The 105,495-nt window shown below is 38.0% G+C and overlaps 2 protein-coding genes and 1 long non-coding RNA gene across 7 annotated transcripts; all 3 read right to left on the reverse strand.

Annotated features, from left to right (window-relative positions):
* Positions 1–357: 357 nt before the first annotated feature.
* On the reverse strand, positions 358–5,338 carry LOC143273825 (uncharacterized). The gene is made up of 2 exons (XR_013052026.1): positions 4,956–5,338; positions 358–735 (listed from the first exon to the last, which is right to left on the reverse strand). It is a non-coding gene; the product is annotated as an uncharacterized LOC143273825 (long non-coding RNA).
* Positions 5,339–15,850: 10,512 nt separating this feature from the next.
* On the reverse strand, positions 15,851–34,645 carry LOC143273826 (uncharacterized). 3 transcript variants are annotated; one of them, XM_076574003.1, is made up of 9 exons: positions 34,220–34,645; positions 32,749–32,777; positions 32,599–32,659; positions 30,891–30,973; positions 27,881–28,598; positions 23,172–23,277; positions 22,560–22,639; positions 17,387–17,485; positions 15,851–16,354 (listed from the first exon to the last, which is right to left on the reverse strand). In XM_076574003.1, exons 5-8 carry the CDS (start codon positions 28,070–28,072, stop codon positions 17,411–17,413), a joined length of 453 nt encoding a protein of 150 aa, XP_076430118.1. In that variant the 5' UTR covers positions 28,073–28,598; positions 30,891–30,973; positions 32,599–32,659; positions 32,749–32,777; positions 34,220–34,645; the 3' UTR covers positions 15,851–16,354; positions 17,387–17,410. The 3 variants fall into 3 exon arrangements, with proteins under 3 accessions (XP_076430118.1, XP_076430119.1, XP_076430117.1); XM_076574004.1 differs by lacking the exons at positions 30,891–30,973; positions 32,599–32,659; positions 32,749–32,777; positions 34,220–34,645 and having other exon boundaries at positions 15,851–16,408; positions 27,881–29,234; XM_076574002.1 differs by lacking the exons at positions 30,891–30,973; positions 32,599–32,659; positions 32,749–32,777; positions 34,220–34,645 and having other exon boundaries at positions 27,881–28,899.
* A 5,489-nt stretch (positions 34,646–40,134) lies between these two features.
* LOC143273832 (uncharacterized) lies at positions 40,135–77,581 on the reverse strand. 3 transcript variants are annotated; one of them, XM_076574016.1, is made up of 13 exons: positions 77,183–77,581; positions 75,022–75,136; positions 74,690–74,863; positions 70,500–70,606; positions 69,346–69,483; positions 67,300–67,358; positions 56,077–56,107; positions 53,531–53,603; positions 46,990–47,077; positions 44,953–45,035; positions 42,977–43,034; positions 40,905–40,933; positions 40,135–40,821 (listed from the first exon to the last, which is right to left on the reverse strand). In XM_076574016.1, the coding sequence occupies exons 1-13, from the start codon at positions 77,431–77,433 to the stop codon at positions 40,747–40,749; spliced, it is 1,281 nt and encodes a 426-aa protein (XP_076430131.1). In that variant the 5' UTR covers positions 77,434–77,581; the 3' UTR covers positions 40,135–40,746. The 3 variants fall into 3 exon arrangements, with proteins under 3 accessions (XP_076430131.1, XP_076430132.1, XP_076430133.1); XM_076574017.1 differs by lacking the exons at positions 44,953–45,035; positions 46,990–47,077; XM_076574018.1 differs by lacking the exons at positions 40,135–40,821; positions 40,905–40,933; positions 42,977–43,034; positions 44,953–45,035; positions 46,990–47,077 and adding an exon at positions 47,648–49,175.
* Between the last annotated feature and the right edge of the window lie 27,914 nt (positions 77,582–105,495).

The following is a 105,495-nucleotide window of genomic DNA, read 5'->3' on the forward strand; positions in this document are numbered from 1 at the left end:
TCCCCTCCTGGCTTTACTCACCTTGAAGACTGCTGTCTGGCATGGCTTGAGCAGGTGTGGGATTGTAGATGGCAGAGGTGGAGAAATGGTTTGGACATTTGCTGGCTGAATCTCCTTTAGCACCATCACCATCTCTGGTGGTAGGGTGGGACTCCCAGGGTAGGACACAGAATCAACGGCACTGCCTGAGTCCTCCAGCCATTGGGGTCGCAGACTGTTGTGGTCATAGTCATAGAGCTGACTGCCTTCCAGGTGGGAAGGTGCCAGGCTGTATCCTTGCTTTGGCACCTCTAGTGGTGTGGCCTGGACAAGACTAGCAGACAGTGTTGGATAGGAAAGGACTAAGGAATTGGGATCTAAAATATTATCACCCTGGGCTGCATAGGCAGGCAGGGAGAGTGTTATTCTGGTCAGTGACAGTTACAGTGAAGTCCAGGGATACACCCCCTCTCCTGTCAGCGCTTCCTGTGAGATCCCACTGGAGAACAACTGGATAGGAGAGTGCTGAGGCAGAGATCAGGCTCTGGTCAGTCAGCAAAGTCAGCCTGGTCATGCCAACTCCTTGGTCCATGAGCTGCTGGCAACAAGTGCTGGAGTCCGATGCCAGGAGCCATGCTGAACTCACAGCTGGGTTCAAGACCCTGGAGAAGTTGCCCACACTTCCTGCTGAGGGTGTGGCCTTCCTCATCAGAGACACAGAGGGCGGCAGAGCACATTCTGTCCCAAAGAAATTTTCTGTAGGAAGCAAGAGGACAGTGGAAAAAATGGTGAGATGAAAGCTTTGTGGCTTCCTGTGACGGAGCTGTGTTATCTCCAGTTTTACAGTCTGGGAGAGTCTAAGACCTACGTTCCCTCACATACGCCAAAGAAAATGGTTCAGAATGATCCTTGGTACTGGATAGGATGATACTCATTTGATGAACTGCTCGTTCTTCCTGTGTGGGTATGGAATTCCTAGTTGATCCACTTGGACCCTTGCTCTGATCTGGACACTGCCCTTCCTTGCCCCACATTGCCTTGTTCTTATCCCTGCTGTGACACTGCTTCACAACTGTGTTCAGAGGCAGAAAACGGAAGTGTTTAGAGATAGGAGAACCTTAGACAGCTTCTCACACCTGTGCCTTCAGCCTGTTCGGAGCAGTTCCTGCTCTACAGAGAGAGACAGTGTCTCTCCAGCTAGACCAATCTTGCCTGGAAATCACACAGATCGCCCTGCCTCTGCCTCCCAAGTGCTGGTGAGGAAGGCACATGCCATGGCCAATTGGCTTGATGCTACTATGAAATGATAACTCAGGAATTTCATAGATAGGTACTGTATTTAGCTAATTACCCTTCCTCCTCTAACTCCTCCTGGTCCATTCCTTGTATACTTTATAACCTCTTATTTATATAACCATTAAACACATATGCATATATGACTTCATGAATGCAACCTGCTGATATTTTTCTTTCTTTTTTGCACCCGTTTACTATGACCTCTTGAGATTGCTAATGTATTTTGGGGTTCATCTCTGAATAAGATTGTTTCTCAGTTTAACTGTTGGTTAAAAATTGTTCTTAAAGAGTTCCTCAGTAACTGTTAATTTTTTAAACTCTTCTAGTGAGGCATCCTTGTGAGAACTGCCTCCATACCTATCAATTGTCCTTGTGCAGACAAGAGCTGTCTGCGGAGTGCCCAGTCACACTTGATGACATCCAACACCACCCATGCATGTAAGACGTGGGGAATGCTGCGGAAGATGGGCTTCGTGGAGTGTGAGAGCCAGGGACCAGAGCAGGATACTGCTTTCTATACATGACAGGGAACCTTTGCCCAGACTAATCCCAGCAGTGTGCTTGCCTAAACATGGCTCGGGAAATGGCAATGCCTTGTGCCTTGGATTTAAAATCTGTTGTTGTCTGAAGCATTCTGTTCCAAACTACCTTTGTGTACCTCCAGGGCACCTCTGCAGTGCCTTCTTGTACTTTTAGATTTTCTAACTCTGTGTACCAGGTTTTCTCCCTTCCCCCATTTACTGTGAGTCTGTCTTTCATGTAACTCCCTTGATATTTCTTCCACTACAGTAACTGCCCTTTTCAGAACCCACAGCCCTCTTAATCTCTCCCACTTTCCTTTTTTCATCCAGAGAAGTCCAAGTAACTCCAAAACATGGCAGTCATTCTCTCTGTCTATGTTTAACATTTATTTGGTGAGTGTGGAGACAGGCCAGTGTAGAACATCCTAGACTTGAAGGGACCTTCATCCCTTCGAGCTCTGCATGCTGTGATTACAGGTGTGTGCCACCATTCCTGGTGTGAACATTACTTTTAGAATATCCCTGAATTTGACATAATAAGTTAACAGTAGTGGAGGGAGTCTGTCCCATTCATGGTAACGAGTGCTAGATCTCTGCATACCTTCTTCATGTTCCCAGGGTCTCTTGAGTTTAGCACCATCAAGATGGGCCTGATTTTATTCCCTGTTTACTTGCCTCTTAAGACTTGACAATACAGAGCCCAGAGCATGGAGACACTCTTATCTCCCTGGGGTGAATGGAAAACACTTGAGAGTAAACTTTCTGTCCAAAATCACATACCTAGTAATAACCAAAGCTAAATCTGGCATTCGACTCGGGTTAGCTATATCAACATCAATAGTATCCCCATTAAACAAAGATTTAAAAGTGTAGTAAAAATAACTGGGAGAAGGGATCTACAACACTTTGTAAAGTTTCTTTCCTTACCAACATGGTCAGAGGGATAGTGTCAGCAATCCACAGTACAATGGCGCTAGATCATTGGTTCTCCTTGTCTCATGAGCTGACCTAGTGGCCAGTGTGTCCAATATCAGACAGCACTCACTGGTCAGTGGTCACAGCTTACCTGTGATGATCCAAACCTGTGCATCACTGTGGAAACAGAAAAATTTTAGCAGGTGCTGGTAGGGTTACAGGGAGATTGATGTCGTAAATCAGGCAGCAGCCAATGGCAAGGTCAGATTCCAAGCTAAAGGATGGGGTTGGTTGGAGAGGATGCCAGGAGACCAACAGTAGCCATGGAGGCTGAGGTGTGGGCTAGTGAAAGGAGGCAATCCTGGCATGGAAGTCTTGCTTCCCATGATGTCTAGCCTATGTATCATGGCAGTTCTTTTAAGGTTCACTGATGAAAATGTGTATAAAGTGCATATGATGTGTCACATTCCAACAGAAAGTGTCCCATCACCATATACTGTACATACAGTCAGTAGCCTTGGACAGGAAGGAGAGGAGCACCTAGATTGAGGGACTCAGATGAGAAACTCTTTCAGTTGATCTTATTTATGAGCTGTCAGCATCTTTGCATGACTCAAGGAAGAGAATTAAGGGCTCCTTTATGGCTGTGTTGAAGGGCAGGGCTGAGTGCATTGAGTGCACATTGGATGATGAGCTCCAAGACGCTACTCTTTGGCTTTCTTTCTGGAGTCCAGCCTGGGACAGCACACACTAAGGAAGGACTGTCTTCTCTGCTTTTCATCCCTTCTTTGTAAGATTTCATCCTTGGAGCCGCTTGACGCTGCATCTTTACATACTAATGGGTGATATTACTGTGAAGTTCCAGGAGCAGTGGTCTTCTGTTCCTCATGAAGATGCTTGTAATTGGAAGTTGCTGGGAGAAGCAAACAGCCGAGGGGCTGATGGCGAGTCTGGCTGTGCATGTTCCCTCTGTCAAGCCTCGGTTGCTGTTCTGCTGCCCAGACTCACCTACCTCTGGGTGTTTTTTCTTCTTCTCCTCTATTGTTTTCCTGAGATAGGCTTGTTTCTGTAGCACCTGTTGTTCTAGAACTGACTGTGCATCTCATTCTGGCTTCAGACACATGGACAGTCTTTTTTCTTGCCTCCCTTCTAATAGTGCCAAGGTTTTGAGCCAGTGAGTCTGGCTGCCTTCTCTCTTCATCCAAAAGTATGAGTGTGACAGCTACCGAAGCTTCTTCCAGATCACCACACTGTGGTTGATATATTGTTCACCCCAATAAACTTATCTGGGGGTCAGAGAACAGAACAGCCACAATATTAAACATAGAGGTTAGGCATTGGTAGCACACGCCTTTAATCCTAGCATTCCAGAGGCAGAGATCCATCTAGATCTCTGTGAGTTTAAAGCCCCACTGGAAACAGCCAGGCATGATGACTCACACCTTTAATCCCAGAAAGTGACGGCAGGAAGCAGAAAGGTATATAAGGAGTGAAGACCAGGAACTAGAAGCCTGGTTAAGCTTTTAGGCTTTTGAGCAGCAGTTCAGCTGAGATCCTTTCTGGATGAGGATTCAGAGGCTTCCAGTCTGAGGAAACAGGATCAGCTGAGGAATTGGCGAGGTGAGGTGGCTGTGGCTTGCTCTGCTTCTCTGATCTTCCAGCATTCACCCCAATACCTGGCTCTAGGTTTTTTTTTTTTTTTTTTTTTAATTAATAAGTACTTTTAAGATTCGTGTTACACCACACGCTCTGTAGAATCCTGGGCTTCTAGCATTCTCTGCCATGCTTGGGTCTGAGGCCAGGATAAATAGAGGATAGATAAAATATTGGAACACTTGGAGGAAGAAGGCATTTTTTTTGGTACCAGATGCTGGGTTACATGAAAAAAGCAAAGTAGGTATTTTTGCTTTATAAGTAAAAAGAATAACAATTCCTTTTCCATCTCAGTATATCTCCACAGACAGGAAGGTTTTGGATTTTTTTTTTTTTTGAAATATGGGGAAACCTTGTGTCTTTTCTCATTTTGGTTTGTATTGTATCATCCTTTCTGTCAGTCACTGGTAGTTTCACAGACTGTATTGTGGCATGGTACTAGTATGCATTTCAATATGTTTCTTATTCTAACTGTGTAGCATGAATCTTAAAAGTTCTTATTAATAAAAATAAAGCCAGAGCCAGGTATTGTGGTGAATGATGGAAGATCAGAGAAACAGAACAAGTCACAGCCACCTCACCTTACCTCACCTCATCAGTTCTTCAGCTGATCCTGTTTCCTCTGACTGGAAGCTTCTGACTCCTCATCCAAATGGATCTCAGCTGAACTGCTGCTCAAAAGCCTAAAGCTTAACCACCTTAGTTCCTGGTTTTCACGCCTTATATACCTTTCTGCTTTCTGCCATCCCTTCCTGGGATTAAAGGCTCACTTCCTGGGATTAAAGATGTGAGTCACTATGCCTGGGTGTTTCCAGTGTGGCCTTGAACTCACGGAGATCCAGATGGATCTTTGCCTCCAGAAGGCTAGGATTAAAGGTGTGAGTGCCACCATTTTCTGGCCTCTATGTCTGTCTAGTGGCTGTTCTGTTCTCTGACCCCAGATAAACTTATTAGGGTACACAATATACTGGGGAACACAATATCATCCACATAACTGCCTCAGAAAGCACTAACTAATATGACAATGTCTACCAGTCCTTACTGAAAATGACCCTGGACCCCTGTTTAGCTCTCCTCCTGCAGGCCCATGAGGTGTCAGAGCTTTCACTCAGGACCTCCTTTCCACTGAGCTAGTGCTGTAGAATGCAGCTACATGCCCAGCTCTGTAGAGCTGTTCCTCCATGCAGATGGTTTCGTGTTTTGCATGGCTGCAGGTGGAATGTCTCTTTTCGCAGGAAGGCAGAATGTCCCTTCCCGATTCCTTCATGACTCACCACTTGTCAGGTAATGTGACACATTCCCAGTAGCAATCACTGAAAGTTGGAAAGTTCATTCACACTCCCGTTGTAGACATTTCAGAAAAAAAAATATTTGTTTGTTATTTGTTTTTCATTTTTGGAGCTTAGTTTTTCCCCTTGAGTTTTGATGCTAATTTAATGAGAAGAAGAGACTTGGCAAGAATTTACATACAGCATTCAAATCTTAGTTTTGTTTTTTCTTTATGTGACTTCAGATACAGTCATTTATGGTCCAAAAACAATTGAAAAATTAAAAAAAAATTTCCTTCCTTCCTTCCTTCCTTCCTTCCTTCCTTCCTTCCTTCCTTCCTTCCTTCTTTTTCTTTCTTTCTTTCTTTCTTTCTTTCTTTCTTTCTTTCTTTCTTTCTTTCTTTCTTTCTTTCTTTCTTTCTTTCTTCTTCCTTCCTTCCTTCCTTCCTTCCTTCCTTCTTTCTTTCTTTCTTTCTTTCTTTCTTTCTTTCTTTCTTTCTTTCTTTCTTTCTTTTTTCTTTCTTCTTTCTCTCTTTACTAATGCAGGGAGCTAGATGAATGTACTACAGTGACCACTAGTATTTAATAAGTTGACCCACCAGGCACGTGATTCCCTGTTGGAGGGCCCCCATGTGGCAAAGCTGTGGGGTTATTGACTGAATGACTAGTTGTTTTCTGTCTGTAACTTTCTAGGGTGCAACTGCTATGCCTCCCTAATAAGAACAGCTGTGGGGTACTTTCCACTGCCCTTTGGTGGTGTATTTTATACTTGTTGGACACACATATAGCCGTGAATGGTCAGGAAGATGATTTCTGCCTGTATTTTACATTACTCAGACTGAAATAGGATTCTCAGCCACAAAGACAACCTTTTACATGGACAGATAATTTTAGACTTCAGAGCAGATTCAAAGCAGGCAGGTTGTCCCTGGAGACAAATATCTGGTTTCCCCTAGAGATAAATACATGAGGTCAATTTCCTAGGTGTTATTTGTTGCTGATTCCAGGTCTGGATTGAAGGAACTTTATTAGATGTAACGTTCTCAGTAATTGACTTTTTGCATGTAGCCCTAGTCTCAGGCTCAAGGTTCAGGCCACTGTTTACTATCTGGAATCCCTCACCAACTTAGAGCTATGGTGTCATGGGTCAATGTGACATTACTAGCCTAAGAGAAACTATGTGAGTTATCTTGTGCTAAGAGTTTGAGGGAGCTGGGTGGTGGTGGCACACGTCTTTAATCCCAGCACTCGGAGGCAGAGCCAGGTGGATCTCTGTGAGTTCAAGGCCAGTCTGGTCTACAGAGTGAGATCCAGGACAGGCACCAAAACAACATGGAGAAGCCCTGTCTCTGAAACAAAACAAAACAAAAAATAAAAGGAAGAAAAAAAAGAAAAGAAAAGAAAAGAAAGAAAAAAAAAGAGTTGGAGGGGCTCCTGGCAGTGTGATCAAGTCTATCTCGTGCCTGAACTGGCTTTCTGGATCCTAATTACCTCTGGTCTGACACTTAGCTCACCCTTGATGCAGCAGGGAGGGTCTTGGTCCTGCCTTAACTGAAGGTACCAGGCTTAGCTGTTCCCCCATGGGAGAACTTTTGAAGGAGGACATGAGGGGTGGATCGGGGAGGGAATATGGGGGGTTTGGAAGGAGGGATGAGAGGAGGATCTGCTGTTGCTATGTAAAATGAATAAAAAAATTAAAAAAGAAAAAAATAAAGATTGATATCCAGAAGGAGAGAGAGAGAGAGAGAGAGAGAGAGAGAGAGAGAGAGAGAATTGTGGAAAGAGCTGGGCACAGGTGACAGTGTTTGTGTGTTGAGTGAGAGATGGTGCTGCGTGGAGACAGAACCGGAACTGAAGAGAACTGGAACTAGAGAGAACTGGGACCAAAGATTTAGAATAGAAAAGACTGGGGCGGAGGCGGGGGGGGGGGGGGAGTGAATGAAGAGTGATTGAATGATGCAGTAGTGTGTGAAGAAATGTAACATATAGATGTGTGTGAAGAGATGCAGCTGTATAGGCAGAGAAAAAGGAGAAGTATGAGAAATAAAAGATTGTGGGAGTATGATGAGTGAATGAATGAGAGAATGAGTGAGTAAAGAGTGAATGAAAGATATGGTACTTAGTGAAGGAATGTGAGAGAGTAGAGAGAAGAAATGTGTAGATGTAACTGTGCAAAAGAGGTATGTGGGTGTGCGGAGAATTTATGGAGAATGTAACAATGTGGAATGTATCATGTGGAGACAGAGAGATTCTCAGAGAAAGAGATTTTCTAAGATGTAGTAAAAGAGAAACTTACCACCATCAGAAAGCATGTGCGTTTTCTTATTTTTCCCCTCAGACAGAAAAAGTCTAGCTCTCAGATGGATAAGAAGTTTTCCTTAGCCTTCACCACCTTCATAGATTTTTTTTTACATGCTCTAGTGGTCTCTGGGGGAGCTGAAGGGATAGCTAAGACGTTAAAGGCCAGACTCACAACCAAAAATATAAGAGATGAGTTCCCATCACTCATGGCTGTCCCCTCCAGCTTCCGATTCATTCATGCATTTATTTATTTAGTTAATTTATTTATGTCTCATAGACTCATATAATATGGGGACCAGAAGTAATTTCCCTTGTTTATGTAATTCAATAAATAATAATTTATTTACAATCACTCAAATAGTTACAGACAACACACTTAAATCTCCAGTTTAGAATAACCACTTGAAAACATCTCGGTTCTGTAAAGTTTATTACAAACTCCTAAGATACCATTGATGTTTTAACTAGTTGATAAAATAAAATTCCACTATATAACTCATAGCCTAGAATAATTTCGTGGGAAGTAACTCACAGTCTAATATAATTACATTACTAGAAAATAGCTATGGATATTCCCAAGACATTTACATACTGCCAAGATTATTATTTACAACTTTATGTATTAACTGGTTTATTAGAGCATTTTTATGTGTAATAGTGTATTTAATAAACATCAATTACAGGTATAATTTTTTAATTTTTTTTTATTGTACTCAGATACAATTCATCCAGATCAGAGCTTCCCCTCTGTCTACTCCTCCATGTTGTCCCTTACCTCCTGTTGGGCCCTGGCCCCCGTTTTTTTTGGGAGCTGTTGCCTTGCTTGCTGACCTTGATCAGATGTCCTCACTATGCTGATTCCCTGCCGGTTTCATTCTTCCTAAACAGCTTACCGAAGGTTCCTTGTTCATGTATCCTGCATATTGGTGTAATGCTAGAGTGTAAAACATCTGTAGCTTACCTTTGCCCTCTTTTGCTCTTCCACCGTACTGTAAGTCTGTATTTAAGGCCTCTTCCCTCCTTCAATAAATGGTATTCTACTGAGATGAATGACCCACTGCTGTCTTGTCTTTCTTTTTAATCCTCAGCCAATCACTAAGACATGGTGAACGGGTAGTAATGCGGGCATTGCTACAACCTCCTCCTTTCTGTCTGCTTCCCTCTTTCCGTCTCTCCCCAGGAAAGAGCAGGCCCCCATGGGACATCACCCAAATAGAACACAACACAACCAGCCACAAACCCTCACATCAAAGCTGGGTAAGGCATGCCAAAGGAGGAAAAGGGTCCCCAGAGCAGGCAGAAATGTCAGAGTCCCCCCAACTCCCATTCTCAGAAGTGCCCCCAAAAGGCCAAGGCAACAGCATATCAGCTATCCAGAGGACTTAGTGCAGACCTATACAGGCTCCCTGCTGCAGCTCCAGGCTCTGTGAGTCCCCATGGATTTCTCAACCATGCTATCCTGGTGTCCTCGACCCCTCTGCATCCCACAATTCTGACTCTTGCTCTTCCCTGGGATTCCCTGAGCTCCAAGGGCAGGGCCTGGATGGAAACCTCAAACCTGCACCCTCTCTTTGCTTTATGTTTGGCTGTGGATCTCTGCACCTGCTCCCATCTGCTTCCAGTGGCAGTCTGATTGACAGCCATTAAACTGGGTACTGTTCTTTCAACAAAGTAGAACATCATTAAAAGTCATTTCTTTCTCATATTTTTGGTTGTGAGCCTAGCCTTTAATGGCTGAGCCATTTCTCCAGTGCTAAAGAGGCCCACAGAAATCCACAAAGATACCCCCACAAAAGACTGCTGGCAATGGTCGAGAGACAGCTGGGACTGACCTACTCTGGTGATGGGATGGCCAAACACCCTAATAGTTGTGCCAGAAACCCCATCCAAGGACTGAGGAATCTGGATGCACACATCCATGGCTAGGCCCCTGGTGGAGCTCTGGGAGTCTAATTAGCGAGAAAGAGGAGGGTTTATATGACCGAGAATTGTTGCAACCAAGGCTGGATAAAGCACAGGGACAAATAGCCAAATGAATGGAAACACATGAACTATGAACCAAAGGCTGAGGGGCCCCCAACTGGATCAGGCCCTCTGAATAGGTGGGACAGTTGATTGGCTTGATCTGTTTGGGAGGCATCTAGGCAGTGGTACCAGGTCCTGGGCTCGTTGCATGAGTTAGCTGTTTGAAACCTGGGACTTATGCAGGGACGCTTGGCTCAATCTGGGAGGAGGGGACTGCACCTGCCTGGACTGAGTCTACCATGTCGATCTCAGTCCTCGGGGGAGGCTTTGCCCTGGAGGAGGTGGGAATTGGGGGTGGGCTGGGGGGCAGGGGAGGGGGGCAGGAAGGGGGAGAACAAGGGAATCTGTGGCTGTTATGTAGAACTGAATGGTATTGTAAAATAAAATTAAATTAAAAAAAAAAGTCATTTCACTGATTTTTTGTGAGTCTTCTTTGGTTAAGTGTCATTGTACCAGAACATCATATAGTTAGGACAGATTGTAGGTCGAGTGTTTAGTGGCTGGGTTGGTGTCTCATACCCAACTGACTGGAAGCCTTGTCTGGTTGCAGAAGATGGATAGTTCAGGCTCTGTGATCTCCATTACGCGGAGTACTTTCTAGGGTCACCCTCAGAATGAATAGAGTAACACCCATCTAAAAAGAGAAGCTGTTATCCTCATCCTTTAAGAATATTGCTTTCCATGAAGTTTTATAAATTTTTCTGTTATTAGAATTTTAATAGTCACATTTTACAGTCTCAGCTTTGTTGATTTTGAAGGGCATAGATATTTGTATTTTATCCTCAGACACTTCACAAACATTGATCCAAATAAGATTCAAATAATATAAGTATTACAAGGAATGGATTCTGCTTTAGTTGTGATATCTGGGTATTGTTTCTTTTTAGTGATGTTAATGAACACAGTACAATCTACTTTAAATGCACCATATGGTAGTCATGATCTTAATACTATAAAATCTTAATTTAGGTTATATAAAATAACATTTTGAACAGTGCAAGCTATTAGAGAAATTTAAGTTAAAAATAAAACCTTAGTTCAATAAAGCATTGTGTACATTCCTCTGTCAAGTATGTTATCTTATTTTATTTGAATGACTGTATAATTGAGTCACAAGAATGTGCTTCATTTTATAGAAAAGAAAATTATGGTTGAGACATGATATATTTCTGTGAACTATTTTAGAATAGGGAGAGTGTATAAGTCTTTTTCTGCGTTCTCTCCAACCCCAGCACTGAGACATCACTACAGTTGTCTAAATTCCAGCCACTGCTCAAGTGGGCAGCAGAGCTGGTCTTGCTGGCTGTAGTTTTCAAACATACAGAAAGCAAGTGGTCTAGCTCTATTCCATTGCTGTGGTAACACACTCTGACCCCTGAAGAGGGGAGTGTCTATTTGGCTTCCGTTTCCACTTCCATGTTATTAATCAAAATTGAGGACACATATGGCAAGAACTCAAGCTCAAACTAGAGAAGAACATGGCTTGCTGACTTTCACTCTGTCTTGATCACCTAGCTTTCTTACACAACCCAGGACTAATTCTCCAGGGATGATGCCACCCCACCCACAGTGTGCTACAACCTCCTCAATCAATGGTTCATCAACACAGTCCCTCACAGTCATAGCCGCAAACTAACTTGATCTTAATAATTAGGTAAGACTCACTCAGACTGTGTCAAGTTGACAGCTGAAGCTAACCAGGATAGCAAGAATTATGGAGACATGAAAACTTCTACTAAGATTTCGAGAAAAACCATGTTGTTCAGGGAATATGTAGTAGGTTTCATACTGGCAGCCCAGAGTAGGCTATTGTCATAGCTTGAATGTAATTTGGCCCCATAATCTCTTAGGGAATGGCACTATTAGGAGGTAAGGCTATTTTTGGAGTGCGGTAGGGCCTTGTTGGAGGAAGTGTGCCACTATGAAGGCAGGCTTTGAAGTTTCCGATGCTGAGTATAATGCCAAGTGTCTCAGTCAATGTCTAGTTGCCTGCATTATATAGGACTCTAAGCTGCTTCTCTAGAAGCATGTCTGCCTGCATGTGGCCTTTCTCCCACCATGATGATAATGGAATGAACCTTGAAACTGTGAGTTCCCTCATATAAATGTTTTCCCAATAAGAGTTGCTGTGATGACGGTGTCTTTTCACAGCAATAGTAACCCTAACTAAGAGAGAAGTTGGTACCAGGAGTGGGGCATTGCTGTGACGGATCTGACAATGTTTTTGTTTGAAGGAATATGGGCCTTGGGACTGTGAATTAAAAAAGCAATTGAAAGCTTTTAGTGCTGCTTAATGGGCCATACTAGAATGAGCATGGAAGTCCTTGGTGTCAAATGTGATTTGGTGAAATGGGGGGAGGGGGCGGCGCTTACTCAAGAGTTTTCAGAAGTGAGGAATTTTAGTATGTTGCCTAGAGATCATTCTTGTGATGTTTTGGTGAAGAAAGTGGCTGCTTTTTGCCCTAGTTTGAAAAGTTCGCCTGAAGTTAAAGTGAAGAGTTTTGAATTAATTCCGTTGGCAAAGGAAATCTCAAAACAGCCTGGTTTAGGCTTTGTCGTGTGGCTGTTAGTGGTACCTCTAATGAAGATTTATAATGGAAAGTAGCAAGATGAGCAGGGTAAATTACAAAATATACCATTTAAGGAGAAAAGGAGCACCAAGAGTGGAAGAGATCTAAGTCCTCTGGTCAAGGAGAAAAACAGATTAAGAAAAGGAATTAAGGGAGTGGTGACCTCAGGGCAAGATCCCACCCAGGGTAAGTTTCCAACTTGGGAACAGGAACTAAAGAAAAACTTAGAGCCAGAAGGTGTGGGGCACACCTTTATTCCCAGCACTGGAAACACAGAGGCTGGATGATTTCTGAGTTTTAGGCCAGTCTGGTCTAGAGAGCCAGTTTCAGGAGAGCCAAGTTTAGGCAGTGAAGGACAGAAAGCTGGGAAAGATTTCAACTGAATAAGTGTCTCATGTTCCAACTCCAGTAAGCAGCAGCTCTTGGCAGATTTGACCATGTGGTTTTGGCTTTAGAGTTAAGGATAGAAGAAATGGCGTGTGTCAGGATGTCCCTGAATGGGGGCCCAGTAGAGGCCATTGTGTGAAGCTGGGAAGTTGAAGCCTGGATTGCCTTGGAGACCCCAATGTTACAGATGCCAGTGTCATGGGATACCTGCAGAGGAGAGCTGCTGATGGGGGATGGAACCAGCTCAAGAGAGAGAGAAATGTGTTGCACTCAACAAAGCTGGACAGAGTTGGACATCTGAAGAGCTTTTTAACATCAGACATTGAAATGCAGCCTTTGGAGTTTGGCTGGCTGATTTTCAATCTTGCTTTGATTCAGTTTTCCTCACTATGTTCCCTTCAATACATTTGGGAATGTTGATGTATATCCTGTGCCATTATATGTTGGAAGTATGTGATCTCGTTTTATTTATATTTTATTTTATTTTATTTATTTATTTATTTATTTATTTATTTATTTATTTATTTATTTATTTATTTATTTATTTATTTATTTGAGACAGGGTTTCTCTGTGTAGCTTTGCGCCTTTCCTGGAACTCCCTTTGGAGACCAGGCTGGCCTCGAACTCACAGAGATCCGCCTGGCTCTGCCTCCCGGGTGCTGGGATTAAAGGCGTGCGCTGCTGCCGCCACCACCACCGCCGCCCGGCTTATTTTGATTTTATAAGGGATTACATTTAAGAGACTTATGAATTTCAGGAAAGTCCTTGAACTTTGTACTTTAAAACATTATTGAGACTGTGATAGACAATGGAGACTTTTGAAGTTGGACTATATTCATTTTGCATTATGATATTTTTACAAGTTTATGGGTGCAAGGGAGTGGAATGTGGTAGTTTGAATGTAACTGACCCCCATAGTTTCATAGGGAGTGACTATTAGGAGGTATGGTTTAGAGTGGACATGACCTTTGTTGAGCAAATGTGTCACTGAGAGTATAGGCTTTGATGTTTCCTATGCTCAGGATACTACTGAGTGTCTTAGTCAACTTCCCACTGCCTGCAAGATATAGGATTCTCAGCTACTGCTCCAGCACCATGTCTCCCTGCATGCTGCCATGCTCCCTGCCATGATGATAATGGAGTGAACTTCTGAAAGTGTAAGTGAGCTCCTTCAATTAAATGTTGTCCTTATAAGAGTTGCTATGGTCATGTTGTCTCTTTACAGCAATGGAAACCTTAACTAAGGCAGGTATGCATGAGGGTGAGGTCTAAAGCGCCATGGACATGCTAGGATGCTGGAGATGCCAGGAATGTGGGATGTATGTAAGAACTCTTGCATTTAAAAAATGGAATGAACCTGAGAGAGTCCAGATAGACTGAAGGAGTTAAGGCTGAAAAGGGTCTGCCTATGTCCTTTGGAGTTCATTTCTTGTAATCATATTCCCCACTTTCTTGTCCTGGAGCTGCAAGCTTTGGTATTTTTCTCACGTATTTGGTCTAGCTCTTTTTAAGATTTTTGTGTACCATTACCTACACTGTCCTTTTAGAATGCTGGCCTTTAAGGAATGCCCTGTACAGTAGATCGCTAGAGCCACCCCTTTGAGGGATTATCCTCAATTTTTAGTTTCAGAAGTGCTCAGCTTATAGGTCAACCAGAACCAGAACATCTGCCGCCTCATAGTCCAGCCACCTTCCACTGATTTCCTACACCATGCCTTCTTCATTCACATGGACTTAAACTCTCTAAAGTGATGTGCCAAAACCATGCTTTGTTTGTCAAATGGTGTTTGTCACACGACTTAAAGAACTAATACAGTATCATGGAACAGACAACATTTCATCATAAATTTCCTTTTCTACTCCTGTCTTTTTCACCAATGAAAGAATAAATTCTACTGAGCAAATGTTGTTCAAAATGAATTCCCATCAGGGCTTGGTTCTGAGCTTAAAGTATCTTAAAAACAAATATTGACATATCACATATATTTTTTTCACATATAAGGCTGTTTTTGAAACAGAAAATGCCTGCATTTATATTTATATCAGACTATATATAATGATGTAGAAAAGTGTTCCAAATGCAGCACTTTAACTAAAGCAGTGCTTCATTCTTGATGGACAGGGAAGGAGCTTGGCCCTGTCTCAACTTGGCATATCATGCTTTGTTGACTCCCATGGGAGGCCTTACCCTTTCTGAGGAGTGGGTTGGGGAATAGAAATGAGGTTGGGGAGGGAATAGGATGAGAGAGGAAGGGGTGTGTGGGAACTGTGATTGGTATGTAAAATAAACAAAAAATTTAATGAAAAAAAAAGGAAAAAACAAGGTAACAAGAGAGGGACCAATATTTGCTGATTGCCTTGCATGGGGCACTCATTCAGTCAACAGAAAAGGCTTCAGTAGGTTTTATTTTACCCTGAATCACTGGAATAGCAGTAAGAAAGATATTGCAAAAGCAGTCAGGATAGCTACTATACATAAGAGGAAGAAGTGCCAGAAAGGGTGTGAGAAATTGTAACCTTTGTGCATTGCTGATAGGGACAGAGAGTGATGCAGGCAGGAACTGGCGGGGCATACAGTATGGTGCCTCCTCACAAAGCTAAATGGGGAATTACCATATGATTTTTTCATACACATTTATATTTACTTCACATCTATATTTATTCCCCAAAGAATTTTATGTCAGGCCTCAGATACTCATGTACCTCTGAGAAAACACACCTCCTCATTACTCATTGTAATTGAAAGCCACCAAAAAGAAATCAATTCATGGGTAAATGAATAAACAATGGATAAACTAAGAAAACTAAAGCAGTGCTCATTTACATAAAGAAGGTATGGATGAACCATTAATGACCATCATCAAATACTGTATAGCTGCATTAGTAACTAGAAGAGCTAAAGGGAAATGTAGCAATCAAATGGACTCAAACAACTTTGAATGGATAATTAAATTATTTTTATTTAATTATTATTAATTATTCAATAACTTTGTACATTCAAAAATGATATCTTCTAAAAATATATTACAAAGCACATAAACATATATACATATAAATATATATACATATATACATATATACACATATACAAGAACTATTTACATCAAGGGAAGGAAGGTAAATATAAAATAAACACTGAAGATAGTATAATATATTAACATAATATAACATAATCTAATAAAACAAGATAAACATATGGAAATAAAAACTGAAGATAATATAATAGTGTAATATACTACAATATAATGAAACAAAATAAACAGGTGAAAATAACACTGAAGATTATGTAATATAATACTATAATATTCTAAAACATAAAATAAAAATGTGCTTTTTCTTGAAGCAATTATTGGAGAAGGGTCAGATTGTTTTCCTGAGTTGTTTTATTGTAGATGGTCAGAGAAGTTGTCAGCCAATTGTCGTAGACTTGTCCAAGTTCTAGGATGAGAATAATTCAATTTAAATGCACAGTGCTCTCTTCTGTTTTATAAACTGTATGGTGAAAAGAGCTAGTTAGAGCACTCATAAAATGCATTTCTAGAACATGTGTGCCAATGGAGACGTTTTTGTAAAATTTACCTTTCATCCATCATGAATATTCCCTTTAATACTTCACTTTCATGACAGACCTATATGCACCATGACATTTGTAAACCTTAATGCTAACACCTAACCTTAAATCTACTCTAACTATATAACAGGAAGCCTAATCATAAAATTCAACCTAGCCTTAAACTCTAAATTGGATCCTAACTCAGTATGTAATAACAGTGAGGAAAACATGGAAGATGGTTAGGAATACCTTTTCTTCTTATGAATGAAACCTTTGTGTTAGAAATTGATTTATGTTCCTATTACATATTCAACACTATGCTATTCCTTTTCTAAAGAATTTATTCTCTCTCCCACCACCAGACACACTGCTCCATTTTCCTCCTTTATGCCCAGTATTTGAAACTGTTCATATTCTTTAGCTCCCAGCTTTCTCTCTTCAGCTTTGTTTCCTAGTATTCTTGAACCTTTGAAATGTGACCAAAACATATATACACATACATTCTAGATATCTATCAATCGCTTATCTATCTATCTATCTATCTATCTATCTATCTATCTATCTATCTATCTATCTATCTATCTATCTATCATCTATCCATCCATATCTATCTATCTATCTATCTATCTATCTATCTATCTATCTATCTATCTATCTATCTATCTAATCTATCTAAATAACTATGTGTGTGTGTGTGTGTGTGTGTGTGTGTGTGTGTGTGTGTGTGTGTGACTGATGACAATCTTGATTTAGCCAGTTGTTGACTCATGAGACAATCATTCCATTGACAGTTAACTCTTTTTATCCCCTGTGCTGCACTGAAATACTTATATTCCTGAGCTGGAAAACTGAGTATGTATTTTAGATAAACATTCTTTCTAATACTAATACATTTTAAAACAAAATATAACTCTTACCATCACTTTTTTATGTTTTCTCTTCTATTTCTTGTGGTGGCGAGAAGAGCTTCGTTTTTTGGTGAAACATGCACAAAAACATGCTCTTATAGTATCAATCTGAAAGAGATTATGTAAAATAAGGAATTTTTAAACTGAAAATTAAAACAATGTCACGAAAGATTTGAACCATCCATTCAACTAAAAAAGGCAACTATGGCTGATTGCATATTTTACATATATTCACAATTTTAGAATAAGTTACAATAGTATGAGAATTAAGTACTAGGACTCCTTCAAAAAGGGAGGGACTCTGAGTTCTAGGCTTAGGCTACCTCTGATATTCCAGAAACTCCAGAACCAGATGAAAGATTCTGACTTCCCTTTAGGGCCACATATGATACCCATGAACTTTGTCTTGGGGCCTGACTTGCATGATATCCTACAACAACATAAAGCCCAGGGATTTTTCTCCAGGATCCCAGGCAGTATGACTTCCTACACAAGTGAGGAGCCCTGCCTTCTGGAGGTTAGGCCTACTGATGAACTAGGCAAACTCCATGACCAGTTGAGAGGCTCTCACTGCTTTGATTCAACCTATGTATTTTGCTTGGGACCATTCCCACAGGTGGCTAGGTTTCACCTGCCAGGCACCACGTGTACTGACACAGGAACCCCGCTCTAGGCTTAGACAGAGGCTGACTCACAGATGAAGGATAGGACTAAAGCTGTGGCCCTCAATATCAATGGCACAGAGGAAAAACTGCATATCAACCTTACCAAAATTTAGTCTCTCCTGGTGGTTTTAAAAGCCTCCATTGAAACATAAGGTGTCTTGAAAAAAGGAAAGGAATACGAAAAATCCAACTAACAAGCGAAAACATCTTCTGAAAAATTATTGATCACTTAATAGAGAGTTATAAAAGAGAACGATGTGGATGAAATTCAGGAGAAATAATTCAAGAGAATGATTTTAACAATGTCCAAGCAATTCTGAGATAATAAAAATCTGGGCTGAAACTAATAAAATAGAAATGACAATGTTTCCATAGAGCTCACTCTGGCAATATGAGTGAGGGTGAACTGGATCTGAGAACCTAAGAGAAGGAGAATTGGCCTTCTTTGCTCTGGTCTGTATTGGGTGAGCTAGCCTAGGCAGTGTTGGAGAACACATGTGGGTAGTGATAATAATGAAAAGCTAGCAAGCTGGCCAACCCAGCTAAAACCCAGGCCCAGAACCGGGGTTTTGAGTTGGTTCCCACCAAACCCACCAAATCTATGTACTGTTGGAGAATGTGAAGGGGACAAACCTACAGATTCAAAACAGCAGGACCTCCAAGACACAGGACAACAACAGGATATCCAAGAGGAGCACCAGGGAGAGACCATTATTGGTGGTGAAACAGAAACCAGAGGATTTGAAGCAGACCAATTACTCATGGTAATTAACACTTGCAAGTTAAGGTGAACAGATTAAGAGGTAAATTGTGTATCTTAGCAGGCCACACTACTGCTTCTATACAAGGTTCTTTTTGTTTTGTTTTGTTTTTCAACTTCCAATGAAATTCAGAAATCACAAACATATTTAAAAATCTCCAGTGCATGTAATTCTAAAATCTAAAAGAAATGGATGTATTTCTAGATTCATTGTATGTAATGAAATTAAGTCAAGAGGAAGGAGATGATTATATACATATATATATATATATAGAGAGAGAGAGAGAGAGAGAGAGAGAGATTGAAGAAGTAACAAAATATTTTTCAACTAAAAACAGACCAGGAAAAGATGGATTATTTGCAGAATTTTACAGAATACCAAAGAAAAATGAATATCATTGCTACTCAGAAGGATTTCTGCTAAATCCTTTTTATGATGCCAGTAATAACTTGATACCCAAACTAAAGAAAGACTCACATGAAGAGAATTAAAACCACAGACTGATTTTCATGATGAGAACAGATACAAAACTTCTAAATGTGAGATTGACAAGCTGGGGTTTGAGAGATGACCCAGCATTGACAAGCACTGCCTATTCTTCCAGAGGACCCGCTTTCAATTCCCAGCATCCATATCATATCTCACAGCTATCAGTAACTCCAGTTCCAGGGAATTGGATGTTCTTTTCTGGCCTATGAATATACCAAGCACATATGGCATGGAGAAGAATAATGTAGACAAATAACCATATATATAAAATTAAAAATGGCAATGGCAAAGAGAATTTAAGACCATAACAAAAAGATTATCCATGATGGCCCTTTTGGTTTCATCCAAGAATGCAGGGTAAGACAAATGTATGTAAATCAATAAATACAACATATCAAATAAATAGAATGAAGAAATTCACATGATTATGCCAATATATGCATAAACCACCACTAAAACAATTGAATATTTGGAACTTAATGATAAAAGTCAAGGAGAGGCTAGGTATGGGTAGAGAACATATCACAATTATACAAGTGAAAAACAACAAGCCTACAATCTACATCTTCTAAAATGGAGAGAAAATATTAATCTAACCATTATGATGGGGAAAAAGGCAATCATTGTTCACTGTCTCTATACTTTTTCAATAAAGAACTGAAGTTCTAGATAGACCCAATAAGGTAAGAAGGATATTAAAGCATTCAAAGTGTAAGAGAACTCAGAATGCCCCTACTTAAAGATGGTAGGATTTTATCAGCTGTAAAAGGGGTTGAGGCTCCACAAAAAGTCTTACAGCTGATAAACACTATAACAAATTAGCATTTCACAAATTTAACACCTAAATCAATGATGGCAAACTGAATAAAAAATCAACAAAAGAATCCCACTCATGTGCCCTAGGATATAGAATCAATCTTGATAGCCATCAGCAGATGAATGGATAAGGAAAATGTGGTATATACACACAATGGAATATTACTCAATAAAGAAAAAAATGAAATAGTAAAAATTGCAAGTAAATTAATAGAACTAGAAGAGTTTTACTCAATGAGGCCAGCTAGGATTAGAAAAGCAAATGTGATATGCTGTCCTCGTGTGTAGATATTAGACTTTCGTGTGTTCAAATAGGATTACATAAGGAAGCCTAGAAATTAGACATGGTCTATTGTAGATGGACCCATTGAAAGGGAGATAGTAAAATATATGTAAAATTAAATCAGAGGAGGAGAATATTGGATGTTGACAGTTTCAATCATGGAAGGACTGGAGGATAAAGGACAAAAGGATGAGTGCCGAACAAAAATGAAGGTCTATGAAAAAAGCCTTATAGGAACTATGATGTTGCAAATTAAGGAAAATACATTTTGAACGGAGGTAGAACACAGGTGACAAGAAATAACACTGGATCAATAAGTACTCTGGGCTAAGGTTTAAGTGGCAATGAAGGCGGAAGAATAAGTCAGAGCAGGGACTAAGGTGTAACTGAAGCTAAACTAAGGCCGTATGAAGGCTTGTAGAAGTGACTCGTTTGTAAAATAGTTTAAAAGACATACTAAAAAGAGTTTGTTCAGAGGTACCTGGAATGTGTTGACTTCCCTCATAAGACATGAGATTTATATTGAAACTCCAAAACAAAGGACAAGATACCTCCTTATGAGTTATTGGTCAATTAGGCCTCCATGTCACCCCAAATAACACAGTCTATTTCTACACATTCTGCTTGTTTGTCATAACTAAATGGTAAGACTCTCTTGTTGAAGATACCACACAGTCTGGTTATGTAGGGCATTTAGAATCCAATCTCTAGCAGACAAGGAATTTCTGCCTTTCATCACAATAAAAGTTGTAGTTCCAGCCACTGGTCATGAAATACATGAAGAGTCTATCCAGTCTTGGACCTTTCCTATGACAACAGTGACCAGCCAGGTAAGCTGTCCACAATGATTGTGTGGTAGTTATGTAAATAACCAACCTTGTTAGGAATGGATGGGAGAGCTGCTCCAAGCAATGGATTAAATGTCTGATGCTGTAAACCTTGTCAAAAGCTTATGTTTGGAATAGTCATAAGCTAGTGCAACTAGTGCTATTATTATTTGTGTTTATACCCATAGGTTTGTTCTGCCCTCATTGTTGGTCATATGATTTTTTTTTCAGGGAGTAATGGTTAATATAGAGACTCATAACTAGTTAACATGATAAGGATAAGCCAGGGTGAAGGTTCATCTGCAGATGGGTCATTTGTATTGACCTCCCACTACTGAAAGCTCAAGAAACAATGAGGAAGAATGGTCTGAAAACAATGTAGGAGTTTGAACCTGGAGAGAAGTACATTGAAATGTTCTTTTGGGGACAAGGAATAACGGGTACACAGATCAACTCAGAACAGCTGTGTCTTACACTAGACTTGCACAAGCTCAAGCAAATCAAGATGCCAGCATGAGTGAGGAAGCATCTCTCAAGGCCCCAGGACTAGATGAGGAGCAATTGGCCATGGCTGGTTGTGAAAGGAGGATCCTAATTTATCTGTGGGCTGTGGCTTAGGACAGATTGCCTCATGTCCCAGAAGGTGTCTTCACACACATTCACAGATGGTCAGCCGCACTTGGACTCACTGGGCTATTGATAATAGTTTAAGAGCCAGGTAGTGGTGGCATATACCTTTAATCCCAGCACTCGGGAGGCAGATGCAGGAGGATCTCTGTGAGTTCAAGGCAAGCCTGGTCTACAGCGTGAGTTCCAGGAAAGGCACAAAGATACACAGAGAAACACTGTCTCAGAAAACAAAACAAAAACAAAAAAATAATTTTAAGAGACATTAAGCAAAGAATAAATAGAAGAAGAAGAAGGAGGAGGAGGAGGAGGAGGAGGAGGAGGAGGAGGAGGAGGAGAAGGAGAAGGAGAAGGAGAAGAAGGAGAAGATGGAGAAGAAGCAGCAGAAGCAGCAGAAGCAGCAGAAGCAGAAGCAGAAGAAGAAGAAGAAGAAGAAGAAGAAGAAGAAGAAGAAGAAGAAGAAGAAGAAGAAGAAGAAGAAGAAGAAGAAGAAGAAGAAGGAAGAAGAAGAAGAAGGATGAGTTCCACCAGCACAAGGTGGAGGAAGTCAGTGGTGAATGCAGTTTTCAAAGAATAAATAATAAGAATATTTAAAAAACATTTACATTTTATGTATTAATTCTAGAAGACATACTAAATTTAACCTTATTTGGCCTATGAACATTACTGTGGAAATAGCATAAATGTGCAATGTAAACTGAAGTATTTACTTACAAATGACTGCTTAGTTTTTCTAGCACTGGGCTGCCTCTGCTCTTCTTCTGAGGCATGCGCTTGGTCTTCCATGACAGATGCTGTTAAGAAGTGCACACATCTCACTAAGCAAAGTACAATGAACATTGAGGGGAAAAGCTGTCCATTGCTATAATGAAGACACACTAGGGATGGGAAAATATTTATTTTCATTTTCCCAAGCTATAGTTTGACTTAAGTATAAACTGCAGTGGAAATATTTAACTTATCTTCTCTGCTTAATAAAGGATCTCTCTCAAAAACAGGTGTTTGGTGTGTCTTTTTTCTCTAAACAGAGGTTTGGGAAGCAGCCCCCACTGTATGGGAGTTCCCTTCACTTACATATTCAGATTGATCTCATATATTTCTGAAGATAAAGCAAAAGAAAATGGACACCTGAGAGGTGGGAGCAAGGACTCTGTCTTTGACAAACAAAATCTTATCTGTTGCTCAGATTTGATAATGTGTGTATTATTACCGTTCTACTAATCCTTTGGCTTCCTATATATGTAGTTGTCTGTCTATAACAGACAGTGTTCTGTTCTATACACAATCATTCTATAGAACAAGTATATTTTAAAATGTACTACTTACTTTTCTCCTGATGCATTATTACATTTTTTTCTGCAACATTGTCCATATTGGATGAGTCAGGAGCTTCTGTGGAAGACTCCTGTGGTCCATTAGGGTCAGACACACTCTATCAAAAGGAGTATTGGTAATATATTTTAGAAAGGTCTTATTTGATTTCTAAGAACATACTTGAATTCCTAATTTCATGACAAGTGTACTTGAAATTCTATGTAGTATATATTTAAGACAAAGTCATTTTAATAGCAAATCTATTATTCACAGTAAAGTTTAAATCTATCCTTCATTTTTCATGGCACTTCACTATGTAAGAGGTACAAAGGAAAAAGGAAACACATTCAGAGGATATGACCTGATGCACAAAATTAACAAAAATAAAAGCAACTACTTTTATATAAGAACTGTTAATACTATTTATATTCCCAAAATAATTTGGAGGATATTTATAAAATAAAGAAGTGCCTACCCTATTACCAGGAAAATTTCTTTAAACAGTGTGGTACTTTGAATGCAATTGGGCCCCATAAGCTTATAGGAAGTGTCACCATCAGAAGGTTTGGCCTTGTTGGCAGCGGTGTGACCTTGTTGGGGGAAGTTTGTCTGTCTGGGGGCCATTAGAGGTCTCCTGTGCTCAAGTTACACCCAGACTAAACACAGGTTCTTGTGGTGGTAATCTAATTATACTGAAATGTGATTTTGATTGTATGTTAATAAATAAAGTTGCCCGCGGGTCAGAGCTATTAGAGTCATAGCAAGAGTGTGGCGGTGGTGGCACACGCCTTTAATCCCAGAAAGCCAGCCTTTAATCCCAGGGAGTGGTGGTAGAAAGCAAAAAGATATATAAGGCGTGAGGACCAGAAACTAGAAGCATTTGGCTGGTTAAGCTTTCAGGCTTTGGAGCAACACAGTTCAGCTGAGAGCTATTGGGATGAGGACACAGAAGCTTCCAGTCTGAGGAAACAGGACCAGCTGAGGAACTGGTGAGGTGAGATAGCTGTGGCTTGTTCTGTCTCTTTAAATAGACTAACAGACAGGAAATAGAGCCCTGATTCGGGAAGCTGGGACACCGCAGGCGGAAGGGTGAGATTTCAGCTCTGAGCTCTGACCTCTCGGCTTTCTCTTTTGCATTGTTTCTGTGTTTCTTATTTAATAAGACGGTTGGTTACATCTATAGGTTCTTTTACTGCTTGCTGATCAAGATGTAGAGCTCTCAGCTCCTTATCCAGGACCATGTCTGCCTGCGTGCTGCCATGTCCTGCTATGATGATAGTGGACAAAGCCTGTGAAACAGGAATCCTTCCCAATGAAATGTTTCCCTAATAAAAGTAGCTATGGTCATGGATTCTCTTCCCAGCAATAGAAACCATAACTAATACAAACAGTATTGTTTTCTATTCTCCTATTTGTCTCCTTTAATTTTGTTCTCTTGCTTTATTGCTCCAGCTAATAGATTGAGCACAACATTGAAAAGGATTCAAGATGATAAGACAAATTTGTCTCTTATGACCTCATGGGACTCATGTTTTCATCCACTGGGGATGATGTTGGCTCTGAGTTTCTCATTACATAATTTTTATTGCATTGAGGTATGCTCCTTCTTGTCTTACACTCTCTGGATTGTTATCATGATGGTATATTGGATTTTGGCAAGTGCCTTATCTACATGTATTGAGAAGATTAGGTGACTTTTTGTCTAAGTCTGTTTCTGTGCTTTGTTAAATCTGTTGACTTGTGTATTTCAAACCATCTCTGCTTCTCTGAGATAAAAACAACTTGGTCATTGAACATTTGAACAATTGAACATTTAGAACTTAGTGATAAAATTCAAGGAGAGTCTAGGTATTTGTAGAGAATATGCCACAATTATACAAGTGATAAATAACAAGCCTACAATCTACATCTTCTAAAATGGAGAAAAAATATTAATCTAACCATTATGATGGGAAAAAAGGCAATCACTGTTCACTGTCTCTATACTTTTTCAATAAAGAACTGAAGTTCTAGATAGACCCAATAAGGTAAGAAGGATATTAAAGCATTCAAAGTGTAAGAGAACTCAGAATGCCCCTACTTAAAGATGGTAGGATTTTATCAGCTGTAAAAGGGGTTGAGGCTCCACAAAAAGTCTTACAGCTGATAAACACTATAACAAATTAGCATTTCACAAATTTGACACCTAAATCAATGATGGCAAACTGAATAAAAAATCAACAAAAGAATCCCACTCATGTGCCCTAGGATATAGAATCAATCTTGATAGCCATCAGCAGATGAATGGATAAGGAAAATGTGGTATATACACACAATGGAATATTACTCAATAAAGAAAAAAATGAAATAGTAAAAATTGCAAGTAAATTAATAGAACTAGAAGAGTTTTACTCAATGAGGCCAGCTAGGATTAGAAAAGCAAATATGATATGCTGTCCTCATGTGTAGATATTAGACTTTCGTGTGTTCAAATAGGATTACATAAGGAAGCCTAGAAATTAGACATGGTCTATTGTAGATGGACCCATTGAAAGGGAGATAGTAAAATATATGTAAAATTAAATCAGAGAAGGAGAATACTGGATGTTGACAGTTTCAATCATGGAAGGACTGGAGGATAAAGGACAAAAGGATGAGTGCCGAACAAAAATGAAGGTCTATGAAAAAAGCCTTATAGGAACTATGATGTTGCAAATTAAGGAAAATACATTTTGAACTCAGGTAGAACACAGGTGACAAGAAATAACACTGGATCAATAAGTACTCTGGGCTAAGGTTTAAGTGGCAATGAAGGCGGAAGAATAAGTCAGAGCAGGGACTAAGGTGTAACTGAACCGTATGAAGGCTTGTAGAAGTGACTCGTTTGTAAAAAAGTTTAAAAGACATACTAAAAAGAGTTTGTTCAGAGGTACCTGGAATGTGTTGACTTCCCTCATAAGACATGAGATTTATATTGAAACTCCAAAACAAAGGACAAGATACCTCCTTATGAGTTATTGGTCAATTAGGCCTCCATGTCACCCCAAATAACACAGTCTATTTCTACACATTCTGCTTGTTTGTCATAACTAAATGGTAAGACTCTCTTGTTGAAGATACCACACAGTCTGGTTATGTAGGGCATTTAGAATCCAATCTCTAGCAGACAAGGAATTTCTGCCTTTCATCACAATAAAAGTTGTAGTTCCAGCCACTGGTCATGAAATACATGAAGAGTCTATCCAGTCTTGGACCTTTCCTATGACAACAGTGACCAGCCAGGTAAGCTGTCCACAATGATTGTGTGGTAGTTATGTAAATAACCAACCTTGTTAGGAATGGATGGGAGAGCTGCTCCAAGCAATGGATTAAATGTCTGATGCTGTAAACCTTGTCAAAAGCTTATGTTTGGAATAGTCATAAGTTAGTGCAACTAGTGCTATTATTATTTGTGTTTATACCCATAGGTTTGTTCTGCCCTCATTGTTGGTCATATGATTTTTTTTTCAGGGAGTAATGGTTAATATAGAGACTCATAACTAGTTAACATGATAAGGATAAGCCAGGGTGAAGGTTCATCTGCAGATGGGTCATTTGTATTGACCTCCCACTACTGAAAGCTCAAGAAACAATGAGGAAGAATGGTCTGAAAACAATGTAGGAGTTTGAACCTGGAGAGAAGTACATTGAAATGTTCTTTTGGGGACAAGGAATAACGGGTACACAGATCAACTCAGAACAGCTGTGTCTTACACTAGACTTGCACAAGCTCAAGCAAATCAAGATGCCAGCATGAGTGAGGAAGCATCTCTCAAGGCCCCAGGACTAGATGAGGAGCAATTGGCCATGGCTGGTTGTGAAAGGAGGATCCTAATTTATCTGTGGGCTGTGGCTTAGGACAGATTGCCTCATGTCCCAGAAGGTGTCTTCACACACATTCACAGATGGTCAGCCGCACTTGGACTCACTGGGCTATTGATAATAGTTTAAGAGCCAGGTAGTGGTGGCATATACCTTTAATCCCAGCACTCGGGAGGCAGATGCAGGAGGATCTCTGTGAGTTCAAGGCAAGCCTGGTCTACAGCGTGAGTTCCAGGAAAGGCACAAAGATACACAGAGAAACACTGTCTCAGAAAACAAAACAAAAACAAAAAAAATAATTTTAAGAGACATTAAGCAAAGAATAAATAGAAGAAGAAGAAGGAGGAGGAGGAGGAGGAGGAGGAGGAGGAGGAGGAGGAGGAGGAGAAGGAGAAGGAGAAGGAGAAGAAGGAGAAGAAGGAGAAGAAGGAGAAGATGGAGAAGAAGGAGAAGAAGGAGAAGGAGAAGAAGAAGCAGAAGAAGAAGAAGCAGAAGAAGAAGAAGCAGAAGAAGAAGCAGAAGAAGAAGAAGCAGAAGAAGAAGCAGAAGAAGAAGAAGCAGAAGAAGCAGAAGCAGAAGAAGAAGCAGAAGAAGAAGAAGAAGAAGAAGAAGAAGAAGAAGAAGAAGAAGAAGAAGAAGAAGAAGAAGAAGAAGAAGAAGAAGAAGGAAGAAGAAGAAGAAGGATGAGTTCCACCAGCACAAGGTGGAGGAAGTCAGTGTTGAATGCAGTTTTCAAAGAATAAATAATAAGAATATTTAAAAAACATTTACATTTTATGTATTAATTCTAGAAGACATACTAAATTTAACCTTATTTGGCCTATGGAACATTACTGTGGAAATAGCATAAATGTGCAATGTAAACTGAAGTATTTACTTACAAATGACTGCTTAGTTTTTCTAGCACTGGGCTGCCTCTGCTCTTCTTCTGAGGCATGCGCTTGGTCTTCCATGACAGATGCTGTTAAGAAGTGCACACATCTCACTAAGCAAAGTACAATGAACATTGAGGGGAAAAGCTGTCCATTGCTATAATGAAGACACACTAGGGATGGGAAAATATTTATTTTCATTTTCCCAAGCAATAGTTTGACTTAAGTATAAACTGCAGTGGAAATATTTAACTTATCTTCTCTGCTTAATAAAGGATCTCTCTCAAAAACAGGTGTTTGGTGTGTCTTTTTTCTCTAAACAGAGGTTTGGGAAGCAGCCCCCACTGTATGGGAGTTCCCTTCACTTACATATTCAGATTGATCTCATATATTTCTGAAGATAAAGCAAAAGAAAATGGACACCTGAGAGGTGGGAGCAAGGACTCTGTCTTTGACAAACAAAATCTTATCTGTTGCTCAGATTTGATAATGTGTGTATTATTACCGTTCTACTAATCCTTTGGCTTCCTATATATGTAGTTGTCTGTCTATAACAGACAGTGTTCTGTTCTATACACAATCATTCTATAGAACAAGTATATTTTAAAATGTACTACTTACTTTTCTCCTGATGCATTATTACATTTTTTTCTGCAACATTGTCCATATTGGATGAGTCAGGAGCTTCTGTGGAAGACTCCTGTGGTCCATTAGGGTCAGACACACTCTATCAAAAGGAGTATTGGTAATATATTTTAGAAAGGTCTTATTTGATTTCTAAGAACATACTTGAATTCCTAATTTCATGACAAGTGTACTTGAAATTCTATGTAGTATATATTTAAGACAAAGTCATTTTAATAGCAAATCTATTATTCACAGTAAAGTTTAAATCTATCCTTCATTTTTCATGGCACTTCACTATGTAAGAGGTACAAAGGAAAAAGGAAACACATTCAGAGGATATGACCTGATGCACAAAATTAACAAAAATAAAAGCAACTACTTTTATATAAGAACTGTTAATACTATTTATATTCCCAAAATAATTTGGAGGATATTTATAAAATAAAGAAGTGCCTACCCTATTACCAGGAAAATTTCTTTAAACAGTGTGGTACTTTGAATGCAATTGGGCCCCATAAGCTTATAGGAAGTGTCACCATCAGAAGGTTTGGCCTTGTTGGCAGCGGTGTGACCTTGTTGGGGGAAGTTTGTCTGTCTGGGGGCCATTAGAGGTCTCCTGTGCTCAAGTTACACCCAGACTAAACACAGGTTCTTGTGGTGGTAATCTAATTATACTGAAATGTGATTTTGATTGTATGTTAATAAATAAAGTTGCCCGCGGGTCAGAGCTATTAGAGCCATAGCAAGAGTGTGGCGATGGTGGCACACGCCTTTAATCCCAGAAAGCCAGCCTTTAATCCCAGGGAGTGGTGGTAGAAAGCAAAAAGATACATAAGGCGTGAGGACCAGAAACTAGAAGCATTTGGCTGGTTAAGCTTTCAGGCTTTGGAGCAACACAGTTCAGCTGAGAGCTATTGGGATGAGGACACAGAAGCTTCCAGTCTGAGGAAACAGGACCAGCTGAGGAATTGGTGAGGTGAGATAGCTGTGGCTTGTTCTGTCTCTTTAAATAGACTAACAGACAGGAAATAGAGCCCTGATTCGGGAAGCTGGGACACCGCAGGCGGAAGGGTGAGATTTCAGCTCTGAGCTCTGACCTCTCGGCTTTCTCTTTTGCATTGTTTCTGTGTTTCTTATTTAATAAGACGGTTGGTTACATCTATAGGTTCTTTTACTGCTTGCTGATCAAGATGTAGAGCTCTCAGCTCCTTATCCAGGACCATGTCTGCCTGCATGCTGCCATGTCCTGCTATGATGATAGTGGACAAAGCCTGTGAAACAGGAATCCATCCCAATGAAATGTTTCCCTAATAAAAGTAGCTATGGTCATGGATTCTCTTCCCAGCAATAGAAACCATAACTAATACAAACAGTATTGTTTTCTATTCTCCTATTTGTCTCCTTTAATTTTGTTCTCTTGCTTTATTGCTCCAGCTAATAGATTGAGCACAACATTGAAAAGGATTCAAGATGATAGGACAAATTTGTCTCTTATGACCTCATGGGACTCATGTTTTCATCCACTGGGGATGATGTTGGCTCTGAGTTTCTCATTACATAATTTTTATTGCATTGAGGTATGCTCCTTCTTGTCTTACACTCTCTGGATTGTTATCATGATGGTATATTGGATTTTGGCAAGTGCCTTATCTACATGTATTGAGAAGATTAGGTGACTTTTTGTCTAAGTCTGTTTCTATGCTTTGTTAAATCTGTTGACTTGTGTATTTCAAACCATCTCTGCTTCTCTGAGATAAAAACAACTTGTTCATTGAACATTTGAACAATTGAATATTTAGAACTTAGTGATAAAATTCAAGGAGAGTCTAGGTATTTGTAGAGAATATGCCACAATTATACAAGTGATAAATAACAAGCCTACAATCTACATCTTCTAAAATGGAGAAAAAATATTAATCTAACCATTATGGTGGGAAAAAAGGCAATCATTGTTCACTGTCTCTATACTTTTTCAGTAAAGAACTGAAGTTCTAGATAGACCCAATAAGGTAAGAAGGATATTAAAGCATTCAAAGTGTAAGAGAACTCAGAATGCCCCTACTTAAAGATGGTAGGATTTTATCAGCTGTAAAAGGGTTGAGGATCCACAAAAACTGATCCATGATATTCACATTGAGTCTTATCTTTACCCAGGTGTGCAAATACATTAAAAATAGAGCAATTACAATTTTCAGAAATTTACTTACTATACATCAATGGAAATATTTAGCAATGTCATGGGATTCTAAGAATACTAAATGCTTTCAATTTATTATTCAATAATTAATTTTTTGATTGAATAATGTGGTTTAAAATATAGCATGTGAGCCTATGGCAAAGTCATTGAAGCAAACAATAGGAAATGAGAAATTTAAATTTAAATTTTACGTACAAATTCTTGATTTTCTGCACTCTTAACAAAACTTCTCTTATTTTCCACCTTAGATTCTGTTATTTCTTCTGAAGAAATTATATCTTTTACATAAAAAATATGAACAACAATTAGGCAAAATAATACTCTATAAAAATGGAAATAATGTAAAGTTAGGGTTTTACATTTTATATGTTATTTCAATTAACCACATGGTATAGGTATATATTTACATCCTCAAGAAAACTTGTAATTGTAGACAAATCAACACTTGGACATATACTACATATTGGCCAGTTTTGAGTCATACATGCTTTATATGATTTGTCAGGAAACTCATAAATATATGCTTACACCCACATCTGCAGAAACTGTGGGAAAAGAACACTTTCACCCTGTAAACTATCCTTGCCTTGCAAGAGTAACTTTAAATAACTCACTGTTAACTTCCCCCAAATGATACTTGGTTTACCACACATTTTTCTGTGAATAGGATAACATGCTTTTGCTCTGCTCTGACAAATTGATTTTTTTTTTGTTGTTGTTGTTGTTTTTTGAGACAGGGATTCTCTGTATAGCTTTGGAGCCTTTCCTGGAACTCACTCTGTAGACCAGGCTTATGTCGAACTCACAGAGATCCATCTGCCTCTGCCTCCCAAGTGCTGGAATTAAAGGCACTACCGCCTGACAAATTGCTCCTTTTTGACTCACTTTATCACATGGAGTCATTCTGTACATCTTTTTTCCCCCAGGAAAAATGGGTATTGCTGTGGCTACCCTAGCTTAAGATAATGCTTAAACTCTTCTTTGTGACTTCAACTGGAACCCACTTTTTTACAGTTATATCTTTTTCTCCTTGACATGTAGGACCTATATTAAAGGTTATTCTAAGCTCCAAAGATCTCTTTGCTTTTGTTTCCTTTTTTCTTTTAATTACTTTGTGTGATTCTGATAGGTTTTGACTTTAAGTTTTGAAAGTAAGTAAGTCATTGTAGACATGGTTTCTTTACTGATACAATGCCTGTTGTGACACAGAGAGATGAGTTTCAGACAACAGAGTACAGAAAAATAAAAAGGTGTAAAAGCATACAACATGTGCATATAAGTAATGAGATTTTCAGTGACTGAACTGTCATATGCAAGTGTATCCTAATTTATTGAAATAGATTGTAGATACGATTTTAAAATGCCATTCCTTTTCCTTGTAAATAAATTACAATGCTCTGCAGATGGAGGAAGGCAGTGCACTATGATTTATAAACAACACAAAAATTGATTTTCTTTTCTGAAAATGTGGTATATTGCTGTTTGTCCAGCCCAGAACAGAATCTCTGAGCTCAACATGTCTCTGCCCTGACCTTTCAGAGACCTTTACTATAGGTGTGCATTTTGAGACCTAGGTGTCCAGAAATGATGTTCAAACATTGGGGAAGTCACATTGGTCTCATAGTTGACTTACAGAAGTCAATAATAAACAGGGCGTTTGCACACTGGAAAGGTTAAGGTGAGTGAACCTGAGTATTAAACATTGAAGCTGTGCTTACGTTTACTAATAATTCATATTGTCCTTGTGAATGTTTTGAAGCATGCCTGCCACTAGTGAGATGGAATTGCTTATGTCAAACCCTGTCATCACCATCATCAAGATATAATGGGCATCAGGAAATCTGTGTGCATTTGAAATGTAATAAAATAAACTGAGCAGAAGAATGTGACATACAAAATTTACCTGGTTGAGATTGGTGTGGTAGAGACTCAGGTTTGGAGATTGGATGTGAATAATCCCTCAGCTGAATGGATTTTCAAATGAGATATTTAATTAATGTTTTGGAATTCAATAAACATTAATCATTTAATATAAACATTAAAAGTCATTTACCTCTGGGTGAGGACATTTTTCAGCCCACACTAAAAAAGAAAGGATAAATTTATCAATCTCCTACACAATGGGAACTGCAAAAGTAATTTTATGTAGGCTTTGGATGGCAGTGAGTTCTTATTCCCTTCTTCCTAAATAAACACCTATTAGTTTACTGGTTAGGGCAACAGCTGACAGAAATAACTGAAATGTTCTAAAAGCAATCTTAGAGTCAATGTAATCCTCATCAAAACTACAACATGACTAGTCAGAGAAATTGAAAAAAATAACCACACCACCATGAAAAAGCCTTTTAGCTCCACATAGAAATAAACACAAACGAACAAAGAAAAAACCCTGGAGAGAGGTAAAACAAACCCCAGTACAAAAAGAGTTGGAGAAACCACCACCCCAGATTTCATGATTTTTACAGGTCTAGAGTACTAAAAACATCATGGTTTTTAGCATCACAGTACACGTGTTGATCAATGAAATCAAATTGAACACCAAACATAAGTCCACACTCCTATGGACACTTTTACTTTTGATAAAGAAACTAGAAATACACACTGGAAAAAAAACAACTTCAATACATGGTGCTCACCAAACTTTATGGCTTCAAGAAGAATGCACAGAGAATTATATTTCTAACCCTGAATAAAACTCAACTTCAAGTGGATCAAGGATCTCAAAATGAGACCAGAGACCCTGAATAAGACAGAAGACAAAGTGTGTAATAGGCTTGACCTTACTGGTACAGGAAAAAAACTTTCTGAATAGGACACCTGTAGCACAGGCACTAAGATCCACATTTAATAAATGGGAACACATGAAGCTAAAAGCTTCTTTATGGCAAGATATGTATATCAGTGTTGGGCTTTTAAATAATCACTCCACCATATGATAGTGTTATTGAAATAAATTATAGATATGAATTCTAAATATATTTCCTATTTCTTGTTACTAAGTTACAGTAGTGTACTACAGATGAAGGTAAGATATACATTATAAGTTCTAGAACAAAACAAAACTTGATTTTCTTTTCTGAAGATGTGGTATATTGCTGGCTGTCCAGTCCAGAACAGAATCTCTGAGGTAACATATGTTTTTGCTTTGTCCTTTCTGGTAGCTTTGAGTATGACAGGTTTTCATTCTGAGACCCAGGTATCAAGAAATCATAGTCAAACATTGGAGAAATCTCATTAGTCTCACGATTGACTTCTATAAGTAACTAATAAACAGAGAGTTTGCACACTGGAAAGGATAAGGCCTTAGATCATAAGTATTAAACATTAAAGTTGAGCTTATTTTGCAAATGTTTTATATTTCCAATGTAATATATTTTCCAGCATGTATGCCACTATCAGATGGCACTGCGTATGTCAAATTCTATCATCACCATCATCAAGATATAATTGGCATCGGGAAGACTGTGTGCTTTTGAAATTTATTGAAATACCTTGATCAGGAGAATGTGACTTACGAAATTTACCTGCTTGAGATTGCTGTGTTTCAGACTTGGGTTTGGAAATTCGATGAGAATAATCCCTCTGCTGAATGGATTTTGAAATGAGATATTTAATCAATATTTTGGACTTCAATCAAGATGTAATTATTCAATATTAATATTAAAAAACATTTACCTCTGGGTGTGGACATTTTTCAGCCCAAACTGAAAGAGAAAGAATGTAGAGTCATTCTCATGCACAATGAGATCACCAAAACTACCTTTATGTAGGCTTCAGATGGCAGTGAGATTTCATTCCCTTCTTTCATAATAAACTCCTATTATTTTACTGCTTAGGACAAAAACTGACACAAATATACTGAAACTTAGCAAAGCAACTTAAAGATTCAGTGCAAGAGCCATCAAAATTCCAATATAATTTGTCAGAAAAATTGAAAAAAAAACAAAACAAAACAAAAAACCAACCACAACAGCATCAAAACACCTTTCAGGTTCATGTGTAAATTCAAAAATAAAAATAAAAAGAATAAAAATAAAACAAACAAAAGAATGGACAGACTCCACCAGCTCAGATTGGACCAAGAGGTGAGTCACTGTTCTCCTAGGCACAGTTACAGGCCAGCAGGCAATACTCCTGCAGGCAGGTCTGATTACCACCACCCCATCAGATCCTTTAATCACAAGTCCTACTACTCTGGCCCTCTAAATCTACCCACTGCACCAAGACTGCAGCTGCCCCGTGAGACACAGACTCTGCTAGGTCCAATTGAACCAAGAGGTGAGTCACCATTCTTCCAGCAGGTCACCCCAGCCTCCAGGCCTTAGGCCCAGGGGCACAACCCATGCCCCCATTCCCTCTCCATTGCAGCCCCAATTGCAGACCAGTTCGAGAGTTTCCTGCAGGCAACTGACAACCTGACAACCTCCACTTCACATATGACCCTGTTATCTACAAGTCCCACTTGCTCCCCCAAATCCACCCATCCCCCAAGACCATAGCTGTTCCCTGAGACACAGACTTAGCTGGCTCCCCCTGGACCAAGAGGTGACTCACCATATTCCCAGCTGGTCACCCTGCTTCAGAGGCACAACCCAAGCCCCCTTCCCCCACCCATTGCAGCCCCAGCTGCCAGCCAGCAGGCAGGACTCCTGTGGTGAGGTAACCCAGGCTCAGAAAGACAAACATGATATTTAATCACTCATCAGTGGATACCAGATGTAAAGAGAAAAATAATCAGACTACAACCCACAGCTCCAAAGAAGCTAGGAAACAAGGAGCCTAAGAGGGACACATGGATTGCCATGGGAAGGAGAAACAGAGGAGATCTCCATGAGTAGTGGGGATGGGGGGCAATAAAGGGCATGGGATGGAGGATGAGAATATGAGGAGATAATAGGATGGTTGAGCTGGGGGAGGGACAGAGTGGGAGAGCAATGAAAGAGATATCTTGTTAGAGGGAGACGTTATGAGGTAAGGGAGAAACCTGTTGCTAGGGAAATTTCCAGGAATCCACAAGGATGACCCCAGATTAGAAGACTGGCAATAGTGAAGAGGGTGCCTGAACTGGCCTACCCTGGTATTCAGATTGGTGAATTCCCTAACTGTCATCATAGAGCCTTCATCCAGTAACTGATGGAAGCAGATGCAGAGATCCACAACCAAGCACCAGGCTGAGCTTGGGGAGTCCAGTTGAAGAGAGGGAAGGGGATTATATGAGCAAGGGGGCAGGGTCAAGATTATGATAGGGAAATCTACAGAGACAACTAATCCATGTTTGTAGGAACTCAGGAACTTTAGACCAACAGCTGTGGAACCAGCATGGGACTGGACTAGGCCCTCTGCATATGGGAGACAGTTGTGTAGCTTGGTCTGTTTGAAGGCCCCCCAGTAGTGGGATCGGGATCTATACCTGGTGCATGTGCTGGCAATCTGGAGCCCATTACCTATAGTGGGATGCCTTGCTCAGCCTTGCTGCAGTGTGGAGGTGCTTGATCCTGCCTAACTGAATGTACCAGGATTTACTGACTCCCCATAGGAGACCTAACACTTTTGGAGGAGAGGTTGGGGGTATGCTGGAGGGGAGTGGGAAGAGGGATGAGAGGGGGATTTGTGCTTGGTATGTAAAATAAAATTTTAAATAAAAAGAACAAAATAATGAAAGACTTAACATTGAATAGAGATAAAAGGATACTTAATATGAAAAGAGGATGGAGAAATCACTATCTTAGAGTTCATGTTTTGTTACAGAGTTAGACTAATAAAACAGCATGATTCTAGCATCACAATAGACATGTTATCAATGAAATCAAATTGAACACCAAATGGAGGTCCACACACATGATTTTTCATATAGAAACCAGAAATACACACTGGGTAAAAAACATCTTCCAACATGATAGTGAACTAATCTTGATTGCTGCATGGAGAAAACTGCACATAGATCTGTATTTACTACCCTAAATAAAAACATAATTCCAAATGAATCAGGGATCTCTAAATAAGACCAGAGACACTGAATGTAACAGTAGAGAAAGTGTGTGATAGGCTTGAACTCATTGGTACAGGAAAAGTCTTTCTGAATAGGACACCTGTAGCACAGGCACTAAGATCCACATTTAATAAATGGGACCACATGAAGCTAAAAGCTTCTTTATGGCAAGATATGTATATCAGTGTTGGGCTTTTAAATAATCACTCCACCATATGATAGTGTTATTGAAATAAATTATAGATATGAATTCTAAATATATTTCCTATTTCTTGTTACTAAGTTACAGTAGTGTACCACAGATGAAGGTAAGATATACATTATAAGTTCTAGAACAAAACAAAACTTGATTTTCTTTTCTGAAGATGTGGTATATTGCTGGCTGTCCAGTCCAGAACAGAATCTCTGAGGTAACATATGTTTTTGCTTTGTCCTTTCTGGTAGCTTTGAGTATGACAGGTTTTCATTCTGAGACCCAGGTATCAAGAAATCATAGTCAAACATTGGAGAAATCTCATTAGTCTCACGATTGACTTCTATAAGTAACTAATAAACAGAGAGTTTGCACACTGGAAAGGATAAGGCCTTAGATCATAAGTATTAAACATTAAAGTTGAGCTTATTTTGCAAATGTTTTATATTTCCAATGTAATATATTTTCCAGCATGTATGCCACTATCAGATGGCACTGCGTATGTCAAATTCTATCATCACCATCATCAAGATATAATTGGCATCGGGAAGACTGTGTGCTTTTGAAATTTATTGAAATACCTTGATCAGGAGAATGTGACTTATGAAATTTACCTGCTTGAGATTGCTGTGTTTCAGACTTGGGTTTGGAAATTCGATGAGAATAATCCCTCTGCTGAATGGATTTTGAAATGAGATATTTAATCAATATTTTGGACTTCAATCAAGATGTAATTATTCAATATTAATATTAAAAAACATTTACCTCTGGGTGTGGACATTTTTCAGCCCAAACTGAAAGAGAAAGAATGTAGAGTCATTCTCATGCACAATGAGATCACCAAAACTACCTTTATGTAGGCTTCAGATGGCAGTGAGATTTCATTCCCTTCTTTCATAATAAACTCCTATTATTTTACTGCTTAGGACAAAAACTGACACAAATATACTGAAACTTAGCAAAGCAACTTAAAGATTCAGTGCAAGAGCCATCAAAATTCCAATATAATTTGTCAGAAAAATTGAAAAAAAACAAAACAAAACAAAAAACCAACCACAACAGCATCAAAACACCTTTCAGGTTCATGTGTAAATTCAAAAATAAAAATAAAAATAATAAAAATAAAACAAACAAAAGAATGGACAGACTCCACCAGCTCAGATTGGACCAAGAGGTGAGTCACTGTTCTCCTAGGCACAGTTACAGGCCAGCAGGCAATACTCCTGCAGGCAGGTCTGATTACCACCACCCCATCAGATCCTTTAATCACAAGTCCTACTACTCTGGCCCTCTAAATCTACCCACTGCACCAAGACTGCAGCTGCCCCGTGAGACACAGACTCTGCTAGGTCCAATTGAACCAAGAGGTGAGTCACCATTCTTCCAGCAGGTCACCCCAGCCTCCAGGCCTTAGGCCCAGGGGCACAACCCATGCCCCCATTCCCTCTCCATTGCAGCCCCAATTGCAGACCAGTTGGAGAGTTTCCTGCAGGCAACTGACAACCTGACAACCTCCACTTCACATATGACCCTGTTATCTACAAGTCCCACTTGCTCCCCCAAATCCACCCATCCCCCAAGACCATAGCTGTTCCCTGAGACACAGACTTAGCTGGCTCCCCCTGGACCAAGAGGTGACTCACCATATTCCCAGCTGGTCACCCTGCTTCAGAGGCACAACCCAAGCCCCCTTCCCCCACCCATTGCAGCCCCAGCTGCCAGCCAGCAGGCAGGACTCCTGTGGTGAGGTAACCCAGGCTCAGAAAGACAAACATGATATTTAATCACTCATCAGTGGATACCAGATGTAAAGAGAAAAATAATCAGACTACAACCCACAACTCCAAAGAAGCTAGGAAACAAGGAGCCTAAGAGGGACACATGGATTGCCATGGGAAGGAGAAACAGAGGAGATCTCCATGAGTAGTGGGGATGGGGGGCAATAAAGGGCATGGGATGGAGGATGAGAATATGAGGAGATAATAGGATGGTTGAGCTGGGGGAGGGACAGAGTGGGAGAGCAATGAAAGAGATATCTTGTTAGAGGGAGACGTTATGAGGTAAGGGAGAAACCTGTTGCTAGGGAAATTTCCAGGAATCCACAAGGATGACCCCAGATTAGAAGACTGGCAATAGTGAAGAGGGTGCCTGAACTGGCCTACCCTGGTATTCAGATTGGTGAATTCCCTAACTGTCATCATAGAGCCTTCATCCAGTAACTGATGGAAGCAGATGCAGAGATCCACAACCAAGCACCAGGCTGAGCTTGGGGAGTCCAGTTGAAGAGAGGGAAGGGGATTATATGAGCAAGGGGGCAGGGTCAAGATTATGATAGGGAAATCTACAGAGACAACTAATCCATGTTTGTAGGAACTCAGGAACTTTAGACCAACAGCTGTGGAACCAGCATGGGACTGGACTAGGCCCTCTGCATATGGGAGACAGTTGTGTAGCTTGGTCTGTTTGAAGGCCCCCCAGTAGTGGGATCGGGATCTATACCTGGTGCATGTGCTGGCAATCTGGAGCCCATTACCTATAGTGGGATGCCTTGCTCAGCCTTGCTGCAGTGTGGAGGTGCTTGATCCTGCCTAACTGAATGTACCAGGATTTACTGACTCCCCATAGGAGACCTAACACTTTTGGAGGAGAGGTTGGGGGTATGCTGGAGGGGAGTGGGAAGAGGGATGAGAGGGGGATTTGTGCTTGGTATGTAAAATAAAATTTTAAATAAAAAGAACAAAATAATGAAAGACTTAACATTGAATAGAGATAAAAGGATACTTAATATGAAAAGAGGATGGAGAAATCACTATCTTAGAGTTCATGTTTTGTTACAGAGTTAGACTAATAAAACAGCATGATTCTAGCATCACAATAGACATGTTATCAATGAAATCAAATTGAACACCAAATGGAGGTCCACACACATGATTTTTCATATAGAAACCAGAAATACACACTGGGTAAAAAACATCTTCCAACATGATAGTGAACTAATCTTGATTGCTGCATGGAGAAAACTGCACATAGATCTGTATTTACTACCCTAAATAAAAACATAATTCCAAATGAATCAGGGATCTCTAAATAAGACCAGAGACACTGAATGTAACAGTAGAGAAAGTGTGTGATAGGCTTGAACTCATTGGTACAGGAAAAGACTTTCTGAATAGGACACCTGTAGCACAGGCACTAAGACCCACACTTAATAAATGGGACCACATGAAGCTGAAAGTTTCCTGTGGCAAGATATCTATGTAAGTTTTGGGATTGTCAATGACTGCTCCACTATATGATAGTGTATGCTGTGCTATTGAAATAGATTGTAAGTAAGAATTCTAAATGCATTTCCTATTCCTTGTAATTAAATTACAGTGCACTATGAGTGAAGTGAAGCAGTGCACTATGAATTATAGAGCAACACAAAAATTGATTTTCTTTTCTGAAGATATTGTACATTGCTGTTTGTCCAGTCCAGATCAGAATCTCTGAGCTCAAATAAGTTTCTACCTTGTCCTTACAGATAGCTATGTGTGTAGGTGCGCATTCTGAGATCCATCAAGAAATTATGGTCACACATTGGGGAAGTATCATTAGTCTCATGATTGACTTCTATAAGTCACTAATAAACAGAGATTGCACACTGGAAATGATAAGGCAGTCGAACATGAGTATTAGACATTGAAGCTGAGCTGACATTTCTAAATGTTTTATATTGTCAATGTAATAATTTTGAAGCATGTATGCCACTAGTGAGTTGGCATTGCTTATGACAAAACCTTCCAACATTATAGTCGAGATATAATTGGCATCGGGAAGACTGTGTGCATTTGAAATGTATTAGAATAAATTGATCAGAAGAAAGTGACTTAACAAAATTTACCTGTTTGAGATTGCTGTGTTTCAGGCATGGGTCTGGAGGCTAGATGACAATAATCCCTCAGCTATTTTGAAAAGAGATATTTAATCAATATTTTGGATTTCAACAATATATAATTTTTCAATATAAATATTAAAAGTCACTTACCTCTGGATGTGGACATTTTTCAGCCCAAACTGAAAGAAAAAGAAAGTACAGTCAATCTTATGCACAATGAGAATTCCAAACCTACCTTTATGAAGGCTTCAGAGGGCAATGAGTTCTATTCCCTTCTTTCAAAATAAACATCTATTATTTTACTGGTTAGGAAAGCAGCTGACAAATATACTGAAATATATCAAAAGAAATCTATAGATTCAATTTAATTCCATCAAAATTCAGAGAAATTTTAAAAATAACCACAATAGCATCAAAAAGCCTTTCATGTTCATATGGAAATACAAAAAAGTCTTGGATATATTTAAGAAGATTCTCAATACTAAAATAGGCTGGAGAAATCACTATTTCAGATGGTATGTTTTGTTACAGAGCTAGAGTAATAAAAATATCATGGTTCTATCATCAAAATAGACATGTTGATCAATGAAATCAAATTAATGTCAAAACACCTATGAATACCTGATTTTTCACAAAGAAAGTAGAAATACACACTGGATAAAAATAGCCTCCATACATGGAGATTACCAAACTTCATGGATACATGAAGAAGAATACACATAGGAGTATTTATTACCCTGAACAAAACTTAACTCCAAATGGATCATGAATCTCTAAATAAGACTAGATACCCTGAATATGACAGAAGAAAAATTTTAACAGGCTTGAACTCACTGGCATAGGAAACAGAACACCTGTAGCACAGCACTAAGACCCAAATTTAGTAAATGGGACCACATGAAACTGAAAGCTTCTTTATGGCAAAAGACACCATCATCAGGCTACATAATAGGAAAAGAACTTAATCATTTAAACCTCTAACATACAGTTAGTATCTAAAATAAATAAAGAAGAAAAAATTGGACTCCCAGGAAACAAATAACCCAATGACAATGGTGTTTGGGAATACAAAGACAATTTTTAAAGATAAAACACAAACTACTGACAAACTTTTAAAGAAATGCTCATCATTTTTATTTATCAGAAGAATGCAAACCAAAAGTACTTTGAGATTTCATTTTACTCCTGTCCAAAGGGAGAAGTTCAATTAAGCAAATGACAACTCATGCTTGTGAGGATATGACGAAAATGGAACACTTGCTCATTACTGATGAGAATGTAAATTTTACAGCCATTATGGAAATGACTCTGGCATTTTCTCAGGAAGCTGGCTACTAATTCTTCTCTAAATTCACCTATACACCTATCTGGCATATACTCAAAGGACTCTATATCCTACTACATAAATATCTGCTCATACATGCTCATTATTGACTATTTACAATAGCCAGATTTAGGAACAGTCTAGATGTCCTTTAACTGACAAATATATAATGAAAATGTGGTGAACTTACACGATGGGGTGTTTTGCGTCTATCAAAAAAGGAAATTTACATATAAATGTATGAAGCTAGAAAAAATCACCACGAATGAGGAGACCCAGATCCAAAAGTCAAATACTGTATAATTTCCCTTATATGTGAGTGTTAGCATTTAAGTCTTCAACATGTGTGCTAAAATCCATATAACCACAGAGACTCTGCATCAAGTAAGGGATTGCTTGTGAGGATCATTCAAGTAAAGGGAAATAGAATATATAATTGTAGAGAGACAGTCGGGGGAAGGGCGATGCAAGTGAGAGGTTAGGGTAGGAATATGGGGATGACCAATTTACTAACATCCACGTGAAAAACCGTATGGAAACATACTACTGTAGAAGATTTCTAAATACATAAGCATATAAAATAAATACAAATGGAGTCTCCAAATAAGAGAGGAGATAAACCCCCAATTAGACATCTTTTGCTAAACATGAAACCTTTAGTTATACCTTGTTGAGTCAATGGACAAATGGGGCACCTTAGGTATCTCAGGTAGAAGAAAACTCAGAGATCTTTCTGGGACTATCTCAATTTTACACATCGCTCATGCTTATTAACATATGGGACTTATTACCACTTTTGTTGTCTTTTATTTAAGTGTAAATTTATTCAGTGATTTCTTTCGGTAGCATAACATACCAGCATTTGTCTTACATAAAGTCTTTTCATGATGACTCTTACCTTCAATTATTTCATTTTCTTCTGGACCATTTCCTATGCTGGATGACTGGGCAGCTTTCTGCAGTGGATTAGGATAAAACACACTCTGTCACATGATATTAGTAGTCTAATTCCAAAAGGTCTTATTTTCTATTTCTGAACATATCATGATATTTGACTTTAAGGAAATTGTTCATGAGAATATATGCAGTATATATCAAAAACCATGGTATTTGAATGGAGAATCTTATATACACAGTCAAGTTTAAGCCTTTCATTTCCCAATTATATACAAGAAATATAGAGTAGAGGAAAAACATCCACAGACATAGTAATGCCTGATGTGCATGTATCAATAAAAGTAATCATTTTATATTATAATGCATGAAACTAATTTGTTGTTATTAGTAAAGTTGGAGGATGTTAATGAGACAAATGTTCACATCTTTAGTAGGGCCATTCCTCTAGGACACGATTAACATTAATTATGAGGTGTTGTACAATGACATTATTTGTGTGGTTAGGCTTGATAGGAGGTATGTATTATGTTAAAAACATTCATATTGTATCATGCTGATTGTGTAGTGAAGAAGGCAGAATGGGCTCAATTTCGGTAAAAGTGAACAAACAAAACTGACATATTTTGTTAATTTCTTATACATGGTAATTCTGGATCAAAATGATTAGCAGACAAGTTTTTATTTCCTATGTTACCTTTAGACAATAACATTAGACCATTATGCAGTTTTTTAATATTTTACAAATGTTTCTCAATGAACAGAAATCTTCCCCAAACACCATTTCACAGTTTTTGCATGTTTAACAGAATAAACAAATCTTGCTTTCTCGTTCTTCAAGAATTTTAAAAGTTATGAGAATATGTTGTCCACTATTCTATATGTACAGTAATGCCATCCTATTTGACAGTTACTGAGTGGACACTCCCTCATCTTCTAAAACATGTTTGGCTTCATACTTTGATCTCTGATGACAAAATACCATTCTCACTCCTACCCTGTATTAACGACAATTTTGCCTAAATATCTCTCTCTACCATATGTTTTCTTTATGACAAAATGCACCTATCTGAACTAAAACAGTTGCTTTTTACTTGCTTGGTGTTCTATTACTATGGCATAGGCTTCCCTCTGAAATCTCAGTTCTTGATTTCTCAACATAGAGGAGATATTGACTATACAGATTTATGTGGGTTTAAAACATGAAAAATGTCTTCAGAACATACTCATACTTCAGTAAGTACCTAACATTGTATTATGTCTCTGAACAGATTGTGTGAAAGAGAAAGTATAGTGTCTTGAATCTATTTGAATTCTCTACATTAACTCAATTCCATATATATATATATATATATATATATATATATATATATATATTGAGCATATTGGACAATAATGTGGAAATAATTAATTTCCTTCATTGAATTGAGCAAAATAATTGAGTTTTTCCTTCACAATTAGGTCTCTTTTATGGAATCAAAAATTCTTTCTGTTGGAAGATTAGTTGATTATATATCCATATGATCTTCTCAAATGAGGACCTTGAAATAACCCAATGATCATAAGGAAAAAATTTCTCCTTGACATAATTGAGTATAATCATCACATAACAAATTTAGTTTTTGCAGGAAGAATCAACTTTATTAAATAAGTCCAACTCTAAAGTCATAATTTTATATCGTCCACTATTTTAAATAGAGAGTCTATGGCTCTCCAGCCATGTAAAGAGCTTAACATAAAGCACAAGTAATAATCATATAATTATTTACTAAATTACATATAAAAGACAATGATTAGCTGTGTGACTGGATTCTAAGAATACCCTGTGTTTTATAATAGGTAAAAGACTTTCATTTCAATGTTAAATCATCATTGATGGACTGAATATAGTAGCCTGAAGTGTAGTTTCTTTTGGCCTATGATAAGATCATCAAACCACACAGTATTAAGTGAGAAATTTAATTTTAAACAGTTACATACCAATTTTTGATAGTCTTCATTCTTATTACAAACATTTTCATTTTCCAGTTTTAAATCCGGTATTGTTTCTAATTCTAGTTCTTCTGACATATCCACATATTTTATTTAAAAAATAAATATAACAATTAGATACATAATTTTCTATGACAATAGATTGAAATACATTCACAATTAGAATTTAGAAAAAAATTTACTCTTATCAAATATTTCAATTAAATGTACTTTATAGATGAATATTCACATGCTTAGATAAATGCCCAAGTTGTAGAAATACCTGTATATCACTTGTATAGAAACTGCATGTTGCCAGCTTCAAGACATCCAAATACTTGACTAATTCACACACCTCTCATAAATGACCAAGCTCTCTAAAATCTACACTTTCAGATGTCATCGATGTTTCAGAACATTTATCATGTGCTTATACCCACAAGCACATTCAAAAAATGTACAAATTAAGGAAATTGGAAAAGGATTATGAAATAATTTTTTTTTTGGTTTTTCAAGACAGGGTTTCTCTGTGTAGCTTTGTGTCTTTCCTGGAACTCACTTGGTAGCCCAGGCTGGCCTCGAACTCACAGAGATCTGCCTGGCTCTGCCTCCCGAGTGCTGGGATTAAAGGCGTGCGCCACCAGTGCCCGGTTGAAATAATTGTTTTTTATTGAAACTAGCAAAATAGTTTTAGTTGTAAGGCCCTATTGCTCAAGACTCCACACTTTAAACACAGAATTTGGAGTAATTTAACTGGACCTGACATAGAAACCTGCTCTCATACTATGAGAACATGCTTTGCAAAGTGCCAAGGGAGATAAGCAATCAGTAATCCCACCAGCAGAAAATGGTACACCACCAAGATGTTGAAAAGCCTGGCAAGATAACGCTCATGGTAGGATAGCGATACTTTTATTTTTGGGGTAACCAACAGCTGTCCTATTGGTCTGGAGACACACTAAATGAGAAATTCATTCCAAGTACTGGGAAACTAATCAACTATCCATGGATGGAGAAATCATAAACACTAGGAGTCATCAATTACTCCCATTTTCTCATAACAGTATACTTACTATGTTCTAAATATTGTTTTTTATAGTCACAGTTATACCCACAGAAGAATGTAGCTGACATTTTTCCTCAAAGAATTTACTTTTCACAGTACATAAAAGTATTACAGTATATACAATTAATCAAAATCCAAGGAGTGACCATAATATGCCCCAACTCCACTTATAAAGTCCTAAATCTAAGGATCAGAAAAAAATAGCAAGAATTGGGAAGATAGATTGTAAAATCAAAGTACCAGCACTCTTGAAGCTACACAGCATCTTCTATGCATGACTTAGATATTGCTACCATGAAATTTCAAAGGTATGATATCTGAAAAAACACCTGTATAAGGACAACACCAGATGAAATTCTACTGTGGGTGAAGTGAATCTCACAATGCACAACCCCTAGATGAAGATCTGTAGGCAATCAGTGGCTGATAAACAAAGATAAATCAGGTGATTTTCCAGAGATGAGCTCATCCTAGTAGGATAATAGGTTGTGCAATTCCAGTGATCAGTCCTAAACACATGTACATATAAGCAACACACTAAACAAATACATACAAGCATGCATACACTTATACACACACAGAAACACAAACACACATGCACACACACATGCACATACGTGCATAAACACACACAAATATAGTGTGTCTTTACTAATAGTATAGAAGAGAAGTCACACACAGAGTTACTAAGGACTTGAGCACAGGGAATGTTGTAGAAATAGCCAGAAACCTGAAAAAGATGTAAATATAGTACACAAGCATGAAATTATCAAAAGTTAAATAAAATAAAAGGCAACTCTTTTACTGACGTTCTTATTTCAACCTTTGGATGAAAATTTTTCTTGTCTACCATTACATTTTTACTTTTGTTTGATTTAACATATATTACGTGGTTTATTTTATTTGGCTAAGGTATTTGTTGTCATGTTTTAAGCAAACCTCTCTGCCAAGTGATCTTACAAGTTAAGCATGTGCATTACCTTCTTGTTCTTCTACATGTTCATATTGTTTGGAAACTATTGGTAAGTCATCCACACCACTTTTCAGACTATTCTCAGGAATATCTTGCTAAAATAATGAAAAATAATAATGAGAATATAGTTGAATTTCCTATTTTGAATTCAACTAAACTTAAAAATAGGATAGCATATTTTCATAGATAACATTTTGCATGCTCTTGAGATCAACCTATCTTTTCACCTCATACAGTCACATATGCTAAAATCAAGCTTTGAAGCAGAAATAGAAAAAGATCATCTGCAGAATTCAATAAGGAACTAAACTCATAATATGAAACTTATATTCCTCACTGAAAATTAAACAGTTAAAGAATACATTTAAGTACTAACTATTAATGTGCTTGCCATACCAAAGTATTTGATTTAAAAATCAATTCCTTGAGAAAATCAATTTAATATTATAGTAAGGCCCTTAGATTAGTATGAAAATACAGACTATGCCATGTGGAGAAGAACTGAAATATTTTAGAATCAGTTTTGCTTATGAAAAGAAGGATGTACAAAAATAGTTTTGTTAAAATCTTAGATATAGAGAAAATAGTTTCATAAAATTAAAAAGCAGTTAGTGATTCTTCTCTCTTTATACAATGCTTGTAATTATTCAATGAAATCTCAAACTCTTTCACAGTAAAAAACAGGTATTGTTAGAGCATAACAAGCATTAACATGAAGGGAAGCATCAGAACATTCATTCGATGTCTGGAATGTTCCTGGTGCTTATTTATACTTGAAATAGTAGAGATGTCCTTATGCAATTACACACTCAGCATTGTTAGTCATTTAGTTGTAAGATAGGTAAGAAAATTTAAGGTTCACATAGATTCACTATTCTCTAAATGGCATAACACTAATAGTTATCACCTCATATTTAAGTCATATGAACTGGTAGTTTTAATTCAGAAAGATTCTGTGATGAAACATCAATGTCATTATGCCAGTTGAGGATTTTTAAGTCTTCAAATACTGTTGAAATATATGTTAGTCTGGTCCCAACATTCATAAAACACACAAAGAAAGGAATAAAAAAGCCTAATTGACTGTATGCTGAAATCCACATTTGAAGAATTTATGTATAGCTTATCACAATAAGACTCAAAGGACTGGGTGTGTGGTTGAGTGGTAGAGAATTTGCCTTGCATTCATTAATTTCACAGTTGATGTAATAAATGAAAAAACAAAAAGGAAAACTAAAAAACACCAATCACAAGTGATCTTGGACACCCAGAAACAGGAAGCCTAACCTCAGAGTGATTCTGGAGATTTAAATGAGCAATGAAACTACTGTATAGACATCCTTTAAAATTTGAAGTGTTACATATGATGCAAAGAATTTCAGTTTAATTTTCAAGATTTTGAGTGCAAAAATAAGATGAAATTGAAATTTGGCCTTTAGCATTTGTTATCAAAGACCTTATTCTAGAACTTGCTATAATTAGGGGGAAACATGTATACCTTAATTATATGAAGAGTATTTTCTTCCATTTTTGATTTAAAAATGTGCATGTACAATATATTTTGAACATACTTTCCCAACCAAAATACTCCCAGATTATTCCTCATCTACCTATCCCCCCAAGTTTGTAATCTTTCTCTCTTAAATCTATCCCCAAATTGAAAATACAAACTTACAACCAATAAGACAAAAATGCCACAAGAGAACACATCAGCCCCCAACAATACCACAAACACAAAATTGAACACTGTTTCCTTTGTGTTGATCAACTTCCCCTGGTCATAGTGTCTGCTCAGGAGTGCCTTTGATATACCCAGTGATGCTTCAAGTAGAACATTGATTTTTCCTTTGCCAACAGCTATCAATTACAAATGGTGTCCTGGTTATGGATGGCAGCCTGTGTCTTCTGCCTCTTAGTGCTGGCAACCTGTCTTGTTGGAACTTGTGCAAATCATCTGTGTACTGGCATAGTCTCTGAGTTCATATGTGCATTGATCTTGGTCCTGCTGTGTCTGGAAGACAAAGTTTCCTTGACCTTATCCATAAGCACTGGCTCTTATAATCATTCTACTTTTTCTACATAAACACTGAGCCTTGTTGGAGGAGGTTTGATGAAGACATCCAATTTATGACTAGGTCGTCCAAAGTCTCTCACTCTGCATTTTGACCAGTTGATCTCTGTGCTGATTCCCATCTACTGCAAGAGAAAACTTCTGTAAGGAGGATTGGGAAAGGTATAGTGACATGTCTCTAGGACTCATTTTCTTGCTCATTTTCATTCAGAAGAAGAGTAGCATTTGGTTTGTCCATGGCCCATACCCTATATTATCACATGTTATTGGCCCCTTTGGCAGTGTCAGGTTTGTATTCCATCTTATTCAGTCTTTAAGTCCAATGAAAAAGTCATTTGTTACTCCCATAATGTTTGTGCTACTATGGGACCAGCATATGTTTCAGACAGGTCACTGTTGTAGGTCACAGGGTTGTAGCTGGTGATATTGATGGTTACATTTCTCCTCTGGGAGCATGAGGTGTATCTTCTAGTACCATGAACATTAGTTAGAAGGTGTAAGGATTCTATTTGGGCACAAATGCAACTACTCTATGTTTGGTGATTTAATATGTGGTTCCTTCACCAATAGGGTCTTCCTATTTAGTTGTGGAGTGAGACTAAAGGCCTTAGCCATAGCCTGTTATGTTTGGATAATTCTATGTGCCTATAGCATCATCAACAGATGGTTCTGGTCAAACTGGATGGCTACATGCAGACGAACTAAGTAGATCCATATCTATCACCCTGCATACATCTCAACTACAAATGGATCAAAGACTTCAACATAAGACCATAAACTCTGATTAAGATAGAAGAAAATGTCTGGAAAAGGCTTCAATTCCTTGTTATACTCAATGACTGACTTTCTGAACCAGATACCAATAACACGGGCATTAGAACTGAAACTAGCAAGTGTAACTTCATGAAGATGAAAAGCTTCTCCTTAGAAGAGAAACAGCATCATGGAAAAAATTATGGCATGGAAAATAAATAAACCATTGTCAATTATACATCTGATAGGGGATTAGCATCTAAACCACAAAGAACTAATAAACTGAATATCAAGAAAACAAATAACATGTTCTAAAATATGGGGTATACAACTAAGCAGAGATACACAAATGCCTGAGAAACACTTCAATAAATGTTCAACATCCTTAGTCATCAATGTAAATGTAAATCAATGCCCCTCTGAGATTTCATTTTACCTAAGTCAAAATGGCCAAGATCAATAAAACAAATGACAGCTCAGCTTGGGAGTATGCAAGGAAAGGGAAACACTTGTTCCTTCCTGAAGAAAGTGCAAACTTATTCTTGGATATGAGGAGCCTTCAAACATTCTTTTTCTACCTCATTATATATTGGCAGCCTGAGACAGAACTCATTAGGAACATCCTTGAACTCTTGGAAAGTTCAACCTGCCTCTGTCATCTGAATTTTAGGATAAAGACTGTGCCATGATGACTGGATCCAATATTTTATGAGAATGAATAATGCAAAGCTATTATTATACTAATTTTGAGAGAAAGATTTTGTATTTCTACATTTTAATCACTATAAATAATACTTTTTTTCTAGATAAAGTACAAAAATTCTGTGGGATGGTCTTTCTGTATGCTGTGAATATATGTTGCTCCCATGGGTTAATAAATAATGCTGCATTAATAAATATGGCAGGGCAGGATGGAGCCAGGCAGGAAAACCAAGAGAGATAGAGGAAGAAGAAGGGTAGAGTCAGGGAAGATGCTGCAAGCTGTCAGGGGGAGCATGACGTAATAAAATACAGGTAAAGCCACGAGGCACATAGACTAATAGAAATTGGTTAATTTAAGATATAATAGCTAGCTAGCAATAAGCCTGAGCCATATATCAAACAGTTTATAATTAATGTAAACCTCTGTGTGTTTATTTGGGACCAAGTGGCTGCAGGACACAGGAAAACTTCCATCTACACCAGACTTGAAAAAAATGTTTTCAAAAGTTAGTGTTATGAGTAAAAGTGGGTTTTTTTTGTATTTTTATTATTAAGAAATTTTCTATTCATGTTACATAATAACCATAGATTCCCCTATCCTCCCTCCTTGTACCCCCAGCCTTCATCCCCAACCTACCCCCCATTCTCACCTCCTCCAAGGCAAGGTCTCCCATGGGGTCTCAGCAGAACCTGGTACATTTGGTTGAGGCAGGCTCAAGCCCCTCCCTCATGCACCAAGGCTGCTCAGGGTGTCCCACCATAGGCACTGGGCTCCAAAAAACACACTCACACACCAGGGACAGATCCAGTTTCACTGCCTGGGGGTCCCCTAACCGGTTCAAGGCAAACAACTGTCTCGCCTATCCAGAGGGCCTAGTCCAGTCCCATGGAGGCTCAACAACTATTGGTCCACACTTCATGTATTTCCACTAGATTGGCTGGCTCTCTCTGTACATTTTCCCATCATGATCTCAATGTCCCTTGCTCATAGAATTCCTCCTCTCTCTTATCAATTGAACTGCTGGAGCTTGGCCTGGTGCTCAGCCATGGATCTCTGCATCTGCTTCCATCAGTTACTGGATGAAGGCTCTATGATGACAGTTACAGTATTCACTAATCTGATTACCAGAGTAGGCCAGATCAGGCACACTCTCGACTATTGCTAGTAGTCTAAGGTGGGATCATCCTTGTGGATTCCTGGGAACTTCCCTAGCACTCTGTTTCTCCCTGTTCCCATGATGTCTTCATTTATCATGGTATCTCTTTCCTTGCTATCCCACTCTGTCCCTGTTCCAGCTCAAACTTCCCATTGCCTTGTGTTCTCATCCCCCATTCCTTGTCCTCCATGACTCCCCCTCACCCTCAGTTTGCTCATGTTGATCTCATCTATTTTTCCTTCACTGTTTGTTCTATGAGTCCCTCTTAGGGTCTTCCTTGTTAGCCAGCTTCTCTAGAGTTGTGGGTTGTAGTCTGGTTATTCTTTGCTTTACATCTAGTATCCATGTATGAGTGAGTACATACCATATTTTTCCTCCTGAGTCTGGGTTTTCATTCATTTGCCTGCACATTTTATAATATCATTATTTTTTACTGCTGACTAGTACTCCATTGTGTGTATGTGCCACATTTTCTTTATCCATTCTTCATCTGAGGGGCACCTAGATTGTTTCCAGTTTCTGGCTATTACGAATAATGATGCCATGAACATAGTTGAGCTTGTGTACTTGTGGTATGATTAAGCATTCCTTGGGTATATACCCAAGAGTGGTATAGCTGGGTATTGAGGAAGATTGACTCCCAATTTTCTGAGAAACCGCCATACTGATTTCCAAAGTGGCTGTACCAGTTTGCACTCCCACCAACAGTGGAGGAAGGAGTGTTCCCCTTGCTCCACATCCTCTCCAACCTAAGCTGTCTTCAGTGTTTTTGATCATAGCCATTCTGACAGGTGTAAGATGGTATCTCAGAGTCATTTTGATTTGTATTTCCCTGATGGCTAAGGATGTTGAGTAATTCCTTAAATGTCCTTTGGCCATTTGAGATTCTTCTTTTGAGAATTCTCTGTTTAGCCCTGTAGCCCATTTTTAATTGGATTGTTTGGAATTTTGATGTCTAGCTTATTGAATTCTTTTATATATTTTGGAGATCAGCCCTCTGTCAGATGTCAGGTGGGGTTGGTAAAGATCTTTTCCTATTCTGTAGGCTGTTGTTTTGTCTTATTGGCTGTGTCCTTTGCCCTACAAAAGCTTCTCAGTTTCAGAAAGTCCCAATTATTAATTGTTTCTCTCAGTGTCTGTGCTATTGGTGTTATATTTAGTAAGTGGTCTCCTGTGCCAATGCATTCTAGGCTACTTCCTACTTTCTCTTCTCAAGATCAGTGTAACTGGATTTATGTTGAGGTCTTGGATCCACTTGGACTTGAGTTCAGTGCATGGCGACAGATACGGATCTATATGCAATCTTCTGCATGTTGACATCCAGTTAACATGTAGTTGACAGCCAGTTAACAGTTTTTAAAAGTTAGTATCATGAGTAAAAGATTTTTTAAAAGGTACATTAAAAACTAATGATAATTTCTGAGCCCTTCAATACATGGGTTGGAAATGTAAGCTATTGATAAGATACCTTAAGTAACATAATGAATAGGTTAGTCTACATATTTAGAGAAGCCTGAAAATTATGTAAGTCATGCTATAAAAATAAAAATAAAACAACTAATGTTTATTTGTCCAAATATTCCCAAATTTTAAATTCCCTCCAATGTGGTAAAACTATACAAACTAATTTTTCTGTGATTATTTATTTCTTATCTCATTTTTGGCTTTCAGAACCTTAAAATAGTTATTATGTTTTGGAATTTTTCACCATCAATATAGTAATATTTTCATAATTTTATAAAAAAAATTCTAGCCAATTTTTCATCTAAAGTGATGACATTTTGACAACTGCTATATTATACCATTTTAAACTCCACAAAGAAGAAATTCAGCACAAGAATTTACCTCAAGAAGGCATTGATTACCTGAGTTTTCAAATTAGCTGTGTCCTCCATTCTTGCACACACAGACGTCAGTGACTTGGATTCAAAGTGATATCTTTGAAGCAAAACACACAACAAATAAGTGAGTAGTGGACAAAAGCATTTGTCCTGAATGTTTAGTTATTTGAATAGCAAATGGTGTTTCTATTGTTATTAGACAACTGTTTTATAAAATTTGTTCAGCTGTTAATTTCTGTCTCCACTTCTCCTAATCTCTGCACTTGTCAAGAAAGAGTTACATATAGTTCCACATCAAATAGTGTCAGTCAATGTATTTGTGGAACCTGAAAATCATTTGTTTTGAAAACTGTCCTGATGATTGAACGCAAATTACAATTAATTGCTCACATACTCTTTAACCATTAATTTAAATAAAGGTAATAGCCCCAAATAAAGCAAAGCAATAGTGACCTCGTTCTACTCTATTAATAAAGCACAAAACTGTATAACTACTAAATGGCAACCTTCATTCTTGAGCATGGAAAATACCCATTGAAAGGAAACCATCACATACATTCATTGTAAAATAACTAATGAAGTCATGAAACAAATGTGAAATCCTTGAACATTAAAGTTATAAGTGAACAAACAAATGTGCACATTGAGATTTGAAATCCTTTTATCATGGGTGTTCAAACATTAAAATATAATAATTCAGTTGTGCTTCCTACTTGGTGCAGGCTGATTCAAAAACTACCAAGCACTTAAAAACCTTCATATGTGCTCGGTTGATGGCAGAGACTTCTGGAAAAGCAGATCCCTGGGACTTTTGCCTCTGTTTCCCTCTATGTTCTCTAGATGTCTTCCTTATATAGGATACCACTCCTCGTTCCCTCTTTTGCAGTCTTCAGTGATGCTCTCTGGCCTTTAAATATTCATCCCAGGAAGGTGCAGATTCCAGAAAGTACAGGCTCAAAGAACCTGAAAGACAGCTAGTTCCCTGGTTCAGGCATATAAGCTAAATGGAGGGTCAGCAACACACATCCCAAGCCTAGGCATGTTATAAAATTCTATGATTATGTTCTGCAATTCCAATCTGAAAAGGACAGGAATTTGGCAAAGGTAACAGGAAAAGAAGCAGTGGCAGTGGATCATAGATATTTTTCATTCAGATTTCATTTCAGCCCTTGGTGCTGAACATTCTCTAGCCCACCCTCTGTGATACCACATTCCCTGTTTTCTATAAAGACTTCAGGTTTCTCAAGAAAGTTTCAACAGAAGAATTTATTTGTCATTTCTATCAATTAAGCACAAAAGGTAATATAGTTTCCAAATTACATTCAACCCTATCCATTCCCAGATGATTTTCACCATCCTGTGTCTATGTAATTAACTTTATTGTCTTTAAAAAACTAATCACGAGGCCAAACTCTTAGTCCTATTGACCTCCATGATTTTACTTTCAAAATTGCCCTTCCCCTGTTAAAGTCATTCAAATCATCCACCACTATGCTACTTTTAATGCCATTCTTGGAACACTCGACTCATTCCCATATTTTCCTACAGGAATTCTCAATCAAATACTGGTCAGTAATGACTGGTCTTTTAGTGAAGGAACTAAAAGACCTAAATTGGGCCATTTGTATTTCCACCTCCGTAGAATACTGTGTTTTAGTTTTGGCTTCTCCCTCAGAGCAACTGTTTATGTATAATGTTGGATCTAGTTTTCTGTGCTCAGGATACTTTTATTAGTTTTCAAAATCCCTTAAAAACTACAATTTTTCATATCTGAAATTTTCTAATAAAACAAGAAGGAGTACGTGGCAGTCAAAAATTCTAAACTATAGGTCAAGAAACATGAGGAAAAATAAATGTACAGTAAAAATTTCAAAATGCTTAGTGTCATGGGGGAAACAAAGACTTGATAAAACGAGGAAAAAAAACCCTCTTGTGCCCAGGCAGTCTAGTAGTTTGAAGAGAAAACAAAACTGAGTATACGTTCATAATGTCCCTTAAATAGATGCTCAATTGTAACAGCATAACATGGTGTATGTGCACATGGACTACCATTCCAATAATGTAATTCCAAGCCTTCTGTCATCTTGCTCATTTCAAACCTATGTCACTACAGACACAATTAAAAGAGGTTCCCCCTCCAATCTTGATAGCAATGTAGTATCTAAGAACAACTTTCAAAAAGAAAAACTATGGAGTTATAGATAGGTTTCTCAGGAAAACTCTAATCCAGAGTTGACACATAAGGAAAACTGGCTTTCTACATGAGATCATCTCAATGTAGTCACAGGAACAAGAGAATGAAGAGGCTGACAGTTCAGTCAAGAGCTGGCAACTTGTTACCTATGGGATTATAGAATTAATCAAACTCTCTGCATGACCTTTGCTAAAGTAGTAAGACACTTAGTCACAAGGACATAAAAGCTTTAAAACATATGATTATATTAATGCATCATGGACACTAAATAAATCAGATGGAATCAGTGAAGAACACAATATTCAATAAACATTAGTTCTTTTCCCTGGTTCTAATTATAAGTTAACATTCATATTCAAAGACCTTAAAATCTTACCCTGATGAAACGACATCTTCAGGCTCATTTCCTATAATTGAATGAATAGTAAACATATTTCAGTCGATTATATTAGTCTATAAAATATCATAGGGTAAATCTTCTAGAGTAAAAAATCTTCTAGGATAAATATTAACTATGGTACTGGAATATAACAAATGCATCAGGAAATCAACTTCTTTGGATTTATTGAATAAAACAATGAAAGAAATTATCAGCATTTGATACCTCAAAGTAGGTGACCATGTATACTCACAACAATTCCAACTTACGGCAAATAGTGCCATTGCCAGAATCAGTGCCTATCATAAATAAATAGCAAAGAGAGTAGTTTTCTGGAAGAATGGTACCAGGATCAATTTCAAGAGAGTATAAATATTTTGTTATAACACAACAAATATTCCCCAGATACACGGCTGCAATCCTTCAGGTAAGAATGAAACAACCTATCAGAGAGAACCTGAAGCAATGATCATTGTACTTATCAATCTCCCCTAAAATTATGGAAACCTATCAGGACAATGTTTCTCATAAAGACTTGCAAGGAATTAGAAAAGAGAGGTAAGGTGAAATCAATGCTGCCCACCCTCCCTATCTCCTCTGTGGTTAGGTTCTGATGAGCTCTTTTAGATCTGGCTATAATTCTCATTCTTACCTATGATGCAATAAGGTAGAAACTCAATTGCTATTGTCACCTTTGGACATAACTACTGGTAAGATCCCCTTCTTAAGAACATATCTATTCTGCACATGGCTATTATACAGAAGATTAAAAGTATGCACTAGCAAGGCTAGGTCAAAGAAAGTTGCTTTGGAAATTTGTTTATTATAAAACTATAAATCCATATGTAGGTATCTACATATATATCACTTAATAACTCACTTAAGGTCTTTCTACTGGGATAGAAACCTAGTCCCCTATGGTGGTATTTTATTTGTGCTGAAGTGTGATTTTATTTGTATGTTAATAAAGTTGCCTGGAGATCAGAAGTAAAACCGAGCCATTAAGCAGATGTCAGGCGGTGGTGGCACGTACCCTTAATCCAATCCCATGCAGGCAGAGTCTCTGTGTGGTCAAGGACACAGCCAAGCAGTGGTGACCTGAACCTTTAATCCCAGTACCAACCATAGAGACCTGGAGGTCTGTATAGACAGGCAGTGACAGGGAAGTCATGTGGTTGGGTTTAGAGCCAATGAGAAGGCAGAACAGAAAGACAATAAAAAGATAAGTCACAGAGGAAGAAGGTCTCTCTCATTAGAGAAGAGACAGTGGCCAGGTATTAAGATAAGGCTGTCTTGGCTCTTCACTAGTGCTCTGATATCTTGGACTTTTAACTCTGTATTTGGCTCTGTGTTTTTTATTTACTAAGACCATTTAGAATTTTGTCTACAGTTCCCCTTTTATATAAAATAAGAAAGACAACACATGGTGAGATCCTATTGACATTACCCTTGAGAAAGTATCTTCCCAGGGAAAATGAAGACTAGAAATGTGCCCAAGGGGCAGAGCACCTGTCTTGCAAAATAGGGTAAAAGATAAAATGGGGTTGTGGATGGATAGTCAAGTATTATCTGGTGTATGAGTGGCTTCATATTTACTGATAAACACTACAGATATTAACCACCCACAATAAAAACAGAATTTAAATCTGGAATTAGTAGACTAGTTTCTTCTTTTTTTCCCCGAAAGAAGAGGTTCATTATTTGCTTCATCTATAGTATTCACATTCTAAAGGTTACTGCATATGGGAAAAAATCATGTGAAAGACTTGACTACAGTTTGACCTCTGGAGATTGCCTTTTGGCACTCAAGAGTCTATTTGGCAACACAAAGCAGGAAGACAAAAATAAAAATAAAAATAGGGTCATTGGAGTAGCAAATACATAGAGCACCTCCTTCTTAAAGTATGAAACCTTGAGTTCAACACCTCACAGATAAGAATATTAATTTCTAATTATACATTTAGGAACCAAACCATTGCCATACAGTAGAGCCAGAAGTAATCACCATGTATGTAAACATTTCAGTAACACTATATGATGTATTTGTTTAAATGGAAGAATTTGAATACAAAATTACCATTATTTTAGATTTTGTGCCACCTTTATTGAATAAGTCTCTTTTTTTTCGTAACCCCCCAAAAACTGCCATCAGTGAACTCACACTTGTTCCAGATCCAAGCTGACAACCCTCTTTGTTTGTGAGTCACCATTGTTGGGCAAGTCTCTCTTTCCATTTCCCATCCTATTATCCCCTACTACTTTCTCCAAACCCACATGCCTTGCTTTAGAAATGCAGCAGGCATGGCCTCCATGTTTCCTAGCTACCTTTGCTAGCTAGGTGGCTACTTCATTTTCTCTGGAAGCCAACAAGCCTATTCCAGGCCCAAAGCTGTGAACCCTCTGTTGCAGGAACCCTAAATGTTATTTTAATTTAAAAAAAAAAACAGAGCCAGATATTGGGGAAAATGCTGAAAGATCAAAAAGACAAAGAATCAAGTCATAGCCAAGTCTAACCTCGCCAACTCCAGGAATCCTCTGACTGAATGCCTCTGAGTCCTCAGCTAAAAGCTCTCTAGCTGAAAAGCCTCTAGACAAAAGGGGTTCCAGCCAAAAAGCCTTTAGTTCCTGTCTCCTCGAGCCTTATATACCTTTCTCTACCCAGCCATCACGTCCTTCCTAGTGTTGGGATTAAAGGCATGTGACTTCCCAGTAATGGGATTAAGGGTGGGTGCCACCACTGCTTGGCTCTGTTTCTCTCCTAGACTGATTCAATCTCATGTAATCCAAGGTGGATATAACTCACAGAGATCCAAATGGGTCTCTGCCTCCCAAGTGCTAGGATTAAAGATGTGTGCCACCACTGCCTGGCCTCTATATTTAATCAAGTGGCTTGTTCTGTCCTCTTATCTTCAAGCAAATTTTATTAGAGTATACAATATATCACAACCTTTTCTGGATAAGTCACTTCTTCCCTGTTCTGGCCCCACATTTTTTGCCTGTGGCTGTCACCATACACAGAAGACTAGGTCCAGATCAATGGCTGCAATAGATATAATACTGAAAATTGCAGCATCCCAATTAGAAAGTTCAGAGAAAAACCTTACCAATATAACAAATCAAACAAAAAATAGAATATGAGAATGTAAAGAAAAAGTAGAAAATCTAGAATTAATTAGCAAATAATATAAAAAAGAAAAAAAGCCATGCTACAAGACAATATAGTGGTATTTTATTTGTACTGAAATGTGATTTTCATTGTATGTTAATAAATAAAGTTGCCCAGGGGTCAGAGCTATTAGAGCCAGAGCAAGAGCATAGTGGTGGTGGTGCATGCCTTTAATCCCAGCACTTGGTAGAAGAGATAGATAGATCTCTGTGTGTTCAGGGATACAGCCAGCATTGGAGACATACGCCTTTAAGACCTGGAGGGTAGTACTTGCAGGCAGTGATGAGGCAGTCATGTGTTTGGGTTTACAACCAATGAGAAGGCAGAACAGAAAGTCTATTTAAAGAAAGACACACAGGAATTAGCTTTTTTTCCGGGAAGCTAGGAACACTGCGGGAGGTAAGATTTTTAGCTCTGAGCTCTGACCTCTTGGCTTTCTCTTTTACATTGGTTCTGTGTTTTTTATTTTAATAAGACGATTGGTTATATCTACATCTGTTGCCCAATGTGACAAGAATCCATTAAAAACCTCTTGGGGTTGGCTCCCTAGTTCGAGTGGTCGGCCCTACTCCCTAGCCCTGGCCCAGGTCTGCTTGGCCTCAGGATGGACTAACCTTGAGCTGCTTGCTTAAAGCCGGTGCTACAAACAACTCAGGCCTGCCCTGCTGAACAGGGCCCCTGCCTGTAAAGCCAACTCACCTGGTGGGAGCTTAAGGAAGCCAGAGTCAAGCCTTGACTCTACTCAAGAGGAAACACGTGGCTGGATTTAAGCTTTAGCCGGCTACGCTTTCACTTTCTCTCTCTGTCTCTATGTCTCTCTGTCTCTGTCTCTCTGTCTCTCTGTCTCTGTCTCTCTGTCTCTCTCTCTCTCTCTCTCTCTCTCTCTCTCTCTCTTCACACCTAGGACACTAGGTGGCTATTTTGAAATTTCCTCAGATTTCTACTGTTCTACGCAGATTTGGTAAGTAACAACATATCAGATATTTTAAAGGAAATTATTTAAAAGAGAAATTTTTTTCCACATTAAAAAAAATGGGTTTTATGTGTACATTGGAAGAAAATTGAGTTTTGTTTGAAATTTTAGGCAGTCTGACAGTGGAACAACTATATGAGAAGATTAGTACTTGTGGAATTATGCAGTTTATCACTATGCTTATCCTCATTTTACAATTTAAAAAGATAGTCAATTTAAGTGCCAGGATGACAGCTTTAGAAAAACTTGTTAAACCTGTAAAAATTCAGACAGAAGAAATTAACAGTGAAGTTGTTTCATGTTTGGATCATAAGGTTACAGAAAGAAAGCCTGTTTTCACACAGTCACCCTTAATTTATCCTGTAACCGTACAGCAGTTGCCTGATCAAATGACTACACAAAATATTTGGGCTCCAATTGAAATTTTGGATTTAAAAAGGTTTAAGGAGGCAATAGTATCTAATGGCATGTATTCTCCATATGTAAAGCAAATGTTAAACTCTTGGTCAACATATAATAGGATTGTACCACAGGACTGGTGGGAGCTGGCACAAGCTGTTCTTGAACCCAGCCAGAGGCTGCAATTTTTAACTTGGTTTATGGATGAAGCTAAAAACGTAGAAAAACAATGGAGGGATAAAGGAATACAAGTTTGCCAAGATCAGCTTATTGGAGAAGGCCAATATGCTTCAGTACAAACACAATGTTTATATGATGTCCAAACCCTAATTTTATGTCGAACAGCAGCCTTGAATGCATGGACAGAGGAACCAGGAAAAAAAACCTGAATCATTTACAAAGGTTATGCAAGGCCCCAAAGAATCTTTCACAGATTTTTTACAAAGACTGGCTTCAGCAGTAAAGAGAATGGTCTCAGATTTAGAAGCTAGTAAGATAATAATTGAATCTTTGGCCTTTGAGAATGCGAATGCAGCATGCAAAAGAATAATCAGGCTGTTAAAGGCAAGATCTGCACCTTTGGAAGATTGGATTAGAGACATACTTAATGTTGAGGCTCATGAGCATGATGATATGTGGGTAGGAGAAGCAATTTCAAAAGGTTTGAGGAGTGTTAGATGTTTTGGATGTGGAAAGCAAGGACATTTGAAAAGGGACTGTAAACAGGTCATTCCTAGAAGCAGAAGGTGTGATAAGGGAAAACACTTGACCAATGAATATAGATCAACAAAGGACAGACAGGGTAATCCTTTGCCTCAGTTTTTGGGAAAATCCCGGAGGGGCCTCATGCAGGCCCCCATAGCAAATCCAGTTTAAACCTTTCTTGCAACTGTAGAGGAAACCCCTGCTCAGAGTGATTAAATAACCAAGTGCCTACTGGAATAAATCATGCTGGTCAGTATGATGAAACAGAGAGAATAGAAAATTCAGGAGAAAACAAAGAAAATTTTTTTGGCAAACTTCTATTAAGGAACAGAAACCAAAATTAACGATAAAAATAAATGGTCATATAGAGTACTAACTAATTCTAGAAAAAAGGCTTCAATTAGTTGTATATATATGTCTTTGTGTTCGAGTCTCTTATCAGTTTTCTGCAAGAAATCACGGCCTAACATCAACTGAAGTCTCCAGAAAGAAGATGGGGCTGCACAACAACAACAATTCCACGTGGACAATAATAATATCACTAAGCTAACAAACATCATCTACAGATCAACTTTGAACTACAAGGTGCTCAGAGCAATTTTGAGATGACTAGCTGAGATGATCCAGTCTGAAAGACTACTTGAATAAGGACTTGAGATAAACCCTGAACTTTGGCATTATACACAGACTGGATAATGAAGGATATAGTTACCTTTCCTAGAATTTGACAATTAACCTAAATTTTTTCTTTCAGGATAAAGATAACTTCACTGATACCCAGCAGGAAGCAATTTTGAGAATACAATGCCCACATTCCCAAAGAGGTGGTGTGGGGCAGGTGGTTTTTTGGTTCTTTTAATGGGTTTTGGGTCTGGGATAAATTCCACTCTTTAAGGGGGTTGGTTACAAGTTGTTGTCAAGGGTTAGGAAAAAGGCTAAGCAAAGGAGATTAGATTTAAGGTTCTTGTTTAAAAAAAGAAAGAAAAGAAAAGAAAAAGACAATTACTAGTTTTAAATACTTTACATTATTACCAACTATTAGGATATAAAGAAATGAAAGATAGTAGTTAGACATTACAATAGAACTTGTAGTCATATTAGATATGTTTTAAAAATTGAACAGATATATTTTAGACAGGTCATCTTCAAACCCTTCAGAGATCTACAGAATATGGCATTTAAAATGTTTTAATAACTTAGAAATTTTTCTTTTTTGAGACATGTCGGCTCCTGGCAGTACCAATCTACTTCAGAGAAAATATGGGCATTGAAGAAACTGCATATGGAGCTAACTTTCATTGTGGCAAAAGTTAGCCACTGGACAATAAAGTATCCTCGAATCAACAGGACAAAATGGACAGACAAGACACGAAACAAATGACTACTCATTGTTGCCAGAACAAGTGTGGTTATGGCTTTATCAAAAGCCATCTTCTGAGGCCAGGACAATATGGGCACCATCCCTGAAGTGGCCTTCAAAATCCGGAAAAGGTACAGTGCCCTTTTCTTCAAAGGCAGCTGAACAGCCAGTGGGCCGATGGCTTCTGTTGTGCAATGGAACAGCAGCTGAAAGCTCATGCCTCTCAATAGTAGACTGGCATTTAATAGAGGGATGTGGAGAAGAAGGGGATGCTGAGATGAAGCCATATATATACAGCCAAGAAGAATGGTCAGCTGAATTCAAAAACTGTCAACAATTTCCAGAATTTAAAATCCTGAATCATGACATGACACTAGTAGAATTCAGGTGTTTCTGGTACATGGACTGCTCTCACCCAATGTGAGGTTGAACTGTTGACCCTGTGTACATCCTACCTCACAAATGAGTCTGTCAGATACACTAAGCCTATAGGCTGAAGATGATGCCCCAACACTGCGGAGAAACCTCAGGTGACTGTCCAGGCAGCTCGCTGTTTCTGTCAACTCACAAATTTTTGGAAGTTGCTTGCGTGCACTTCCTGTTTTTATTTTTGTTAGCTAATATTATTTCCTTCTTGGGTCTCTGAGGGAGTTGAAGTTTAGTTAGTTATAGTTGAAGATTAATTAGGATAGAAAGTGAATTAGATACATTTTGGACTTACTAAAATAGGATAGATAAGGGAATTATTTTCTCTGATTTGACAAATACAAATGGACTAGACATTGTTTAGGTATTTGTTACTTGTATATATTGTATATAGTTATTGTACTTTTGTATATTGTTTTTTTCTTTTGTTAGTTATAACATTTTGCCTTTTTTTTCTTTTTATTAAAATAGAAAAGGGGAAATATGGTGGTATTTTATTTATACTGAAATGTGATTTTTATTGTATGTTAATAAATAAAGTTGCCCAGGGGTCAGAGCTATTAGAGCCATAGCAAGAGCGTGGTGGTGGTGGCGCACACCTTTAATCCTAGCACTTGGTAGAATAGATAGGTAGATCTCTGTGTGTTCAGGGATACAGCCAGCATTGGAGACCTTTAAGACCTGGAGGGCGGTACTTACAGGCAGTGATGAGGCAGTCATGTGTTTGGGGTTACAACCAATGAGAAAACAGAACAGAAAGTCTATTTAAAGACAGACACACAGGAAGTAGCTTTTTTTCCAGGAAGCTAGGAGCACTGCAGGAGGTAAGATTGTAGCTCTGAGCTCTGTCCTCTCGGCTTTCTCTTTTACATTGGTTCTGTGTTTTTTATTTTAATAAGACTATTGGTTACATCTACTACAAGACCAGGCAAGAAATTTGAGATACCATCAAAAGCTCAGATCTTTGAATTCTATTGGGATACATGAGGAAACAGTATTCTCAATCAATAGCATAGACAAGATTAATAGAAAGATCACAGAGGAATTCTTCATCCAAGTAAGGAAATATATACACACACTGATACAAGAATCAAACAAAACCCCAACCAGACAAGATCAGAAAAAGAAAACTCCAAAGCATATGATAGTAGCACCACCAAATATACAGGACTAAGATAAATATTGAAAGCTTAAGAAAAAAAAGTATACAAGTCATTTGGAAATGAACATGCCCAGGGCAACAGGTGGATTATCAAATAAAACTCTGAAAAGCAGAAGAACCTGAAGCAATGAACTTCAAATACTAAAAGGCCATGCATGTCAACCAGGACTCATGGACCCAGTGAATCTGTCTGCCATAGCTGAAGCAGAAACACTTCCATGATACAAGCAGCCTGAAACAGTCATAGCAAATAACAAAGTCTAAACAGACTGCTAAATGTAATACTTCTAACTGAACAGAGGAGTAAGTGTGAGAGGAGACTTTTAGAAAGAAAACAAGCAAAACTAGAATTAAAGGAAATACAAAGGGCATCTAACAACACAAAACAACAGGAAAATAAAACACTGCAATCTAGGTACAACTTTCAACAACGAATCCAGATATCAATGGCCTCAACACTCCAGTCAAAAGACAAAGGCTACCTAAACAAATTAAGAAACAAAATCCAACTATCTATTGTCTATGAAAAATCCAATCTTAGTTTAAAAGTCAAGCACCATCTTACAATGAATGGATGCAAAATGTATTCTAAGCAAACAGTGTCAGGAAGCAAGCAGGTATCACCATCCTAATATCTGAAAAATCATTTTCAATCTAAAATGATGCAGAAGAGACAAAGATATGTACTTCATACTAATTAAAGTTTCAACAAATACAAAATAGAATACTTACACACACAGAGAGAGAGAGAGAGAGAGAGAGAGAGAGAGAGAGAGAGAGAAAGAGAGAGAGAGAGAGAGAGAGAGAGAGAGAGAGAGAGAGAGAGAGAGAGAGAGAGAAGGAAAGAGAGAGTCATATCTTCAGCTGCACCCAACTTCACAAGAAACCTAATGGAACAAAAGGCACAGATCAACACAGACCCAATAACATTACGTGATTGCAAACACCGAGTTTTCCAATTGATTGGTCATCCGGCCCAAATACATACATACAATCTCAGAATTAAATGACATCTTCATTCAATTGACCTAACCAATAATTAAATATTCCACCTCAACACCAAAGAATATATATTCCACTCAGCAGCACAAAGAGGCTCCTCTTAAATAGAGCATATGCCTAGAGACAAACGAAACTTTAAGAAATACAGAAAATTGAAATAATGCCATGTACAGTATGTAACCATTGAGTCATAAAAGTTAAAATTGACAGGAAAATAAACTCCAGTATGCATATAAACAAATAAATAACCTAATGATCCAAGTTAAGAATTTGAAAAAAAAAAGAACAAACCAAACCCCCAAACAGTAGATAGTAAGAAATAATAAAAAGTAAATGAATTAAATAGAAACAAAGAAAACTGTACAAAGAATTAATGAATCTAATTGCTATTTTTCTGAGAAGATAAAGATGACCCACTGACCCCTTTATCAAGAAGATTCTCTTGAGTCCCACACCAGAATGTACAAGTAGACACGAAGCAGAGATCAACAGAGTCTAGGGATCCCAGTCCCAGTTGATACATCAACTTTACAACTCCAGCATCTATAGCTCAAGGAACATCACAGAAAAGGCAGGTGGAAAGACTGCAAACATCAGGAAGTCTGCTGTGAAACAAACAGTCTCTCATGGAAATGGCTACATTAACAAGATCTGAACAGAGACAATATCAATAGTCATGCTAAGGAAGAAGTGGGGAGGAATCTCTGAGGGTCATGCTCCTGGACAAGGAACTGCAGGAAACTACTGACTGCTGAGATAGGAATAATGAGTCTCTCTCAGAGAGGAATGCCTAATTGCTTGACCAATGAAACTGTAGTCAACACTGAAACCATGTAACTACAAACAAGAAAACTGAACTCAGTAGGTTGTAGTTATCCATTTGTGCCTCTGTGTGTGAATGTGTGCATTGAAGAGTAATTATAAGGGAAGAAGAGACTATCGATTTGAGACCTGTGGGGACATGGAAGAAGCGGGAGTATGGGGGGAGTGCTGGAGGGAAGAAAGGGAAGTGGGAAAGGGATCCAATTGTACTTTAGTTAAAATCTATAGAAAAGAAAACATTCCTTTAATAACATACACAAAAAAGGAAATCATAAAAGAATTGAATATTGTGTCATGTTTACCCATACAAATCATGTTTTCTATGATATGTATAACAAAGTAATTATGTTCACTTACTGCAATGCATTCATTTAATGTGTTTTTTATAATGTGTGTGGGTAGCTAAGAAGACAACTTAGAAGTTAATAGCATGCTTTGCTCTTCAAGAGGACCTGTGTTCTGTTCTCAGAACCTATGTGGTATTTTACAATCACCTGTAACTTCAGTTACAAAGAATACAACACCATCTTCTCTCTCCCACAAGCACCAGACATGAACATGGTGCACATGCCTGGTGTACATGCAGGCAAACACTCACACATGAAATAAACAAATAAAATGAATTACAATACAGTGTAGTGGAACTATTAATGAACTAGACACTATGTCAACATTTTTAGGAAAAAAATGTATGAAGTAAACTAAAATGTGCTGTGAGCTGGGGAGAGGCTGGCATGTCACCCCAGTATGGTAATTTGAAAAATATTTTTACATGCAAGTATATAATTCTGGTGCAAAACTGAGAAACTTTTTAACAAAGCAGTTTCATACAACTAATTTCTTAAACAATTCAGCTGTCAATAGACACTTGATTTTTAAAACTGCCTAGGAGGAGCTGGAAAGAGGAATGGAAAGGGGGAAAGGATATTAATTGTATCATAATTTAAATGCATTTTAAAAATAAAAACTGCTCTTTGTGGGTGAAGGGTAAGAGGAACACTCATCCACTCACCCAAAGGTAAGGGCAGTACAAACTTATAACCACTATGGAAATCTGTTTGGCCATTATTCAAGAAGCTGGTTATGGATCTACCTCAAGATCCAGCTACCCAAATAATATCTAATTACAGAGAATTGAAAAAATTCTAAATGCAACATTTTTAATCTAAAGAAGGGCTACAGAGAAGAAACTTTAAAAGACTTACGTGTGAAGGTATTTTGTTGTCTCGAGAGGAGTAAGTCATGCTGAATAATCACCATTTTTCTGCCAAGTATGGAAATGGTGGTAGACAATATTATTATTTTAATATGGATGGAAAACCATTTATCAATATATTAAATATTTAAGATATTTCAAATACAATATAAGATTCCATCAGGTCATCTGGATATACCCTTCAAATTTATTAGTTCTAAAAGGTTTTACAAAGTTTCTCATTTTAGAAGGAAAGAACAGAGTGAAATGGTGTAGATTTACTACGGTTCAAACCATCTGGATTATCTTGACAGGATGGAAAGTGCCCTAATATAGGAAGGAGTCCTAAGTATTCTTGCTCTGGGAAAGTGTTTCCTTAGGCTCCAGCTTAAGTTTCCAAAACTCAGGATTTCCCTACTTTAGTTTAACAGTTTGCTATGAACATTTCACCACCTAAAAACAGGCATGGAAATAGTAAAGCAGTATCTAACTTGCTTCTCAGTCTTGAACTGATTAGAATCCTAAATGAAAGCACACTGTAATTCATGAATGGACCTATTATCAAATGCTACAGAATTCAGAATTTGATATTACTGAAATAAAGAGTAAGCCCATGGTGAGAGTAAGCCCATGGTAAGAACACTAATGGATTCCAAGACATAGGTTGCTCTATTGCTGGTCTTCCTTTAGCCAAGAAGGGAACAATGATCAGAGTTTTGTCATAATGATCCTGAATCGCCATGCTTATCATCAACCTACATGGAAGACAAAAATCGTTTTTTATAAATGCTATAAGTATACTCATGGGTTGTAATGGGGCTTAAATACTGAATACAGTTAATATAATTTAGATTCACAAAATTGTATTCATTGTCTTCCTTCTGAGGCAGAGTTGTGAAATATCCTGAAATCTTGAGGTAAAGATTCAAGTATCTTGAAAAATGTTCCTTTACACAGAAAAAGCACTTAGTAGGCCAATCACTTTCTGTCAACTTCCCTGGGAAAGGCGCTAGAGATCTGTCACAAACACAGATTGTGCTACAGAGGATGATATAAAGGAACCCTTGCCTACAGATTACTATGAAAGAAAGAAAGCATCTCTGGCCTCTTTCTGCAAGTGCTTGGATTCATGTGATAATTTAGTATATCCGCAAACCCATCTGATGGCTAAAAAGAGAGACTCCTCCAAAGTATCGTGCCATGATGGTCTTCTAGGATACTGGAATGCTTTGAATAAGTGATAAGGTTCAGATGCCTAGCAACAGCTTTGGAGAAATCTTAAGAGTTTTAGCTGCCAGAGAACACTATGTTATATTAGGAGAAAATTTGAATTTTCAGGCACATAGTTGAATTTTCAACTACCCTTTTCTCATGGCTCCATAACTATTATGATAAAGATACAGATCAGTAGGTACAACCTGATAATCAAGTTTATTTAACACTGGACTAAAAGACAGGTGTAATCACATTAAATCCCCATGAATAAATGCTTCCTAAGTTTTCCTCATGTATGCCATATCTATCTGATATATGTAGGAATTTTTACTTTCTTGGACTGAGGGAGCATGTTAGATTGTTGAGCATTCAGGTAATAAGTTGGATGAAATATTTGGAAGATAAGTATCAAGATTTTCTGTCAAACTACAAATGTTTAGATTCAAAGAAGTAACTCAAAAACTAAAATTCTGTGCCATGCATTGCTTTATTTTTGGAACAACCAGAGCATGCTGGGATCTTGAAAGATAAAGATATTAAGGCTTCCAAAGGAGAGTTTAGCCATGAAGTTGAGTGGTAAAATAAATGCCTCATACATTCAAGTCCCTGAGTGTGATTCTCAGAATCATCACAGATCAGTCTTGAGATTAAGACTCTTGTACACCCGTTGTTATTCTGACCAATCTATCCCTTTGCTTATCTCATGGCAAGTGGAGTTGACTAAAATGCTTCCATTCCAAAAGCATTTAAATAATGAAGTCACGCTTGGTTAAAATACAACATTGGTAAATATTTCATGTCTGAATTTAGTTTCAAATAGCGTTTTAACTTCTGTACTTACGTTTTGCGTTTCCCCATAACGGCATAATAAAGAGCAGTCCATCCAAATGTGTCCTTTAAGTGGTGATCAACACCTTTCTTCAATAAAATTTCAACAATATTTTCACAATCCCATTTAACTGCATACATGAGTGTTGTTCTAGAATGACAGAGGCAATTCGATTACTAAAATGGTGAACTGTATACATTTTACCATGTAAGTATAAAGCCTTTGTGTGTAGAATTGACCATTAACTAAGTAGCCTTAAGCATCCTGAAAGCAGAGTTCAGATTCCTAAAATATGTCCAAGGCTAAAACTAGAAAACTTCTTAGCCCACTATGATACTTTATAGAGTAAAATTTGTATTTTAAATTGTTTATGGTGAATAACTGTTTGGAGAAAAGTGACCAGAAGTACAGAAAGCTTTATATGAAAAAGAATGCCATTTCCTTTCTATTCTATTGTAATATAATTCACTGTTAAATTCGGAACTGCAATTTGCATAAAATAATAGTAATAATGTTATCAAATAATTTTAATGTTAAAATGAATGTTTTCAATTGCTGATACTAATATCATGCCATATATGTAAGTTTACAACTACCATTCATATATCATCCTTCTCTGCACACCACCAAAAGTATTTGAAGATTAAAGGTTGTTCACAAGTTTGTGTGATTGCAAACTTGAAAACTTTGGAACTGACACTGTAAATGTAAAATCTAATAAAAATGCTATCAACTCATATAAGATCATATGGCAGTCAAAATAAAAATCAAAAAAACAACCTCTCATTATCAAAGGGAATATGAACCTGACTATCATTCTTTGGCATAACCATTTCATGTAATAGATATTTTTTAGATATGTAACTGATGTTTTATTGACTTTTTCTAATCTATTCCAATAACACTCATGACCAGGCTATTCATGTAGATCTTGTCCATTTCTCCGTGTCTTTTTTTGGGGTCCCGTTTTCCAGGTAGCCTCACTGGTGATGTGAGTAGCAGTCTAGTCATCCTTGTTCCACATCTAGCATCTTCCTATGAGTGAGTACATACCATATTTGTCTTTCTGAGTCTGGGTTACCTCACTCAGGATTGAAATGACTGATTTTTACTATTCTAGACTATTTTCAACACAAGCAGTGTTTTAAAAATGCAAAGTGTAGTACCTTTGATATTGATCACATACATGAAGATTCGCACCGTTTGTGATTAGGTATGCTGCCATGCGGTGTTTCCTTTCTCGGAGGGCTAGCAGCAGAGGGGTCAACCCATCCTGTAATGATATCAATTAATCATTCACAATACTGCATATTTCACAACTGAACTGAAAATCATGTATGTAGCCCTGTGATCATAATGTTTACCATAGACTTGACCACAGTAGTCTTTTCCTTATTAGCCTAATGCACCTTCTAACGATCCTCAAGATTGCAATATTCTAACCACGGCTACAGTCATCACAAAGTCCTCTAGTCCATTACAGAACTCATGTGACACCCATGGACCTATGGTTCCTGTCACAGAAGTTGTCATAGTACTTTGAAGCCATGGCCCTCTCCCCTCAGAGTTTATCTAAAGAGACACACACCGACACACAGTAGCAAAGGTGTTAGATCCTAAGTTGCATGGATGAGCAAAATTGTCTTTTCTATGTCAAAAATTCTCCTGTATTTCAAAAGACAGTTATGTGGCAGATGTACCATTTCCCAACAGAAAAATTCAATTAAGCATGATGACAAAACTATGGAATTGTCCAGTATTTTAAACCTGATTTCGGAAGTACTGTTTGGCAAATCTTCTGTGGGGCAAACATGAGCGACAGCAGAAGTTGTTTCTCAGGCACAATTCTCCGAGTATTGTAATGATGTGGTATTTGCTGAGGACACAGAGGAAGCTCTGCTTGATTCTCCATTCAGGAAGGGCCAGGGGTAACAATGTCTGCCTCTTGCTCTGAACAGGTCACCAAAGAAATGACCTCAAAATGAGTACAATCTCAAAGAATCTTTTTTCATTCTTCGAACTCACAAAGATCCGCCTGCCTCTGCCTCCCGAGTGCTCGAATTAAAGGCGTGCGCCAACACTGCCCAACTCAAAGAATCTTTTATTGCTTACCTTGAAATGTATTCTGTCCTGTTACAAGTTGAAAACTGTTTTAGTGTTTAGAAAATCCAGTACATTTTTAAAATGTTTTTTATTTATATTATTTTTAGACAATTTCCTACATGATATCTATATTTACGTAGTTTCTACACCCTCACTCCTCCAACTCCCCCTAACTCCCTCTGAAATTCAGGACATGTTTTTTATTACTATCACACACACATGTGTATTATGCACAACTTACTGGTTCCATGTAATGTGAACAGACTCTCTGTGTGCCTCTTTTTATGTCTCTGCCTCTCCTTTTCTTTTTCCCTCCCCCTCTGTCTCCCTCTCTTCCTGTATGTGTGTTGGTTTGTGTGTGTGTTCATGTGTGTGTATGTGCATGTGTGTAAATGTGTGTGTTTAAGGATGGCCACTGTGGCTGGATAAACTATTGAGGAGTTTAGAGTGTATCGCTGGAGAAAATTGAAATCTACTCTCAGCAGTTATGGATAATGGGCAACTCTTTATTTACGAGTGTAGTTTTGAAGTTTCCCCTATCAAGTGTTTGCATGTCAACTGGTGTTTTCCTTGTGCAGGTCTTATTTAGGCAACCATATTATTGAGATTTCATAGATGAATTATCCCTTCTGTATCTAGAAGACACTTTTCTGCAACAGTCATCCTGGTCACTGGAACTCAGAGGTTTTTTTTGTTTTGTTTTTTTGTTTGTTTGTTTGATTGTTTGGGCTTTTGTTCTTTAGAACTTTCTTTCTCAGTGTCACCTAAAACTTAAGTGTGGGTGTTGTATTGTAGATGTAGGATTGTGGTAGGCACCCATGCTCCTTTGGTTTTTGCATTTTCACTAGTTGTGGATCTCTGTTATACTCTGTATTTGCTGCATTTTAATCATCATTGCATCTAAGTCCAATTTACTGAGTGACTGTACTGTGCTATAGCTATACAGATCTGTGTAATTGAAGTTTTAGAGATGGGCAAGGCATTGCTTTCTTTCTGATTTATATTTTGCTTAGAAAACAATCTAAGCAGGAATCAAAATAGAGCAATAATTTAAAAGTATTTTAAACATTAGGTGATTCAGAAATGAAGGCACAACTGTAATCCCATCAAGAGAGTGCAGGGTATTGCAGGAGGATCATGACTTCTAGGAAAGTCTGGGCTACATAGTGAAACCCTATCTAAAAAATTAATATTGGAAGTCTATGATGATTTTAGGATTATCAATATCTGTGAGATTAAGAAGATGTATTGTAATTGACAGGAGTGAAAAAGCCTTGCCCAACTCCACAGCTAACAAAAGACACAGTGCCAGGTAGGTAAAAATTCCCTAGGCTTTTTGGGAGTTCCAGAGATTTCCCAAACAATATGAGCTAACAACCCCTGCTCTTGGTTGCCTCCAGTCACTTAAGTGTAAGATCTTGTTACAAAAGACACCAAATCCTTTGGAGGGAAGACTGGCAGGAATAAAGCTGGAACTAACCCAGTGATTCCTACCCAAGTACTAGCTTCCTTAGAATCTGTGGTGCTCTGCAAACTGCCAAAGGAGAAAAGGAATCTTCAGACATCTTAAATTTATATCAAAGCACTAAGAAATAAGGCTAGTAGAATGAAATACCTGTATTGGCAAAGCAGGTGAAATGGGGGAATACAGCTCTGGTTTGTTAGCAAATAAAACACACTTGGAGTTTGGATCGTGGAAGTACCTCCTGCAGGGAACCATTCCATCATAGGGGCTCAAAAGCAAAATGATTTGATTTGTTATAGTCAGGATGAAGCATAGTTTTTAAAATTCTCCTAGAGATTGAGCATGCACTGCGTTCCTGGAGAAAACGGAGGTATGAATGGACTGCGCTGTTCCATAGCCATTTGGTTTGTTTACTAAAATTTTAACCTCTGCTGCATGCGTACTAATGGATGTGTGGAAATCAAGTGCTTGTAGTGCAATGTACCATGCTTCAGTTGCAAATATTCAGTCTGTGATAGCAGTTTGAAGGTTAAGTATCACCCACAGCCTGAAGTGATTTATATCCCAACACAGCTTGTCAATATTTTGGGTAGGTGTTGAAACTTTTGGAATTGGATATTTGATGGGTGTGATATTGGTATGTAGGCAGTTTTGGGGTACACCTATTCTGAGTTTTTCAAGGGGCCACTGATTCTGTTTCTGTGGAGATAAGAGGAGAAAGGAAGGATCACAAGTTCCTGATACCACGGACCAAGCTGTCTCCAGCTGCCTATAGGAAGTTATCTTGATGGCTAACCAATGAAGAGAACCCAGCCCCTGGTGGGCGGCACCACAGCCTTGTTTCAGAACATGGCTGTGTAAGACTTTACAGAGATAGCTGCATAGTAAGCAAACAGGCACTCTGGACTCATTCATTTCTCCCTCTCTTGAGGATAGATGATATGTCAACAGCTTTCTCAAGATCCTGATTCTGTGCTTTCCCCAGTAATATATAGTAACTTGGAAATGTAAGTCAAATAATCCTTTTAGTCCATTATCTATTTTTATAAATATTTTCTATGGCTCCATAAAAGTAAGCTAAATTCTCTAATACTGGTTTCAATAAATTAACATTTACTTCTCCCCATTTGGAAATAATTTTGAGAGCTATATTCAATGCAATTTAATCATATTCACCCCTTCCCTTTCACTACTTTCCAAATGCACCCCTCTTCTGTACCCATCCATCTTTCTAACCTTATTGATATAAACCCCCTCTCAAGTCTCTGGGGTCACTGTAGAAGATCAGGGTAAAGCTTGTAAGAGCCAGGTCCACTGGATGATCAAAAGCAAAGAGTGTCTCATGGGCACACTAGCGTAGATGTTCATATGACATCACAGTCACCGTGAAAACATGCAGAAGACCCTTGGAAGCTCAAGTGACACAAAATCTCATTATGCAAGCAGGAATTTAGCATGAAGGTCTGCTCTGAGCTGAGGACTTCTCTATAGTTACAGCTGCTAGGACTGGATAGACATTTTCATTTAAAGGTGTGGCCTGGGTGGACTGATCATGCTCCAGTGGATGGTCATATACCCAAGAGTATGTGGGCAGCACAAATTGGACTCAATGGGGGTAAAAAACAATAACAACATATCAATACTTAGATGGATACCGATCAAGTTATTTCAAAGGGCCGGTCAAGTAATACTTAAACTTCTAAACATGAAAAATTTGGACCAAGATATGACAACTGTTAAAGCATATAGTTTTCAAATACTTGGGAATTCAATTTAGAAAATCTTTACCTTTGTAGTATCTTCAATGTTTCCCCCAAATTCAAGAAGACTGCTGGCAATATCTGGCCTGTCTACATACACTGCATGGTGGATCGCTGCTTCTCCATTGCAGTCTTTAATATTGGGATCTGCTCCATGATGAAGTAGGACAGACACGATCTCTATCTCCCAGCTCTGTATAGCCTGTGGATATTGTTACCAGGAAAACACTGTTAATTTAAAGAATACACGAGAAACTTCCCCCAGCTTTCACCATGATTTATATTTAAGTGACTTTAATTTTACTTTCGTTCTAAACACTTAGATCAACTTAATTACTGAAATTGAAGTCTTTGAAATACCTTCATTAGTGGTGTGGACTTTTGATTGTCAAGGGCATTTATCTTACAGTCCTCAAATAACAGTAAATGAACCAGATCGATATGACCATAGAAACACGCAAAGTGGAGCGCAGTTCTGTGGGAATGAGAGACATTTTGAAGGAAAACTGTAAGGCACTATTATCAACATACACAATCACTCTGGCATTTATAAATATTATATAACATTTAAGTCCATAGACCTCTAAAAATATTTAACTTCAAAATTTATTTTTATTTGCTCTTATAATTTACTGTATTTAAAAATTTACTACAACTATCATTTATGGCAGTGTGAATAATACACACACCTGCTGCAGCCTAGAGAAGTGCTCTATTAGTGAACTACGTAGTAAAGAGCAGCCTATTTGAACAAAAAAAACATGACTATTGGGTGAACTCATTTTCAGTTTGAATCCTACTCTAGACACTGCCATCAACCTCCTACTTCTCAGCCTTCCTGTGTTGTGAATTCTTGTCCAGAAAATGAGTGTTAAAAGGAATACTTCTATCAAATTAGGATGACTCAATTAGATTTTTTGCAACTATTCAGAAAATATTCTTCAACAACAACTGAACAATCTTTTAGGTATTTAAGTTATGAACGTTAACACTATAATAAACATATTTCAAGTCAATATTAGTTCCATTATCTCTATTTTGTAAATATATTAAGGAGTATAAACTTTAGAGTCTAAGGATATCTCTTCAAAACTTGAGACAAGTTCTACTATAAACTTATGCTTCTGCTGCCTCAGCCTTCAAAGAGCTTGGATTGTAGATATGACACACCACTGAGCTTGAGATTTGGTTTTTTGCACATTTTAACTCAGCTAAAATTGAAATGTCATTTACAATTCATAATGTACAACAGTGACTGCCAAAACTTAAAGGCAATTCTTAATACATAAGATAGCATGTCATTTGTGCCATGCATGATGTCTCTACTAAGTGAAATGTGATATATAATATGATATATATATATATATATGTATATATATATATATATATATACACATATATACATATCCATGCATATAAAACATTTCTAGACTTTTACTGGATTTTTTAAAGAAAGTAATGAAATGTACTATTGATAAAAACTGAAAAGTATCAACAGCAAAATCTAAATGCACAGCAAACTTGGCTTTGATTTTTAAGAAACTTTAATTCAAAGGAACTAAGTATGGAATTTCAATTCAAATACATAAGAATGGCCATTTTTGACAATAGTTAAATTCACAGCATACATACGAATTAGATACGTGCTAAGCCTAACATCAGTGTCTAATATCAGTTTCACCAGGGAGATTTAGTACACTGTGGGCCACCTCAAACAAACCCAAAATTGGGAAAGCAAGATAGTTTGTTGATTTGTAAATCATGAAATTCACAGCAAGTTCCATTTACCTCTATCAGAAGTAAGTAAAGATATCAGAAGTAACTTTCAGAGAACTTGGAGCTTGTCAGCACATTGTGTTATTAAAATGGTGGCTGATCAAGGCCGCACTGAATAAACTTTCAGAAACACATGAAGTAATGAGTGAAGAAACATAGGAGAAATTTATGGAGATGGGAGAGTGAGATCCCCATGAAACTAGTGAGAAACAACAAGAAAATGAAGGAGCAGCAGGAAGAGGAGAAATATCAAGTTTTGATTATTTCTATTATTTTCAGTGAGGAATATAAATGTTAGTACACACAGATAAAAGATTCATAGTGAATGTTTTTGGGTGATTTTAGGTGGGAGGAAAACATTGAGGAACACTACTTGATCTCTGTAGTTTCTACAGTTTACACAACATTGTGTTTAATAGGTACATTGAAATTAAATCCCATTTCTTTATAGTTTGTTAGATTATTCCATTGTGTATTCAATGCTCCATAAGAAAATGCTCCATAGGGGGATTGCGGGGTGACAGTAAACCTGCTGGAGCTTTTGGTCTATGGTTCTCCTGCTCCAGAAGAAGATCTGGACACTGGACCTCTGTGTGATCACGGGTACCAAGGAGACTGTAGTCCAGAAAGCACAGCTGGTCTCTCCTCACCCCTGTTGCCCTCAACAGAGCTAGTCAAGGTAGGCTTCTCCCATCACCCGATTTCATCATTAATGATTTCATCATTAGCTTCCAAGTGTTCTTACCGTTTCCCTTCATCCTCATCATTCACATGAAAATTCTTCTTCATGAGGAGACGCAGCACCACTTTGAGCTTTCCCATGCATACTGCTTCATGGAATTCGTTTTCAGGGTCATAAGGCTGGCAGTACCTGTCTTCAGTTCCACAGTAAAAGCAGGACAAGTATCCCGTTGCCCTGCTTGGGCCATCACAAAATCCCAAGGGAGTTTTCGGCTCCTTCTTACAGCACAAGAGCTTCCTCCGGGTGGACAACATAGCTGTGACCACCTTTCTATCAACTCAACACTAAGTAATTTTAGGAAATGATGGACTTTTAACCACTGACCGTCTAACAACCAGAGCCTGACTCTGTGACTCCCACAAGTGCGAGGCTATGGTTTGACCAGTCAAACCGAAGCATCCAGTTATAGAACAGTCGTTGCTAAGCAACACTGGTAAACAAAAGCATGCTCGTTCTTCCTCAGGCATAACTGACAGTTTCATGGAGCAAATAGTGCTCACTGCGCATGTGCAATGTAAGCGTGGTGGTCTCCTGGGCTTTAGTTTGTGTATATCCTGCAAGATCTCGATCTCTTTATTTCTTTATTCCCCACAACAATCTTGATTGGTACTTACTTTCTTTGGGGGTATAATTACTCATTATGATATCTTTTTTTGGTTTTGTTCTTATTTTACTGAGTGTTGGTTTTTTATTTCCTTTTTCACTAAGAGGTCATGGATGGGCATGTCTTTGTAAGGAAATGTCTCTCTTGAAGCTTCTCCCTGATATTTTTGGTTCAGTGTTCTTTGAATTTTCAATGTAGTGAAAAGCTGTAAAATTACTATTTTTGTGACTCAGGAGTGATGGTACACACATTAATCCCAGCCTTTGGCAGGAGGCAGAGACATATGGATTTCTGTGAGTTCTAGGTCAGCCTGGTCTAATGAGCCAGAGCTGCATAGTGAGAACCTCCTTAAGAAAATGAAATGAAAAGATGTTTTTAGTTTTACATGATTTCAATACTAAGAGGAGAAGTTTTTATCTGGTCATGTCTGTTGTGATTCTAAATTTATTCTGTGCACCTGGGTGTATTTATTTCTCTTGATATGAGGAAATTTCTGCTGTTGTTTCATAGAGCATATTTTCTATCCCTGAAAATCTCCACACACTATCTGTAGTGTTAGATACTTATATTTGCTGTCTGAGCTACTTTTGAACGAGAATGTCCCACACAGGTTCAGCTATTTGAACACTTGGTCCCAGAGGGTGGTGCTAATTGGGGAGGATGTGGAACATCTGGGAGATGGAGCCTTGATAGATGACATCTGTCTCTGGAGACAGGCCTTGAATGGTCATAGTCTCTGCCCATTGTGTTTGCTCTCTGCTTCCTGAGTGTGGTTGAGATGGAACCTCTAAGCTTCCTTTTCCTGCCCCCAGGTTGGCCATTTGTGCTAAGTCTCCTCACCATGATAGACTCCTATGCTTTTGGAACTTAAAGCCTAAATACACTCTTCATTCTGTAAGATGCTTCTGGTCATGATGTTTTATCATAGAAACAGAAAATTAACAAACGCAATCTCTGAACAGTAGCATCTCAGGGATCATAAAAGATGTGCTCATTACTTTTAATTTATTAATATCTAAATATAATAATACACATACCTTTGTATCTCTAATGTTTTTGTACTGGATTTTCACTCTAATGCTGATTCTTTTGAAAGAATTTCTATGCTTTGTGTATAGAGACATATTTCCATTAAAAAAAAAACCTGCAAAAGTGAAATTCCCAATAGCCAGTGACTCCAATGAGTACATGAGCAACACAAATTCTACTTGGTGTATTTGGAGCAGGGACACAGGTGTTGGGTGGTGGACCTGGGAGAAATGGGAAGCTAATGTGATTGTTACATACTTTTTGCAATTCCCAATAAGCAATACAAATATTATGTCGGAAAAATTACTGTGATAGTTTTCACATTCTTTCTCCTGAATTTCACATCCAAGTTGTGTATTAATTTTCTTATACATTCAGTTGTTTTATTTGTATCCTCACTGTAATAATGGATGTTTCATTTCTAATTATTTTAAATTTTATTTATATAATAGTAGTTATTCTTCCCACAGCTCCAGAGAAGCTAGGAAACAAGGAGGATCCTAAGAGGGACACATGGATCACCTTGAGAAGGGGAAATAAATGAGTTCTCCATGTGTAAACTGGTGATGGTGGGCAATATGGGGAGGGGATGGGAGATGAAAACATGTGGGAACAGGATAGTCAAGGGGGGGATGGATGGAGTGGGAGAGCAATGAAAGAGATATTTTGATAGAGAGAGAAATAATGGGGTTAAGGAGAAACCTGGTGCTAGGGAAATTCCCAGGAATCCACAAAGACAACCCCAGATTAGACTACCAGAAATAGTCGAGAGGATGCCTGAACCTGGGTAATCAGATTAGTGAATAGCATAACTGTCATCATTATGATGGAAGCAGATTCAGAGATCCATAGCCAAGCACCAGGCCAATCTCAGGGAGTCCAATCCAAGAGAGGGAGGAGGGATTCTATGAGCAAGAGGGTCAAGATCATGATGGGGAAATATACAGAGACTACTGAACCAAGCTCATAGGAACTCACAAACTTTAGACAGCTTTGGAACCCCACATGGGACTGGACTAGGCCCTCTGCACACCGGAGACAGTTGTGTAGCTGGGTCTACTTGAAGGGACCCTAGCAATGGGACCAGGATCTATCCCTGGTACATGAGCTGGCTTTCTGAAGCCTATTACCAATGGTGGGGCACCTTGCTCAGCCATGATGCAAGGGGGAGGGCCTTGGTCCTGCCTCAACTGAATGTAGCAGGCTCTGCTGACTCCCCATGGGAGGCCTTACCCTTTGAGAGGAGGGGATGGGGGTTGGGTCAGGGGGAGGAAGGCTGTGGGGGAGTGGAAGGAGGGATGAGAGGAGGATCTGTCACTGGTGTGTAAAATGAATAAAAAATTCTTAAATTAAAAAAATTAAATTTCTCAAATTGCTCAACATCCTTAGCCATCGGGTAAATGCAAATCAAACTGATTCTGAGATATCATCTTATACCTGTTAGAATGGCTAAGATCAAAAACACTGAAGACAGCGTATGTTTGAGAGAATGTAGAGCAAGGTGAACACTCCTCCACTGCTGGTAGGAGTGCAAACTTATACAGCCACTTTGGAAATCAATATGGTGGTGTTTCAGAAAATTAGGAGTCAATTTTCCTCAAGACCCAGCTCTACCACTCTATGGCATATACTCACGGAATGTTCAATCACACCACAAGACACATGCTCAACTATGTTCATAGCATCATTATTCGTAATAGGCAGAACCTGGAAACAACCTAGATGCCCCTCAACAGAAAAATGGATTAAGAAAATGTGGTACATATACACAATGGAGTACTACTCAGCAGTGAAAAACAATGACATCATGAAATTTTCAGACAAATGGATAGAACTAGAAAATATCATCCTGAGTGAGGTAACCCAGACTCAGAAGGACAAACATGGTATATACTCACTCAAACATGGTATGTACTTGCGCAGACTACAACCCACAGCTCCAGAGAAGCTAGCTAACAAGGAGTACCCAAAGAGGGACACATGGATTGCCCTGGGAAGGGGAAAGAGATGATCTCCATGAGTAAACTGGGGATGAGGGGTAGGCAATGGAGGTTAGGGGGTAGGGGATGGATGAGAACATAAGGGAACTGGAATGGATGGAGTGGGAAAGCAGTGAAAGAGATACCATGATAAAGGGAGATATCATGGGTATAGAGAGAAAACTAGTGCTAGAGAAGTTGCCAGGAGTCCCCAAGGATGACCCCAGCTTAGACTAGTAGCAATAGTGGAGAGGGTGCCTGAACTGGCTTACCCTGGTAATCAGATCGGTGAATACCCTAACTGTCATCATAGAGCCTTTCTCCAGTAATTGATGGAAGCAGATGCAAAGATCCACAACCATGCATCAGGCCAAGCTCCAGGAGTCCAGTCAAAGAGAGAGAAGAGGGATTGTATGAGCAAGGGGCATCAAGATCATGATTGGGAAACCTGCAGAGATGACCAAACCAAACTAGTGGGAACTCATGCAATTTGGATCAATAGCTGTGGAGCCTGCATGGGACTGGACTAGGCCCTCTTCATCGTGAGACAGTTGTGTAGCTTGATCTGCTTAAGTGGCCCCCTGGCAGTAGGATCAGAATTCATCCCTGGTGCATGAGAAGGCTTTTTGGAGAGCACTACCTATGATGGGACACCTTGCATAGCCTTGGTTCAGGGGGTGGGGCTTGGACCTGCCTGTACTAAATGTACCTCCCCATGGGAGCCCTTACCTTCTTGTAGGAGGGAATGAAGGGTGGGTTGGGAAGGGGAAGCTGGAGGGGCAGAGGGAGGGAAGAAGGGATCTTTGATTGGTATGTAAAATGAATAAAAAACTCTAAAGAAAAAAATAAAAGAAAATACAAATATATGAAAAAATAAATTTCTCTGTCTCTGTCTCTCTGTGTAATTCTATATGTTATGTGTGTGAAGGTGCTTGAGGTGGCTAGAATAAAGTGTTGTATTCCCTGTAGTTGAAGTAACAGGCAGTTGTGCCCACTTGAACTGCATTCTAAGAACTAAACTTGAGTTCTAATGCAGAGTAAGAAACACTTTAAGCACTACAGAATATCTCCAGTTCTGGTTTTTTAATTCCATATTATATTTTGATTAACATATAAATATATCACTTTACCTTTTTCTTTCCCTCCTTGATCTCTTCCAATGTTTTCACCTTCCAAATTATTCTGTTTTTCCATTACCTCTTAAACTGATAGCCTCTTTTTAAAATTATTACTGTTTTATATACAGAGAGAGAGAGAGAGAGAGAGAGAGAGAGAGAGAGAGAGAATATAACGTGCTGAGTCCACTTCATGTTGCTTTTGTGTATATGTACCACATTTTCATTATCCATCTATCAGTTGAACTACATTAAGATTTTTTTCATTTCCTAGCTATTGTTAAAAGAGCAAGAATGGACATGATTGAAAAGGCATGGATGAGCAGAGGGTATGTACATGAAGGTCATGGGAAACTCACTGAGCAAGAGCCTTAGGTTCCTTCCTAAGTTGGAGGTCTGGCTATTTAGAGTGTGTGATTAAATACTGTTGCATGACCACTAGGGGACTTATCCCTGGAAAAGACTAATTTTCCCTCTTTCAGTAGTGGTTAGCTGTCTATTGTTCCTTTTAAAAATTACTTTTTTAATGTTTAAAATGTTTATTTTTTAGATCCATATTTTTTAACAATTACAAGATTACTGGTTTTCAAAATTTCATGCAAGATATTTTGATCAAGCTTTCCATTCCCCCAACTCATGCAAGATCCTCCCTTCCACATTATGAACCGAAGCTTTTGTCTCCTCTTTTCTTTTTCTTTTGCAATAATACCACAAAACAAATATAAAAACAAAAATGAGAAAACACAAACTCCCCCTGACACATACACAAAAAAACCTGGAATTCATTTTTGTTGGCCAACTACTCTTGGCCATGGGATTTTGTACACACAGAGTCACTCCATTATAGAAAACAGGTTTTCCCTTTCTGGTAGGTATACATTTCAGATACCTTCTTTGTTAGGGATAGGAACCCTATTTCATTTTTCACCCTCCTCAATGCTGGAACTCCATGTAGTTGAACCTGTGCAAGTTTTTTGTGTTCTGCCACAGTCTTTATGAATTCACTTGTGCATCAGATCCATTGTGTCTAGAAGACATCATGTCCATGGTGTTTTTTTTTTCATTTCATGACAGAAACTTATGTTAAAATTTTGTCATGAATGAATATATTCTTTTTATGTACCAAGATTCTGTATTCTCATTTTAGGATATATAACACATGAGCATGATCTAGGTAAATTTTCACCCTGGAGAAATAGTTACCACATTGGATAATGCAGTTACATGATAGAGAAGAAAACAAAACACTGTTGTTTTCCAAAACAAAAGTTTATGAATGGTGCATTCTTTACAATTAATGAAGAAGCTGTGTGAAAAGTATACACTATCACATTTTTAAATCTTATAGCACTATGGACAAGAAGAATGTTAGAATTTTTTGAAATTGGTTACATAAAAGGTTGGAAGACACCACGTTCATCCAATATTTGATAATTGAAATGTAGTCTATGAGGCATGATTAACACAGAATGAGTAGATTCTATTTTGTGAGCACATCTTTACAACTGTACAATATTGAGTTACTTGCAAACTTATGCAAAACAAGTAGGAGAACATTTAAATTATGTAGCTGGATAAGAATGTGGCTAATTTCTCCAATCCACAATGAAAGTTTTGTCGATTGCTGTGGAATGGTCTTTCCGAACCCTGCGAATAGGTGTTGCTCTTATGGGATGATGAATGAAGCTCTTTTGCCTATATGGCAAGGCAGCTTAGAGCCAGGTGAAAAATCCAAGGAGAGATACGGGGAGAAGAAAGATTGAGTTAGGGATGACAATGCATGCCTCTAGAGGAGCAAGATGTAATAGAACACAGGTAAAGCCACGAAACACATGGCAATACATAAATTAATAGAAATGGGCTAATCTAAGAGGTAAGAGCTAGCTAGCAATAAGCCTGAGCCATACACGAAACAGTTTGTAATTGATAATAAACCTCCAACTCATTATTTGGGAATAGGCAGGTGGGAGAGATTCATGTGTCTATAGTCAATATTTCTTCTATATAACACAGGTCCCATTTTATAAGCCCACATTTCCTCCAGCTCATTATAGGAATGTAAGTGTTATGGAATATATCTTTGGCATTACTCCTATTACAATATACAGAAGGAAGAAAATAAGAACTGTCCATTTAATTTGAAAAATTATATTTGAGGATATTTCATCTGGAATAAAGAAATCTATCTTTCAAGAACATACTCTCCTTACATGATTATCAATCAAATGCATTGCTCTGGAAGAATAGAGATGATTACTAAACAGAAGGTGTAAAGATGTGGCATTCTTTCAGGCCATGAGAGAACTCCTATGATGAATACCTTATAAGGATTCTATTTCAGAGGAAGACATTTTCTCTGGTCATTATAGGTCTATATCATTTTATTATAAATACCTTATTAGAGAACTTGTGAAATACAGTTCTAACCAGGGTGCATGAGAATGTACATTCTGTCCCATTCCTTTAGACAAGCATTTATATAATGCATCACTAACCTATGAGAAATGGCTTCCTCTTATGAGTGCATGGACCCTGTAGCTTTTTAGACTATTTGGATTAGTGGGAAGAAGAATATGTTTCTCAAATCCAGTAACAGAGAGTAAAGGAATTAGAGTAGAACTTTTTATATCGTACAAGAAATTTTATGATTTGCCCTGAGGAAGATGGGAATGGGGGGTGGGTTGGGGGGAAGGTGGGGTTTGGGGGGGCAGGAGGGGAAAGGACAAGGAAATCCGTGGCTGATGTGTAAAATTAAATTATTAAATAAAAGAAAACAAAAAAAACATAAAAAAAGAAATTTTATGATTAATCTTTCACCTAGAAAAATAAAAATCCATCTTAAATGCACATATAATGGATAGCTCTTTATAGGTCTGTACACACTGGTATAAGGTTCTAGTTAGAGTATTCATAAATTACATCTGTATTTACATATTTACAAAACTCAGGCTGAAATATCTACACCACAACTCTTACATCTCCAGGTCAAGGAACATCACTGAAAAAGAGGTGGAAAGATAAGAGTTGGAGTATTAATATATCTGTTAAAAGATTGTGTCTTCCAGCTATGGCAGGGAAGCTATACCTATGAAATCTCAATAATATGGCTGCTTAAATGAGATCTGAAAAATGAAACCATCAGTTGAAATGCTAATTTGGATAAGGAAAATCTCATGAGAGCTCATCACTAGATGGTCTGTAAGAAATATTTAATGACCTCTGACAGAGAAAGAATTAGTCTTTTCCAGAGATGTGTACCAGGACAGATTATCCAGTCCCATGTATTTAGACCTAAAACATATACATATAAGAAATACTGAATGTACAGAACAAGTATATATTTTCAAGTCTAAGTTGATCTCTTCAAAACTTGAGACTTGCTCTGCTGTAAATGTATGCTCCTGAGACCTCAGCCTCTAGGTAGCCTGGATTGTAGATATGGCACAGCACTGAGTTTGAGATTTGATTTTTCTTACATTTTAATTAAGCTAAAGATAAATGTCATTTATAATTCATAATGTACAACAATGATTGTCAACACTTAAAACCAATTCTTAATACATATCATTGTGCCATGCATGATATACCTACTAAGTGAAATGTGGTATGTAATGTACTATACACACATCATTATTAGTCTTTATACTGTTTTTAACATAGTTATGAAGTATACTATTGATAAAAACTGAAATGTGTCAAGAACAAAATCTAAATGCACAGCAAAATTGGCTTTGATTTTTAAGGAACTTTAATTCAAAGGAAGTCAGTATGGAACTTCAATTCAAATACATAAGAATGGCCATTTTTGACAATAGTTATATTCACAGCATACATATGAATTAGATGCATGCTATGCCTAACATCAGTATCTAATATCAATTTCATGAGGGGGATTTAGGACATTTTGGGTCACCTCAATTAAACCCAAAATTGGGAAAGCAAGTTAGTTTGTTGATTTGTAAATTATGAAATTCACAGCAAGCTTCAATCACCTCTATCAAGAGTAAGTTAAGATGTCAGAAGTAACTTTCAGAGAACTTGGAGTTTGTCAGCACATTGTGTTATTAAAATTGTGGCTGGACAAGGCCGCACTGAATAAACTTTCAGAAATATACGAAGTAATGAGTAAAGAAACCCAAGAGAAATTTACGGAGATGGGAGAGTGATATCCCCAGGAAACTAGTGAGAAACAACAAGAAAATGAAAGAGCACAGGAAGAGGAACACACAACCATCTATCAAACTTTGATTATTTCTATTATTTTCAGTGAGGAATATAAATGTTAGTGCACACAAATAAACGATTCATATTGAATGTTTTTGAGTGATTTTTGGTGGGAGGAAATCATTATGAGGAACACTACTTGACCTCTGTAGTTTCTACAGTTTATACAACTATGGTGATGTTTTTATTTGTACTGAAATATGATTTTAATTGTATGTTAATAAATAAAGTTGCCCTGGGGTCAGAGCTATTAGAGCCATAGCAAGAGCATGGTGGTTAGAAGAGCTAGGTAGATTACTGTGTGTTCAGGGATACAGTCAGTATTGGAGACATATGCCTTAAGACTCGGAGGGCAGTACTTACAGGCAGTGATGAGGCAGTCATGTGGTTGGGTTTACATCCAATGAGAAGGCAGAACAGAAAGACTATTTATAGACAGACAAACAGGAAGAAGCTCTCTCTCGGGGAAGCTAGGAGTACTGCATGCAGGAGTTAAGATTTTAGGTCTGAGCTCTGACCTCTCGGCTTTCTCTTTTACATTGGCTCTGTGTTTCTTATTTTAATAAGACGATTGGTTACATCTACATCTGGCTCCCAACGTGACAAGAATCCATTAAAAACTGCTTGGGGTCGGCTCCCTAGTCCAAGCAGCCAGCTCCCTAGCCCCCGCCCAGGTCTGCTTGGCCTCAGGCCGGACTAACTGGGAATTGCTTGCTTATAGCCAGTGCTACAAACAACTCAGGCCTGCCCTGCTAAACAGGGCCCCTGCCTGTAAAGCCAAGCATTGACTCTGCTCAAGAGGGAACAAGTGGCTGGATTTAAGCTTTAGCCGGCTACGCCTTTGCTTTCACTTTCACTTTTGCTCTCTCTCTCTCTCTCTCTCTCTCTCTCTCTCTCTCTCTCTCTCTCTCTCTTTCTCTCTCTCTCTCTCTCTCTCTGGATTCACACCTAGGACACTTGGTGGCTGTTTTGAAATTCGCTCGGATTTCTACTGTTCTACACAGACTTGGTAAGTCATAAAGGAAACTATTTAAAAAACAAAGTTTTTCCACATTTAAAAAAATGGGTTTTATGTGTACATTGGAAGAAAATTGGGTTTTGTTTGAAATTTTAGGCAGTCTGACAATGGAACAACTATATGAGAAGATTAGTATTATTGGAATTATGCAGTTTATCACTATGCTTATCCTCATTTTACTATTTAAAAAGATAGTCGATTTAAGTGACAGGATGACAGCTTTAGAAAAACTTGTTAAACCTGTAAAAATTCAGAGAGAAGAAATTAACAGTGAAGTTCTTTCAAGTTTGGATCAGAAGGTTGATCCAAAGAAAGCCTGTTTTCACACAATCACCGTTAATTTATCCTGTAACCGTACAGCAGTTGCCTGATCAAATGACTACACAAAATATTTGGGCTCCAATTGAACTGTTGGATTTTAAAAGGTTTAAGGAGGCAATAGTATCTTATGGCATGCATTCCCAATATGTAAAGCAAATGTTAAACTCTTGGTCAACATATAATAGGATTGTACCACAGGACTGGCAGGAGCTGGCACAAGCTGTTCTGGAACCCAGTCAGAGACTTCAATTTCTAACATGGTTTAAGGATGAAGCTAAAAACATAGAAAAACAATGGAGGTATAAAGGAATACAAGTTTGTCAGGATCAGCTTATTGGAAAAGGCCAATATGCTTCAGTACAAACACAATGTTTATATGATGTCCAAACCCTAATTTTATGTCGAACGGCAGCCTTGAATGCATGGGACAGAGTTGAAGAACCAGGAAAAAAAACCTGAATCATTTACAAAGGATATGCAAGGCCCAAAAGAATCTTTCACAGATTTTTTACAAAGACTGCTTCAGCAGTAGAGAGAATGGTCTCAGAATCAGAAGATAGTAAGGCAATAATTGAAGCTTTGACATTTGAGAATGTAAATGCAGCATGCAAAAGAATAATCAGGCTGTTAAAGGCAAGATCTGCACCTTTGGAAGATTGGATTAGAGACACAGTTAATGTTGAGGCTCATGAACATGATGATATGTGGGTAGGAGAAGCAATTTCAAAAGGTTTGAGGAGTTTTAAATGTTTTGGATGTGGAAAGCAAGGTCATTTGAAAAGGGACTGTAAACAGGTCATTCCTAGAAACATTGATTCTTCAAGGAACAATGGCAACAGAATGCCTCTTCCTTCTAGAGTATGCAGAAGGTGTGGTAAGGGAAAACACTGGACCAACAAATATAGATCAACACAGGACAGACAGGGTAATCCTTTGCCTCAGTTTTCGGGAAACTCCCGGAGGGGCCTCATGCAGGCCCCCATAGCAAATCCAATTCAAATCTTTCCTGCAGCCATAGAGGAAACCCTTGCTCATAGCGATTAAACAACCAAATGCCTATTGGAATAAATCATGCTGATCAGGATGATGAAACAGAGAGAATAGAAAAATCAGGAGAAAACATAAACAAAATGTTTGGGCAAACATCTATTAATGAACAGACACCAAAATTAACGATAAAAATAAATGGTGTTTTGTTGTCTGGTCTGGTAGACACAAGTGCGGACGTTACCATAATTACACCAGAATTTTGGCATCCCGCTTGGCCTCTTCAGGAGGTAAACGTTCAACTGTTAGGAATTGGGACATTATCTCAGGTGAAACAGAGTGCAAGATGGCTGGAATGTATAGGTCCAGAAGGACAGAGAGGAAAATTAAAACCATATATGGCTAACATAGCTATGAACCTGTGGGGTCAAGACTTGTTGCAACAATGGAATACTCAGATTAACATCCCTCCAATCTCAGAAACAAATAATAAACTAGCACATGTTTCTGAGAGAAATGTTAGAAGGCATTATTTTGAGTGGTCACAGCCATCCATATTATACAAGAACAGGGCACAACAGTTGATAATCTTCCAAAGATACCAACAGCTCTACCTTTAAAATGGTTAACAGACAAGCCTGTATGGGTTCAGCAATGGCCTTTAACAGCAGCGAAACTCCAGGCTTTAGAAGAGCTGGTAGGAGAACAGTTAAATGCTCAGCATATTGAAGAATCAACCAGCCCTTGGAATTCTCCTGTATTTGTTATTAAAAAGAAATCTGGTAAATGGAGAATGGTAACAGACCTTAGAGCAATTAACAAAGTAATTCATTCAGCCAAAGGGCTCCCTACAATCTGGAATACCTTTACCTACCAAATTCCTATCTTACCAAAAGGATGGCCTCTCATAGTTATTGATTTAAAAGACTATTTCTTTTCAATACGCTTTCAATAAAAAGACAGAGAAAGATTTGCTTTCACAGTGCCTACTTATAATAATTCTCAACCGGTTAAAAGATTTGAATGGAGGGTCCTCCCACAGGGAATGTTGAATAGCCCAAATCTGTGCCAATATTTTGTACAACAGCCATTGGAAGTGACACATAAAAAATTTCCTAAATCTATAATTTATCATTATATGGATGATATTTTACTAGCTGACTCAAATGCAGATACTTTAGAAAGAATGTTTGAAGAAGTAAAGAAAATTTTGCCTTGCTGGGGATTACAGATTGCTCCTGAAAAGATACAAAGAAGAGATTCTATTAATTATTTAGGATATAAAATAGAGCTACAAAAATTAGACCCCAAAAGTTGCAAATTAGGAGAGATAGACTACAGACTCTTAATGACTTTCAAAGATTATTTGGAGATATTTCTCATCTATGAACTATTGTTGAGGTAAAAAATGATGAACTGACTAATTTGTTCAAAACCTTAGAAGGTGACAAGGACTTAAATAGTCCAAGAGAATTATCACCTGAAGCTGAGAAAGAATTAGCCTTGGTAGAAAAGAAAGTACATGAAGTGTACGTAGATCATATTGATCCAAAGCTGCATTGCATTTTGGTTATTTTACCTTCTAGGCATTCTCCTACTGGAATATTAATGCAGAGGGAAGATATTATATTGAAATGGATATTTTTACCAAATAAACCAAATAAAAAATTAAAAACTTATGGGGAAAAAACTCTGTCTTGATTTGGAAAGGAAAATTAAGACTTCGTCAATTAGCAGGAATAGACTCAGCAGAAATTGTCGTACCTTTAACTGAGGAGGACATTGAAAAATTATGGACAGAAAGTGAACCTTGGCAAAGAGCTTGCAGTAATTTTTTTGGAGAAATTAACATCAAATATCCCAAAAGTGATAGAATTGATCTTATAAAGAGAGCGATTGGATCTTGCCTCAAATTGTACGGCAAAATCCCATATCTAGAGTTCATACATTTTATACAGATGCCAACAAACAAGGAAAGACAGGTTACAAATCAGAAAATTTAAGTAAAGTGGTTCAAAGTCCTTATAATTCAGTGCAAAAATCAGAATTGTATGCTATTCTGTTGGTATTAATGGATTTTTCAGAACCTCTCAACATAGTAACTGACTCTCAGTATGCTGAAAGAGTGGTATTAAATATTGAGACTGCAGAATTTATTCCTGATGCTTCAGAATTAACTGAATTATTTATTCAATTACAAGATACAATCAGGAAAAGGAATCATCCTTTATATATAACTCACATCCAATCTCATACTGGTCTGCCAGGCCCTTTAGCACAAAGCAATGATGACATTGATAAATTATTGATAGGAAATGTGCTGGAGGCCTTAGAATTTCATAAAAAACATCATGTCAATAGTAAAGGTTTAAAAAAGGATTTTTCTATAATCTGGCAACAAGCCAAAGAAATAGTAAAGAAATGTCCTACTTGTTCCTTCTACAATCAAACGCCATTACCAGCAGGATGTAACCTAAAGGGTACTCAGAGGAATGAAATCATGCAGATGGACGTGTTTCACTTTGCAGAATTTGGAAAATTGAAATATGTACATCACACCATCAATACTTATTCAGGATTTCAATGGGCAACTGCTTTGAGTTCTGAAAAAGCTGATTCTGTAATCACTCATTTGCTAGAAGTTATGGCCATCATGGGTATACCTGCACAAATCAAAACTGACAATGCTCCATCATATGTTGCTGTTAAAACGAAACAGTTTTTTGCTTATTACAAAATAAAGCATATTACAGGTATACCACATAATCCTACAGGTCAAGCAGTTATAGAAAGATCAAACAAAACTCTAAAGGATATGCTAAATAAACAGAAAGGAGTAACAATAACCCCCAGAAATAGACTGCTTAATGCTCTATTAACTTTGAATTTTCTCAATGCCAATGAGAAAGGAACAACGGCTGCAGAGACATTGCATAATAGAAAAAACTATAGAATTAAATCAGCCTATATACTTTAAGGTTGTGCTGACCTCAGAATGGAAACCAGGGTATGTATTACGTTGGGGACAAGGTTTTGCTTTTGTTTCTACAGGAGAAGATAGGCTGTGGGTACTATCAAAATTGATAAAGGTTCGATTTGAACAAGAGAAACCTCTTAATTAGAGGAGGTGATAGTTCATCAACCAGCATGAACATCCAATTTAAACTAACTTGTACCAGTAACACATGCCTTTTCATTTATTCAGATAATAACTTGCCAAAAAGGAACATCCCCAAAATTAGTCTTGGAGAAAGGTTTTTGTTTTTGTCTTTTAGGAGAATGAAGGTTAAGGAATCTGAAGAACACAAGACAAATGAGACAACTGAAGAAAGGGGACAAATCATCTATCCCAGGAAACAGAGTGAAACGGTGTATAGGTATATATTATCTAAAAAATTTTATGTCTTCCTAAATGTTTGTTTCTGCTTTTCTCTAAAGATTTAACACTATTGGTCTTCTAATAGTCTCAGTTCAATTAAAATTTAAAGCTGACTTTGGAGATGGAGAATGGCTCTCTCCTTCTTTAAACACAAGCATGTTGTTAAAAGGAAAATGCAAACTTCCTGTATCATGCCAGAATGAAAGAGTCATTTTCTGCTATGGGACAGGAAAAAAGCCAAATTAATTAAGGGACTATTCTATTACTAATCTCAACTCTTTGATTCTATTCTGAATCTTTAAACTTTTCTTAAAGTATAAATTTTATATCAAAATTTACAAGGTTATTATGTATATATATATACATTTTAAACTTTGTTAAGATATGAATGGTCATATAGAGTACTAATTCTAGAAAAAAGGTTTCAATTAGCTGCATATATATGTCTTTGTGCTCAAGTCTCTTATCAGGTTTCAGCAGGAAATCACGGCCAGGCCTAACATCAACTGAAGTCTCCAGGAAGAAGATGGGGCCCCACAACAACAACAATTCCACGTGGACAATAATAATATCACTAAGCTGACAAACATCATCTACAAATCAGCTTTGAACTACAAGGTACTCAGAGCAATTTTGAGATGACTAGCTGAGATGAACCAGTCTGAAGGACTACTTGAATAAGGACTTGAGGTAAACCTTGAACTTTGGCATTATACACAGACGGGATAATAATGAAGGATATAGTTACCTTTCCTAGAATTTGACAATTAACCTAAAATTTTTCTTTCAGGATAAAGATAACTTCGCCCATACCCAGAAGGAAGCAGTTTTAAGAATACGACACCCACATTCCCAAAGAGGTGGTGTGGGGCAGGTGGTTTTTTGGTTCTTTTAATGGGTTTGGCGTCTGGGATAATTTTCATTATTTAGGGGGTTTGGTTACAAGTTGTTGTCAAGGGTTAGGAAAAAGGCTACGCAAAGGAGATTAGATTTAAGGTTCTTATTTAAAAAAAAAAGAAAGAAAAGAAAAGAAAAAGACAATTACTAGTTTTAAATACTTTACATTATTACCAACTATTAGGATATAAAGAAATGAAAGTTAATAGTTAGACATTACAATAGAACTTGTAGTCATATTAGATATGTTTTAAAAATTGAGCAGATATATTTTAGACAGGTCATCGTCAAACCCTTCAGAGATCTACCAAATATGGCATTTAAAATGTTTTAATAACTTAGAAATTTTTCTTTTTTGAGACATGTCGGCTCCTGGCAGTACCAATCTACTTCAGAGAAAATATGGGCATTGAAGAAACTGCATATGGAGTTAACTTTCATTGTGGCAAAAGTTAGCCACTGGACAACAAAGTATGCTCGAATCAACAGGACAAAATGGACAGACAAGACACGAAACAAAGGACTACCGATTCCTGCCAAAACAAGTGTGATTATGGCTTTATCAAAAGGCATCTTCTGAGGCCAGGACAATGTGGCACCATCCCTGAAGTGGCCTTCGCAATCCAGAAAAGGTACAGTGTCATTTTCTATGAAGGCAGCTGAACAGACAGTGGGCCAATGGCTTCTGTTGTGCAATGGAACAGCAACTGAAAGCTCACGCCTCTCAATAGTAGACTGGCATTTAATAGAGGGATGTGGAGAAGAAGGCAATGCTGAGATGAAGCCATATATACACAGCCAAGAAGAATGGACAGCTGAATTCAAAAACCATCAACAATTTCCAGAATTTAAAAACCTGAATTATGACATGACACTAGTGGAATTCAGGTGTTTCTGGTACATGGATTTCTCTCACCCAATGTGAGGTTGAACTATTGACCTTGTGTACAACCTACTTCACAAATGAGTCTGTCAGATACACTAAGCCTATAGGCTGAAGATGATGCCCCAACACTGTGGAGAAACCTCAGGTGACTGTCCAGGCAGCTGGCTGTTTCTGTCAACTCACAAAATTTTTGGAAGTTGCTTGCGTGCACTTCCTGTTTTTATTTTTGTTAGCTAATATTATTTCCTTCTTGGGTCTCTGAGGGAGTTGAAGTTTAGTTAGTTATAGTTGAAGATTAATTAGGATAGAAAGTGAATTAGATACATTTTGGACTTACTAAAATAGGATAGATAAGGGAATTATTTTCTCTGATTTGTCAAATACAAATGGACTAGACATCGTTTAGGTATTTGTTACTTGTATATATTGTATATAGTTATTGTACTTTTGTATATAGTTTTTCTTTTGTTAGTTATAACATTTTGCCTTTTTTCTTTTTATTAAAATAGAAAAGGGGAAATATGGTGGTATTTTATTTGTACTGTAATATGATTTTAATTGTATGTTAATAAATAAAGTTGCCCTGGGGTCAGAGCTATTAGAGCCATAGCAAGAGAGTGGTGGTTAGAAGAGCTAGGTATATTTCTGTGTGTTCAGTGATACAGCCAGTGTTGGAGACATACGTCTTTAAGACCTGGAGGGCGGTACTTACAGGCAGTGATGAGGCAGTCATGTGGTTGGGTTTACAACCAATGAGAAGGCAGAACAGAAAGACTAAAGACAGGCAAACAGGAAGAAGCTCTCTCTCCAGGAAGCTAGGAGCACTGCAGGAAGTAAGATTTTAGCTCTGAGCTCTGACCTCTTGGCTTTCTCTTTTACATTGGCCCTGTGTTTCTTATTTTAATAAGACGATTGGTTACATCTACACACAACATTGTGTTTATTAGGTACATTGAAATTAAATCCCATTTCTTTATAGTTTGTTAGATTATTCCATTGTGTATTCGATGCTCCATAAGAAAATGCTCCATAGGGGGATTGCGAGGTGACAGTAAACCTGCTGGAGCTTTGGTCTATGGTTCTCCTGCTCCAGAAGAAGATCTGGACACTGGACCTCTGTGTGATCACAGGTACCAAGGAGACTGTAGTCCAGAAAGCACAGTTGGTCTCTCCTCACCCCTGGTGCCCTCAACAGAGCTAGTCAAGGTAGGCTTCTCCCATCACCCGATTTCCTCAAGGCCCCTCATCATTAGCTTCCAAGTGTTCTTACCGTTTCCCTTCATCCTCATCATTCACATGAAAATTCTTCTTCATGAGGAGACGCAGCACCACTTTGAGCTTTCCCATGCATACTGCTTCATGAAATTCATTTTCAGGGTCATAAGGCTGGCAGTACCTGTCTTCAGTTCCACAGTAAAAGCAGGACAAGTATCCCGTTGCCCTGCTTGGGCCATCACAAAATCCCAAGGGAGTTTTCGGCTCCTTCTTAAAGCATAAGAGCTTCCTCGGGGTGGACAACATAGCTGCGACCACCTTTCTATCAACTCAACACTAAGTAATTTTAGGAAATGATGGACTTTTAACCACTGACCGTCTAACAACCAGAGCCTAACCCTGTGACTCCCACAAGTTTGAGGCTATGGTTTGACCAGTCAAACCGAAGCATCCAGTTATAGAACAGTCGTTGCTAAGCAACACTGGTAAACAAAAGCATGCTCGTTCTTCCTCAGGCATAACTGACAGTTTCATGGAGCAAATAGTGCTCACTGCGCATGTGCAATGTAAATGTGGCGGTCTCCTGGGCTTTAGTTTGTGTATATCCTGCAAGGTCTCAATCTCTTCCTCAGGTTTGGTGGATCCCTTTCTTCCCCAATGTAATCTTGCTTGGTGCTTCTTTTCTTTGGGGACTGCAATTATTCATTATAAAATTTCTTCTTGGGTTTGTGGCTTTTTTTATTTTCATTTTTTACTAAGAGGTCATGGATGGATTCCCTTCGTAGGGACATGGAATTTCCTGATCTTCTCTCTGGTGTTTTTGGTTCTGTGTTTTTGGAATTTTCAGTGAGGTGAAAAGCTGTAAAATAACGATTTTTGTTTGCTTGAGAGTGATGGTACACACCCTAATCCCAGTCCTTGGCAGGAGGCAAAGACAAATCGATTTCTGTGAGTTCGAGTTCAGCCTGGTCTAGTGAGCCAGGGCGGCATAGTGAGAACCTCCTCAAAAATGGCCTTTTCTTTCTTTCTTTCTTCCTTCCTTCCTTCCTTCCTTCCTTCCTTCCTTCCTTTCTTTCTTTCTTTCTTTCTTTCTGTCTCTCTCTCCCTTCCTTCCTTCCTTTCTTCTTTCTTTCTTTTCTCTCTCTCTCCTTCCTTCCTTCCTTCCTTCCTTCCTCCCTCCCTCCCTCCCTCCCTCCCTCGCTCCCTGCCTCCCTCTCTCTCTCTCTCTTTCTTTCTTTCTTTCTTTCATTAAGAGATTTTTCTATTCATTTTACATAATCACCACGGAATCCCCTGCCCTCCCTCCTCCCTCTCCCACAGTCTTCCCTCACAACCCACTCTCCCATTCCCACATCCTCCAAAGCAAAGTCTCCCCTGGGGAGTCAGCAGAGCCTGGTATGTCCAGATGAGGCAGGTCCAAGCCCCTCCTCCCTGCTTAACGTCTTAACAATACAATGTGGAGAAGTTATTATCCAGCCATGGCTGTTGTGGTTCTAAATGTCTTCTGTAGAGTTGGTTCATAAATTTCCTTAGATATGAGGAAATTTATGCTATTGTTTCATAGAACATGATTTTTATGCTCTGATTATTTCCACTCTATCTGCAATACCAGATATTTATATTTAGTCTCTGAGGTGTTTTTGAATGAGAATGTCCCCCACAGGTTTAGATAATTGAACACTTGGTCCCAGAGGGTGGTACTAATTGGGGAGGATGTAGAACATCTGGGAGATGGAGCCTTGATAGATGACATCTGTCGCTGGAGACAGGCTTTGAATGGTCAAAGTTTCTGCCCATTGTGTTTGGTCTCTGCTTCCTGAGTGTGGTTGAGATGGAACCTCTAAGCTTCTTTTTCCTGCTCCCAGGTTGGCCATTTGTGCTAAGTCTCCCCACCATGATAGACTCCTATGCTTCTGGATCTGGAAGCCCAAATACACTCTTCCTTCTGTAAGATGCTTCTGGTCATGATGTTTTATCACAGAAACAGAAAATTAACAAGTACAATATCTGAACAGCAGTATCCTAGAGATCTTGAATGATGTGGCCATTACATTTAATTTATTAATGCCTTAATATAATAATATGCCCACCTTTATTCACAGCCCTGATGTTCTTCTGCTTGATTCTCTCTATTACTGATGCATTCTAAAGTTTCTATACTTATTGTATAGAGATATCCATGTAGAGAGTGAAGTCATTTTCACATTCTTTTGCCTGAGTTTCACATACACAATCTGTGTTCTTTTTCTTATATATTCAGCTGTTTATGATCTTGTTGTGTTCTGTAAGCACATCTTCACTACTGTACAATATTGACATACTGGTAAAGTTATGTAAAATACATAGCAGAGCATTTAAATTATGTAGCTGGGTAGAAAAGTGGCTAATTCCTCCAATCCACAATGAAAGTTTATATCATTAACATTTCTTCTACAACAAGCAAATTCTGTTTTACAAGTTCATATGGCCTCTGACTCAGTGTAGTTAAGTAAATGTTATGGACAAGATATTAGGTTCTCTTCTGTTTTTCCACTATATAAAAGAAAGTAAGGAAGAACTGTACATTCAATTTGAGAAAATTATATTTGAATATTGCTTATCCAGAACAAAGAGATCTTTTTTCAAGCACATATTACCCATACATGATTATCAACCAAGTTCCTTTCTGCAAGAAGACTTAGAGATAATTACTTAACAGAAGTTGTAAGGATTTGTCAATCTTTCAGTACATGAGAGAAAGTCTATAATGAATAATTCAGCAGTATTCTATTTTATAAGTAGTTATTTCTATTGCTCATTATAGCTCTATGTGTATTTTATTAAAAAATACTTTAGTTTAGAATTTATAAAATGCAGTTATTATACAGGTCGGTAAGAATGTGCATGGTGCCCCCATTCCATTAGACAACAATGCGTATTATGCATTACTAACCTAGGAGAAACAGATTCCCCTTATGTGCATACATTCTCTATATCTACTTGTGAAGACTTGATTTGGTGGAAAGGAGAATATGTTTTTCAAGTCCAATAACATAGATGAAACAAATTAGAAACTTTCTATTTTGTGGGAGAAACTTTATGATGAATATTTCACCTAGAGAAAGAAAGGTGTACTTAATGTATAATAAATAGCTCCTTATATGTCGGTACACACTGATGTATAAGGAGATAGAGTATTCATAAATTGCTGCCTCATTTACATGTTTACTAAACCCCACTTGAAACATCTACAACACAACTCCTACACTTGCATTTCAGTGAACATAGCTGGAAAAGAGGTGGAAAGATAAGGGTTGCAGTATCCAGAAATCTGCTAAAAGATTATGTCTTCCAGCTATGACAGGGAAGCTATGTCCATGAAGTCTTAGCACTATGGCTTCTTAAACAAGACCTGAGCAATGAAACATCATTGATGTGCTATTTTTGTTGAGGAAAATCTCATGCAGAATCATCGCTACATGATGTATAAGAAATGTTTCATGACTAATGAGAAAAAATTAGTTTTTCCAGAGATGTGCACCCTGATAGTTTATCCAATACCATGTATTTAGACCTAAAACATGTACATATAAGCAATATATATAACGGACACAGTGTTGGTTAAGTGACGACGCTCATGCGAGACTGACGAAGAAGAGTGCTGGATGTATCAGTGGTAGAAGAGTACGAGCCATATTACATTTCTAGAGCTTTATTGGGGGAGAGAGGGTGTGTGTGTGTGTGTGTGTGTGTGTGAGAGAGAGAGAGAGAGAGAGAGAGAGAGAGAGAGAGAGAGAGAGAGACCACACGGAGGGGGAATATGGAAGGAGAGAGTGCAGAAAGAGAGGACACAGAGGGAATGCCCACTTTTTAGGCTGAGATGTCGTTGTCACAGGTTGGTGATGAAATTAAGTATATAATCCTTACACACAGCAAGTTGCATCTATATATTTTCCATATATATGTAAGAATAGTTAAATCAAATGTAATCAAAACATTTAAAATATAGTATAATGAAAAAATATTAAAAGCTGCAAGGGAAAAAACAAGTATCATATAAAGGAAGACCCATTAGAATATAAACCTGGCTTCTTAATGGAAACTCTTAAGTCAGAAGAGCTGAGTACAAGTGCTACAGAGTATAAGAGACCACAGATGCCAGCCCAGACTACTATATCCACAAAAGCTTTAGTCATTAGCTTCTGCTCTGAGTTCATGCCCTGATTTCCAAGAAAACGGACTACACTACATAGGATGAAATAAACACTTTGTCCTCTGCGGAGTAAAGTGCTCTACCAACTGGGAAGGCATCCGACGTACTCCTTGGTAGACTTGACATGGTGAGGAGAGTCTGAGAAAATAAATACTTCTAAACCACAGTAGAACCAGATGTGATTATCAGGAAAGGGAACAGAATATTCAAGAACTGTGGGCAACTGAAGAGTGTGCAGTTTTCATGTAATCCGAATATCAGAAGAGAAAAAAGAACCCAAAAGAAAGGAAGTATTTAAAGCTGGTTTGCTTCAGGCAACAAACCATCAATCCCAGAAGTTGGGAGAGTGGGTGACAACTGGAGACTTAAAAGGAAATCCTGGGCATATATTAAGGAAAAAAAATCATATTCTAGAAATTAAAATATAAAAGAGGAAACATCCAGCAATAACCCTGAGGAAACAAGAATGCCTCACATACGAAAGAACAAGGAAAAGAATTTTCTCCAAAATCTCCTTATAAACACAGAAGAAAGACAGGAAGGAGGGTATACAACGTGAGCCAATTCGCCAGCCAGACTGTCCCTCCTAATGAGGTAGGGCTTTCTCAGACCCCAAACAAGCAAATGAAAACAACAACAACGAAAACAAACCCTGAAAGTTTGTTTCCAGTAGCCTGCCACGTAAGAAGTGTTCATCAAATTGTTTAGAGAGCCATCCCTAGTTGTGGAGTTCTCAGCAGGTGATGGCTGCCCAGGGAGGGAGAGTCGTTTCTCCACCAGTTCTCTTGCCCAGTGGATAGCCCGATGACCATGCCCATATGTCAGCACTTAGTGGTCCTTGCAGGCTGTCTTAGTTAAGGTTTCTATTGCCATGGAGAGACACCGTGACCACAGAAGGCAACTCTTTAATTGAGGCTGGCTTACAGTTCAGAGGTTCAGTCCATTGCCATCATGGCCAGAAGCATGGTGGTGTGCAGGCAGACATGGTGCTGGAGAAGGAGCCAAGAGTTCTATATCTGGATTGGCAAGCAACAGGAAGAGAGAGTGAGCCACTTGACATGGATTGAGCTTCTGAAACCTCAAAGTCCATCCTCAGTGACACACTTCCTCCAACAAGGCCACATCTACTCCAAGATCATACCTCCTAATAGTGCTACTCACTATGGACCTATGGGGGTCATTTTATGTAAGCCACCACAGAGGCTGCTACTATAATAAATATAAAAAGTGGTCAGGCAGTTTAGAAGGAGACAGGTTGGTGGGTCCAAGAGAGGGCTAGGAATTAGGGAAGAAATGAAGGGAGTAACATTAAGATATATTATGTATGTGTATGAAGTGTTCCAAGATTAAATTGAAAACTTTATTTAAAAATTTGTTAGGAAAAAAACAAAAAGGATGTAGGTCAGAAATGCAGATTGTCATGCTGCAAAGATGGCTTTATGGTTAGGGGCACCAGCTGTCCTTGGTGAGGACTAGAGTTTAAATCCAAACACCCACATGGTGGCTCACAACCACTTTGACCCCAGCTCCAGTGGATCTGATGTTCTCTTCTGGCCTCCTCAACGCTGTACACATGTGCACCTACACAGGACAGAAATGTAGATTGCATGAAGGTAAAATAAGTACTTGTTTTTATTCTTAGCTATGATATATGTTTATGCACAATAATAAAAGGAATGATATTTTTATCTATGTAAGTATGCATGCACATATGCTTAGGTCTATACTTAAAATTGATCAAGGAAATGGCTGCATCATAATACAAAAGGACTAGGAAGATTTTTATATGAAAAAATTATGCTCTCAAGAAAACATCCTGGTGCTATTTGAAAGTAGATTTGCATTATTTATAGTAAATACTGTAAACTCTAGAATAAAACATGGAACACATGCAAGGAGAGAAGATGGAAACATGTACGTACTCAGTTGAAATGCTAAGAGACACAGAAAATTTAAGACTAAGTAGGAACAGCAAACAGGGACAGCCAGACAACAGCACAAAAACACAGCGGGTCCTGTTTGTCAAACTTTGTTACCATTGTTGTTTGGTCTCTTTTCTTGATATGTTAAAGGTTCATTTTTATATTGTATATGTTTGCGCATTTGCCTGCATGTCTGTATGTGCACCATGTGCATGCCCAGTGCCCAAAGAAGCCAGGAGTGGGCATTGATTCTCAAGGAACTAGAGTTAGAGAAGGTTGTAAGCCTCCATGTGGCTGCTGGGAACTGAAGCCTGGTCCCCTGCAAGAGCAACCGGTGCTCTTAACCATGGAGCCATGTCTCCAACCCTCTTGGTTTTGGTTTTTCTTTGTTGTTGTTGTTTTGTTTTGTAGACAGGCTTTCTCTAGGTAGCCCTGCCTGGCCTGGAACTCTCCTTGTAGACCAGGCTGGCTTTGAACTCTGAGAGCTCTGCCTGTCTCTGCTTCCTGAGTGCTGGGGTTAAAGGTGTAGCCAGCAGGTGTAGATGTAACCAACTGTCTTATTAAATAAGAAACACAGAACCAATGTAAAAGAGAAAGCCGAGAGGTCAGAGCTCAGAGATGAAATCTTACCCTTCCTCCTGCGGTGCACCTAGCTCCCCGAAAGAGAGCCACTTCCTGTGTGTATGTCTTTAAATAGTCTTTCTGTTCTGCCTTCTCATTGGTTGTAAACCCAAATGCATGACTGCCTCATCACTGTAAGTACTGTCCTCCAGGTCTTAAAGGCGTATGTCTCCAACACTAGCTGTATCCCTGAACACACAGAGATCTACCTAGCTCTTCTTCCAAGTGCTGGGATTAAAGGCGTGTGCTGCCGCCGCAGCTGTCACCACCATGCTCTTGCTATGGCTCTAATAGCTCTGACCTCCGGGCAACTTTATTTATTAACATACAATGAAAATCACATTCCACTACAAATAAAATACTACCATATTTCCCCTTTTCTAATTTAATAAAAAGAAAAAAGGAAAAGGTTATAACAGACAAAAGAAAAACTATATACAAAAGTACAATAACTATATACAATATATACAAGTAACAAATACCTAAACGATGTCTAGTTCATTTGTATTTGACAAATCAGAGAAAATAATTCCCTTATCTATTCTATTTTGGTAAGTTAAAAATGTATCTAATTCACTTTCTATCCTAATTAATCTTCAAATATAACTAATTAATCTTCACCTATAACTAACTAATCAACTCCCTCAGAGACCCAAGAAGGAAATAATATTAGCTAACAAAAATAAAAACAGGAAGTGCATGCAAGCAACTTCTAAAAAATTTGTAAGTTGACAGAAACAGCCAGCTGCCTGGACAGTCACCTGAGGTTTCTCCACAGTGTTGGGGCATCATCTTCAGCCTATAGGCTTAGCATATCTGACAGACTCATTTGTGAAGTAGGATGTACACAAGGTCAACAGTTCAACCTCACATTGAGTGAGAGCAGTCCATGTACCAGAAATACCTGAATTCCACTAGTGTCATGTCATGATTCAGGATTTTAAATTCTGGAAATTGTTGATGGTTTTTGAATTCATCTGTCCATTCTTCTTGGCTGTGTATATATGGCTTCATCTCAGCATCACCTTCTTCTCCACATCCCTCTATTAAATGCCAGTCTACTATTGAGAGGCATGAGCTTTCAGCTGCTGTTCCATTGCACAACAGAAGCCATCGGCCCACTGCCTGTTCAGCTGCCTTTGAAGAAAAAGGCACTGTACCTTTTCCGGATTGTGAAGGCTACTTCAGGGATAGTGCCATATTGTCCTGGCCTCAGAAGATTCCTATTGATAAAGCCATAAGCACACTTGTTTTGGAAACAATCAGTAGTCATTTCTTTCATGTCCTGTCTGTCAATATTGTCCTGTTGATTCGAGGATATTTTGTTATCCAGTAGCTAAATTTTGCCACAATGAATGTTAACTCCATATGCAGGTTCTTCAATGCCCATATTTTCTCTGAAGTAGATTGGTATTGCCAGGAGCCAACATGTCTCAAAAAAGAAAAATTTCTAAGTTATTAAAACATTTTAAATGCCATATTCGGTAGATCTCTGAAGGGTTTGAAGATGACCTGTCTAAAATATATCTGCTCAATTTTTAAAACATATCTAATATGACTACAAGTCTATTGTAATGTCTAATTACTAACTTTCTTTATATCCTAATAGTTGGTAATAATAACATTCAAAGATCAGAAAATTGCATTACATTGTTAAATGAATGGTATAAATACAATTAGAAATATAAATATAGCATTTTATAAAAATATCAGAATCAAATATGTATATAATATAAAACAATCCAATCCAATGTAAAGTATTTAAAACTAGTAATTGTCTTTTTCTTTTCTTTTCTTTTTTTTGTTAAACAAGAACCTTAAATCTAATCTCCTTTGCTTAGCCTTTTTCCTAACCCTTGACAACAACTTATAACCAACCCCCCTAAACAATGAAATTATCCCAGACCCAAAACCCATTAAAAGGACCAAAAAACCACCCGCCCCATAACACCTCTTTGGGAATGTGGGCATTGTATTCTCAAAATTGCTTCCTGCTGCGTATGGGTGAAGTTATCTTTATCCTGAAAGAAAAATTTTAGGTTAATTGTCAAATTCTAGGAAAGGTAACTATATCCTTCATCAGCCAGTCCTTGTATAATGCCAAAGTTCAGGGTTTATCTCAAGTCCTTATTCAAGTAGTCTTTGAGACTGGATCATCTAAGCTAGTCATCTCAAAATTGCTCTGAGCACCTTGTACTTCAAAGCTGATCTGTGGATGATGTTTGTCAGCTTAATGATATTATTATTGTCCATGTGGAATTGTTGTTGTTGTGGGGCCCCATCTTCCTCCTGGAGACTTCATTTGATGTTAGGCCTGGCCATGATTTCCTGCAGACAACTGATAGGAGACTCGAACACAAAGACATATATATGCAGCTTATTGAAGCCTTTTTTCTAGAATTAGTTAGTATTCTATATGACCATATCGTAACAAAGTTATATATATATATATACATATATATATATATATAAATTATATATAATATAAATTAATATATATTATATATATAATATATAAATTAATCTTGTAAATTTTGATATAAAATTAATACTTTAAGAAAAGTTTAAAGAATCAGAATAGATTCAAAGAGTTGAGATTAGTAATAGAATAGTCCCTTAATTAATTTGGCTTTTGTTCTGTCCCATAGCAGAAGATGGCTCTTTTATTCTGGCATGATACAGGGAGTTTACATTTTCCTTTTAACAACATGCTTGAGTTTACAGAAGGAGAGAGCCATTCTCCAAATCCAAAGTCAGCTTTAAATTTTATTTGAACTGGGACTATTAGAAGACCAATAGTGTTAAATCTTTAGAGAAAAGCAGAAACAAACATGTAGGAAGACATAAAATTTTTTAGATAATATGCCGTTTCACTCTGTTTCCTGGGATAGATGATTTGTCCCTTTTCTTCAGTTGTCTCATTTGTCCTGTGTTCTTCAGATTCCTTAACCTTCATTCTCCTAAAAGACAAAAACAAAAACCTTTCCCCAAGACTAATTTTGGGGATGTTCCTTTTTGGCAAGTTATTATCTGATTAAATGAAAAGGCACGTGTTACTGGTACAAGTTAGTTTAAATTGAATGTTCATGCTGGTTGATGAACTATCACCTCCTCTAATTAAGAGGTTTCTCTTGTTCAAATCGAACCTTTATCAATTTTGATGGTACCCACAGCTTATCTTCTCCTGTAGAAACAAAAGCAAAACCTCGTCCCAATGTAATACATACCCTGGTTTCCATTCAGTGGTCAGCACATCCTTAAAGTATATAGGCTGATTTTATTCTGTAGTTTTTTCTATTATCCAATGTCTCTCTGCAGCCGTTGTTCCTTTCTCATTGGCATTGAGAAAATTCAAAGTTAATAGAGCATTATGCAGTCTATTTCTGGGTGTTTTGTTACCCCTTTCTGTTTATTTAACATATCCTTTAGAGTATTGTTTGATCTTTCTATAACTGCTTGACCTGTAGGATTATGTGGTATACCTGTAATATGCTTTATATTATAATAAGCAAAAAAAAAACTGTTTCATTTTAACAGTGACATATGATGGAGCATTGTCAGTTTTGATTTGTGCAGGTATACACATGATGGCCATAACTTCTAGCAAATGAGTGATTACAGAATCAGCTTTTTCAGAACTCAAAGCAATTGCCCATTGAAATCCTGAATAAGTATGGATGGTGTGGTGTACATATTTCAATTTTCCAAGTTCTGCAAATTGAAACATGTCCATCTGCAAGATTTCACTCCTCTGAGTACCTTTTGGGTTACATACTGCTGGTAATGATGTTTGATTGTAGAAGGAACAAGTAGGACATTTGTTTACTATTTCTTTGGCTTGTTGCCAGGTTATAGAAAAATCCTTTTTTAAACCTTTACTATTGACATGATGTTTTTTTTTATGAAATTCTGAGGCCTCCAGCACAT

The sequence above is a fragment of the Peromyscus maniculatus genome, chromosome 6 (genome assembly GCF_049852395.1).
Source record: "Peromyscus maniculatus bairdii isolate BWxNUB_F1_BW_parent chromosome 6, HU_Pman_BW_mat_3.1, whole genome shotgun sequence".
Classification (NCBI taxonomy): domain Eukaryota; kingdom Metazoa; phylum Chordata; class Mammalia; order Rodentia; family Cricetidae; genus Peromyscus; species Peromyscus maniculatus.

What these genes read in the sequence shown, in the direction of transcription:
- LOC143273826 (XM_076574003.1), bottom strand. Translation starts at nt 28,072, where the DNA reads ATGAAAATAAATATTTTCCCATCCCTAGTGTGTCTTCATTATAGCAAT. An exon ending in GAAAAACTAAGCAGTCATTT is followed by an intron (nt 23,278 to 27,880) that starts GTAAGTAAATAC and finishes TCCTTTTGATAG; the next exon opens with AGTGTGTCTGACCCTAATGG. An exon ending in GAAAAACTAAGCAGTCATTT is followed by an intron (nt 17,486 to 22,559) that starts GTAAGTAAATAC and finishes AATCTCTTTCAG; the next exon opens with ATTGATACTATAAGAGCATG.
- LOC143273832 (XM_076574016.1), bottom strand. Translation starts at nt 77,433, where the DNA reads ATGTTGTCCACCCGGAGGAAGCTCTTGTGCTGTAAGAAGGAGCCGAAA. An exon ending in ATGAAGACTATCAAAAATTG is followed by an intron (nt 43,035 to 44,952) that starts GTATGTAACTGT and finishes AATCCACTGCAG; the next exon opens with AAAGCTGCCCAGTCATCCAG. An exon ending in AGAAAATGAAATAATTGAAG is followed by an intron (nt 40,934 to 42,976) that starts GTAAGAGTCATC and finishes TTTTTCTTTCAG; the next exon opens with TTTGGGCTGAAAAATGTCCA.